This window comes from Carassius auratus, chromosome 40, assembly GCF_003368295.1.
Source record: "Carassius auratus strain Wakin chromosome 40, ASM336829v1, whole genome shotgun sequence".
NCBI lineage: Eukaryota > Metazoa > Chordata > Actinopteri > Cypriniformes > Cyprinidae > Carassius > Carassius auratus.
Window position 1 is genome coordinate 3,372,043 of NC_039282.1, and position 144,179 is coordinate 3,516,221.

The window sequence follows — 144,179 nt, forward strand, 5'->3', positions numbered from 1 at the left end:
TATATGATTTTAATTGATAAAAGCTGAGTTTTTAACGTTAATTAATGAAAAGAATCTGTGTTATTATAATAAGTCTGTTATTGTTTTGTTTTATCTGTTGTCTAGGCAACTGTGCTGCTGAAAACGTAACCAAACACTTTGTAATGTTTTATTTGAATGAAACAAGTGTGCTGTACTTTAATTTCAGTTTCAGTTTATAACATCTGGGTTTTTTAATATAAAACTATGCGGATGGCGCTCTGTGGCGCGGCAGAAATTTGAACAGCGTTCTGAGTCGTAGCTGGGCGCCGCGGACAGACGCCGAATGGCGCCGCCGGTGTGTGTACTCACATAGAAAATAATGTGTTCGAATTTTAAAGACGTGGCGCGACGCGACGCGGCGCTGCGCTTCTCGTCCGGTGTGCGACCCCCTTTACTCTTTAATGACATCTCACAAACCCCATTTCGTGTTCTGTCCAATTTTTTAAGCATTTTAAGCATTCTAAGCATTTCCCCGAAATGTAAAAATTTGAGCCATCTGGACCAAATAGGGAATTTTAGGGAATGGGGAAAATGCACCTCCTCACCATCTCTCCTTTCACGTGCTGTCTCGCAAACACACGGGCAGCCTGTTTACTGTCAGTTGGAGGGTGGTTACAGATGCGAAGCAGACACCCAAACCGTCAAACCTACGTCATCAGGGAAGGTCCTCCAATGCAGAGGGGAGGGGTATTTTCAGATTTTGATTAAAGATTACGAAGCCAAAAATTTTTGTGTGTATTGACTTGCATAGATGAATTGTTCACTACAAAACGATCAATTTAGGCAAACAAAGTAAATAGGGTCAATTTTGATTTCAGTTGGACTTTAAGATGAAAGTTGCATTTTTGCTATAAAAAGGAGGCTTTTTTTCCCACCACTTCGAATTTTATCATACAATTTGGAATATTCTTATTTATTTTTTTTAGCATAAAGTTTAGGCCTACATATCGCACTTCTGGCAGTGTTTCTCTGAATTTACATTTTTTTACACATTTTTCAATTCTAACTTTTATTTCACAATACTGGCATCTTCACACATTTAGAAATTTATATCTCACAATTCTGACTTTTTGTCCTTCACAGTTCTGAAAAACTGTGAGATATAAACTCAGAATTGTGAAAAAAAAGTCTCATTTGTAAAAAGTAGCATTTACCTTTTATTATTCTGTGGTGGAAATGGGCTGTATTAGGATTAATTATTATGATTTGTATCATTATATATTGTAGCTGGACAGGGTTAATCAATTAAAACTAACACTAAAATGTAAATAGCTGAAATAAAATAAAATACATTTAAAAAAAAACTTCAACATTTCTCAAATGTTTTAAATGTATGTAATAAACATTAATAAAACCTACACTTATATGTTTTTTACAAAATCAGTAACACTGACAAAAACACTCAAAACAGTTGAATTAAAGTAAAGTATTTGAGCCAGTGGGACTAGATCAGACTCCATGTAGTTTTCTTCAGAGCTCCAGCACACTTCCTCTCCTCGTTCTGAGGCGGTCACAGCATTAATTCTGCTTCAGACTTTAATGCAGCTGTCAGGTTTCTCAGCATCTGTAAGATGGCAGTAGTTCTCCACTCACAGCAGCTGACTGTCAGGCGGTTTATTATCATGTTTTGCTGTCACTGCATCCTAATCCCAGCACTCTGTGACTCATGTACTTCTCTGACAGATCAATCATTTCATCACTTCTCTTTCCCACCTAAAGCATGATGCAGCTAAGTGGTTAAGCTCTTAATTTGCCTTTTTAGAAGGGATCTTCAGACTTAAATTCAATAAAACCATTGGCTAAGTCTCTTAGTCACCAAGTTTATGTTAAAACCCCTAGGACTTGCATGAAGATGAGCAACAGCACTGCAGTTACACACATCAGCTCTCCGCTCAAGTCCTGTGTGGCTGAAACTTACAATGACGAGGAATAACATGATTATACAAGCATTTATTACAAAGATGTTTCTTACTTTTATGGGTTTTCCTTTTTTTATATAATGGTAATGAGTAAAACAAATTTATATTTAAAGAATTAGGTTTTAAATGTTAAAATGTATTAACTTAATATATTCATACATTCATTTTTTTATTTATTTGAATAGTTTTGTGTTTCATATTTTTTACTGTTTTAAAAAAAAGTGGTTCCATTGTGAAAACATTAAGGTAGGCAATGTAAACCTTCTCTGCAAAATAGTGTGAGAGTGAAGTGACAACTAACCTTGGTCTCCCCGCTGTGGAAAGGAAAAGGAATACAAAAAGAAACAATATAATTAATAAAAATGCTCAGTGTTAAATATGATTAAGTGTTTTATGTAAGATTAATATGAAATAAATTAATTACATTTATGTTTATATTTCTATTGATAACATTTTTTTTTAATTTTAATGTTTACCATTTTAATATTAGTCCAATAAAAAATTTTTTTTTTTTTAATTTTATGTATTTACTGTCTGACTGACTGATTTACTAAGAAGCTCAGGCTCCCTGAATGCAAAAATAAACCCTATATATAATAAACACTTGTCCAAGAAACTAGAAAAGGTAGTATGCTCACAATTATATCCCTTCTTAGAGATAAATGGTATCTGTGAGGATTTCCAGTCAGGATTTAGACCGTATCATAGTACTGACACTATGACACTAACTGCATTTTCCTATCTCCAAAATATATCTAAATTTTGGCCTATGCTCTCACTGTCAAATGCAGAAGTGTTAATGACCTCAAGGTTAGATTACTGTTATGCCTTATTGGGTGGTTGTTCTGCACCAAATTGCAGCAGCAAGAGTTCTTACTAGAACCAGGAAGTAAGACCATATTAGCCCAGTCCTGTCAACACTGCACTGGCTCCCTATCAAACATCGTATGGATTTTAAAATCTTGCTAATTACTTACTGTATGAAGCCCTGAATGGTTTAGCACCTCAGTATTTGAACGAGCTCTTGTTACATTATAATCCTCTACGTCCGCTACGTTCTCAAAACTCAGGCAATTTGATAATACCTAGAATATCAAAATCAACTGCGGGCGACAGATCCTTTTCCTATTTAGCAACTCAACTCTGGAATAACCTACCTAAACATTGTTCGGGAGGTAGACACACTCTTGTAGTTTAAATCTAGATTAAAGACCAATCTCTTTAACCTGGCTTACACATATAACACACTAATACGCTTCTAATATCCAAATCCGTTAAAGGATTTGTAGTCTGCATTAATTAGGTAAACCGGAACCGGAAACACTTCCCATAACACACAATGTACTTGCCACATCATTAGAAGAACGGCATCTACGCTAATATTTGTCTGTTTATCTCTTGTTCCGAGGTCACTGTAGCCACCAGATCCAGTCTGTGTCCAGATCAGAGGGTCACTGCAGTCGCCCGGATCCAGTACGTATCCAAACCAGATGGTGGATCAGCACCTAGAAAGGACCTCTACTGCCCTGAAAGACAGCAGAGACCAGGACAACTAGAGCCCAGATACAGATCCCCTGTAAAGACCTTGTCTCAGATGACCACCAGGACAAGACCACAGGAAACAGATGATTCTTCTGCACAATCTGACTTTGCTGCAGCCTGGAATTGAACTACTGGTTTCATCTGGTCAGAGGAGATCTGGCCCCCCGACTGAGCCTGGTTTCTCCCAAGGTTTTTTTCTTCATTCTGTCACTGATGGAGTTTCGGTTCCTTGCCGCTGTCGCCTCTGGCTTGCTTAGTTGGGGACACTTCATCTACAGCGATATCGTTGACTTGATTGCAAATGATTGCACAGACACTATTTCAACTGAACTGAGCTGGATGATGACAAACACTGTTTTCCTAATGAATGTTGTTCAGTTGCTTTGACACAATGTATTTTGTTTAAAGCGCTATATATATATAAAGGTGACTTGACTTGACTTGTACTGATTGTTAAATATGATTGAGTATTTAATGTAAATTTTAAATAAATACATGAAGTAACTAATGTATTTATTATTATCATTTATATTAATATAATTTTAATGAATAAACAATTAAATATTTTACTATTGTAATATTATGTCAATAAATTGTTTCATTTTGGAAATATTTGTTTCTTCGTTTTTAACTGAAGCTCAGTGTCTTCTGTGTGAAAAATGAATTAAAAAATAAACCAGAAATACCAATTAAAAATAACAAATATAATTAATAAAGAATTAAATAATATATAACGTGCTCGTCATTAAATATGATTAAAAGTAACCATACAATAATTCAAGTAATATTGAAAAAAAGCACATCTTAAAGGGAGAATAAGTAACTTTTTAGGTATTTTATTATCTAAAATCAATATTTTTATTCATAAATATGCCCTCAATGGTGTACAAATACCTATGCCAATGTTTAAACTAATCCTCGTAAATGAAGAATTTATTATCTTTATATACATGGGACGGGTAGGTTGACGGAGGCTTCCATGTAGTTCCGCCATCTTGCAAAACTATAATAGCAGAGAGGGACAAAAAGTACTAAGCCAACGCATTTCCACAACGTGTTTTCGGTCAGAGCCAGAAACGCAGGTGCAGAGCAGTGAGAGGCGCTTGAAACTGCACCGGCAAGTTTAAAAGTCTGGATTGCATTCTTATTATGGACCATACATATGCCGCGCCACAGGAGAAGAAAACATCGTCGCCAAAACAGTCAAAAATAGAACGTAAAAGGAAACGTGACCGTAGATTACAGAAAACAAGAGTTAATGTCGGGGAAGCTTTTTCTAGGTGGAAAGAGCTAATGCTGGATAAAGATTTCAAAAGAGACGCTGAAGTGGCCAGTTTGTGTTACAGTCTATATTATAATATTTTTTTTATATCTAACAATGCATATAATTCAGAAAATATAACGAATAAATTAGACATAACTACTAATTACAATATTTCATGTTTTCCACAGTCAGTAATTCATACTGTAACATTCGTTTGTTTATGGTCATGTTGCAGTTTGTTTGAAATAACACACCTGTTCACCTGAAGGAAAACTCGACGAAGTGCTATTAGAAGACATCCTGTCAAAGCTTTTTGGTACATATCGCCTACCGTAGATGCAACGCGCATTTGAAAAAGCGAGGCGCTGGAGAGCAAAATTAGTTTGAATGCAAAATACAATTTCACCACTAGATGGGAGTAATTCCTACTTACTGTCCCTTTAAAATTCTGTCAATTGTTTGTAATAGTTACAATTTTAAGAAATATTAAAATTAAATAATATGAATAATACATAATCTGTTTAAATATATACAGTTGTCTTGTAAATAACTAATAAATGTTATTAATAATTAATAATAATAATACAAAATAAATAAAGTAAAGATTATTAAGACATTTTCATTACCCTCAGATGTTGGTTTAGAGTCCATGAGAGTATATGATTGCGGTTACACTTCCTGTGTTCCTGTAGCTCAATTGGTAGAGCACAAGGTTGGGGGTTCGATTGCCGGGGGAACCCATGATAGGTAAAAATTGATAGCCTGAATGCACTGTAAGTCGCTGTTTGGAGACAGAGAGCGCAGTGAGGCTTTATCCTCAGGACTTCTCACTCACCATCTCCATGAGTCAAGACTCAGACACTTACACAGCCAGAGAAGACAAAGAAGTTCTCCTGCTCTCTCAAGTGCTGCATGCAAAGTTATTTTAATGCCTTGCCTGGAGGATGTGTGTTCAGTTCTGGATTAATGTGGTGGAACAGGCTCCTGGTGGGATGCAGAGTCCTCCACACTCGCTGGCAGATTAAATATTGAGAGGATTAGAAGAAAAAGCTGACATCTAAGCATTTAGGCTTAATTATGCAGACTATTTCTTGTGCATTGAATGTCTTCACTAGGACATTAAAGAGTAAAGACTATAGTCACCCAGCAGAAAAATGTGGATTGTTGAGAAACTCCTAATATTCCAGTTATGATGGAAAAGCAGTTAAATGTGTTTTCCGCTTGTTATGATGCTATTATGAGGCTTAGACACCTGATGCTGGACAATGGCCCCATCTGCTTTAAGAAGTGTTAAATATAATGTGTTTCTCTGGAGATTCCAGATTATTTCACACAAACTGCTCCGGATTACTGCCCTGTTATGAGATTCAATTACTCTGCATTCTCAGGAAGCCTGAAAAAGATTGTAGATTTCACAGCAAAATTATACTATACTTTTACTTGTTAAAACCCCATATCAATCAGATAACAGATGGCTAGAAGTTTGTGTACAACAGCTTTACAGCTAACGTTTGATCAAGTTCATCATTTTGAAGCCTAAGAGATGTGCGCATTAAGATTAACTGCAAATTTTTAAACACATTTTAAACCTGGTATTTTAATGCATTAAATTGTAATGGTGATGAATGGGGACATACGAGGGTATACGTTTTTTTAAATATTGCTTTATATTGAAATAAAAGCCTTATACAGTGCAACGAGTATGTGTGTGTGGCTGGATCAGACAGGCTATATGTTGAAATATGCACTTTGCAAGACTCTCAGAATGTTTCGTTTACATCTCGCAGTTTCTTTGTTTGTATCTAAACAAAGTCTGAACTGAGATATAAACTCAGAATCGTGAGGTAAAAAGTCACAATTATCTTCTATACAAGGTTTTGTAATGTTGTGTTCTGGTCACTTTGACCCAAAAATTCTAGTTAATGTTCTTGCTTTGGACTTTACTCACACAAGGTACAGCAATAACAATTTAGCAGTTTTGTTTGATCATTTTTGTACTATTTTGTACTATATTTTCCCCACCTTGTTACACTTCTGGTGTTCTCAGTCTACAAAAAAATAAATTCAAAGTTTCTGGTTGCATTTTCTTTCAATCAGCACAGGTTTTGTATTTCTTTCTCGACTGATCGATCTAAGCTTATCCACCTTAGTTTGAATAAACTTTTCCAAAATGATCGACTAATAATGCTTTTTTTTTACTCAAAAAAACTGAGGCGCATTAAAGTGAAAGTAACATGACATACAGCCAAGTATGGTGACCCATACTCAGAATTTGTGCTCTTCATTTAACCCATCCAGAGTGCACACACAGCATGAACACACACCCAGAGCATGCTGCAGTTCAATGCCTTGCTCAAGGGCACCTAAGTCATGGTACTGCCAGCCCAAGACTCGAACCCACAACCATAGGGTTAGGAGTCAAACTTTCTAACCACTAGGGCACAACTTCATTAACTCAGATTGAAGCCTATGATCAAACAATTTCAAAAATAAATAAAAAAACTTTTGTCAACTGAAAGAAAGCAAGTCGACAAAAAGATTGATTCCAAGATTTATAGCATAATGAGTGATCATCTTTGACTGGGAACACCAAATTAGGTCATTAGTACAATTTTAACTAATTTCAGCACAGCACAAGGGTTATAAGGTTTAAACTTCCTAAAACGTGAGCCTGGCCTTTTTACAGTGCCGTGTCATGCATGCTCTGACATATGGAAGCATATGGGTAGCATTATTCAATTTGGGATGTAATATGCAAAATGACAATGCAATATGTTAAATGACAATGCATTTCTGTATTTACATTTACATTTTCCAATACATTTGTGCAACGTTTGGTGCAAAATGAAAATGAAAATTAAATTACATAAGTTTAATTTGCCATTTCATACACCAGTTTTAATATGTAAAATGAATACTAATTTTAACGCTTTATAAGTTGCAAAATTAAAATGAAAATGTATTACAGAAATGATTAGATATGTCTAACATGTTCAAGCAAAAACTGTGGCAAAATGATCATTTAAATGCTATTTTTCTTAATTGCATTAACACTCACAGTCAAGACACTTACGATTGCATTTTCATTCGGTGTCCCGCAATGAATGTAGCAAAACTCAATGTGCACATTGAAAATGCATTCCGAGCCGATCACGTGTCCCCGCCCTCGCGCCACGTCAATCATTGTGTGAACAAGGCGGGGCTTACAGAAGGTCAGAGACTCAAATCTCAAGAAGATGATTCAAGTGAGAGAACATGGACAAGACAGTTGGTCCGTGTATTTTTGATGATTTCGGTTTATGGCTTCAATATTTCATTCGCACTTGTGGGCGGAGCTGAAACGCTGCTTTCATCTGATTGGTCGAATCGCTCCGCCTTCAGCTCGGTCTTTTTATTCTTTCAGACAAGAATAAGAATCAGTGCGAGTGAAGCACTGTAATGTCTGAAACCACCGCTCACTGTTAATTAGCATAATATTTGAATCAGATGTAGCTGGGCACATAATTTGTGCTGCTGAGACCTGCAAGAGACCCCGTTAAATTATTGTGTGAATATTTTCCCACTGATAAATACAGTGCAAATAGTTCTGTCTCCTTGGATAACAGTGAAGTGGAAATAAATATAGTTAAATATATTAAATAAAATTAAATAGGATTTTTTGGGAAGGTAAGTCTGGCCAGTTATACAAGCAACACGAGTCAGATGAGTCTGAAGATCTGAGCTGAATTGGGTGAAACATTAAAGTTCTAGTCTGTGTCAATTACTCTCATAATAAATAATAATAATAATGTTAACTGTATTTTTCGGTATAAGTTACATCAGTCCAAAAATACGCCATGACGAGGAAAAAAACATATAAGTCGCACTGGACTACATGTCACATTTATTCATGACCAAGAGAAAACATTACCGTCTACAGCCGCGAGAGGGCGCTCTGGGGTAGGCTACAGGAGCACTGAGCAGCATAGAGCTAATTTTACTATTTTTATTTAGAAATGTAACTATATTCATTTTTACAATTATTTATTAATGTCACACACACACATACCTAGTGCTTTATGACTTAAAAGATGAGAGTGGTAAATGTTACAGACATGGAACTGCTCAGTCTATTATTGATTTTTATTTCCACTTCACTTTTATCCAAAGGGACAGAACTATTTGCACTGTATTTATCAGTGGGACAATATTCATACAATACTACAACCTAGAAATAATTTGCAGGTCTCAGTAGCACAAATTATGTGCCCAGCTACATCTGATTCAAATATTATGCTAATTAACAGTGAGCGGTGGTTTCAGACATTACAGTGCTTCACTCGCACTGACTCTTATTCTTGTCTGAAAGAATAAAAAGACCTAGCTGAAAGCAGAGCGATTCGACCAATCAGATGAAAGCAGCGTTTCAGCTCCGCCCACAAGTGCGAATGAAATATTGAAGCCATAAACCGAAATGATCAAAACATACACGGACCAACTGTCTTGTCCATGTTCTCTCACTTGAATCATCTTCTTGAGATTTGAGTCTCTGACCTTCTGTAAGCCCCGCCTTGTTCACGCAGTGATTGACAGGGCGGGAGGGGGCGGAGATGTGATCGGCTCGGAATGTATTTTCAATGTTCACTTTGAATTTTGCTACATTCATTGCGGGTCATTGAATGAAAATGCAATCGTAAGTGTCTTTACTTTGAGTGTTAATGCATTTAAGAAAAATAGCATTTAAATGATCATTTTGCCACAGTTTTTGCTTGAACATGTTAGAGATATATAATCATTTCTGTAATACATTTTCATTTTAATTTTGCAACTTATAAAGCGTTAAAATTAATATTCATATTACATATTAAAACTGGTGTAGGAAATGGCAAATGAAAATTATGTAATTTAATTTTCGTTTTCATTTTGCACCAAACGTTGCACAAATGTATTGGAAAATGTAAATGTAAATACAGAAATGCATTGCCATTTTACATATTACATTGTCATTTTGCATATTACATCCCAAATTGAATAATGCTACCCATATGCTTCCATACTGACAGAGGTCCATCTAGCGTGTTTACACAGAAAACCACTGTCTGTGTGCACGAGCGCTCACTGTGTTATTGGTCATGTTTAGAAGCCAGATTCACCTTCTGTTTAATCCCTTTTCTTTCGTGCTCTGAAACACAGCTGAGAAAGAGTATTTATATAAAACACCAGTAGTGATTTCACGGAGGCGTTTGCTCGATTAGTCTTTATCCTGCACTGCACATCTTAACCACACGGTGTCAGTGTTTCGTAACAAACAACCTCTGCACGCTAATTGATCCGTGACTTCAGTAATTCATATTTCGTTAAAGGAGACATTACTTACAAAAAGTGGACACAGTTTATATGAGCACTTTAATGGAATGAAAGAACAGCGAGAGAAACAGGATCACATTACATTTATTACATTTGGAAATACATGCACCATAAACATGCTCAGATAATTCTGTGTAAAGAGTATAAAACTACCAAATAATCCCCACATCATCAATGGCATATATGGGGTTAATTTGTGTATCTTTTGTCCCACTAAAGAAAAGCGCATCTGAGCTTTATCCTGCCATACAATTCTAGAGTTCCTATAATGTTTTTTTCAATACACAGTATAGTACATTGCATACAAAAGCACATAACTAGTCTATGATGCTCTAAACTTGTCATGACATGGCTTTAATAGTTCTGAATTAATCAAACATAACAATTATAGAGTTAAAAAATAAATAAATAATAATAAAACAAAATACTAAAATTACTGTTTGATTGAATAGAAACAGTCTATGAGAAAACAGAAGTGTCAGGGGCATTTTACTCATACTTGAATGAAATAAACAATAAATCAGTAAAAACTATTAATGAAATCTTTACATCACAAAGATGAGTGCGATCTCTTGGCTTTGGTGGTTTCATTAGCATGACTAATAAAAAAGGAAAAGTGACTTTGCCCCTTCACAGCACTACTGAACCCAGCAGAATAAATGTACAAACATGTCAAACTCTACTCGCTATGAACCGAATGAGGAAAACGAGGTAATATAACTTTCACAGTGACAAAAGAATACACAATCTAGATTAACCACTACAGAGCAGAATGTTAATGTCCATAAAGGGTGATTTTTAAATTCATCTCATGTAACACGTGTTAATGTGTAGAAAGATTTTGTTAGGAATAGATGTCATACAACTATACAAAACTGTTTTAAAAATGGCTCAACTCTGTTGTCATGAAACTATATCAAAAGCATCGGATTGGTTGGATATCCAGACATGAGTTCGCTAACAGCCAATGATATATCTCCAATAACATAAACAAAAAAAGCACACTTACAATCAAAATCTACCGGCAAAAAAAGTGATCTGAACGATTGTTGAGTTTAGGTGACTTGCACGGTCATTCAGAAGATGGATCGGTGTCTGAAAGCCATGTTTGTTTATGTGTCAGCAACATTTAAACATAAGAGGAGCACTTGGCTTGATTCTACCGAAGATGACACTGATTTTTACCCGTAAGGCTATGGTTTTGCCCAAGAGCTTAGTATACTGACTTCTACTCACAACTCTACATCAGTGGCAGACTTCCTGGATGTTAGAAATCATGGTAGGATCTGAAAGGTAAAGTCGCCTTGTTTTAGTAAGAAATATGACTTAACGTAAGTGACGCTTGACTTTGGATAGATAAACAGATTTGATTGTAATCTAAAGCTGACTCACCATTGAGTGTTAAAGTGTCCGAGTAGTGTAGAGATGAAAATAAAGTGTATAAAATAGTTAAGAATAAAGTGTGATAGGCTGAGTTTTGTATGACGACGCTACAAAAATATATAACAAAACAAAACAACAATCATTAGTGGTTGTCCTGATGGTCTCTGATGTATGCGATGCACGATGATTTAAAAATGAAGTGGACTGCAGAACGTGGGAGCAGCAGTGCATGCAGAAATTCTGGTCCTATGAAACATTAAGGCACCAGAGGTATCAAAATCTACTTGTTTTTGTTTTGTTTTTTTAATTAAAATCTTCTAAAGGCAGTTTCTGTGAGTGCATACGACACATCATGAAGGAGACGCAACTGATTGACTTCATGCTTGAGCACCCGTCATCTTCTGCAACAGAGGCATCTGTAAAAGAAGACACACAACAAGAAGATATTTAATAAATATGGCATGTCATATAAAAATATGCTATATAGCGGCTGTAGGAATGGAACTGCATTTTTTAGCCTGATTTGCAAAATATATATCGTAGAGATTTTTTATTTGGGTTTATTAATATATTTATTTCAAAATTTGATCAGTATTGATTGCTATTAAAGGGGTCTCTATTAATTCTTTTTTTTATTTTGTACTGCTCTGAGGTCCACTTATAATGTTATCAAGATTTTTTACATCAAAATACATGTTGCGAGACATTACTGTCAGAGCCAATAAAGCCACACAGCATGGTCTCTTAATTTCAGTCTTTCTGAAAATCCTGCTTCAAATTATGCCTTGCTTGTAAACGAATCTGCGGTGAAATGAAGTGTACAAAGAACAAGTTCTTACTGACGCGATCTTAAAAATAGTTCATCCACTCTTTCCTAAAGTTGGGATCAAAAGGAAGGTGATGCAAAGACTGTGTTTTTCTACAACTTGGCACAAATCTTTATCATTTGATTTCAGGGTAGACCTGCATTTGCCTCTCTCGTTTTTTAATGCTCAAAATGGTGGGCGGGGCTAAACAGGCAGTGATGTAGAAGCAGGCGTTGATCTTCATCTGCGGAGGCGGGGTTTAGCCACACTATTACATCATAAAGTGGCACATTCCACAAGCTACCATTCTGGCAGATTGGCTTCAATAGAAGACTATTGAGAAAGTTTTGAGTTCTGAAGCTTGCAGAATGTTTTTTATAGTGCAATGACCTCTTATATGTCAAAAGGTCAAGGGGATTTAGATTTCTCCATTCGTGACCCCTTTAAATATAATTCAGCTGATAATGGATATTTAATAATTCATTTAGCAGACCCTTATAGCCAAAGGTTAAAAACAAGATTACATTAGATATTCAATTATGCACACTGATTTCCTTTATTTGTACATTTATATTATATTGTCATCATCTAACATTCACTTAAAGTCTTAAAAAACACTAATAATTTAATAACAATGTTATTCTAATAGTATAATCTTAAAATTACTATACATTTTCATACTGTACATTATAACGTTGTGATGCCTAAATTCAACTGATTTAAAATAAGTGATTTTAGTGTTAAGCGTTTCAATATTCAAATATTGATTCATTATTCATTATTTTATCTTGAAGGCCTGATTAACTTCATGGTTTTGTTTCTTGATTAACTTCACGCCCAGTCGTCTCACCTTGGACAGGTCCACACCCGTGAGTGCATTAATAGACACGGGCAGCTCGGCGAGGAGGCGGTTCACCTCTCCGGTCACACGGCTTCCATCCCCACTCAGAATAACAATCTCATTGGTCCTGGCCAGAGGAGCCGCTACCTTTCCAGCAATCTGTAGGTGATGGACATTAGAAAATCAAAATACGAAAACCAGGCTCATCCTACAGTACTCCTAGTGACCATGTGAAATTCCAGTGGCGACCTCAATCATCGAAACATCATAGGAGAAAAGTGAATTCACCTTGGGCAGTGCTTCTAGGACGAGCGCAGTCTTGGCGGCCTCTCCGTACTGCTGGTAGGCCTCTGCCTTCAGCCTCATACTCTCGGCCTCGGCCTTCCCCACAGATGAGATAGAGATGGCCTCTGCCTCTCCGATCTTCCTGATCTTCTCTGACTCGGCCTGAGCGATCAGCACTTTCTTCAACCTGTTCAGTGTCACCAATATAGCACAATTCATCTTGGTGTGTGTCAAAGATCAGTTTCTCAAATACATAATTAATACATGATTAAAGGGATACTCCAGCCCAAAATGAATACACACAGAAGAGTGTACGCTGCTTGCGGTCAGCTCATATTTTTCAAAATGGCACTAATGTGATGGCGAGAGATACAGAGGAGATATAATTGAATAGAGTCGCTATTTATATAATAAGTTTTCAAAATGATCCATTGTCTAATGTCAATAATGTAAGGATTTATCAAGCACAGATCACAATGAAGTCACTTTCAAACCACGCAGGCTTCTGTTGGTCAACACGGCGAAAATTACATGACCAACTTAATCATGAGCAAAATCAGCCTCATGCGGAAAAGTCAATTGCATGGATTCACACATGAGATCTCTCAGAGCAACGGTAAATGTAACAACACCTTAATACAGTGTTGTTTTTTTTATAATATAGGCTTCCTTTTCTTTCGTAAACTGTATTTTTATATAGTAGATAATTTAGGGCTGCCCTCGACTAGATTTTTCTGGTTGACTAGAAGTCGTTCATTTTAAGCATTAGTCGACTAATTGCATGTTTATTAATAAACCATTTAAGTCATGCTAATGAGCAGAGCCGGATTATCCATAAGGGCACTTGGGCCAGTGCCCAGGGGCACCAACCATTCACAACAACTAGGGGGGAACCACATGACACAAGCTTTAAAAATATTTTTCGTAAATTGTTTTATTATTAACTTGAAATTCTTAAAAGACCATACATAACTTGTTTATGAACACTAACTTAACAACAACAATAATAATAATAAATTATAAATAAATAAAGATTACATGACCACTATCAGTCCCCCCCTTTTTGTCCCTGTCAGAGTTGAGTTGGTCCACAACAAGTATGCGCAAATGTCTTTTTTTTAACGGCTACAGAAAATGAATCAAAATGGACAGACGTCAATGGAGTGGTTTTGCAAAAAGAAAGTTAAAGAAAGACAAAGGACGCTAGACGTTTAGCTACAATTCAAAATGTTCCAGGGATCAAAAGTTTTTTTTAAAACGAGTGAAGAATGAGCTCAGGACGACAATGACACAGAAGCGATTGACTGCACTCTCGCTTGCTCTCCCTGTTTACCATTGAAGTTAAAGTTAAAACATTACCGTCTACATCCGCGAGAGGGCGCTCTATGCTGCTCAGTGCTCCTGTAGTCTACACTGAAGACATAGAGCGCCCTCTCGCGGCTGTAGACTGTACTGTTTTCTTTTGGTTCTAAATAAATGCGACTTTTAGTCCAGTGTGACTTATATATGTTTTTTTTCCTTGTCAGGACGTATTTTTGGACTGATGCGACTTAAACTTAGGTGCGACTTGTAGTCCGAAAAATACAGTAGTTGGACAAGTTAATAAATTACATTTGATTTGAGAAATCACCTTAATTATGTCTTGGGCATTTGAGGTATAGTGCCCAGGGGCACCACACTGTCTTAATACGGCCCTGCTAATGAGCCTTTACTTACATAGTCTAATAAGCGCTCAAGCGCATGCATAAAGCTTGCCACGTCACTGGCAGAAGTGATGATGATGAATGTGTCAGGGAAAAACAGTAAGATTAAACTGCATTAATAATATTAATAATCTATTGATAAACTAGTGTTATCTATCATCTTAAGAGATGAAGTTGGCATGTGCCTACATGCAAGTTTCATACGGATTTCATAATCTGAGAATTATTTTCAGATTTGAATTGTTTCGTTTGCTTTCATTATTTTACAAAAGCACAATGTTTTGTCATTATAGTGAGAGCACACAAATAAATGTGGAGGCTTTACAGATTGGAAAGATGTACCACTCTTATCTCTTTGATTAAAATGACACGTATTTTAAGAGCAAGTGAGAGCATCGGCGCCTCCATCTATCCATCTGACACTTGAATAGAGCACATTTTCTAGGTTAACATTAGATTAAGCAGCCATGTAAAGTTCCTACTACTTACATATTCCAGATGATAAGCCATCTGAGGTCGATGAATGTTTATTAAAAATTGTAATCATCGACGATTAAAATGTGAGTGTTTGGATGTACTATATTATCACAAAATCCAGCCGTTAGCGTTCTGTCCATCATGGACTGCGTGACCTCACCACTTCATGTGCATTTTTAGTTTTTTCTGCGACTGAGCAACTAACTAATTTTTGGTCGACCAAGTCTCTTCTTGTCAACTAAAAGTTAGTCAACTATTAGATGGCAGACCATATATATTTATTTATATATATAAATTTTTATTATATATTTAGTTTACTATATATTTTTTTTTATATATTATTTATAATGTCTATTTGTCTGATTTATGCCTATTTTTTTATTAAATGATTTATTTTATTAAATACATACAATAAAACATACACAAAACAATAAAAAAAACATCATAATATTGTATTAAAATAAAATCGACATAAAGACAGACAGATGTACAAAATGTATTCAGAGGTCACACTCACTTTTGTCCTTCAGCCAGTTGCTGCATCTTGTAAGCCTCTGCTTCAGCAGGACGCTTGACCGTCGCAATCAGCTCCTTCTCTGTCCTCTCAATCTCTTTCTCCTCGATGGAGATCTGTTTTTTCCTCTGCACAACCTCGATTTCAATCTCCTCCAATCTGATCTTCTGCTGCTCTTTTGCTGCCTGTAGTTCATAGGCAAGCTGAGACTCGGCTTTCTGTGTACAAGAGACACAAATGTCACATGATTACTATCACTCTTATCTGAGACTGATAAATGTGAATGTATAAGATCACATCTGACCAGCTAACAAGATGACAGTGATTAAAGATGATGACCCTGGATTGAAATGAAACTGAATCCAACCTTAGTGTTCACTTCCTGATTGAAAGCAGCTTTCTGCAGCTCCAGCTCTCGTTTGGAGTCGGCCATTCTAGTGTCCGCCAAGAACTTCACATCCATCATTTCTTTCTTGCACTCAGCTTCCTGATCAGGGAGGTGGGAGAAAACAGAAGCTAATGAATGCCACACATCTAATGGATAATGCATTAGTAATAAAGACAGTCAAGCCAGAAGCCTCTTACTCTAATCCCAGCATCCCTCTCTGCCTCGGCCACTCCGATGTCCGCGTCCCTTTGTACAGCCGCTGTCTGAGTTTTTCCAAGAGAGCTCAGGTAGTCCAGTTTATCATAGACATCCTGTTAAGAAAAAACATGTGTCAATATATATATATATATATATATATATATATATATATATATATATATATATATATATTTTTTTTTTTTTTTTTTTTTTATTATTATTATTATTACATGTTAATGCTTATTTATTATAGTTTTAATTATAATAATTGATTATGCCTTATGCCTTAAAATCAGATGCGAAAAAGTTTTCATTAACTAAAATAAAGCTGAAGTAAAATAAAATATGAAATATGAAAATACTGAAAATTAGTAGATGAAAATTCGAAGTTGGCAATGAAGTGAAATCAAGTTTAAGTTGAAGTATTAAAATGACTAAAACTCAAAACACAGAACACATAACAGTTACTTTTACTAACAATTTCACTTTACCAAATTTAATTTACTTACTCAAATTAATTGATTTTTATTAAAATGAACTGAAAATAAATAAAACAAATGTAAACGTAAAAAGATAAAGATGAAAATGAAAATGAACTGAAAATATAAAAATAAAAGATAATTCAACTATTAATAAATGCTATAATAGTACTTTAGTATTATTATATAAGAAATCAATTTGGTTTCCTTAATTTAATATTTATTCTCCATGTGTACTGTTTCAAGATGTCACTGAAGTCTACAATGGAGACAGCACTCACCTCGTCCATCAGATTGATTGTGCATTAAGAAACAGACATATCTTACTTTTATAGTGAAGCTGAGGATCTCAATGCCCATCCGGCCCACATCAGGAGCTGCCACCTCCCTCACCAGCCGAGCAAACTCATCTCTGTCCTGATAGATCTGCTCCACCGTCAAAGTACCTGTCATGAGAACAGCAACAGAACATCAGCTTCACACACTCACACCCGTCAGCATTGTGTTTTACTGAGGTTACTGTAATAGTTAGTAAACTATTAACCTAAGATAGAACGCAAATGTCCTTCTAGAGTTTGCAGAACCACAGCCTTGATTTCCATGACAGACTTCCCCAGAAACTGCTCACAGGCAACCGCCAGCAAGTCTTGGTCAGTCATAACCTTGACCTGACAAAAACACAAGGCAGGAGCATACATAGACATTCAATTTGAAACAATATAAACTAATGAAAATGACAAAACCCGCACAACTAAATCAATGACGAATAGTTGTACTGAGTAATATATTTGTGCTAATGTGATACTTTTTTTTATGAATATAAAGTTAAAAAACAGCATGTATTTTAAATACAAATCTTCTGTAACTTTATTATTGTATTTACTGTCACTTTTAATCAATTTAATGCATCCTTACTCAATAACAGTGGTAATTTGTTTTCTGAAAAATAACAAATATTACAAACTTTTGATCGATAGTGTATACTTTCAAGACCCGGAAAAACTATGTACGGATACTAAGCTTCAATAATGACTGCAGTAATGGTGGAAATATATGAATAAGTGTAATAAAACAACAGTAAATGATCTGTGAGTGTCCCATGAGAGAGTGTTTACTTGAGCGACTCCTGTCACGGTAATAGCGACTCCCTCCGCTGTCTCCACGTCTTCACACTTAGGCTGTAGTGTCATAATCTCTAGTGTAATTCTGGGGATGGGAAATATCAAAAGATAACCACAACCTTTAAACAATGCCTAAGACAAGAAAAGCCTGATTTTCCAATGTTTTTCAGCATCGCAGAATTCATGAAATGGGGACAGGAGTGACAAAGACAACAGCAGCTCCTGACAGGAAGCTTTTGACAAACCTGACCAGGTGGGCCTCTGAGTTTTCTAAGGTCAGGCATTACAGTTACTGCTAAACATTGTCTGTGTGTTGTTATAGTGAACTCTGAGTACATTTACTGCACTGCACAGTGAAATGCGATCCTCATTTCTTTGACTGGCATTACCTCTGTGTGTCTGATATAAGCCACCATGCCCACGCCCAGCCTCCCACCACATACGTCTTTGCATCTGACCCACAACAGGCACCTAGAAGAGACAAAACACTTGTGATTACAGTGATGATCTCTAAAGATGAGGACAGGATCTGTGTGAACCGAGTCCAGTGCTGATTCATACTCTGAATGAACTAGAAGATGCTATGAAAGATGCCCTTACAAAAAACTCATACTATAGTCCTTTGATTGAATACTACCATCACTGTTATTTTAGCGTCACTGAGATCCTATTATAGATTTTGAACTATTTGTAATTTTTATAATTTAATTTGAAAGTTTTTAGTTATTTTGTTGTGTTTTTTGTTTCATTTTATTATTATTATTATTTCAAAATATGTCTATACAGTTTTAATTAAATAATGACATTTATTTCAGTTTAAGTATTAGTTATTTTGGTTAAACTGAATTTTTTTAAGTTAAATTAAATGAAAATAATACATTTCGCTTTGGCAACAAATTAAACTTTAAGTTTATTTCAATTCAAGTTTCTTTTAAATGGTTTTACTTTGGGAGATTTCTTAATTTTTTTTGTGCTATACGGTCTGTGGAAAGACAAAACAGCATTTTTTTTATTTTTATAAAATAATATTTAAGGAACTAAATGAATAAATAATTTGAATAGAATAAATATTTGAGCCATATTTATAATCTTATTTTTTTCCCAATATAAATTTGGTTTTTATACATAACATAAAAGATTACAAATCCCTGTACTATTGCATTAAAATGGTACCACATGGTAATAGGCAGTACTTTTACTACAAGACCATAGTACTAAAGGCAAAAAATATGGGTAGCACTTTATTTTACAGTCCTGTTCCTCATGTACATAGTATGTACTTATTATAGTAATTACAATAACTATAACCTAACCCTTGCCCATGAACTTTTTTAAGATAAATGCACTGCAAGTACACTATAAGTACATGTAAGTACACGTACTATAAAATAAAGTGCAACCAAAATATGTCCATGCAAAATTGCAAGGCATAAAGTTTGACGTTGGACGTTTGAGAGTCTCAAATTTAGGGACCGTCTCTAAAGTTACATGTGATATTGTTATACACTTTTCTAACGTCAGTAGCATTTGAGGAGAATGGCTTACAGTCATAAAAACAACTGTAATTGTTCATCTTAGGTGTCAGCTATAATGCACAATTGAATTTAATGTTTGATATTTATTGAAATAAACTGTAAATCATTTGTAAATTATGCTACTTTTTCACATGGGCTCAAACGCAAATTTGAAGCTCAGTAGCATTTGAGGAGAAAGACTTGCAGTCATAAAACAATTGTAATGTGTTCATTTAGATGTCAGCTACAATGCACACCTTATACATTTTTTATATATATTAAAATAAATTATAAATCATTTCGGTAAAAACGAGGCCCGTTTATCAATTTCAGGCACATTCCTGTGAAAGTTTTTTTTTTCAGGTTCCTTTACGAAAATTACCCATGGTTTTAACAATAACACCACAAAGCATCATTCTTGTAGCCATGGTAACTGCAAATTAACCATTGTTACTTCAAATAATAATTTAAAAAGAAGCATTAATATATTGTAATTTTGTTGTAGTTATTGCTATAAAACAGACCAAAGCCATCAATAGACTTTAAAATGACTGAAAATGCACTATATAAAAAAAAAAACCTATGAGGCAATAATGATAAGTTAATAATAACACTGTTAAAATACATAATGTAGGCACATACAAAATAAACAATTTATGTACATGTTATTACAAATACCTGCAACGGAGCCAAATGCCATGTAACTGCTACTGTTACACTTACAGGACGATCAAATCCTTGTTTAGGCTACTGACCAAACATTTAATTCAAATATTAACTTAATCTTTCATTTTTGGCCACCTTTTTGCTATAGAGGACACAGCCTTTATAATTTCTTCAACAATAACAACAACAAAAAACGTGCATATCACAACCCTTACAAAAATAAACCATGGTTTTATCATAGTAAAACTGCTCAATTTCCTTTTGCATGACTTCTGAATGCTTGAGACTATAAAATAAATTAGAGTCATAATAAAGTTATAGCCATAGGTAAATGTCAAGAGCTACAATTGTAATTTGTAAATAATACAATTTATTAATTTACTTTTTTTATTTGATTAAAGTTCTGTTTTCACCCCTATTGTAGTTTTTATTTTTCATCATATTTGAGGAAGGCGGGGCACAAAAATACAATCCTGCTTAGGGCACCCAATTTGGCCAGCAGTGGCCCTTATACCATGGTATTATTATCTGATACCATCACTATAGCAAAAAATTGTAAAATAATATTTGTTTATATAGCTATGGTAAATGCTCAAAAACATTGTATTTTACGTTGCCATTTCTTAAAACAGCCTTTTATTTCTTTTTTTTAAGAAATCTGCATAAATTCAGAACAATAAAGCCACAAATCATCACTATTAAGCATCAAAGTTGCCGTTTCGAGAATATAAATCATATTAAGGTATAATTAGTTATGAATTAATGTAAAGGGATATTTAATAATAAATCACGGTTAAAGCGTAATGGGATGCGCCTAGCAAACATAATAATATACAGAAGAGAAATAAATAGCAAAAATTGAGTTTTGAAAACCCTCCAATTTATCATTAGTTTGGGAAATATTATAAGTTAAAAACGACTAGCGTTAAAATAGTTTAAAACAGGCGATGATGAGCTGAGCTAACGTAGCAGCTGTAACGTTAGCTAGCTAATGCACGACTAGATGATATTATTCACCACATAATTCATAGTACTTGCGAAAACAAACACTAATATGCACACTTCATTAACGAATGACTGCAATAATTGCATACAAATGATAAATTCCTGATTTAATAAGCTGTAGTAAAACACATGACGATACCTGACACAACGAGCGCTTCGTTTGGTCCAACAGTCAGGCAGCAACCCATACTTGCGTTTAAACCCAAACAATAATCCTTTCGTGTCTATTCCTATCTATTAAACAAAGCGTTTATTTAGCAGATTTTTGACCCGTAAAATGAACAAATCTCGGCCCTAGTGAGAGAATAATTGTTTGTCCACACAGGCGACTCTACCCATCACAGGAAGGAAGAAGGGTGGTGCGTGACAGTGTTTGTCTGTGTTTGTCAAACCTAGCGAGTGCCCTAACTAGACATCACCTTTGAGCATTCGAACCATAGTCTGTGATGGCCCAAACATGCTGTCTAGGTAGGCAGCACACTAGGTTTTGAGACACAGACTCTGTGTTGTCATGTTTACTGTAAATGCTGACTGCATTTATGTCTCCACAGTACGTGCTTTAAATGATGAGTTATATGGATATAATCTATTTTATGTGATATTATGTTTTATTAGCTTTTAAATGTGTATTCCCATTCTGTCGCCATGCACTTTTTATTTTATTTTAGTGGCATCAGGGGTAGATTTTTTGCATATATACATTTTATAATTGATAAAGAAAGACTTACTATTGTGGTACTATGGTGCACTGATGGTGTCAGATGTTGAAAAAGACCTTAATATTATTTTTTTTTTAGATATAAATGATAAACCATGAAAATTATGATATATATAAATTGTTTTTAAAAGTCTATTTTAAGTCCCCTAATATATATATATATATATATATATATATATATATATATATATATATATATATATATATATATATATATACATACATACATACATACATACATACATACATACATACACACATACACACACACACACACACACACACACACACACACACACACACACACACACACACACACACACACACACACACACACACACATATATATATATATATATATATATATATATATATATATATATATATATATATATATAGGTCACATAATAACAACAAAAAAAACACTTAAGGTTCTTAAAATTAGGCATTGTTTTCTTTATATAATATAATATAATATAATATAATAATCAGTGTAAAAATGTGCCCTAGTGTAATTCCAATTCAGTAGGTGGCGCGTTGTGCCCAAATTACCTTCGCGTCTCCCAGACCTCAGCGAGGAAGACACGTGGGAAACGCTTACTGCGCATGCGCGGATACAGGCTGCAGCAGTGGGCACTGGGCAGCAGCAGTGACTAGACAAGCGCTTTATCCGACACAAGCAGAGCACAGGTGGCGAATAACCTAGCAAAATGCTCTTTTAAATAATCGCACGTCTCATCCCGAAACCAGAGAGTAAGTTTCGCTTTCGACACCTCCCATCTGATCGTTTTAATGCGGTTTTAAGAAGCTGTGAGATGAAAGCCGGGCAGTGGCTCGCACAAAGAAGACACAGGCTATATGCTAGTGGTTATAGCAAGTGTAGAGACAGAGGGAACAAGACAGGTTGAGATCTCACTCTGATCAGGTTTAGATTGGTTGGTAGTTTGCTTGGCATTAAATGAGCACGACAACCCTTCAGCCAGCTGGATACATCTTATATACAAGGACAGATGTGTGCTACAGTGACCCTAAATTGTGTAAGTGTCTCTGTGTTGATCTGGGATAATTGTAATGCATGTAGCTTGTGGCTAAGCAGAGTTTGGTAACTAGAAGGTTTATTATAGGGTGGATGAAATGGCAACCACAATTTGTACTTTAAACTCAAAGTGCTTTGGTTTTAGGCTTGGCTAATTGTGTTTTTATATTTCACAATGTAGCTCAGCTCTTCCAAAGCTCCTGTTGTTTTTAATTAGGACCGTAAATGTGTGTCAGCTTAAATGTAAGCCAAAAATCCTGCTTGGCTGTACAGTATTTGCTTTTAAGAGCCCGTTTAGAGATTGAACTCGGTTCAAAGGTTTTCTTTCTTTTTTTTCTTTTTTTTTGTCTTGTAGAGCACCACCTAAATAAACAATGTCCTCAGACCAGTGGTCCATTTTGGGGATGATGTAACAGGACGTTCATGGGTCATCATCTCTGATTCTAAACAAATCTAATATGTTTTAGGCATTGTGAGACTCGGCTTTAAACAGTGTCAAATTAAAGCAGCTCCCTGATGAAAATAGCTGGGGGTTGGGTGCTCAGGACGTGTCAGGCTCTGTCTCGACTGCACTTTCTGACACCTGCAAATCTCAGATTGGAGGAGTCAGCTGGGAGCAAGTGGCCTGTGGTCGTGTTGCCGCATCCCCTGCCGTGCCCCTGGGCACCTGCCAGGCAGACGTTTGCATCGCACTCCTGACACTCAAACGGCAGGGTGTGCACCATGGGTCCTGACACCAGCTGTTTCAGAGAGCTATTTAAAAAGGTCATGCTTGAATGCATGATATTTAAATAAAAGGCTACAGTGAGGCAATTACAAAGATCTATAGCTATAGTGTTTGATGGATGTTCAGGTGAATTAGCAAGGGTAGGGCCTTTGTACACTTCTGTGATTGCCATTTACTTGCGACCAGCTGTAAATCATGTCATTGGTTGACTAGCATGCTCTATTTAATATCACTTATTAGCTTGCAGGGATATTCACTGTGTGCTGATTTTCAGTCTGTAGGTTTTTTAATCGAAGACATTGAGTATTGGTGCTACTGCTTTGTTGCAGAAAACCACCACTTATTATACTAGAAATTTCCTCGTAATAATTTATTACTCTCATTAAATCCTATTGCACCGTGTGTTCCATTTAAACCTGCATCTACACACAAATGTAATCTCTTTAACGACGCCCTCAGAGGATAAAATAGCCAGTTTCTTTTTTTGAATCCATTTTTATTTCTGACGTGACTGTTTCCTTTGCAGTGTGATGAGGAGTAAGAGTCCAATGTTGCATTAGTCTCATTGTGACATGCTGGCCTGTCTGCCGGTATCAAACCCCTCTCTCCAGCTTCTCTCGCACACGCAGATGAACACTGGACTCCAGAAATGTAAGCAGCCGTTAACCGAAATGAGCTTTGTTCTGATTAGACTGCATGTACGTTTGACCTAGTTTATCCCTTTGTTAGTGAAACTCATGCTCTGCCTCTTGACCCTGCTCTGTCAGAGGCCTGATAAGCAGTTGCTATCATATGAGCTCCACATTTCTCACATTACCCTTCACGTTTGGCCTTCTCTTGCTCACAGGGGACACTACACAGAGGATGAGATCAGCACACTATCCTACCCCAGCGGAATTGGATGCCTATGCTAAGAAAGTTGCCAATAATCCACTGACAATAAAAATCTTCCCCAATAGTGTGAAAGTACCTCAGAGGAAGCATATTCGCCGTACCGTCAACGGTCTCGACACCTCCAGCCAGCGCTACAGCCCTTACCCACCTCAGGTCAACACCCGGACGGGCCTCTTGGCCATCGTCAAAGTCCCCGTCAAAGGGATCCTCAAGGACATCGAAGGCGGCCGAGCCCGGTTTCTCCCTAAGCTCATCATGAACCCGCACAGTGGGCTTTACGCCAATCCCAGCACTTTAAATGTTCCTCACACTGTTCCACACCTTCAGACTCCTTTAGGCCAGAAGAGTCTCGCTCATTCTCAGACCTTGCAGCAGAAGAGCAGTTTACAACCACAGCAGAGCCTGGCCCACCAGGAGGCTTTACATCAGAGCCAGTCTCACCAACCGCCAGTACCACACCACGCCCTAAACCACCAACAGACTCTCATGCAGCAGCAGCCACAATTGGCTGGTCCGCAAGGACTCCGGCATCTGCCTGATATGGCGCAGTCGGTGAACCTGCAGCACTCCCAGGGTTTCTCTCAATCCCAGCCCATGCCACAGGCTTCTTGCGCTGGCCCTCCGGCCCCCGGCGTCTCACAGCCCCCCCTGGCAGGCTTACAGATGCCACGCAAGCTGCCCGATGCCGACGCCCCTCCCAATGTGACTGTGTCTACCTCAACCATCCCCCTGTCCATGGCTGCCAGCTTACACCAGAACCGGCCTAGTGACCTGAGCAGCATCGTCAATCAGATCAACCAGTTCTGCCAGGCTCGGGCTGGCATGGGCTCTACCTCCATGTGCGAAGGACAGATCGCCAACCCCAGTCCCATCAGCCGCAACCAACTCATCAATGCGAGCTCTCGGGTGTGCACCCATCCCAGTGTGGGTCCTCCGCCTTCTTGCGTCTTTGGTAACTCTGACAAAGGCGGTCCTGCTCCCACTCTGGCACTGCCCAACATCGCTGCCATGAACAGGATGCCTCTTTACCACAGTGATATGAAGCAGCAGCAGCAATCCCAGCAACAACGGCAGCAGGGCACTTGGGGGCAACACCAGTTGGCGCACCTTCAGCACCTTCCGGAGGGAGCGGCTCACCAGGGCAAGAATCTCCCCAGAGACGGACTAGTTGGACCAGGGTTTCTCACTAAGAATATGGGCTACCCGCAGGAGGTGTGCATGGCACAGCCCTTCAACTTGAAGTCCTCTACTGATAAACCAACTCCATCTCCTCCGGTCAACGGGATGCCCATGAGTTACAGTAACAGCCACTACATGCAGCCACCCTGGAACAACATCCTGCCCACCCCAAACAGTGATAGCTCAGGGTCTCAAGACCTGGTGGGCTCGTTCCACGGGGGCCTCTCAGGGGCCTCCATAGACTGCACCCCCGGAGCACAGTATAGGACCGGGGCAGCCATTTCCAGCCAGACAAACCTGATACAGACCATGGAGTATTTGGGTGGCGACTTCCAGGCGCCCTGCTTCCGAGCACAGAATCCTGGCACAATGGCAAAGATGCACAGAGCCTCCGTGAGCAGGGCCACAGATTCAGGTGAAAGTAGAAATGTGCACATCCACCACCCAGGGTACAGATGAGCTGCGGCCAGTTGACGCTAGTCAGTGTTAGTCTGAGCGCAAGGAAAAAATCCCCCCCTTCCCTTGCAAGTAATCTACTGAATGTTTCCTGTACAATGATCTACGTGGGTACCACAAAGTTAAACCCCCATGTGCCACTTGGATTTTTTCTTGTTTTTTGTAAAATAAGTAGATATTGGAAAACACTGTAGGCATGTATTTATTTTAGTTTATTTTAATATTTTTTTCTTTCTAGAAAACAGCCAAAACAACTTCAGTTTATGAGATCAGCACTGTTTTTTCCATTCCTATCTGGCCTGTATTATGTAAAGGAAAAATGTACCACACAACACGCATATCTTCACTTTATCTTTTTGATTCGCAAATGTCCATTATTTAAAAAGCTGGGAAGACATTCTCGGCAAATGCCATCTGTATGTAGTTTAGGCCTACTTGAGATTTGAAGTACTAACACAATGAAGACATTTAAGGGGTGCCATGATACTGAAATATTTGGCTGTTCCATCGAAGCTAACAGCTTGTACAATGTATAGAGGTTGATTTTATTTTTGTTCCTCTCAATGTTTACATATTGTGCTTTTTGTAACTAATTCTGAATCGATATGAAAGTGCAAACTGATACTGGGATATGCACATATGACAAGACTGTTTCTTTTCCAGACTGTTGAACACGAATCAGGTTAAAGTCTTAGATGGAAATGTAACACTAGGGCTGAGTCATGCCACATTGTGTACAATGTTTATCCTTCCCTTGAAGTGTCAGCTAATGCACTATCCTTTTACTCTCATTTTTTTTCCTGTGTATCCTATTAGATTTCAGTTTAAATGAAGACTGCTGTAGACTGAAATTACTTCGGGACTTGTGCTGTGCCCTAATTGCATAGCTTAGGGGTTTTATTTTGTCTTTCAACTTAATTGTTGCTACTTGAATTCCATTGGAAAGCGATGGTAACGGCAGGCCTCGAATCACTACAGGACCGACGTTTGGCAGCCGACCCAAAGCTACCTTTGGGAAGAGTGTCGTCATCCACTTGTTCATTAGTTCATCGTTAAAGGAAAGACGTCCTTGGCCGTAATTGGATGACGGAAGTGTGTTGATGTAAGCGCAATATAAATGAGCACCACGGGCTAGCCTGTGGCTTCACTGCTGTGTTACTGTAACTGAGAGGTGTGATTAGCCGATGTGAATGCTGTGTGTCGGGGCAGATTGGCTCCCTGCTTTTGCTCCATCATTAACACCATACCGCTCTTTCCTGGCGGGATCACTTCCATCTCCGTCACACGCTGTTGTGTCAGCTGAAGCCTGCCACTGCATTTTCCACCCACCTTAGGCACTTGATGTGTCATGTCGGTCTTATCTAAAATAGCTGAAATGCACCACCGGTGACAGTCTGGGTCTGTTTGACGGGAAATGACATAAACATAGGATGCATTTAAAGTCGAGTTGTTCTGTGAATTCGATAATTGATCCATTGCATGCTATACCATGGAGAGTTTCTCTCTTTCTCAGGTCTACCTGTGCCTCTTCTCGCATTCTCCCTCGACTTTTGTGTCAAAAGAGTCTCTCTACCTTTATCAGGGCAGGCCATCTGGCAGTGGAGTATGGGTAATGTCAGTCTTTGGTGGAGCAACTGCAGATGAGCAGATGGGTGGAGCCGTGACACCCAGTATCATAACCTCCCTGTTTGCCCCCCAGAAGCCTTAAATATTTGATCCTTGAACTGTCCTTGATAGGCATGGTGTAGAATACAAATTAATGATATTTAGCTAAATTAGTTTTTGTGAAACCATGAATTGGGGGAGCGAACTAGCAAACTCCTTAAAGGTTTTTTGTATTTAGCAATGTGTATAGTACTGGGCTGTAACCTTTGTTGCATTCACACCACATCATGTTATGTTTTCCACACTAGTATCTTTATTTTCTCTGTTCACCATTGCAGAAAAACCTGTTCCAGTCCTTTCCTGTATTGGGCGAACACATTAGCTTGACTAAAAGGTTTGCTCCCAGGCTGATGTTTTTCAATAACAGCAGGCCTAGTTTAAGCTTTCACGTTCGGATACGTTGCCCATGAAGCTGCTATTTTGCTGCAACTACAAAAAAGTTGTTTCTTTTAAATGTTGTGAGGACAGAGTTCAGATCTAATTTATATTACACCTTTTTTTTTGCAATGCAATATCGTTAATAGGTTGAGACGTAATAATAATTTATTCCATTTGCCTGTCAACCATGTCATTTTAAAGCTTGGACTTCTTGTATTTCTTTCGATCCTCTTTTCATGCTTTGTTACAGCTCAAGAGTACAAAGTCAGGTTGCTCTTTTAATAGTTACTATCTCTATGTGAAGTGCCTCCTCTGGGCTGATGTGGACCGTGTGTATGTGACCGTTGGGATGGAAAAATGGACCGGCCCTAGTGCACATACTGTGGAAGTCGTGCACTGCTCATGAACAGGGGACCGAGCTACAAAAACTACTGATATTGTTCAAAAATAAAGAACACTGTGTGCTGCTGCTGCAGGTGCAAGATCTGTTCGGATGTGAATAGTTGCTGCTCAATCACTAGTTTAGGTGGCGAGAGCTACGCTGCTGAGCTCCCTAGTGTCCTTGAAACATTCGAAGGAATGCTCTTTGAAAGTTCTCTGTCTTTTGGAGCACATGCACTCCTGCCCCCATTACCCCCCTCCCTCCCCGCACCCCACTTCCCTAAACAACACAATGGCAGTTTTGGACCACAGGAGTGTGTGTTAGGACTCGGAGTTGAGTGTGTCTCATCTTGTTCCACCAAAGAACAAAATGTCACTTGAATGGTAGCAGTGCGCACCTGTTTTGTTTAACCGAAAAACTGTCATTCCAGATACACATTTTTTCAGGAACGAGTTGCACAAACATTCCCCTCTAACCAAAATAAAGTTTGAATTGCATTTGCAAAGTGTGTCGTGTCTGTTTTTGTCCTCTTGCACAGTTGAACATATAATTGATTCTCGGATACTGGAATAAAAGGTTACTAAAGTTTCTATTTGGCAAGAAATTATTTTGGATTAATATGTTTAGATATGTTCATCTCTATTTGAGAGCAATCTCCTTTTAGTTTTACATTTCTTAAAATGTGTTTTCCTTGTCTCTTAATCCATACCGGTAACTATGTATATTATAATATAAATATCTCCAATGGGACTACATGACTTGGGACTGATTTTTAGGTCAGACTATTGAATTTCCAGTCAGAAAATCTAAAAACGCCATTTTGTTTTGCTTTTGTTTTTAGCTACTTTCTTCAAATGAGGGAAATTAGATTTTTAAGGACTATATTTAGTTTCTTCAAATTATTCTATGCTCACCAGAGCATGTGTTACTACTAGCCTGGAAACAGACGCTTGAGGATCAGGTCAGGAGGAACATAAATTATGCGAGATCTTTAAAATGTTTTAGTAAATGCTAGAGAAGTAGTTCTGGTCGTGAGTCCATTAGCGCTGGGACTTTTCCTTCTTTGTATCACTGCGCAGTCTAACTGCGGCACAGATATGGTTCGGGTCGGTGGTTACTTTCAGTGAGTTTTTCTGCAGTTGACATCGACTTGTTTAGTAAATAACAACAAGTGATTGTTTTTTTTTTTTGTTTTTTTTATAAATCAACAATTTAATTTAGTTATTATTTTGAGGCAAACGCCTCAAAACGGTTAATATGACTGATTCGTTTGGAACTATTTTCTTTGGCGGAGCAATAATAGACAAAATAACTAGCAATATTTATTCTAACGTGGTAATTTTTTCAGTAAAAGTAAAATCACGCGCAGCTGTGCTTTTGATAACAAGGCTGTGATTACCAGCAGAGAATCTATATAAGAATAGGCTATATATTTATTATACATGGAGTATACTGAGTACAGTTGGTTCTAAGGTTGGTGAGGAATAATTTAATGCCATCATTTTGATAGAATATCGATATTTTATATATATATATATATATATATATATATATATATATATATATATATATATATATATATATATATATATATATATATATATAATTATGTGTTTGAATTAAGAATATTCCATAAAATAAATAGTTGTAAACACCAATGGCAGATAAAATGGTTGTCCCATATCTTAATCAGTGATTACACTTTTCCCCAATTGTCAGTTAAGGATCAATTGCATCTGCAAATCTAAACACTGACTCAATCTTACATTAATTGCTATAGCAGTGTGTTTTTCATTGGTCTTGGGGGCTCAATAATAATCTTGTCAATGGGGTTTAGAAGTGTCTGGGGAAAAAAAAAACTTTATTTTTAACATGGATTACCACCCACAGGATTTTGACAGATCTGGCACTTGTGTCGGAGCTCAGCTAACCTCGGGGCATTTATGTGACACAGCTCTAATTGGCTTTGTACAAGACTGTGCCATGATGCCATCTTCAAAGAATACAGGAGTTAACTGAGGATACTCAAAATCTCTACAGCATGGATGGGCAGCTGGTGGATGGGGGGTTACTGAAGCTTTCAGTCCTGATAGATTCTGATAATGAAATATAATGTAATATACACTCTATTATTGTACATTTAACAGGCAACAAGAATGAAATGGGTCATTAAATGTGTAATTAGTCAGGAGATGTGACACATTGAGAGTGAATGGATGGATGGATTGGTGATGGGTTGCACAAATGCTTCATGTTTTATCAGGATCTCAAATTGTATCTCTCTGGAAATGTCTATTGCTTTATCACGGACTGTAGTGCAGATCTAAACACCCCCGGGAAATATTTTAAATGAGTCATTTCAAGCTAAATTACATTTTTGAGTTGTGTGATACTATGACATCTTCTGGTAATTTTGTGTCACTACAACTAACTGATACCTTCAATGCTTTATGTGCAAGACATTTTAAGCATAATTGATCATATGTTATGTTTATGAAAGCCCTATTATCATACAGCAGAAAATTAATTATTAAATCACATTTCTCAACAACAACAACAGAAAATTCAAGAGAGAAAAAAATAGTCATATATGATTCATCCATTGAATCAGTTTAATGTCTAAAATCAAATATTAACTCATCTGTGTTAACAGCCCTCTTCTTCATCGTGTTCAGTACCATAATTTCACTGAAGTAAGAACCCTTAAATTAAAAACAAACTCATTATATACACTGAAATGGATGATATTTACATACTTACAGCAGCCATTATAGTCAGAGCAGAGGCTATGTTGACAATCGCAGGAATAATAGTACATTTCCTTGCCTGGAAAAGACTCATATTTAGATATATATTAAAAGCATGTATTATATCACTTGCACTGATGTCTTTAGCATGTGAGTCTCATACCGTTCCGAACAAAATGATGTTCAAATGAACTCCATGCACTCAGTAAAGTGTTCTTCACTTCTGTTCTGCAGCATCAGTGGAACAGGAAGCTGATCTGAGAAGAAATTTATTTGCAATATTAAGCATAACAACATTCTGTGTCAAACTGACCTTATTCTGATAACTTCCCCAGCTCAAATATTTGATTTTGTTAATGTTTATGGTAACACTTTATTTTAAGGTGTCCTTGTTACATGTACTTACTATTATAATAACAAGTAATTATGCATTATTACATGCAAGTAACCCTAAATTAAACCCTAATCCTAACCCTAACCATATAATAAGTACATATTACTCAGTACTTAAATATATAATTACACTCTAACAGGGACACCTTAAAATAAACTGTATAACCATGTTTTATTTTTCTTTCGAAGAAAGACTAACATACATAGTGATGAAAGCCTAAATATTCAAAGCCATTAATGAATATTTACTGAGTAATCCACTGTTGTGTAGAAGGGGTCAAAATGACAATTTTCACCTGAGATTTGGAGCCAGATTACAGGGGGAAATTATTGTTTTGGCATGCAGACAGGTGCATTCTATGCAACTATTTTGACAGAGGAAAACAAGATACATTTCTAGATTCAACGTTATTTGTTCTTCAGACATTCCTCTTAAAAAGAAAAAAAAGGGTTTCTACTCATTACCCATGGAGAAGTTCTTATGTGGAGAAGCTTAACTGGGAAAATGTAATGAAGTTTTCAGTCTCACAATAGTGGCTATATATATATATATATATATATATATATATATATATATATATATTACATTAGTGTGTTAGGGTGACATTTCCTTCTATTTTAAACTTGATATTGACAATTACTTTATTTATTTTATACTCTGAGGTGGAAATAACACTGTCTAAATTGAACATTGTAACTGTACTTTAAGAGTGAGAGAAAATATTCTTACTCCGGCTCCTGGCGTGTTTGACACCAGCCATATATTTCACAAGTGCCATTAGAATAGCTGTCTGTTTTCAAACAAAGGCCAGTTTTAATTCCTCGGGATAATTAAACAATTTAGTAGGTTTTTGCATATTTATGAACCAAAAAAATTACAGATGGCAAATATTTATTATGGGTTACACTGTATTTCAAGTTATCCTTGTTACAGTGTAATTATGCATTTAAGTACTGAGTAATATTAATTAACTACATATACTTATTATATGGCTAGGGTTAGGATTAGGGTTTGGCTTGGGGTTACTTGCATGTAATTATTATGAATAATGAATTGTTATTATAATAGTAAGTACATGTAACATGTGTAACAATGACACTTTAAAATAAAGTGTAACATTATTATGAAGCATGTTTTTATCATGCTAGCATGATACATCAATTAGACACAATATATATATACAATATATAGTAGTGACTCAAACAGCACCCAAGTGTCTCCAAATGCCCTGAGTCTTATGTTTTTAAACACAAAAACTCGTTCTGTATTCATGGCCCTTTAGACTCATAAAATATAAGAAATGATGGTATGGAAATATTTAAACCAGCAAGCCTATTAAATCAAATCTGCCTTATAATGGGGAAGTAAAAGCACTGTAGCAGTTCATTCAAATAACCACAGTGCTTTTACACTGTTAATGGCCTGAATGGAACAAGACATGGACAGGACCAAGCTGACTGTGACCAACTACTAATGTTACTAATTAGCTTAAGAGAGTAAAGGCATAGAATATACTGAACGACATCAAACAATATCATTGTTTTTTCTTCAAGAATGTTTCACTGTATAAAAATCAAATGTGCTTGAGTGGACATGCAGCAGATGTGTTAAATTTGTTGTTGAAAGTGCAGATGTGATCTTAAAAGTTTGAAAAAATGGTGAAAGGAATATATTTTTCTCATCTCTGGACAGTTGCTTAATGTTTGGTTTGGCTTCTGGATGAAATTGGTTATTGTAAGAAAATTCTCACCCTGGAAACAGATTTAAAGACTTATTGTTGAAGCAATATATAAAGCAAATAATATTACTTATTAATATTTGACACAGAACGGATTTTTTTATCAATTAACTCAAACTTTTTATTCTACCATGTGGTTTGACTCACCGGGTTGGGGAAAACATCCTCTGTTCCCCAGAAATCTATATCTGCTGCATTGACGTGTGCAACTCCTTTAACTTTAGTTACCACAGAACTCTTGATAGTGTCATCTCTTTCAATATCTGTTTCAAAATTCTATTTAGAATTGTACCCGTTTCATAGCTGGCATCATCACATAAGATGACTTTACCTTGAAGCTCAAGCAAAACTTTTGGTTGTGGTTAGACCAAATGAGCTCTTACACAATGAGATATCCTGACAGTGAGTTGAAATATTCTGTACAGAAGCCTGATTTTCTTTTTCTGTGTGTCCTCATACCTAACTGTTGTATATTAAAAGAGAAATAGTAATCGATTTTGACTGTTCCACCAACCCTAAGAGACATGTCATGATGTGCATCAAGTCATCTTGCAGTTTACATGCCCTCCATAATCTACTTGATTTTCTTGTTTATAATGTAAATTCATAAACCCATGTCCATTAGACCTATTGAAATTGGCTTGAAAAACTAAATAATTGTTTACATATATCGTGCAGATGTCAATTTCTGAATACATTTTTGGTTTAGTAAACATTTCGCATTAAGTAGATATAATGTGAACGTTTAGATTTAAGATTAAAAGACTGTTATATAAATATATATGCATATATAGAAATACATATAGGCCTTTATATAATATAAAATATACAATAACATACAATTATATATATACTACTATTTGTTTTCTATTGGTTTCTGGAATTGTTAGTCTGTAGTGAAAAAAGAAGATTTCATTACTTCTATTACTATTCATTCAAGACTAAACCTCACGGCCCTGATAGAGACGTGGATCGAACCAGAGGACACTGCTACTCCTGCAGCACTTTTCAATAACTTCTCATTTTCCCACTTCCACAGTTGAAATGGAAGAGGTGGAGGTATTAGTCTGCTTATCTCTAATGATTGGAAATGTATTAATTTACCTTCTCTGGGTATTAACAGGTCCTGTGAATCACATACAGTTACTATGACCCACCCTTTTAAAAGGGGACCTATTATGCTCTTTCACAATGTATTTGGGGGTGTACTAGAACTAGGTTGTTCGAAAAACACATTATTCTTCACATATTTGATATTATTACAACACCTCTCTTCCCAGTCTGGCATGAATGGCTCGGATCCAGGTAGGCACATCAACGTCATTCAACATCAAGATCAAGCCCTTTCTTTCAGAACATGCTGCAGAACTCCTTGTTCAAGCTCTTGTTCTGTCCAGGCTGGACTTTTGCAATGCTCTCTTGTCAGGTCTTCCAGCCAGTTCTATCAAACCTTTACAATTAAATTAGAATGCAGTGGCAGGATTCATTTAACCCCTTAATGTGTTTAAAATGATGCATGAGTCATGACATACATCTGTTTATCAATTTGCACTGGCTACCAAGAGCCGCATAAAATTCAATGCATTGATGTTTGCCTACAAAACCACTACTGGCTCTGCACCGCTTTACCTAAATTCATTACTTCAGACGTATGTGCCATCTAGAGGCTTGCGTTCTGCAAGTGAACGTCACTTTATTGTCCAAAAAAGCACAGTCACTTTCACAGACTTTTAAATTAAATGTTCCTTCCTGGTGGAATGACCTGCCCAACTCAGTCCATCTTCCACTAAAAACACATCTCTTCCATCTTTTTTGAACCTCTAACTATAGAACTCTCTATGATAATTACAGGCGCATCTCAATAAATTAGAATGTTGTTGAAAAGTTCATTTATTTCAGTAATTCACCTCACATTATGAAACTGGTGTATTAAATAAATTCAGTGTACACAGACTGAAGTAGTTTAAGTCTTTGATTCTTTTAATTGTGATGATTTTGGCTCACATTTAACAAAAACCCACCAATTCACTATCTCAACAAATTAGAATACTTCATAAGACCAACAAAAAACAACAACCTTTTTAGTGATTTTTTTGGCCTTCTGGAAAGTGTGTTAATTTACTGTACATTTACTCAATAATTGGTAAGGACTCCTTTTGCTGTAATTACTGCCTCAATGTTGCATGGCATGGAGGTGATCAGTTTGTGGCACTGCTGAGGTGGTATGGAAGCCAGGTTTCTTTGACAGTGGCTTTCAGCTCATCTGCATTTTTTGGTCTCTTGTTTCTCATTTTCATATTGACAATAGCCCATAGAGTCTCTCTGGGGTTCCGGTCTGGTGAGTTTGCTGGCCAGTCAAGCACACCAACACCTGGTCCTTTAACCAACTTTTGGTGTTTTTAGCAGTGTGGGCAGGAGCCAAATCCTGCTGGAAAATGAAATCAGCATCTTCAAAAAGCTGGTCAGCAGAAGGAAGTATGAAGTGCTCCAAAATTTCTTGGTAAATGGCTGCAGTGACTTTGGTTTTCAAAAAACACAATGGACCAACACCAGCATGACATTGCATCCCAAATCATCCCAGACTGTGGAAACTTAACATGATTAACTTCCTCCAGACTCTAGGACATGGGTTTCCAAATGAAATACAAAACTTGCTCTCATCTGAAAAGAGGACTTTGGATCACTGGGCAACAGTCCAGTACTTCTTCTCCTTAGCCCAGGTAAGACGCCTCTGACGTTGTCTGTGGTTCAGCAAATTCCTTGACATGTCTGTGTGTGGTGGCTCTTGATGCCTTGATCCCAGTATCAGTCCATTTCTTGTGAAGTTCACTCAAATTCTTGAATTGATTTTGCTTGACAATCCTCATAAGGCTGCGGTTCTCTCGGTTGGTTGTGCATCTTTTTCCTCCACACTTCCTTCCACCCAACTTTCTGTTAACATACTTGGATACAGCACTCTGTGAACAGCCAGCTTCTTTGACAATGAATGTTTGTGGCTTACCTCCTTGTGAAGGGTGTCAATGATTGTCTTCTGGACAACTGTCAGATCAGCAGTTTAGCATGATTGTGTAGCCTAGTGAACCAAACTGAGAGACCATTTTGAAGGCTCAGGAAACCTTTGCAGGTGTTTTGAGTTGATCAGCTGATTGGCATATCACCATATTCCAAAATCATCACAATTAAAAGAACCAAAGACTTAAACTACTTCAGTCTGTGTACACTGAATTTATTTAATACATGAGATACACAATATTTGAACTTATCTTTTCCATCACATTCTAGTTTATTGTATATTAAATATATTATATATGTAAAAATATATAATAAATAATACTTCAGTAATAATACATGTGTTAGAAATGGTCAGTTGTGGTGCAACTACTGTTTAAAAAATAAAATCCAGACTTTTATTTTAAAATAGTCCACTCTTATTTTAGCAGAAGTACAAGCGCATTTCTTCACCCTTCACACACCGCTGTTATCGTAAGGTTTACAGTCAGCTGATTTAGAGTTGGACTTAGTCATTGAACAACTGATTCCTAGTAAACACTAAATAGTAAATAAACCATGACTAAATACGAGAACGTTGCTGTTCATGGCTACGAGGAATTTTGTAAAGCTGTGTCTGAAAGAAAAGGAAAAGATATATTCGCTTACTTCTCTGGAGATAAAGATGACCAGGGCAAGAGCTGGTGTCCGGACTGTGTGGAAGGTACAGTACCATAATACAGCAGCTGCTGTTTCACAAAAGACACATTGATTATTTATTTATTTATGTATTTTTCGCTCATGCAGCTGAGCCAGTGGTTAGAGGAGAGTTGTCTTATCTGCCGGAGGGATCTGTCTTCATTTACTGCCAAGTAGGAGATAGACCTTAGTAGGTGCAAAAACATTCTTATAATTAGATTGGCTATATAAACAGACATATTTAATGTATGTTGCTGCAGTGCATACAGTATACAAGATTGTTTTGACCTATATTACATTTTATAGTTCACTAAGAAATTAAAATTACTTGAAAATGTACCAACCATCATGCCATCCAAGATGTATTTGAGTTTGTTTCTTCATCAGAACAGGATTGAAAAATTTTACCATTACATCACTTGCTCACCAATGAATCCTGTGCAGTCAGTGGGTGCCATCAGAGTGAGAGTCCAAACCGCTGATAAAAACATCACCGTGATCGTCAAGTAATCCACATGAATCCAGTTCATCAATTCATGTCTTGTGAACTGAAGAGCTGTTTGTTTGTAAGAAACAAAATCATCTTTTTTAACTTCACAACATTGCTTTAGACTATAGTAAGAGTCCTCTCCACTGAAAAAAATCATCTCCTTTGAATCAGGAGAGAAGTATGCACAGATCAAGTACAGTTTACAAGCGAAAACAGTTATAAACTGATATGTCGGTGGATTTCACACGCAGCTATTCACTTTGTAAGACTTTAATTGTTGGACTGAAGTCGTGTGGATTATTGTAATGTTTGGACTCTCATTCTGACGGCATCCATTCACTGCAGAGGATTCATTGGTGCTCAAGTGATGCTAAATTTCTCCAAATCTGTTCCGATGAATAAACAAACTCATCGGCATCTTGGAAGTCCTGAGGGTGAGTACATTTTCAGCAATTTTATATATATATATAGATATATAGATATAGATATATAAAAATATATATCTATATTTATATATATAGATATAGATATAGATAATAAAAAAAATATATATATATATATATATTTTGGTTAAGTGTTGACCTCTAATTTCACTGTTGTTCTTGCCAGCTGGAAGAACCCAAATAATGACTTCAAGAAGAATCTGAAGCTGACTGGAGTACCCACACTGCTGCGCTACGGGACGGTAAAGATCAGTAAATGTTCTTTGATGAGTGGATTTAACAGTTTAAATTTGTATGCATCTCGCAAATGTTCTACAAACATGAATCCACAGTGTAGTCTAGATATAAATGTAAATGCATATAATATGTTTTGTCTGTTTTAAGCCCCAGAAGCTGGTTGAAGAGGAGTGTTTTAAGGCAGACCTGGTTCGAATGTTGTTCACGGAGGATTAATGTCCTGTCACGTACTGCTGTATGACAACAGCATATCAAACATTTCCTTTGAATGATTTTTCTGCTATTCATTTTGTCATTTGTAATCTGTGCTTCTGCTCTACAATGTTCCGCAAAGCAAATTGTGGCCTGGAGTTATTCTGTGGTGACTGTATAAGTCTGGAAAGCATTCGTGCAAATTAAACTCTGTATACTAGACATTTCAAGTTTACTATCTAGAGATTTTCAAAAAAGGGACCGACTACAATTTTAAGGGATAGTTCAGCCCAAAAATGTAAATTTTCATCATTTACTCACCGTCGAGTGGTTCCAAACCTGTATGAATTTCTTTGAGCTGAACACAAAAGAATATATTTTGAAGAATGTTGTTAAACATTTGATGGTAGCCATTGACTTCCATAGTATAAAAATATACTTTTGTATTCAGCAGAAGAATGAAACTCATACAGGTTCGGAAAAAGAGGAGAGTGAATAAATGATGACATGATATTCATTTTAAAAGAATGAAATCAATTCAAATTCAGTAAAAATGTATAATGAAAACTGATATGGAATTATGGCTGTTGCCATTTGAATTGTTTGTTAATATTCAGAATAAAAAAACATCTGCAAGTGTTATTTACATTTTTCAAGGAGTTTTTGCATGTGTAACTGTTTGTCCTGTCCAATAAATATGATTAATAAGCTATTGTACGTTTTTGTTGTTATTCCTAACTTCAGCTACCTTATTATCAAACAGTACAGTTTTTTGCTAAGTAAATGGGTGTTTATTGTACAGAATCTGGGTTTAGTTTCCTGTACACCATTATTCTGCTTAAAGTAGTGCAGTTTTCATCCTTCTGTTGTTTTTCTTTTGCTTTTAGTTGTAATTGAAACGTTGACGGGATTAATAAGGTAAAACTCAAAGAAATGAAAGAAGTGAATACCTAAAAAAACATGACATGCACGGACACTCTGAGAATGTTTATATATTCACCTATACAAAAGAGAGAGAGAAAAAGTTATCTTTTTATGCAGAGATTACGGAAGTCCAAAGAGGCCATGGAATTTTTTTTCTTGTTTTCTCGTGATCACGACTTAACAAAAGTTATCTAAGTTACGTTTCTTATTTTATCTTGTTATTCATTAAATGTATATTGAGATTTATACAGTATGTAAAGTATTAAGGCAAATTTAATTCAGTGATGCTCTACAGGAAACCACACAGACACACATACTTTTCAAACAGCATCAGTCACAGCATATCCTACATGACTTAAAAACTACAAATATATGATTTAGAATAGCTCTGCATCTTTCTGAAGGCCTGTGTTTGCGGTGTTGCTTTGGCCATTCAAGCATGTTAATTACACAAACAAAATGTTTAGTGTACTGTCTCTGAAAAAACAACAACAACAACAACAGTGATTGATTAGCCTTTATTTGTGTGTATTGTAGACGTAATTAATAAGCGAAGCTAAATTTGCTGGAATATCCACAACATACTGTAAGAGCGCGCGGTTTATCTCTCGATCAGATGCGCGTCGTCGCGTGCGTTACTATAGCAACAGTGGATCAAACAAAACAAACGATCAGTGTAAAAATAAAACAACGTTCGCTATGTCTAGATCACGAGAAAACAAGATAGAACAAGACTTCCGTAAGAGATAGAAACGGTGTGATTTTGATTTGCTTGACTCCCTGGACCGAGTATCCCGAGGTGCAATTGCACAATCTGGCCACTAGATGTCGTGGAAGTCTCGCAGCGGGAGTCGGCGCTGTCGCTGAGGGCCGCTCTATAACCGTCTGGAGCGCATTCCTCAACACCGCTGACGGTGGAGACACACGACGAGCCCGCGCGGCGACTCCGGGACTGCCAAACTGGGCACCAGGGCCTGGGTATCCATCGAGCACTTTGGCTTTACCTTAAAATCGCCCGAATAAACCGACAAAACCAAAGCCAGTCCGTTTCGAGAGCTCAGCAGCGATGTCGGAGTTTCTGGTGAATCTGCTCGGAGAGCGGCTCGTGAACGGGGAGAAAGCCGAGGTGGATGTTCACGCGCTGGGCAGCAAGCTGTCTCTGCTCGGGCTCTACTTCGGATGCAGTTTAAACGGTCCATGCAAGCAGTTCAACGCGAGTCTGTGCGAGTTTTACAGCAAGTTTAAAAAATCGTCGGAGCACAAGGATAAATTAGAAATCGTCTTCGTCTCATCGGATCAGGACCAGAAAGAGTGGCAGGACTTCTTGCAGGAGATGCAATGGCCGGCGTTGCCTTTTAAAGACCGACACAAAAAGGTAAAACGAGCCACTAGATTTAATAGATGACATAAGACTGGTAATGTATATTATGTAATATAATTGTCTTTATTTTTTAAACGACAAACGTACTAAGAGTATGTGTGTGTGCAGGTGTAAAGGATAAAAATGAATCTGATCTAACTTACTATTTTAAACCCTTTGACCTCTTATTGTCAGTTGACAAATAATCAGTTTCATTACTATATTTTTTTCTCAATGGTTGGGAACTAATTAAACTAGCTTTTTTAGTAGTATAAACCCGCAGTCTTGCTTTCAAAACTGAAAGTTAATTTTTTTTAAGAGGTAGCAAGACATTTCCAGCGTCCACCTAATGCATTTTTATTCCTCAGCCTTATTAATCTCGATCTAAATCTAAACTCTAAAAAGTCTGCTTTATTGTCAATTCTGTACCTCTTGTATGTGCTGTACGTAACGTGGAAGAACTGACAATAAAGCAGACTTTGCCATTACAAGTGTAAAAAAGCTTGGCATATTTTCATTACAAGATTATAAGAAAAGCAGCCACGCTTGAACTTTATAATTTGACTCCCACTTAACAATATATGGATTACCTGTAATCCCAGGAAATAATCAAGCATTCGTTGTGGCCAGGAGTCTTTTTATTATCGCTGGAGGCTGTATGCTGCTGCGTGCTGTAAAGGTGAAAACACATCCTTTACAAACCACAATATACACACACCAACCCTAAACCATTACACAACCATTGTCTGAATGACTGCCAACCTAAACGCTTTTATTTTTGTTGTTTGCAGTTGCCTGTACAGTCAAAAATGCAGGCCAGGTTGCTGGTTAGTTTTTAAGGCACATTTAGTGTAGACGAAATGAAAAAGCATTGTTCAGGAAAACCCTAAAATTACAGTCATCATTAAATACAGAATTAGACTGTAAAATGTTATTATAGAAAATTATAGAAATGATTAGTTGCTAAATGCTTCTATACACAAAATATTTTTGTAATTGTTAAAAGAAAATGGCAAGGTTGTACAATAACACATAAATTGTTATAATATATCTAGAATATTTATTACTTTTATTAGTCTAAAATATTTTTGCTAAGACCTAAACGAACCTGTTTCTAAAGCATTTCATTATTGCAAGCACATTTGTTGGGCAGATTTTTAACAGGCCCGTTTTATGTCATTTATTAAAACAAATCTGGAAATTATTACTGCATCTCAGAGCACTTTTGATTGAGTTATCCTATTGCATTTTCAAATGAGATCCTGTGGTTGTGAATATTTCAGCTCTGGTATACCACTGATGAGAAACAACCTTTATTAAATTTGGATTACTGCCAGAAACGTTAATTAATTTATCGCAAACTTGCCTTTGCATACATTGCCTCTTAAATAATGTTGTGTGTTACTGTGGGGTTTTCCCCAGTATGTTTACTGCTGCATCTTTAGGTTGATATTTTAGTGCAGTATTTTATTTTGGGTTTGAGTGTTTGTTTTAATGGATGATACTATTTGGATCATGCTCAGATTTGCCCCTGTGTGCTTGTATCCATTTTGGTCCCCTGCACGAGCTCCTCCTCCTGCAGCATGCCTTGGCACGTCTCACCGACGAGCAAATGATGTGCATTTAATGGCTCATACCAGTTTACAGTGGCGTCCGTGGCAGCCATATGAATATTTAAGATAAAATCTGCCTCCATGCAAGATGCTGATTGTACTGCATGCTGTGTTTTAATAATACACATTAAACACTGAGAAATGCGGTGTGTGTGGTGAGAAGAGAAAAATGGTGTTGTGTGTGTGTTTTAAGGAAGGATAATTCAACTTTGATTCGTGTTTGGTGTTGTGTTGAGATTTGTTTAGATGTTCAGTGGAAAATGCATCTTGTAGTTTCCTATTTAGATGCCATTATTTGTTGAAGAGCAAGGCCTAGGTTTCTTTTAATTGTTTTATTTGTTAACATGCTGACATGGTGTTGTGCAAACTTTGCAGGAGGGTTTTTTCATAAGCTTTGAATCTTGTGTTTTGGCATGTTTGCTGTTTTATTGAATGTTTTGCCTTGTATCTTAAGCTTACAAATATGCCTTGTTGTGAACATGTCATGGAAGTTAAAATAATCTTAACATCCAGTTATTTATGTATATGTCTACATCTCTGCTTCGGCACAATTATGATCTCATGCCATTACTTTAATTGATTTGAATATTTTTTCACACTCTCTTCTCATATTAGTTTTTACGTTAGATTAAACTTTGTTAGCTTGTGTTTTTCTACATTTGTAAGTCTGGATAAAAACATCTGATCAAAGAATCAGTATTTTGTAAAAGTTGTTTTTGTTCTTTGTATGGAAAACTAATAATAATGATTAATGAATACGTATTAAAATAATTATTGTATTGTATATATAATATAATGATGTAGATGATAATAGTAGAAATAATATCAATTTACATATACACACACACACACACACACACACACACACACACACACACACACACACACAAATATATACAGAGCCTAAAGATATAGCCTATATACACACACACACACAGAGCCTATACATATAGCCTACACACACACACACACACACACACACACACACTCACACAAATAGAGCCTATAGATATAGCCTACACACACTAACACACACTCACACAAATAGAGCCTATAGATATAGCCTACACACACACAAATATATACAGAGACTAAAGATATAGCCTATATAAACAAACACACACAAATGGAGTCTATAGATGTAGCCTATAGATAAAGCCTACACACACATACAGACACATAGAGCCTATAGATATAGCCTATACACACACACACACACACAGAGAGAGAGCCTATAGATATAGCCTTTACAGTATACACACACACACACACACACACTCACTCACTTTAGCCTACACTATATATTTCCTATATGTTACAGTATGTATATTGTAATGGTGGTAATAATACTCTCTCTTTTTCTATATTATTTCAAATAATTAGTGTATTTATGAATGTATTCATAAAATTTTGTCCCCCATATGCTTGCATAAATATTACAGCATATTCAGTGACTTATTTCTGCTCATTAGGAACACTTTTACATTGCATGCCAAACTGCTTTTGCCATTAGCAACACAGTCTAAGCTGTAACACAGTATTAAGCCATAAATAATCCGAACTCATCGTAGCTTGCTGTTACGTGGTTTACAGATCTTTGACTTGAGGCTTATTTGGCTCGCTCTGAAGGGGAGATGTAAATGGCTCGGGCTGATCCAGATAAGAGTGTTTGTTTTGAAGGAATAACATCTTGCATCCTGCGGAGAGTCTGAGCCGTAAAGGCTTTGACCGGCCAATGTCACGTTCCTGTTTGCAGCCCCAGCATGAGGATGAATCGTCCTTCCTCTCTTCATGGGAGAGTGAATATAGTGGCTCTTTTGTGTCTGTGCTCTTTGAAGGCTTTAATAGCTGTGTGCTGTTGGCCTGCTGCAGAGCAGAGTTGAGGTTGTGGTACGGCGGGGTATTAAGAGGCTCATTTCCCTCTCTCTCCTGGGGCAGAAGAGAGGCAGCTCTGTGTATCGCTGCAGGACTCGGCAGTCAGGAAGACTCGGACCATGCCTGTGCTTGGAATGAAATACTAGCTTACTACTCACTCAGTAGTGTGCAATGTACACTGTATTCTGCATACCATTCATTTATTTTTTTTTGAACAATAAGTGAATTACTTTTCTTGGTCATCAATTTGCACTGTATGCATGCTATTTACTGCAGAAATTGTAGGTAGTATGCAATTCCAAGTATATTTCCTGATCTTTTCAGTTGCCTTTTTTCAATCTGCTCTATCCCCTGGACTGTGTCGTCCTCTTTCTCTTCACTTCTCCTGTCCTGCTTCCCATCAGCCAGAGATTTGCTTACCCAGTCATGCAGAGATAAGCCCTCCACACCAAAACAAAGCTTCTGAACATGTTACGACTCTTTTACAAGCTGTGGATTCAGAGTTGACCTGGTAACATATACAACATGCAGACTGGTGAGAGATACGATAACCCGCAGCATATTTATAGTATATTTAGTTACGCTTTATAGCATGTAATCATGTAGCATGATTGTAATCCATATGCATTTCAACTTTTTAAAGTGTAAACTCGAGAATGCAGGTGTCCAGCTTAAACATTCTTGTAAATGCCTGCTTTTTTTAGAAAGAAAGAAAGTTACCATCAACAAATGACATGAGGTAAGAAATAAACTTTTAGATGAACTGGTCCTTTAATAGAAAAACAAATTTGACAATTTTCTTCTTTTGAAAATGAACCATATTTCTAAGTGGATATGGTTACCCTTAATGACTTCTGTTTTCACCTCTGACTGGACTTAATCATTAATGTCTGCAGCCGGTGAGCCGTAGCATATTTATTTAGTTTTTTTTTCCAGTCATGTTTCTTATATAAGGGTCAGAGGAGTTGGGTTTGGTGGTTGGCGTCTGCAGGATATCAAGGGAAGTCTGTGCTGGCACTGCCTTACAAGGAAACTCTCATCAGACGGAGTGGGGAAAGCTGCTCGTAAATCAGTTAAAAGTTCGGCCTAGTTACTGCCAAAGCCTAGATCAGATCTGCCAGCATTGTAAAGTAAACGGAGAGCCAGCGGTCTCGCATCGGACTGAAAGAGGAGGAGGCCTTCTGGAGCTTGGCTGTGCCACCGTCTCTGCAGATTCAGAGACAGCTGCTCGGAGCTTTTGAGATTGCTAAGGGCTGCTGTCATCACATATCAGTGATCTGATGAAAAACCTGGCGTTCCCCGTTCATCACGTATCCTAGAGCTGTTCCCCTCTGAGCGGCTTTGATTTCAGGACTGGCGGCTAGAAAAAGACAGCCTTATCTGCAGGTGTTAATACCGGCTTCTCTATCAGTGAACGGTACATTTGGTTCAGTGTGACGAACACAGATTTTCTCTCTGCTGAGTGACGCTGTGTGCTGATAATGCTGCTTGGTGGGAAACCCTGAGCTCGGGTTAATTGAGATGGTTTTTCTTTTCAAACCCCAAAGCATCCTAGGTAACAGTGCCGGCCCGAGCCTCTTGAGGGTCCTAAGCAGAATTTGATTTGGGGGCCCCCTTCCCACCACGCTCCTGTCACCACAGTCACCTGTGCTTGAAGATTATTGACACAAATGTCACGCTTATAATGTTACATTATAAATTAAGGCCCCGTCCACACGGAGACGCGTTTCTGTGAATACGGATCTGGCGTTTTCGTAAGGTGAAACCACTAATTTTTGAAACCAGGTCCCAGAGTGGATACATTTGAAAACGCTGTCTTTGCGGTTTCGTCTGGACAGCTAATCTGTATATTTTCTGAAATGATGACGTCATCAGACCACGTCTCCCCCCTAGTCAGACACCAACAAACGTAACCGTCACGTAACAGCAACAAAAACTTGAACAAACACTGAACGATTGTCTTTTTATTAACTAACATTAACACTGATTAATAAATGTATTGTTCCATGTTCGTTTGTGTACCACGCACAAGGTTTATGAGCATAGTCCAAGTCTTCTTCTCTGTTTTTAGTGTATCTCTGTGGCAGAATTACAGCGCCACTTACTGGTCTGGCATGTATACTACATCATTATGCGGTTTCGTGTTGACGCGGATATCTCTTGAGACGAGGAAAAAAAAGATCGGATTGGGATAAGCTCCATCTCCGTGTGAACGGGGCCTAATACAGTGAGGTTATGTATTAATACAAAATAAATAATAAAAAAATCAATACTTAAAATACTTTACTCTTAAACTAGGCTTAACTTTTTTAAATTTACGTTAAATCGCAGCAATGGTAATGTAAATGTCATGTTAACGTAGCCTCGAGTTACAGTGGCAGTTACCTAAGTCCTTTTAAGACAAGTCATGCCACTCAACGGCCATCTTTGAAACGCCTCTCGGCATGCAAGTGCAACTCCTATCTCTTTGAATGGGAAAGCAATTTCATTTTTGAAATCACCAAAGAAATTTGACAACAACTGTCATAAATGTTGTTACTTTTGCTCAAATAGAGTTATTAAAAGCTTATTTTTCAGGCTGGATCAGCCAGTGCGCATGTTCAGTCTTAAGAGCACGTCTCAGAATGGTGACTGTTTCTGTAACAACCGGGACGTTTCTAAGGGTAGCTGCAGTGATGCGCTGACTTTACCTATTAGCTCTTTCATCAAGGCGGGGATTCCTGAGACTGAGTGGGCATATTGAGCATTGCATTTTTCCCCATAGTGCCATGTCTTGGGTATTTTGTTGTCTTTGCTGTTACACACAGAGAAGTGTGAATGTCTGTCTGTGACCCTGTTGAACCTACATATGTGTGTGTTTAGTTGCTAGCGAGACTCTGCAGAGCTTGCCACAACAGACAAGATTTACACCTCTTTTCAGTCTCCATTGTGTCTTTCTCTAAGGAGGTAGTGTAATGTTGTGAATGGTAACAATGGGAGTGTGGACGTGGTGAATCTTAGTGGAGGACTGGTTTCATAGGTTTTTAGTTACCTATTGAGACTAGAAAACAGGCAGGGACAGGACAGCCAGGGAAAAGGGCTTAATCACAGGCAATGTGAGACCATCCTGTTCCCAGCAGTCTGTAGAGGGAAAATAAAACAATAGCTGTCGGGATGTGACCTTGGACGAGTTTGTCTTCCAAGTACAAGTTTCATATGATAGTCTAGATTGACTGAAACAGGCATTTCAGTCCTTGTTGCATGGGTACAAAATTTGCCAGGAAACCGAGATGAACCTCACAGAAATGTCCAGATTTCATCTTCAACACAACATTGATTAAAATCTGTAACGATTAATTGAGCCAGATTTATTACCGGGTTCATTTAGGGTGTACTCACACTAGGCACGGTTGCCATGAACCGGGCCCGAGTACGATTGTCCCCCCTCCCCACTCCCCCTCTGGCCTGCACTCACATATAGCGTTTCAGCATTCGTGCCGGAGCACGCTTACGTCATTATGGTGCGATGGTTTCGGGATAAACAGGAAGAGTGGCGCTCTCTGAACGCAATGGAGTACATCGCTCTGTTTTCTTTGTGGATAATTTTGTGTTGTTTGGTCCACAGCCTGTTGTTAAACAGATGTGTCGCCTCAGTGGCGCGAAAATGTTCACGTAATCGCGCTGCTCGTATGAGGATGTTTGCAAGATACCAGCTGAAGTGCAGCAAGGACTTTGCAGTTTTTAGTTTTTATGCATTTTTCCCCTTCTGCTGTAGACCAAAGCGACCCTTTCCCTGCCATGTTGGTTTTGGAGCGTCGCAAAACCGTGACGCACGCACTGCATGCGAACCGCGCCCGAGTCCAACTGAACCGTGCCCTGGCCCACCTCTTCCAAGTGGGCCAGGGCCGGCCAATCGAGCCGCGCCCGGGCACGATTCGGAGCACTCACACTAGTCAAACGAACCGCGCTTTGGTGGTCAAACGCACCCGGGCACGGTTCAAACTGGCTAGTGTGAGTACACCCTTAGAGTCTGCAGTCACACCCATACAATAAAAAGTTTAATATTGTGAAATATTATTACAACTGAATTTTTTTTTTCTTTCTGTTTGAATAGGTTTTAAAATGCAATTTATTCAAATCAGAGTTTTCAGCATCATTATTCCAGTCACATTATCCCAAAAAAAAATTTGTTTTAATAGAATTTGTTATTTCTTATATATTGTTTTTGTGCAAAACCATCGATCTTTGAATAGAAAGTTCAAAAGAACAGCATTTATTTGAAATATCTATTTGAAAAAATCTTTTTTTTTGTAGCATTAGAAGTATTTTTATTCTCACTTTTGATCATTTAACATGCCAGTCATCGACTTTACCAAGAAAATCATAAAAAAAGACAATTTATGCTAGTAATGCTTTATATGGCGCCTCTTGTAGCAATGCTGGAAAGCAGCTTCATTCTTTGTGTATTTGCAAAACATGTTTCAAGTCTGAGCAGCTTGTGAGAAAAACTTAAGGGAAATACATTTATTATAGTTAACTTCTGAGCTTCAGTACAATAGAGCTATGGAGTCACACTGTGCTCATGTTGCCAAAAAAAGTTTAATTTGGTAGACACTGCGTGTTATTTAACACTCCTCTCTCATCTTTCATTGTGTCATGTAATAACTCCAGAGTGCCTGGAAACTTTAGCGGTGATTGATTCTTATTCCCTTCCTTTTTTTTTTTTTTTTTTTGATGGATGCTTGAGACTTTCATTTCTCTGTTCCTCAGAAGTGAGCATGCTGTCATGGGAGAAGATTGTTGAAAAGATGCACAAATGACTCTTATGTGGATGAAATAAGTATCAGATGCAGCTGAACCAGAGACATTGACTGTACCCATCCCAGCATGTTTGAGGACCGCTTTAATGTGGAATCATCCTGCAGTGCTTGGACATCCGTCTATGGCTGTGTTCCCACAATGTGCCGTTATCTCATTGAGTCTGTGTCAGTGATTCAGTGATGGTGTGTGGTGGCTGCTTGCCTGATGGTTTAGTGTTGAAGGGCAGCACAAACATGTCGACTGTCTTTCCTTGCAGTCTGGCACCCTCACAAACTGGCCCCGACCCTGCTGTGAATCTGCTGTTGACTTGAGTGTACGTGGAGAAATGAACTGGGTTCGTTCTTTTTTTTTCTTTTTCTCTCACCACAAAGTGAGAAATCCTATCACAGTGTTGCTGTGGAATCGGACTCAACTTGTTGCTAACATTTACTAGAATTACATTCTTCTTGGTTTCACTTTGCTATTTGTCATATTTCTTCAGTGAAACACCAAAAATGAAGATAATATTGTGAAGCTGAGGTTGAAATTTTTGTCCATACCATTATCGTACCAAAATGAGTCCATACCAGACACCAGGGAACTTTTGGGACCCCGTAATATTCTGTTCCCACCACGCTGAAGTATAAAGACAGCTAAACATTTTCAACATTTTTGTTTAATTATAAATATTTATGTATTTTGTTAAATATATTTATGTAAGCATTAACTTCTATTTATGTATTTGAACTTAAGTTAAATAGCTTTAATAAAATAAATACGTGAGCTTATATTTTAAGTAAACATAACTTATTTATTTTTTATTTGTTTAAAAATCTAAGTTAATTAACTTTTACATTATTGTTTTGTTACATTTAAGTAGACATTAACTTTTATTTATTTGTTTAAACATATCTGTTTAATGTTTAACAAAATAATAACAAGTTAATATTTTTAGTAAACAACTTAATTTTTAATTTAAACATTTAAATGAATAGTATGTTTCACAATTATTTTCTTCATCATATTGAAAGTAAACAATAACTTTTTTTATTAAAGTGATCATATCTAAGTTTAATGTTCAACAAAATAAATACGTTAATATGTAAACAATTTTTTATTTTTCATTAATAAATGCAAAAGTTTAAGTTAATTTCAAGTTTTGCATTTTTTTTTACTTAACAATAAACATAGATTTTTTTTTATATATTTTGTTAAATATTTAAGCTATTAATTTTAATGTATTTATTTTTCTTAAACAAGGTTTTATGTATTTGTTTAATTATTCTGTTAAACATATTTACCATGTTGTTTATTCATTTATTTAGTTAAACACATTTAAATACAACTCTGTGCAGCCCAGTCAATTTTGAGATGTGAAGAGCTTTCTTGTACTGTTTTAATATACAAAAAATATTATTATTATTATTATTATTTTATTTTTTTTTCAAGTATTGCCTGTTTCCAGCCATCATTCTGCTGGAGGAAATGGAAGTTGAGGCAAAAGAGAGTGAATATCTTAGAACTCCAAAACCACTGACGTTTTAATTAAGGGTCTTGACGCCTTGGTTGAGGATCTTCATTTTCTGGCCTTGAGATCAAACGACCCCACAGTGGAAATATGTAATTAAGGGTTTTATTATAGTTTACCCTCTGCTAAATTTCCTCAGAGTATTAATCTAGTTGGCCTTTTTCTTGTCAGAGATGCCCAAAGCTATAAAAACTGGAGTACATTTGTGATTAACAAGAACCAAAGTGAATGAGTCATGGGGGTTGATGAAACGTTATATAACCCTAGTGCACGAACTCTGGCACATAGCCTGGGGAATGAACCGGGAGCGTGTTTCGTCTGCGGTAAGTGGGAAGATTTGGGGCCTCGCCAAATCTTTCTAATCGCTTCATCTCAAGTGGATTATAGCCGATAAGTGCTTTTGAAGTCATTAGAGTGACCCCTCGATCCGGATGGTTCTGCTTGTCCCTTCACCTCTGAGGGACGAGACCCGCTCTGACCTGAAGTGAATCCTCTGTGTCAGTCGGTCTCCACCAGCTTTGCTGGGCTTTGCTCCTGTTGACTTAGGCAGATGTTAGATTTGGAGGGAAGCTGCTAAGCCGTGTACAGCGTGGAAATTAACTCCAGCTAAATGCAATTTAGTCACAGTGGCAGGTACTTTTGTAGGCAACATGTTTCTCATATTCATTTGACAAAAAGGAATTCGAACCAATGGTTTTTAGAAACCATGTTGTGCTTTTGTTGAAGTAAAATATTATATTTAGAAGCTTATTTGACTGTACGTCCCAATCTTCTTGGGCGTTCATGGCTGTCAGTGGTTTATTTATTTTTTGATCTATCTATCTGTCTGTCTGTCTGTGTGTCTGTCTGTCCGTCGTTCTATCTGTCTGTCATTCTATCTGTCTCTCTGTCTGTGTGTCTGTCTGTCCATAATTTTATCTGTCTGTCTGTCTAACTATCTATCTATCTTTTTGTCTGTCTGTCTGTCTGTCTGTCATTCTATCTGTCTTTGTCTGTGTGTCTGTCTGTCCGTCGTTCTATCTGTCTGTCATTCTATCTGTCTTTGTCTGTGTGTCTGTCTGTCCGTCGTTCTATCTGTCTGTCATTCTATCTGTCTCTCTGTCTGTGTGTCTGTCTGTCTATCATTTTATCTGTCTGTCTGTCTGTCTATCTATCTGTTTGTCTGTCTTTCTGTCTGTCTGTCTGTCTGTCATTCTATCTGTCTCTGTCTGTGTGTCTGTCTGTCCGTCGTTCTATCTATCTGTCTGTCTGTCTGTCATTCTATCTGTCTGTCTGTCCATCGCTCTGTCTGTCTGTCTGTATGTCTATCTGTCTGTCTATCTATCTGTTTGTCTGTCTGTCGTTCTATCTGTCTGTCATTCTATCTGGCAGTAGAAACTGATTTTTTTGGGGGGGATTCTTGAATGAAACAGTTCAGAAGAACAATACTGGATAATGAAATAGAAAATTCTTCATTTTTTTTTGTCACTTTTTTCACTGAATGCATACTTGCTAATTAAAAGTAAATTTATTTCTTTAAAATAAAAAATAAAATATTAAAACTTAAAAACGTTTTTCAACCTATTTTTCTGGTTTGAAGTGTGTGTGTGTGTGTGTGTGTGTATGTATGTGTCTGTGTGTGTATATACATATATATTAGGGGTGTAACGGTTCACAAAATTCACGGTTCGGTTCGATACGATACACTGATGTCACGGTTCGGTTCGGTTCGGTTCGGTTCGATACGTTTTAGATACAGCAAAATGTAAAAACATCTCAACTTTTCAGAATGCCGCAAGCGCACCGCGGGTCATGTGACAAGAACTAACCAATCAGCTTCATCCTTTCCCGTAACAACGTTGAGAGCTCAGCCAAGATGAAGGATCAGCTGATCATAGTTGTATATGGATTGCAATTTTGAAATAAATTTAGTAGCAGAGCTACTGCAAGCGATTTTTAGAGCTGCAAATCCATTTATCCTTCGCTGAAATTTCCGCATCTCATGGAGAGAGCACGTCATTGTTGCTTAGCAAAGACAGACGCCTCATGAGCGCTTCTGCCCAAGCGCTTTGGAAAGGAGGAGAAAGGCGCGCTTAGCGTTTTCCATGCGTTTTTAGGCACGATATGTGAACGGCCCCTAAGGCGCTCGCTCACTCAGCACGCGCTGAAGGCTCGTTGCAAAATGTCGAATGCATTTAACAGACCAGAAATATAAGATCCTAAAATAACCAACAGGTCTGGTGTTTGGGTTGGATTCCCTGTAAGCTATAGTTTCTAAATGCTGCAGGGATAGTTTGCTGCGTGCATGTTTCTCCTTTTTTTCGTCTTTTCCCAGATAGTACTGACGCATATATCCCAGATATTCCCGCTGGTGTTTTTTTTTTTTTTTTTTTTTATTCCCGCTGGTGTACCCTGTCATGTTGCAGATGCGACATACCGTTGTTTTTTTATCCACCACTCTCTTGCCATCACCATTATAGCTTAAAGGGAATCCAAAGTGCACCCAAACACCAGACCTGTTGGTTATTGGAGGATCTTCTCATTTCTAGTCTGTTAAACGCATTGGCTATTTTGCAACGAGCCTTCAGCGCGTACTGAGTGAGCGAGCGCCTGCTGAGTAGCCTAACATAAACATATAAGATGGTGTTTTTTTCTTCTTCGGGAGTGTCAGGGGCGTTGCCTGTTACGTTGTTTGGGTTATTGGGCTACCTTGTTGAACGCATATCATTATATTTCTCTCTCTCTCTCTCTTTTTTTTTTTTTTTTCAAATATAATTAATTACTCCAACGAACCGTTCGGTATACATAATGCGTACCGCGTACCGAACCGAAAGCGTCGTACCGAACGGTTCAATACGAATACGCGTATCGTTACACCCCTAATATATATATATATATTGCTTGTTTGCAATGGTCTTCAAAAGGGTCATAATCCAGATTCTATCCACTTTATCAAAAGAGACAGTGTGAATGCAAAGACAGTACAGTAATCAAACCTATCAGGAATTATTAACTAGCTGTACAAAAATTGCTTAATTAGTGAGGCAGAGTTATTTATCTATTATATGTGTTTCTGCTAGGGGTGCTCCGATCACGATCGGCCGATCGTTATGCGCATCTCGTCAGTAAAGCCGGTTTTCTAATCAGCGGTTAATTCCATCAGGTGCGTGATTTCACATAGAGCAGTTGTTACTACACAGAGCCGTTGTTAATAGAGAAGATGCGCAAATCCACTTCATTTTCAGCGTTTTTTGGCGCATCTTCTCAGTTAACAACGGCTCTGTGTAGTAACAGCTGCTCTATGTGAAATCACGCACCTGATGGAATTAACCGCTGATTAGAAAACCGGCTTTACTGACGAGATGCGCATTAACGATCGGCCGATCGTGATCGGAGCACCTCTAGTTTCTGGGAAAATGTGTCTGTTAAATTTCACATTTACTGTAGCCAATATGGTGAGTTGGGTTAGAGCCTATATTTGAGTTGAAAAATTCTTCATTCTTCAATGAGGCTGATGGGCACACTCATGGTAAAGTAAATTTTTGTAATAGTGTGACTATATCTAACGGAATCAGAGTAAGTTGTCTTTGTCATGCCTCTTTATCATAATACCAAATGTTCCTTGCATTCATGTGCTGTTGAAACTCAGCCAATAAACTGAAGATATTGAGTGCTAGCTTCCGAAGGCTATAAGTCTGTTTGTGTGGGTTTTATTTGCTAGGGGTTATTGCTAGTCCTGCACGCTTCTCCTGTTTCAGCTTTAATGGTTGGAGGGGCTTTATGTGCAGACCGAAAGCTGTTGATTGATTAAAGGTGCAGGTGTGGATAATAACAGGACCGGAGTGCTGCCCTACAGCATGTACATTAGCTTTAACAGATGTGAAGCATGGGGGAAACGGGACATCGTGCCACTAACCCTGAAATTATCTCCGTTTTATAATGTTTCAGTGTCCGAGTACAAAACTTTCCAATAAACGAAAAGATTAAAGCATGTTTCCACACTCTGTCATTGCTTTTTTTCCCCTTTTTATTAGTATATCATCTGCAAATGTGTTTTTGACATTTGTGCAGAAAGTGCTTGCAGCCGCTGGAACCTGGAAGTATTTCCCGCTGGCTGCTTTTGCTGTATCGTGTCAAATAAAATTCCATCTGCTTTTTATTGACCTTATTATGTGTCTGGTGTTTCGACAAAGGATGTCATACAATCCTTGTGGCTTGTGCGCCCAGTACGCACTCAAAAATCCACTGTCCTGAGCTCTCTTTGGGAAAATCCTCTTTATTTTTGAAGCAAAAGAAAGCAATGCAAATCCTCTTGTGTAGTGCATCTTGTTTCTTTGGGATTGATGTTATCGAATTCCACATGAATGCAGGGCTATCGTTACTGTGTGTTGGCACAGCCGAGCAAGTAGCCTCATAATTGAGTTTTCTTGCAGTGTGGTTTGGAACTGTGAGCTTTCAGTACTTGACAATTGGTGTCTTGTGATTGAATTGTGGGAAACGACGGAGAATTTCCAGAATGCAGGGCCGTAAGTGTGTGCTAAAATGAAAAGTTAGGAACAGAGAGCGTTTTAGTAGAAGGTTGTTTAAGGGTATTCCGGGTGAGCCGAAGAGGCGTTCACAATGAATAACAGAAAGTTGTTCATTTTCAATGACAGTTGTTGATCTCCATCGACATTTGCTGAGTCTTCAAAAAGTTGAGAGAATTTGTCATTTTATGGAAATGAACGTCAATGATCGAAGCAGTCTTCAAAATGAAATATCATATTTGTCAGACTCAAGGCATTAAAAGGAATAGTTCACCCACTAGTTCACCAACCTCTGCAGTAAATGGGTGCCATCAGAATTAGAGCCCAAACAGCTGATAAAAACATCACAATAATCCACAAGTAAGCGACATGACTCCAGTCCATCAATTAACATCTTGTGAAGTGAAGAGCTGTGTGTTTATAAGAAACAAATCCATCAGGATGTTTTAACTTTAAAAGTTTGTCCATAAAAAAACACTTCCTCTAGTAAAAAATGTCAATACCCTCTCACATTACAATCCACTGACATATATTCGGGCAGCAACAGTTTGAACATTTTGTTTATTACAAATGCATAGCTTTTCACCTCACGTGATGTTATTAATGGACTGGACTCTTTGTTTGATCACTGTGATGTTTTTATCATTCTGTTCATTGTGACGGCACCCATTCACTGCAGAGGATCCACTGGTGAACAAGTGATGAAATGCTCAGTTTCTCCAAATCTGTTCTGATGAAGAAACAAATACATCTTTTATAAATTTCTGTATATTTTGAACTATTCTAAAAGCCCATTTGTAATTTGATTTTAGATTTTTTCTTAAGTTATGCTGAATAAACTTACTGTGTGTGTAAACAGGGCTTGAAAACTTTCACTACCAAATGTGTTTCACAAGCTTGAAATAATGGGCTGCAGGAGATGAATTGTCTCCCTCCAGCTGTTGTTCTACTGAGGATCATGAAGTAACACTGAGAAATGATTGTTTCCAAACACATAATTGTATGCCTAAAGCACTTAAGATTCATGTGCCACTAATAATCAGATAATAATAATAAAACATTTTTATTTAAAACCATATTTTATTTATTATATTACAGTTCTAAATGATGTAGAAAATGTATGAATATGGCTGTATTAACATTTTGCTATGAATCACAAAGTTATCATATTTAGCCCAGTCGAGTATTAACATAAACATGCTGCTTGCTAAAATGAATTCTGAATAAAATATAACTTTTTCTGGCATTACCATGCAATCATTTATTCAGCATTTCTGGTTTGTGGTAAACTGGAAAATGGATTCATCTGGTATTCCAGAAATAATTTTGCATGAATTTTGCGTAATAGTTTCTGTTGTAAATGAAGCAAAGGATTTACAGGCTTTTTCCATGAGAGCTGCCGCAATAGTCGGCGGTCGCGTCCTGCTGAGAGCGAACAGTGGGGAGTCTGTGTGACTTTGTGGATGGCCGTTAACGCTGTTTTGATTAATCATTTTCTCTGCAGCCTTTGAAACTGAGGGGGAATTGATCCCGAGGCTGGAAGAAATGAAAGGGTTTATCAGCTTAAGTTGCTTGTATGAGCACGAGAGGTGGCATCTTTTGAGGACGTTCTGGATTGATGTGTCCAGGCAATTAGAGACGCTTCATACCGCCTGTGAAGTTACTGCTGTGGAAAAGCGTAGCATGTCCCATTTCCTTGTTTAGCATTGTTGGGGCAGGTTAACCATTAAGCCGGATGTCGATGCATGCTTGTGTTCAGTGTATGTAGTTCACAAGCAGATATGCTGAAGTGGAAGTTATACAGTTAGTCATTGTTGATTAAAATGTTTTATTATATTTGCCTAGTTCATTTAAAGAGATCCTCACTGCTTTGTAAAATACATAAACTTGACATTTATTTTCTTATAGGCAGATGATTTTTCTAATTTTATTTTAGAAAGCATGTATATTTATCTGTGTAGATCTGTCTGCCTTCCTTTAGATAGAAAATAATGTCTGACTAATCTGTATCTTAAGTAAAATCAAAATTAAAGTTCAACATGGGGGAACCACAGGGCTCGATTAACTCACCTGGCATAAGTTGATTTTATTTATTTTTTAAAGGGACTAATGAAAGAGAATTGTCTTGCCCGACCAGACAAGAAGCCTGATTAAAATGTCAATAACAAAAAATATCCAAGAAAGCACTGAAATTTAGCCACCAAAAATGTTTGCGCGGAAATGATTGTGATTTTATTGCATTCAGTGTAAACGGTGATTGATACTATTTTTATGTCAGCCAGATGAGGCTCTCGTAGCCTGTCTGAGTGACAGAGAATCGTGTAATAATCAAAACAAATGAGCACAACAGCACTCAAAGTAATTCACAGAAAGTTATAGATACATCGATAGACAAAAATTATATTTATGATGTATGATTTAGGTTAGCAACATTACTCAACCAAGATGTTTCCCTGTATATCAACACGATTGCAATGTGACACTGATTTTAGTAGTTCAATAAATAAGAAGTTAAAATTAAGTGAGTTACACTTTAGGCACGGTATTGGCGGTTTTGCTTAATTTTGCACTGTTGTGTGTCCGAGCAACACAGCTGTGTTTTACTAAATTAATCCATGTTATTGAACGAGTCAGTGATTCAGTAACCCATTCATACCCGTTCACTGCCTCATTTCCGAATGAATCAGCTGTTTGAACAAATCTATTAAATTAATGACTTTACGACAGAATCATTAAAGATGTTGAGTGTTTTGAGCCAACTTTCTAGGTCTTTCATATTTCTAAATCTGTCTGTCTAGGTCAATCTAGATCTGTTTATTTATATCCGTCTGTCTCTCTAAAAGCATTTCTGAATTTCAAGTTCTACAAGTGTATTTTGAGCCATCTATTGTTATCTTGTAAACATCAGTCGGCAGAATCATAACTAAAGGCGGGGCAACAGCAGGCCTCTCATTAACCCCTCGGCTCCTCCACCCAGCACAGGTGAGCCTGTCCTTCACCACCTGTTCATTCCTCCAGTAGCTTTAAAACGCTCCTCAGACCAGGCGCTTTTGGCCCTGAATGCTGCTTCTGCCTCTATGCCTTGGATGCCTTTCATTCAGCCGTGCTGTTCTGTTTCTGTATGCATCACTAGCTGCTGATGGAGCGAAGGTTCGTCTCTGGAAGGGGTGGATGTGCAGCTTGTTTGCTTATAGAAGGGAGGGCATGTGTAAGGACCGCCTGTTCGATTGCCAAGTTTGCCTCTTCTGCCTCCAGTAGTTCATGGGAGGGTTTGCTTGTGGCTTTAATAGCATAATATGAGCAACATCTGCTATTGGGATTGAAAGCCAGCTAGAAACTTATGTTCATAAGGAAGTGATGACTGATGTTCAAAAGGAAAGTGTTATTTCTGAAGGGGCGGTATAGAGATAATTGTTAGGTGTAAAAGGAAAGTTCCCTCAAAAATGATAATTCTGTCTTGTACCATATGAATTTAGTTCATCCGTCAAACACAAAAAGAGTGTTTCTGAGAATGTCTTTCACAAAAGCATGCAGTAACTTTAAAGCTCCAAAAAAGACAAGAGTTGTGTGCTATATTCTAGTTCTTCTAAATATGATAGTTGTGCATCTCCAGTAAATTTGAGTTTTTTTTTTTTGATCTTTTATATTTTTGTATGATATAACCCTTTAAGGTAAATACTATCAATCCAACGAGTAACAACGACATTTGAATCGGTTCAATTTAATTTTAGTTTGAGCAGACCCACAACTATGTTGTAGCATCCGTCTATATAGGATGTTTAAGATTTGCTGCTATCTGTGTTGTTATTGTTAACTAAACCCAAAACAACTATTAAAAATTTAGTCAATTTAAGTAAAGCTGGGAAAAAACTATTCAATGGAAATTAAAAATATTGTTTTAGTTAACTGAAATGAAATGTGCTAAAATTACTAAATAAATGTGAAATAAATACAGTATACAATAACAATATATTAAAGGAAAATAAAACTAAAAAATAATAATACAAATCAAAACCGTACATAACAAAATTACTAAAACCACAAAAAATGTAAGAAAACTGAAAATACAAAAATAAAAGCTTATTCAAAATATTACTTGGTAAATTTAACAAATCACTAAGTCAAAATATTACGCTACTATGTCACTTGGTCATGTTGAATGTGGTTCTTAATAAGCTGCTTGCATCTACTTAAAAGAGAACATTTCCCAGCATATAACCTTGAATTACTGTCCTTTCATTAAAGCCAAGCTTCCAAGGGCTTTACAGACCGAACCGTTTCACCATTTTCTGTCGCAGAAATGATGTCACAGGGATGTTCCATGGAGAATACTGTCTGCCTGGAGAGTACGGGTTACTGAAACGTGGCATCTTCTACAAACCACATCCTTATTACTGAGCAATGTCCTGCAGTGACTCAAGCTCCTCTAGAAGATCTCTGTGCAATCGCTGCACTCAGAAGGTTGCATCAAATAGAGTCCAGACGAGTGCTGCTTGACTGCGTGGGTGGCGTTATATGGGGGGTGGGTGGTTGAGCATTAGTAAAATGCCTCAAATCCTCACTTTAATAACCCATAAGCCCCTTAACACTAATTACAGCTTGATACACTAATCAGTGTCTGTTTATGTTCCTCTGCTGCAGAGTAGTATAAATATTAAAGAAATCCTCTCAGATGGGAACAAGGCGCCAAACTATTGTACATATAGCTGCAGTCTTATATAGTCGTAAACAGAGATTCTTATCCAAGATCATATCTCCTGTTTCTTGTCCCTGCAGAGCTCTGTTAGATGAAATATCGCAGAGGTCAGGACTTGTACACTTGAAGACTGACCTGAATTGCTCAAGTCTGCTGGGAATGGATTCGTAACTATTGTTTTGAGTCCTCATGGAAGTACAGAGCTCCGGGAAAGCCCACCATATGTCATTTGATTTCATAAGCTAATCTTATATTTATGGTCAAAAATAAATAAATAATAATTTTTGCAGTTGTGCCTTTAAAGATAATGTATTAAAATGATACATTTTGTGAGACGGTTGATATGAGTGTGTTGTGCTTTAAGCATGATCCAAAGGTCTTTTTTGGTAAGGAAATTTATAGCTAACCTTTTTAATTTGTTGAATATCTGTCTGTTTAATGTACACTACCATTCAAAAGGTTGGGGTCAGTAAGGTTTAGTTGGAAGTGAATAATTTTATTCGACAAGAAACACATTAAAGTGACAGTTGTAATGTTACAAATGTTTTTTTTTCTTTTAAAATAAATGCTTCTTTTTTAAAGAGGATTGTATCATTGCTCCACAAAAATATTGGTTGTACCTATAGTAAGAAATGTTTATTGAGCACCAAATCTGCACATTAGAATAATTTGTGAAGGATCATTTGACAGTGATAATTCAGCTTTGCAATCACAAGAAGTAATGACATTTACTGAATTTTTTATTTTTTTTTATCAAACAAATGCAGCCTTGGTGAGTATAAGAGACTTCTTACAAAAACACCTTTTAAAGAAAATCTTACCAACCCAAACATTTTGTATATGACCATAAACACTGTGACCAGTGAGGAGGTTTGGCTATATATTAATTTTGGGTTGAATCTAAAATTCTCCATCTGGAAAGTTTGCTGTCATGTTTTAATGCACCCAGTTGAATGGTGTCTTTTGTGCTAATGTGTGTATGAGAGGGAGAGTCTGTAGTCCAGAGAGGTGGGTGTAGAAGGTAGTGTGTAGATGGAAACAAAGGCATCCCCTCGAGTGAATGACCAGCCATTCTTCATTCTGCCTCAATTCATTTTATTCTATCTGTTGTCCCCCGGCTGTGAGCGCAGCCAAACTAAATATCTGGCTTGGCCTCAGCACATGGAATGTTTCTAAAGGGAAAAAGCAAAGTGGCTTATGTAAGTGCAGGGATGGATCTATATGCAGCAAACTGCCTTTTGTGGCAGTGTTACATTGAAATGTTATTAGTGCATCTGTTTTTTGAGAATGACTTAAATAGTTGTCCTTTCACTAGGAATGGGGGGAATTACTAGAATACTTTGGTATGAGGTTTTTTTTTTTTTTTTTTTTTTTTTTTTACATCACAGTGATTGTGCATATATGTATTAATGTAGAGCTTTAATAATCTGATGAGTTTAAAAGAAAATGACTTCTTATTTTATATTGTTTTATTTTTTTAATTTAATTAAATTTAATTCCATTTTATTTTATTTCTGGAGGCATGTCACAAACAGAACAAAACATTTGTGCGTCAGTTTGATCTTTCACACTACAAACTGCAGGTGTTGCCTGTTCTGTTTCCTCCGGCGGTGAACTCAACAATAAAAGTTTCAGTGGTATGGTTTTGGTTTCCAGACTCTTGCTGTGCCATTCCTTTCTCTCTCTTCCCTGTTCCCATTCGTTTCTCCCCAAGCCACCCCCCGCCACTTGTTGAAAAGATGGGTGACCTACAGTAGTATTTAATTGGGCTACCATTGCCTCATAACTAGTTCATGCATGCATCTATGGGAAAAATTCAAATCAGAGGTGACTGACTGAGGAAGTCTACACCAGTTTACACACTAAAGTTTACACTAAGTGGTGGAATTTGGGTTGTGGGTTCAGGTTTTTGTGGTCTGGGATTGCATCCTTTTGAATCAACGGTGCAGTAAAGGACTTGAAAAGAAAGTCCTATGAAGCCGATAATTTCCCCACTTCCACCTTGGCTCTTAAATCTCAGTTAGGTATTTGCATTTTCAATCTAAGAATGTCAACATGCATCACTCTAGGTTTCATGTCAATGGCACTAAACACCATTTGCTACTAATTGCTTTCATCATATGGGGAAGAGCGGCATGAACAGTCCTCAACACACTGGGTCATGACGGAAATCCATTCTTGTACTGCATTTTTATGTCTGTTTCTTTTGTGTGTCTTGTGAAGAACGATGTCTGAGGCTCTCATTCTCTGTTGTTGTTCCTGGGGGTCTGTGCCATTTGAAACATAAATACTTTTAAAGTTTAATGGTCTGCAGGGGTGAGTATCCAAGAGTGAGAACAGACACTTAAGTGTGGAGAGAGCCACTTAAAAGTTTACTACGCATGAGTGAGGAGAAAAGGGAAATGGGGGAGACCTGAAAACACACTTTGTGTTTTCTCGCTTACCCACTGATCAGTCTCCCAAGAGTGTCTCCTTTAGCATGGAAACAAAGGAGTTTAAGGTGGCCTCTTTGTCCCAGTGCTTTTTCCTATTTTCTAATCATTTCTTTCAAGTCTTCTTTTCTTTTCCTGTGTCTACCTTTTGCTGTTTTTCTCATTTTTATTTTCTATTCCCAATTCTTTTGCAGGAATTTTTATGAAAATTAATTTAAGTAATTAACCAGTCTAGTTCCCACTCTCCTGCTGGTCCAGCTTCATTCCAGAATGACAAGATGAATTAGCTTTCTTTCCTTGTAAAAACACTGGTATGATTATGATGACAACATGTATTTGCTATAAGTGGAAGGAGCTCAAGGCCTGTGAGATAATTGCATTCACAGATTGGAAGGATTTGCTTCTTAGTTGCTGTTCTCTGGTCTAGGGCCCTGTCCCAAATGTTGTCCTAAGACCTTGTGGTCCTCTGCTTATTGGTGACGTAATACCGCATAGACTGTCTGGTGGAAGTCTGCACCAATTTGGGTTCAGCAAAAAGCCTATAGTGACTGCACCCTGAGCACCCTTAAGAATCATAAAATGACACATGGGTTATGTTGAGGTCTTTACAGTGGCCACCGCAAGCCTGCTAAAAGGTATACATCATGTCTTTTACAACCTATCCTAGTAGCCAGAAACTCATAACTGAAACCAACTTTTCCAACACAAAGTCATCGCTTTACCACAATGGCCTAATCCCTGTGAAAGACAAGTTTCCTGGACTTTTATTAGACTGTTGAGAGTGCTCTGCTAGACTCTACTAACCCACCCTTCATTGCTGGAAGGTTTCCCGTCGCTCAGAGAAGTTGATGCTCTCTTATGCTTTGAATGCAGCTATGCAACCATTACACAATTTCTCAGGCTTGAACAATAGACCATCACGACCGGCCCCCATAATCCCCATTTCTTCTGTCTAATTCATTCACCACTAAACCCTAAAGGCCAGGCCCCCTGCAGTCCCATCAACTCCAGTGGATACCTGCATTTGTAACCAGCCGCAGTGACCTTAAATTTCACATTTTGGCTACTCCATTCTGTGCATTTGGCTGCATGTCAGGTTCAAAGTCAGGGGGAGGTGGATGAGTGACTTGAAGTGAAAATCTGGTGTGTGGAAACAATTATGTCTCCTTGCCAGTTTATTGATCCAAGCAGCATGCCATTTGGTTTGCAGGTTTGGGGGATGGACACAAGGATTGTTTGAGGGGAACTTTGGGCGGAATGCCAGTTGTATTCCATGTCAACTCTCGGTGGGGGAACCACACCATGTTTGACCAAGACTCGATGCATCCTGCTGGCATGCGTGCACATTATGCATGTTAACAATTTTTTTTACCTTCCATTCCTTCTATACCTTCCATTTTCCCAAGTTTTCAATGCACCTGCTACTGTTCTCTTAAACTTAACTTTTAAATATCATTCTTGAATGCTTTCTTATGCCTGATGTGTCCTGCATTAAAATTGGTTACTGTTTGACTGAGCACCCTGCAGAGTTTGCAAAAGAGTGTGGGAAGTGTGCGGTGTAATCTTAATGCACCTCAGACAGATGTGTTATTGAACAGAAGGAGTGTATCTTCAGTTGTGTGTGGATTACCTCTTGGGTTAAGCCTTTCTGTTTAACCACAGCCTTCAATGAACCGTGGGGGTCTGCGCTGTCTGAGCACTTTGACAGGTGTCAGGGATTAAACTTGCCTTCTGGACACAGGCAGATTGCTCTCTCACTTTTTTCCCACCACCCCAGTCAGGCTGTTTCCAGACTTCATTAAAAATGTAATTATTCACTCATTAAGTGACTCAGTTTATAAGTGTTATATTTGCTTTTTTTCTGTGAAAATGGAGAGTTGGCGGTGATAATTATAGATTAAGGCAAGGGGAAGGGGATATGGGAATTGGAGCGTTGAAGAAAGGTGTGGGATGCACTATTCTGATTGGCTGCTGGAATAGTTGGTTCACTGGTACACAGTGATGGTGGCCAGTTTATTGGGCTGAAAGATTGTCTTGTTCCCACTGTGGATGTTCCAATGTCATGACAACATTCTTATTGGTAGTACATTGAGTGCTGGACAGTGCTGAAGCTGGCATAACTGTCAATCAATAGGAGAGTGCTTTATGCTCTTTTCCACTAACTGGGAATAGGCTGTCCAGCAATCTAGCTTTTTGCCATCTAGTTTTGTTTTTAGTGGCAGTGTAGCCAAATTGCATCACTGTTTTGAAAACTTTGTGGTGAGGACATTATTGGCTTGACTTTAGTGGTTCCTGGTTCGAGACCAGCAGGTTTGAGTTGTCATTCACACTGCCAGGAAATATTTTACCTCACGTTACCAAGTCACTGAGCTGATTGGACGCTTGTAGGCATTTCTGGTTCTAGTTTCTGTTGTAACAGTTCTATATGTAATTCGGATATTATTCCATATTGACACTAATTTTTATCTTGCTAAAAATTAGGGCTGCCCTCGGATAAAGATTTTTCTAGTTGACTAGTAGTTTGTTCATTTTAAGCAATCAGTCGACTAATTGCATGTTTATGTAAGTAAACCATATAATTCACAATAATGAGCCTTTAATTTCCTATGTGCCTATGTGCCAGATTTGTAATGTATCTATCAGCCATTAACTATAACATAATTGGAGAGTTATGTTCCTATGAATAAGTTTTTCTCATCCTGATTTTGTCCCTTTTAAGATAAAATAAACTCATGATAAAGAGACATCCTCTGAAAAGGGATTCTATCTTATACAGTGCCTTTGCTCCTAACCCTTTGTTGCATTAGGTCGCTGGCGGTATAAACAAGTCTTAAAGGACTTGGTGCAGAGACCACACACTTTTCTGGTGTAAAAGTGTAGATTGTTTATGCTTACGTGCTGGTGAGGGTGTTCTTGTATTAATCTACATCAAACAAAGTCATTTACAACAGGCTGATCTGTTTACAGTGTAGGAGAGTGAGAGCCTTTCATCATAATTACATGCTATTGATTGCTTGCCGAGCTGACATTGGACTGCCTCAAAGAATGTGGTTGTCAAGAAAAAGAAAGAACTTGGGTACTCACAGTATTGTTTTCTTCTGGTTAGGAAGCGATGTGATGTTGGCCTGTGGGTATGTGATAAAATTGTAACCTGGCAAGTGGCAAGATAATTCTGGGTATTCAAAGCTTCGAATTGGAGATAAAGTATTACCATTTTATTAGGTTTCCCTAGCTTAAGCAAGTGTATTGTTCCTTGTCCTTCTGCTGTCAGGACGTACAATGGCCCACATCATCCGTCTAACAGAAACCAGAATCACTCAGACTTCATTGCAGGAATGCTGGTTATGACCAAAATAATTGTATTACAAATCCCCTGTCTTTCTCTTTGGCTATCTTATATTCTCCGATATAAAGCCACAGGGATGCTAAAAGGCCCAGGGAAGGAGCAGATCTCTACGGTAAGCTCCAAATGAATAGCTACGGTTTTAATTTGGAGAGGATCGTGTCTTGGCTTGGTGTCTGTTTGTGAAGGGTGGGGGAAAGAAGTCTTGGGTTATCTGAGTTCAGAACTAATCTCTCTTATGATAATCACAAACTCCCTGAAAATATGAACCGGGTCTCATATGGTTGTAATTTAGACAGAGAGAAAATGATTTTGCACTGCTGTACTGCTAGCTCACTTAGATACTTTACTTACATAAAAATGACTGTTTAAATAAATCTTAATGGCTGTAGTGGCTGAATTGGTTGTAGTGGGTTAAACGGCATGTTTTATGGTCGGACCAGTGCCTCTTGCTATCGCTATTCATGAAAGCACAAAGGGGGGGATTTACAGGGGATGACCGCTGTTAGCAAACATCCTGTCGAATTATCCCTGGAGACCAAAACCAAAAAAATTAAATATTAGCACATGAGACTGGTGTTCAGGTGAAGGAAATGGTGGAAGAACTGTTGACTTACAAAGAAAGCACAGCATGAATGAGCAGTGATGAACCCGATCCAGTGAGCTGTTTATGTGAGGGAAAGCTCAATCAGAGTTCATGAAGATCGAGCGAACATGTCTTCTGTACGTGCCTGCAATGGTCCTTTGTGAGTTTTGTTGTTAGGCTTGTGCAGTCAGCTGAGTTTCTCCGTTAAACTGCCAGGCCGTTTGCATTGTCTGTGAGCTCATTACAGGGATACACTGTGCTTTGTTTTGTAGTGAAGGCTTTTTCTTATTCTAGTAAACTTGGCAGATGGAAGCGAAACCCCTTAAGAGTCCCTTGTGAAGTCCGGTTTGAACTGAACCAGTCCAGATCAACCCATTAGCTGCTGCAACTGCATACAATGAAAAAGACCACCCAGAATCATTTCAGGGAACAATGTTGCACAAGTGAACATTGTACCGCTCAAAAAAAAAAAAAAATCCACATCCACATGCTTTTCAGCTGTCTTGTTGGCTGAGATAAAACCACATACAAGCCAGAGAGCAGAAGATGACAATTGGATGCCTGATGACGACAGTTGCTGGGCTGGCTGACTGGATGAACAAAATGAAACAGAATTGATATATTTGATAGATTTTAGGGCTGCCAAAGTTAATATGCTCATTTTTCACAATTGCGATACTTTCAGCAGTATCAAACATTAACTTTTTAAATTACTTGTCAATTATCATTAAATAAATTACTAATTATATTGATATATTGACAACCCAAATGTATCCGTGATATGTCCTAAATAAATGCATCTGGACTCAAGACTACTTGAAATGTAATCGTTCCTGCTTTTGTGTTGGTGCAACAGCAACCCCTTCCCCCTCTTACTCCAGCATGTCCCACAATCCCCTGGGAACAATATAAAGCCAGTCTTCATGTACGTACAGATGTCGGTTTCGCTTCTGTCTGACGGTGCATATGTATAGAAGGAAATGTTTCATCCCGTGGCTGCTCGTGTGCATTACGGTAAATGCCATTTTAAAAGCTTTTTGGGGGCAGTACACAGGAAATGGTTAGTTGACTCAATCCTGTTAGTGTGGAACAGCATTTAATTAGATCCGCTTGAAGCAGATGAGGCTGACACTTCTAGTTAAATAGGACCTGCATGTGATGTACACGATACAACATGTCTTTAGGTCTTCAGATTTAGGTATAAAACAATAAATGAGAAGCAGATCAGTTCTACTTTTGTGACTGTTCCGACTGGCTGTTAGTAAATGTTTACATTTTGATTAAAGATTTAAATCATAATAAATAATACAGTTGCATTTAGCGATTAAAGTAATACAGTAGTTCACCTAAAAAATGCCATTTAAGTTGAGTAAATGAGTAAATGAGTTTGTTTCTTTCATTGCAACAGATTTGGAGAAATTTAGCATTGCATCACTTCCTTACCGGTGAGTCCTCTGCAGTGAATGGGTGCCGTCAGAATGAGAGTCCAAACAGCTGTTAAAAATGTCCAAATAATCCACAAGTAATCCACATGGCTCTAGTGTGTTTATCATAAATTCATTTTTAAAATGTTTTTAACTTGGATTTTGATGTGAGAGGACAACAGGGGATGGAAGCATTATTATGGATTATGGTTTATAGACTCATATTTTGGCCAGAAGTGACAGTTTACTGTTAAAATTACTTGGTGATGCATTTGTTTCTTACAAACATGCAGCTTTTCCTTTTATAAGACCTTAATTGATGGACTGGGGTCGTGTGGAATACTTGTGGTTCATTGTGATGTTTTTATCAGCTGTCTGGAGTCTCATTCTGACGGCACCCATTCACTGCAGAGGATCCATTGATGAGCAAGTGATGTGATGCTAAATTTCTCCAAACCTGTTCTGGTAAAGAGACAAAATCTCCACATTTTGACCATAGTATTTTTAATTGATTCATTACAAATAATTATTTGCAAATGGGACTACACTTAGTGTTTTCTGTCTGGAGGTCACAGCCTCACTGATTCATCTTTCATCTCGCTGGTTTGTGAGGGCAGCAGTTTTGGCAAATTGAAGCATGTTTCTTGCTGATCCAACACTGCAATCTGGTGTTCTGCACCGTAACAAATTAAACATAACTGCCTTTCGTACTATCATTCCCCCAATCAAAAAGGGTTTCATTGTCTGGTCACAGTGTGGTTTAGCAGATTAAGATGTATGTGTGGAGAGGCAGGTGGCAGTGATTTGGTACTGTATGTGAATCAGAGCTTTAAACAACAGAGATTTCACTCTGGCAGTCAGACACCTTATCTTGTTTGTTTTGTGTGTGTTTTCACTATATATAATAATAGTATTTATTTACACTATAAATGTTATTTATTAATGATGCACCAACATTTTGGCAACCAGAAATGTTCACCAGAAAATGTATTTTCGGTTTCAGGGGGTATAAGTCATTGACGAAAACGGTGACTTTTAATTTGCACTTCTCAGATGTCGTGTTTGGACTCAAGTTTATCAATTTGAACTGATCTTTGTTATGATGAACTGTGAGCTTTTAGTCTGCTGCTTCAGTTCAGATGTGTGAACAAAACTTTACTAAAACATTATTTGTAATGGGCCTGCTTTTCAAAAATTTAAATCAATTTTTTTTTTTGCGTCTTTGTTTCACATCATTAGTAACAAAATGTGTATATTTCAACAACAAATTGAAGTAGAAACATTTTAATTAATAAATTAAAAACTTGTGTGCAATTTAAATGTCTATATACAACTTTTTATTTGAATGCTGATAATTACATATATTTATAAGTTATTAAAAACCACAAGCTAAATAAACTTAACCTTCAATTTCTGTAAAAAGATATTTTAGTGCATCAGAAGTATTTATAATTTAGAATACAAAAATAAGTTGTAGTTAAAAATTTAATTTTTTTATATATAATTTTATATATTTTTTTTTATATAAAAAAAAGCATTATTTTACTAATTTAAGTAGCCCTTATTCTTACATATACGGTATATACATTAAAAAAAAACTGTTTTCTACTCAGTTTTTCTTTTACCCCCCACTATGATAGTGTTCAATCAGAATAATAAGGGAAAACTGGATCATTTGAAGCTGGCAATTCCATGAATTTATGCCTTATTTTATACTTTTTTTTTATAAATCTTTTTCAATTGCTGCAGGCAATGCCCTCTTCCTCTCTATCTTTGTCTCTCTCTCTTTGTCTCTCTCTCAGCACACACACAGCATTTTTTATTGGCAGCATGGCTGCCTTGACATTCTCTGATTTGTTGGCAACGCCAGCTGCTGGCACTTCCCAAGTTAAAGGCTGTATGACAAGACCGAAGCCGCTTTGCTCGGTGGAGGGGCTGAAAAGCATTGGCTTTTGTGTCTGACTCTTTCTGATGGTTATTTATAAATTGTGTCAACCTGCAGTGCATTCCAGGCCTTCTCTGAAAGAGCTTTGCCGCACTGATGTGTGCTGCTTTTGTGCTTGACATGGTTCCTCGGGGGACTCCAGCTGTGAAACACATTTTTGTCCTGGAAGTGGATTATTAAAGGTCTGTCACAGTCGTACAGGGGTTAACGGTTGTTCGATTGCACCTCATATCCATTGCTTGTTTTTATTTCTTGTATTCCTGGGAAACAAATAACTTGTTTGGGGTGGAGCATGAGGCATTGCAGTGTTTATCTATGGTGTGTCCAGAACATTCGTTCTAAATTTTGATTGGCCATCTCAAAATGTAATGTTACGATTGACTTTCCCACAAATTAGAGGTGGGAGTTCAGTAAAAAAATCAAATAAATTAAAAAACCATAATACAACGTAATACAAAGCGCGTTGTTCCTGTTGTCAGGTCCAAGGACTCTCCTGTGTTCCGTATCTTATTTTGCTCCCCATGTGCTCCCCATTACCCAATTTCTTTCGTGTTTTGATTGTTTATCGATTTCAGGTGTGTCCCACTACATTCTATGTGTAAGCCCTGTGTTTCCTGTGTCCAGTATTGTTCATCTATCACCTGTGCTATTTGCAGGTTCCTTGGTTAAATGAAAGAACTGTTGTTTTTTTATTGTTTTTTTTTTATATAATAATTGCAACTTTGTCTAAACAGCTAGAGACATTTTCAGCTTCCTGAAATTTGTATGTATTATTGCAGTTTAACAAGGATCACTTGTGGTCATCTTGAATTGTGACCTTCAAACATGTCTACAGCAGAGGTTTTGGCAACGCAGGCAGAATTTCAGATCTACTTTTTATGTCTTAACACACATTTTGTGGGCCAAAAGCCACAGTATTCTTCACTCTCTCTCTCTCTTTTAACTTCCTCCCTTGTTTTGTTCTCTTTTTCATTCCTCTCTCCAGGGAGTCCTTTATCTCCAGCAGTGGAAAACATTAATCACACCTCTCTGATATGAGTTTAGGCCCAGTGTTACAGTTGCACCCTGTGCTGCTTAACTACTATACACACATCTTCCATGCAGATTAGGCACAGGAAAAAAGAACCTTATGTAAACAATTGGTGGGAGATCATGGTTTATGGATTAATCACATTTTACACAGTGCATAAGACATCATAAAACACTATGAAAGGGAAACGCACTGTAAAAGAGTTATGTTAGAGCATTCAGATAATAGTTGGCTTGTAGTTTTTGGTATCTGCTCTCATGGAAGGAATTCTGGAACCAAGTTGGACCGGAGCATGCGGCGCTCCCCTTCCTTCCTGTCTTAATAGTGTACCACTCAACAAGGTTCACAGAGCAAATACACAATGCCTGAAGGAACAAGGAGGCAAAACAATTGAGCTTGTTTATCCGTGCCTATTTGCTCACATTAAAAGAACTGGTACTCGGCCACACCACTTCAAGGAAACTACTTCCAATCCACTTCAGAAGGATAATAAACACACCAAATGCTGACCTCTTTTGCTCAACCACACCACATGATTCATTCTTTCCATTTTCCCATTACTTTTTCAGGTCACTGGTTCAGATTTCTCATGAGAATTCCCCCGATTACAGATATACATCCATTCTTAAAAAGTAAAGGATCTATTCCATCTGTGGTTTCGTGAAGAACCTTTAACATCCTAAAAACGTCTCCAGTGCTTCACATGATTAAAGTGTTTTAGAGAAAAAAAGTTAATAGTTAATTAATTAGTTAATTATAATAAATAGATAATAAATAAAACGAACATATAGAAACTATACACATTTTTTAATTCCATTTTTTTTTTCTGTTTATTGCTATTAATCTAATCATTATTATTAGAAATTATCTCTGCTGCCCTTACATGTCAGTTACTACATTTGTCCATGTGACAGCTTTCACGCAGAGGTTATGTCAGCTATCCAGATATATTGGGGCACTCTGACAAACACAACTCCATCAAGCACTGCTTTTCTACTGAACTGCTCTATATTGTTGAGTTGAGAGCAAAGGTGATTTATAGGGAAAAGGGCCAGTAAGTCAACTTTAGTACTCAAGAGGAAACTTAAAGGGTAACTTTGGCTCTCCCAGCCGTGAAAGCAAGGGGAAAAAAGCCCCTGTTGTGAGTATCTCATTTCACATGGCCATTGGCTATAAAAGCTACAGAGCAGGTTTGTTTAACGGCACCTTCTACCCATTAGAATGGAGTTTAAATTCAGCAACAGAAAAGAGAATGTTTTTTTGTGAGTCCCTATTAATAAGCTTTTTTAAAAATGTTTGTCAGTAAGTCTGTCCCAATTTAATAAATGTGAATATTACTATAATTAAATAGTTTAGATGGGTTAAAATACTACTTGTTCTTTTCTTTTTGGTTTTGTTTTGTTGTTTGGACTTGGTTTTGTTTTGGTTGGTTGGTGTTTTGTTTTAGTTTGTTTTTGTTTTGGGTTGTGTTGAGTTTGTGTTGTTTCAGTTATTTATTTTTTTGGTTTAAGTTCTTGTTTTGTTTTTGTTTTGTTTTGGGTTGGTGTTTTGTTTTTGTGTCTCTTTTGTGTTTGTTTAAAGCAATGTTGTTAATCTTTAGTCTTACATTTTTAAATTATTATTATTATTAAAGGGCCCTATGATTTCTGCGATGCAGGAAACGCGGACAGAATTGCGGAATCCAGTCATATAAATGGAATTCACAGTTTAACGCGGAATGTCATGGAATTTTTTTAATTGAATGAAATGAATTAATAAAAAGTAGGTAATTACATTTAAATCAAATCACGATATGGACTAGTATCTGTAAATATTAAACTGGAAAAGTTAAATATGAATCCAGCATGTTCCGTGTGTCTCTTTTAATGAGTGGTGCAGAAGCGCGGTTTCGTCTATTACACACACAGAAGCACGCATGACACTCGCAGTGATTTCACCGTCTGCTGTCCCTCTAAATAAGGACATGAACACATGAGGAACATCTCCAGAACTGCTCTGAAAGTGACTTCATGAGCATTTGACCGTTTGATTTGAGTAAAACTAGCGTCAAATCACATACACAGAACTGTAGAGGTATTCACGGCAACCCATCAAAATAAAAGTCTGGTTTAGGTAAAGGACAAGTATTTGTCAGAAGTGTATTAACTGTTGTTCAGCAGAATGTACATAGCCTATTTCTACTAAGCCTATTTCTACTAAAAAGAAACAAACATTATTTTTAAGGAATAATCACACAACATTTCTTCCCTGTTTTTATTTTAATAGTAAATCCCCTTTGTTTACCAATTTAATTAATTAGAGATGCTTTATTAATATTAATATAACATTTAATTTAACCATTAAAAAAGAGTTGCGAAAAATTTAAACGGAAAAAAAACAGAATCCAGAAAAATTTAAATGGAAAAAACGGAATTTGGAAAAAAACTTATTTCATAGGGACATATTATTATTATTTATAATATGTATTAAAATGTGTTATTAATAATTTAACTATATTTTTTCATTTTACGATATAATTTGTAATCACAATTAGCCAAATCAACCACACTTTCATGATTGTAATGGCCCTAAAGTGCTTGGTCTCCCTGGGCGTCCCTCTGCTGCTGACCTCTGACCCCTGCTGTAGGTGACGAGATGTCCATCACGCTGAGAGCCCGTCTTCACCATGCAACGCTGCACTTGATCTCCTCCCTTTTCAAGCACATTTCAGTGCTGCTCATGTTTCCTTGATGAAGACTATTTGCTTCAACAGTAGATCTTCTTACAGCTGAGTGCAGAACAGAGCGGCTGATCTTTAAAGGCTGCTGTTTATTTAAAGATGCCTTCAGTTACATACTCACCAGGTACTCGTGGGTCACCGGAGTGCAGGGGTTCAATGGAGGTGACTGGTGTGTATGTTTCAAGGTCAGACCATCCCTTCGACCACTTTTTTAGCAATGACCTTTGACCACTCCCCCATCACTGCCCACTGTGTCTTCCAGCCAACAGCTGCCCCGTGTGCCGAAGTGACCCTGAAAGTCTGACTCTCAGCTGTCTACATCCTTCTTATAACACATGTTGAACACTTCGCTCCTTTATATACCAACTGATGCTCGTAAATCTCTCTGAGTGACGTTTAGCATTGCTTTGGTACTTTTTAAGCATTGCTTACCCAACGCAGACGTCCGTTTGCATGTGGCATCCTGAGCAGAGTCAAAACTAGGTCAAGAGGTTGAGGGGTTTAATGATTTGGAAATTCAGTGTGCTGTAAGCCAATAACCCTATGAAAGTTGTCGGTATAATCAGATCTGAAAATGCCCAGCCCCTGCTTGTCTGATGTAACAGCATTTAATGCTATTCTGGGATCGGTGAGCGAAAGCACATTGGCGTGTTTGTACGCATTAAATAAGACAAAGTCTGGTCAGAATCAGCAGTTACCCTGCAGCTGCAGAAAACAGATGTGCTTTCTAATGAGCAAAAGAAGAGAAGAGGAAATGGGTTAATAGACCGATATAAAATGTCACATTGAAATCCAGTGTTCCTACATGCCACAGTCACACGGTTACCATCCCTGGTCTCATTAAAAGCATAAACGATTCATCGTCTTACATTATAAAGATGTAGCCTAGTTTATGACATTGTCAGAAATATGATGTGTGAAACACTTAATTCATCCGTCAGTAGCATTTGTCGAAGTATAATGTTGCTGTAGTTTCCTCTGAAGTAGCACTTGGAGGCAAAGGTTTGGAGTTGTCCTGCTGTCAGGCTTCTATGGTAGCTTTATGAAGCTGTGCAGCCCACCGAACAACTCCAGAGATTTACAATGCCCTGGGGAGTCTGAGAGAGCCCATATGCTGAAGATGTTCAGCTTTAGTGAATTTAGGGAGGAACCTAAAAATAAAACTGTCTCTTTAAGATGGATGGGTGTTTGGGTTTCCTCAAGAACTATGTGCTACTATGTGGAGATGGGTCAGTGACATGACACCCAATTATTATAATTAATTTTACAATTTTCCTAAATTGATGCTTTGATTTAGAAAGGAAGTATTCAGTACAGTCAAAAAAAAAAAAAAAAGAAAATTTCAATTTCCAATGATTGATGATATATTAACTTATTATATTATACAAAATATGTTAACATGGAAAACAGGTATAAATAAATAAACATTTTTATGATGTACATATTATTATCTTTTGTCTTAAATTTGTATATTTCTGTAAAAAAAAAAAAAAAACTTTTTAACATTGATTTTTTTTAATTAAAAGTAAAGTATAAACGTATTTTTTTTTAAATTAAGGAATTTTTTTATGTATTTTTTTTTTAAATTAAGGAATTTTTTTATGTATTTTTTTTACATTACATTTTTATAATCATTAAATTAAAAATGTTATTAAATAGTTTCAAAACCAACATGAACACAAAGTACATTTTTAAGAACTTTCAAACTAGATTTTTACTTTTATTTTGAATGCCAACAATATGACGCTTTTCTGCCAAGTGTCATTTACCACTTCCTGTATGTCATTTTTGGAAGTAGCTTGTTCTCTTGGAAGTTTCCTGACATGGGAACCCATACGTTTTTGTTTCTTGTTTAAGACGTAAGATCCACATGCCATCTACGCCACAATGGGTTGCTGTCGGATCAGCCCCAGTACCCCAAATCAGTGTCAATAGCTCTTGCGGTCGTAATTTCCTAATGCCCATCAGGCGGTCCGAGTGGCTCTGTGGCAGGATATTAGACCTGATGTTTTCACTGAGTGATCGCATTGAGGGCAGCTGATGAGAATTCTTTGTGGTGCAGCAATGCTTAAGTGCATAATCACTGCCTCTCTCATTCTTTCCCTTTCTCTGTTCTTCCTCCCAGTGTGACTGAGTGGGTGTTCAATGATAGTTCAGGATGGGGTGACAAAAGGAGGGAAAGGAATGAATGATCCCACCCCCTCATAAACCTCTTCTGCGAAGCTTCTAGATTCCTTGGTTCTTAAAGGGGATGAACATGTAGGAGGCTTAAGCTCTTGTTTCTGTGGGTCTTTGCCACCCACCTCATCATAAAGTATTGCCTTTCCTTTTCTGCAGAGTTGTGATGTGAATCACTGTTGGCAAGAAGCAGTAGCTATGAAAAATGTTCTCTGAGTGGACCTCTCCTCGCCATGAGAGGGGGTTATTGTGATGCAGACCGCTGTGCTCTGTGCCTCAGCCTGGTCTGGTTGGTGCTGTGCCAGTTTACCCTACCAGAAGATGTTCAGGGCTCAAAGTGCCCAAAGGAAGGGCCACTGCTGACACTGCATTGTTTCCTCACAGTCCATTTGAGTAAGCACCAAAGTTCATGTGAAAACTGGAGAATGGTCATGTGGACTCCAGGATATTTCTCAATTGGTATGAAAACAATCTGTCCTGGTTTACACAAGTGAACCGCTACTGATGACTGTACTTGCATTCTCTGCATCTTTAACATCCATAGCAGGATGATAAAAGTGCTCAATTGCAAACGGTTTCAGTTCCAAACCAGTTCTGACATCTACAGTATGGGATAATTTACATTCAGCCACTGATCGCAGATTAAACTCCAGACAGCGTGATCTGGATCTTGTATTATCTCTTTATAACTCTGTTTATTCTGCGATATCATTAGCCCAATTATTACATGGGATACCTGATAGGTAGATAGATAAATAAATGGATATGAAATATTGAGTTGAAATATTTTATTAGCTGAAAACTCAAAACCTCCACGAGAAAAAGCATTCCTTTCAAGTGGCTTTGAGCCTAAACAAATTAACAAGTTCAAACAAGACAAACATTTTATGGGATAATGTACAGTCATACCCCTTATTACAAAGCTTTCCACCAAATAAATAATTAAGTTGCGATTAAAATAGTTATTGAGTTAAAATGGTTTTCAAATCTTACCTTTTTATGCTTTAATCCATTATTGGGGGATAACGGATTTCAGAATGTTGAGACTGACCAATCAGAATCGAGCATTTCAAAGAGCTGTGTAATAGCATGATTTATTGCTCCATAGTGTTTGTGATATACACTAAGATCAAAATAAATATCATTAATTATTATAATAAAGTATTTTTAGCATAATATTTAAGTATTTTTTTAATTGTTACATGGCTATATACTACAGTGTACACATTATGTAAAGATTACTATTTAAAATATTTTGACAATTTTCAGAGTAATCATAGAGCCATCAGAAATGTGATAATAAATATACTTAAAAATATATATAATAAAAAAACTTAAAAAAAAAACTTAATACAGTCATATTCAAACTTTAAATTCACATTCTAACTTTGATAAAATATGATTTCTTTTACCATGCATAGCAGATTTTGTATTTGTTGTTGCTTAAACAAGCATGTTTGTAATGCAGTCCTCATTGCAGTGTTTTGAATAATGACTCTTAGTTGCCAATACTTTGCCTGAGTGTAAGAACAGCCCCAATTCTGTGCATGTTCCTACCAAAAGTTAGCAAGCAGTTCAGTGCTAGAGCTTTGATTATTTCTGGGCCTGGTAAAGGCACAAGGGATGGAAAGCACCTCCACACCACTTTGACTTCTAACCCTGTTCCTCAGAGGCCCAGTAGCAAATGGGATTTGTCATAGACAATGCTGCGGATCATGTAAAGCCTGGCATTTTACGCTCCTACAATCCCCTGCTTTTAGCCAGTAAAATCTTGCACTAAAGACCCCTGCCATAGAGAGCGCAAGTCAGGATTAATCCTGCTTTCAGAATATAGCTTTTGTACGGCCAGGGCTAAAGCTGGAGGAAGACCCCGCACTCTTTAAAAAAATAAATAAATTATTGTCTCCATCTGTGTCACTTTTTCCCCTCAGTCTCTTTTTTTTGTTTCCCTCTTCTAAACTCTCTTGTGATACTGTGGCACCTGTTTTCCTCACTAAATCATTAATTTATCACTGAATTATTACCCGGGATCCCACAATGTGCCTGCCACTCTATGACTTGTCCTGACTGGGAAGTTTTCCATGGCAACCAAACCCCTCTATCCAAAAGCAATTTAGCCGGCCAGGCACGTGCAGAGGGGTGGGGGTGGGGGGTTGGTGGTTCAAGCCCCTGCCCTTTTTCAAAATTATTAAAAAGAGCCCCTCTCAGACAAATATCAATGATATTGTGGTCAATAAAACAAAATGCATTTAAATGATAATTAACATGACATTGTGTACAGAACAGTAGTTAATCACTCAGAAGTCTGTAAATCCCTGTTATGTTCTGTTTTTACAGCCTGCACTGAAATGTTTCATTCATCCAATTGAAAAGGTTTAGGGTAATGATTCACATCTATATTTTTTAACTTGATCCAATGAAAAATAAATTATATATATAAAACCTTGGCAAAGAATATTTTTCTTGTTGAAGAAAATCAATCAATTGAAGTTATATTTTGGATCGAAACAAAAAAAAATTGATTTAATCAAAACAAAAGTTCTCATTTAAGAAATGTATTTTTATAGTTTTCATATTCGACATAGAAAATACTGTTTAGGGCAAGTTATCTATTTTTCATTGGCTCAAATTTAACAAACTAACATAAAAACAGTTAATCTCACTTGCAACAAACGGCATCAAAACGATATGGTTTTATTCCACTCTGAGTTCACAATATTGGCAGCACTGAATTTTAGGTGCTAATTCACCTTTTCCGAGGTCGAATATTACGTGCTGAATAAAATACAAAAAGCTTTTCAAACACTTCGTCCAAGTGCAGGGCATAAATCAGTCTGAAAAAATGGACAATAAAGGCCTGAGATCAGTCGGTTCATACAAAGTTTTCTTCCAGGATTCCCACTCTAGATGGGTTAGATGTGGACTTGGTCAACGCTGAGGATTCTTCCTGGAGTCTGATTTGTCAGCTTCATCCTAACAGAGGGAGAAACACATTGATAAAGACATTATTAAGTCAGTTAATGCTGTTGTCAAATACTCAAGATCATATGCTGCATTCACACTATGTTCTACTTAAAGCTGTTCATGTCCTTGGGAACACTATCAACGCCTATATTAATCTGGAGCAGTCAGGTGCAGTCATGCCAGATTACAGTAATAGTTCTACAAGGAGATGAATGCTTTTTCCATGTTGGTATCTTGTAATTATGACAAATACAACATGGGATAAATGCTCTTAGACATACCTGGTTTACTGTAAAAATGGTTGGTGATGAACTTAAGAACTTTACTTGTGTGCATTTTGAGACACAACAATGGCACTGACATATTTTAAGATGTGTCAGTACAAGATATTTTCAGTTTAGACAGCTTGAACATGCATTTTAGTCTGAGACTGGCCTGTGAATTTGGGAGATACTGTTAATATAAGGTTAGCAGTGCTCTCTTTTCACATTTATGAGGGCCATACTTAGTCTTCTGAAGCATCTCTTCAATTTCTTCTTCCTTCCCAAACAAGATGGTCGTTATTTGGGGTCTGAATCTAGATAGAACAGAATTGTATTAATCTGTTTTTGTATTTATAAGGTTAATTAATTTACTATTTCATGTCTATTAAACGTGGTCGTTAAATTTTTGCACTCACCATATTAGCGCAACCATCGTCTCTCCTCCGCTGCAATTGCAGCTGCTATGAGAAAAATTAACTTAAAAGGTACACTCCTCATAAACATTGAGGGAAAAAGAAAATGGAAAATACAAAAATAATCCCAGTGGATCTCGCTGGTGCAGGGTTCAAGCGTGGTTTTGTCCACTGCAGGCGTGTGAGAAAACTTAATAGCCAACGGATGAGAAATGTCCCATTGTTTAAAAAAACAACAATTTTTGCCGATCACAAACAGTCTCTTGAGGACAAGAAAGAGCGATAAAAGGTAAATGGTGAAAAATAACATTCAACAGTTGAGCTCGTAGTGAAAAATATTTATATTTATCAATGTTTTGAGCTAAAAAAAAATAGCCTATTACTTGAAAAATAAAACTAATAATGGTCAATTAAATCGAAAAAAGTTATTAATTGGATGAAGTATTGCTTGAAAAACTTTTTTCAGTGTATCTGTCAATTTAAGGCATTGCTAAGGTTGCGTGCATTACAATCTATGGTTTCGCTTTACCAACTGATATTGAACATTCTGTTCGGAAACCTTCTTTCAGTGTCTATGGGTGGCCGGAAAGAAAAAAATAAACTAAACAATATTTTTTTCATCAATAATCAAATCTAGTGTGTCGATTTTAATTATTTTAGAATATTAAATAATTCATCATTGCCTGTTTTTGTCATGAGAAATGGAGTGTTCATTTTCCGTTCTTATTCATAAATCTTTTGAAAATTACATGGACCGACGAGTTTACATTTGTGGAGCGATCTGGATCTGCGGTTTGCCTAATTTTATAAATCAAATTACATCGCTGAAAAAAATGGATGCTAAATGACTACAAAAGCACAATAATGGGGATCAGTATTCAGTTCACTTATATTTTTGTATAGTACAACATTTACTATTTCATGAAACGATCAATGTTAATGAAGCCTAAGTGCCACCTACAGGCATATTATGTTAAATGTAGGCTGGCGAAATGGTAACGTGAAAATACTTTTATTATATAATTGTATTATATGACCATTTTTGATAATTATGCAGCTTTAAAGTCTTATGCTCATCAAGCCTTTATTTATTTGAACAAAAAAATACAGAAACTGTATTTAAAAGAATACTTAAATTGTACTCATGTATAATAATTTATTGTTGATCGAAGCTGAATTTTCAGCATCATTACTCAAGTCTTCAGTGTCACATGATCCTTCAGAAATCATTCTAATATGCTGATTTATTGTGAACGTTGGAACGAGTTTTGCTGCTTTATTTATTTATATATATTTTTTTTTAACCCGCTATACTTTTTATGGTTCATTGATATATGAAAAGTTGAAAATAACAGCTTTTATTCAAAATAGAGATTTTTTCTTACAATATAAGTCTTTACAATCACTGTTTCTATCAATTTAACAACTCCTTGCTGAATAAAAACAAATTTCTTTCAAAAAACTAATTCTGACCTCAAGCTTTTGAAACGGTTGTGTATATTGTTCCAAAAGTTTTATATTTTAAATAGTTTGTTCTTTTTTAAAAACTTTATATTTATCAAAGAATCCTGAAAAACAAAAAGTGTCACAAGTTGATAATATGTCCGCATTGCATAAGATGCATTTTAAAGTATACTAAAATTGTGATCAAATAAATTCAAGCTTGATGACCATAAGTGACTTTTTATAAAAAAATTATATTAAATAGTAATGTATTCTGACTTTTGACCTATAATTTTTTTTTTTTAGATTGGCCACATTTAATATTAGCGCCCCTGCCCCTGAGGAACTGGTGCTGCGGTGGTTGTCTGTGTTGTTGTTGTTGGAGTAGGTGTGCTTGTCGTCTGGAAAGCAGTAGTTGTTGTAGGCGCTGCTGTTGTCGAGGTTAACTTTGTGGTTGAAGCAGTTGTGGTGTGCAGCGTGGTCATGGGAGCAGTACTTGTGAGGAGAGGGATGGTACTTGGTGAAGGTGTGAGGCATATTAATTGTTCTTCTGTTAAAGAGAGGATTAATTGATTTAGCAGATTTGTTGGAAACTCGCAAACTTCTGGAGTTTTTGATTTAATCTTGAGCTTGTTGTTCTTCATCCATTCATAGAATGGCAACAGGTCACAGTCGCACTTCCATGGGTTCTTGTCCAGGTAAAGTTTACTGAGCTTTGGAACAGCATCAAAAACATCACCAGGGAGGCTTTGTAGTTTATTATTTTCCAGTCTGAGCGTTTTAAGGGACTCAAGTTTTTTAAAGTCCTCTTGTTTTAATGACTCCATATTGTTATCTTGAAGATTCAGATCAGTCAATTTCTCAAGACCTTCAAAAAGGTCTAGAGATATAATTGAAATCTGGTTTGAGGAAAGGTCTAACTTCTTTAGATTCTTAAGTGGACTGAAAACTGCAGTTGGTAAGTGAGTGAGATTGTTATGGCTTAGACTTAATTCAGTCATTCTGAGCATTTCTCCAAAAAGAGTATTGGGAAGACTGCTGAATTGATTGTTGTCCAGAGTTAGAGTCTTTAATGATGAGAAACCAACAAATAGATCTTGCTGCAGTTCTGTTAAAAGATTATTGTCCAAAAAGAGTTTTGATAAATTACTTTTGTGTGGAAATAAATTTGGCTGTATAAAGGAGATTTGGTTGCGTTGCAAGGCTATCTCTTGCAAATCAGGGAGATTATCAAAAATCCCATCAGGTAGAGCAGTCAACTGGTTGTCATAAAGCCTCAAAATTTGCAGTCTCTTCAGATTGGAAAAAAGAGATGTCGATACGGATCTAAGGTTGTTTTTTGCAAGATGGAGAATCAAGAGACTCTCTAAATTGTCAAATGTCCCGTCCTCAATGAAACTGATCTCATTCATATGTAGATATAATTCCTGAAGCTTTTTTAAATCATCAAATAACCCTTTATCAAGGCTCTGTATTTTGTTTCTTTTTAAAACAAGTTTTTGAAGATTGTTGAGATCCTTAAAAACACCCACAGGTAATGCTGTCACGTTTGTGCCAGATATCTCAATGGTCGTGATATCAGGCAACCCCTCAAAGGCTCCAACCTCTACAGAGTGAGTTGAAGTACCAAGAAATTCGATTTTCTTTATTTGAGGGTTTTTAGAAAAAACTCCTTTTGATATCACAGGAATCTGACTGTGTACAAAAAATATTTCTTTGACTCCATCTTTTAGTTTTTCAGGGATTGCTGTCATGGATTTGTCATACACATCTAAGGTTCTGCAGTATAGATCTTCTTCACATAGATCTACTGTGCAGCTCCAGTGTAAGTGCACAAGTATGTAAATGAATACTAGTGCCATTTTTAAATCCATATGCCTGTTTAGGAATTAAACCATAAAATCAAATTCTCATGACTTACGAATATTAAAAGACTTGAATAAATAATGATAAAGAACATAAAAAATGTCTTTATATCTTGTGCAGACTACGTTGTGCAAGCAATTGTATTTACACAAAATCAAAATTATTTTTATAAATTGATCATTTATGAATAATGAACAAAAATAAAATAATAGTGAGCTTGACAGAATTTTTAACAAGCAGTTTTTTTCATTTATAGTCTCATTAAATGTAAGTAATTACTCTTACCTGCTCATTTCAGGGGCAGTTGAATAATTCAGAATGATGTTCATAAAAGCAGTTATAAGTTCGTAATGCATCACTCTTATCTGCACATATTAAGTGTTTACTGCGTGTGAGTAAGGCAGAAGAAAGGGTGTGGACAGTTTGCTTTCTGTTTGAAGAGATAAAAAAACTGCTAACTCACTTTCAAAAATTTTCACTAACTACTCAGAATTAATTGGTACACTAAATTAATTATTATATTGTCAGTGCAGACAGACTGGAAAATAATATAAGTCAAACAGATGTAGTAGTGTAGCAGATATATAAAAAACATAGAATAAGCATTAAAAATACTAGGCAATTAAATCAAGAGAACAAATTGACTAGCAAACCAAGTTGTAACACCGTGATGGTTCATTGTTTTTATTTAATATAGAAAGTTTTGCTATAAAATGGTTTTGCTATGAAGATAAAACATTTAATACAGAACTGCAGAAAGCGTATGACCATTGACAGTGTCAAGAAAGGAAAATACAGTACATTTCTTCATATGTGACCACATTCATGAGGCTATGATCATCAAATGGATCTAATTAGCAATAATCGTCATTTTATTAATTTATTTCTGTTTATTTGACAATGTATATCATTATACATCAAGAAATGAGAAAGAAAGAAAAAGAAAATACCCATAACAAACATTCATTAAATGTTTTTTGCCAAGTAAAGTTAATAAAATTAATTTGCCAAATAAAGAACGTTCTCCATAAATCCACTGAAGACTGTTAAAAGAGGAATTAAAAAATTAAATTTATAATTATATTTATAACATATTAGTAGCAATAGTCATTTTTGATAACTATGTTTGTTTATGGTTTTCTTTGACAGTCCAAGTCTTGATTCCTCGCTTATTATTTTGGTTGGGTGAAGTCTGTAGGTTTCGTGTAAGCTTGTGTACTTTCTGATAAAATATCAACCGTTGTTGAAGTTGCTGTTTGGCTGACCATGATGTCATCTTCCTTCAGCTCTCTTATATTTCTACCATTCAGGTCTGGAGGAGTATAGCATATCAGAGAAGAAAGGTGCTTTACTTTCTCTGGTTACTGTCCATGCCAATCCTCAAAAGGTATTATGTCATGGTCAGACTTCCAGAGATTTTGATCAACTGTAATATTATCAACTAAAGACAGAGTTAGGGATATGCCGGTATCAAATTTTCCTGTTGTGATTAATGGTCATAATACAGTATAACAGGTTTAATAATATTTTTTATTTTAACAACTTAATGGAAATGCTTAAAATGAATGAATGTTCAGAATGATTTTTCATTGGCAGCTTATGTTAACTAATGAATTAACTAATGTTAACTAATGACGCCCTAATAACAATAAAGAATCAAAACGCTTTCAAACAGTATCTGAAGCATGTTGTGGTCCAGATTAAAATGAAATAAAAAAAAAGTTTGAAAAAAAAGGCCTATTTAGTCTAAATATTAAAATATTTGGCACTGTGATGAACATCATAGCAAATCCATAAAATCTGAATGGCTATTCAAAATTATTTAAATATTTTTTTGAATATTTTTTACTTCTATGAGTCTGAGTTCTATGTTTTGGACTTTCTGCGCAAGAGCGCCCTCCAGCTTCATGTATGAATGAAACATGCACTGTATGAGAGTGTTGAGTGCTCCTGAGTCACATCACCTCATTTTGAATACGGATCTAACATCTGTTTGACGTTAGATGGAGCGGAATTTCCTTATATGGGTCCTAAGGGCACTTCTCCCGGAAGAGCACGCGCTCCTGTATAGCTGGGCACTGAGAGCACAACAGACATTCACTGATCAGAGCGAGAGCGTCGCGAAATGTCACAAAAGACATGTTTTTGGATGCAGGGCAAGACAACCCTGCACAGATTACCAAAAGAGAAACAGCATTAAGGGACCAGTGGATGGAGTTTATTTTTACAGAGCATCAACGGAGTTGTGCAAGTGTTTTTGTTTGTTCCCTGCATTTCGAAGATGCTTGTTTTACAAACAAGGCCCAGTTTGACGACGGATTTGCACATCGTTTATTTCTTGAGGATAAAAACTATTCATACTTTTAACTATTATTATTACAGTATTTATTTTAAAAAAACATAGTGCCTTATGTAAATAATTATCACAGCACTGGTAAAACAGGCTTAAACAGGATTAGAATAAAATTCTATTTGAAATTATTCCATTTCTAGAGGTACAAAGAAAAAAATTATTTAACTTTTAAACTTCTGGGTTCTGGGTTTCTTTTTCAAAACTGCATCACAATTTGCTGCTCTATCAATACAGAAGCATCCGTTTCGATACACTTATCAGCAAGGAGCACAGCCCTAATAAAAGCTGTTTTTCATGTACCTCTTTTATTACTTTGAGGACCTGCCCCTCCAGAGGTCTATGCACAGCCCTGTTGCCGGCGTGTAAAATGGCTGAACCCGCTAACAGATGGGCCAATCAATATTTTAGCCTTTAAATTTGATGCAACAATATCAAGCTGCATCTTACCAGCGGTTGTGGGGTAAATGGACCTGTTCAAGGAATCGGTTTCTTAGAATTGTGATTCGTCGCTCAAAATTGAGGACAAAAAGGCGTCACAGCTTTTTGTGATGTAGTGAATGCCAGCGAGAGAGGCCTGCTATGCTCATCAGAGAGGAAGTACATTTCCTCTCTGAGATGTGAAATGTACATACTGTTCCAAAGCATCTCTCTCTTTTTTCGAACTATGAAACGGACCCTATCCAGGCTGGTATTTGACTCTTATTCTGCCATCAGAGCGACGCTGCTTTGCTAAATGAAATGCAACATGTTATTTCACTTTGCAGAGGCAGAGGTTTGAGGCCAGAGGAAATATCTCTCAGTCCTCTTCAGAAGGGAAGTGACTCGTTTCTGGTGTCAGTGCACCACATTGCATTGTGAAAAAAACAATTTGGTTAAATTTATAATAGATTTTCAGGCATTATGGATTGCAGTTATAGTGTCCATATATTTTACATTACGTAACTCGATTTCATTAACTGATTTATTGTAGTATACTTGCCTAATTAAATCAAATTTGCTTTCTTGATAAATACCACAAGGATGCAAGTGGTAAATACATGAATATTATATAACTACAATTTATATATATTATATATAATTGTTATATTATTAATATCATTAATATTCATTATGAAGTTACTTTTCCTTTAACACTAGCTAACAAACTAAATAACAAATATCACAAATTATAAAACCATAATGTAAAGGATGGAATAATAAAAATAAGAAGAAACATGACTTTTAGTTTTTAGTTATACTTTATAGTTATATATAATACGTAAGTATAAAGTACTAATCATAATTTTTACTTGAGCACTTATTTTGTATATTATTCGTGTATTAGTATTATTCCCTTAAATCTAATATGTTTTACTGTATATAGGAAGGTAACTTGCAGTTAACAGGTTTTTAATGTAGATATTTAATTTTTGTAGATAGTTTTTTTTAATCAGGTGCCTGCAGGCACACTGATAAAAATTATTTTGTGATGAAGTAAATACTACATAAAAACAAATGTAATTTCTACATGAATTGAGTTCAGGAAAGTAAATTCTATATTACTACTCAATTCAAGCTTATAGAAATTAGTTTTAAATTATGAGCATATATTACTTGGAATTGTTTATGTGTACCAGGATTCTTTAAGTAAATATCAAAAGTTATAATCCCGTTTTTTCCTATCATGCACTGGGGCATGAATAATTAAAAAGGTTAACATTTTCACTGTTTTTGAGTTGTATTTACACTGTTTTTTCTGAAGTTAATTTTCTACTCAAAATGACCCATTTATACTCGAACACTATCCATTGATTGTTACTGTCATTGTGTACAAATTATCGAGGTCTCTGTGTTCATTTGGGTAATAATTATATTGAGTGGACATATTATCTTTAAAGGATAACAAGCTTTCTACTTGCTTACTTACATGTTTGCACGTGAACCACATGCTTTAATAGCACGGTTGTTTTCCAGCGCTACCTTGTTTGAGTAAATTATATCAACTTTAACTGAGGGTAATGCATGCTGTAAAATAATAATAATAATAATATTTTATTTTATTAATTTTAATTTAATGTATTTTTTTGTTTTGTTTTTTATAAATAGAGATTCAGATACCTGCAGGCATGCTCTACAATAAAAATAAAAGAAAAACACTGAAAGCAAGATTCATTTGTTAGAAGAGACAGCAAGATCCTCTTCGGTAGGCCTGTGGGCACATTCAGATCCGGAGAACAGAGAAAGAGGATATCTACTCTACAGTCACTTTTAGAGTGGGCATGCCTTTAAATGCCTTTAATTTGCATTACTAGGTCATAATGATATTTGCAGTACATGTAGGACTCGTGAGTTTTAATCTTTGGGTCTGAGGCTTATGCTTCCTCTAAAAAAAAAAACTCAAGACAGGATGGTCTCTACTTCTGTAAGGTACACATTATCAGCTTTGGTGGAGTCTGCTAATAGTCTTTTTGAGGTCACCGCATCAAAAAATCCTGTTGTCAATAACGCAATTATTGAAATCCCATTTTCACTGTTTACATTTTTACTCTTTATTTGATGTAGATTATTAATAAGAGGATTAAAGGTTGGGAGTCCTCTTTTCCGAAGGCATCCTGCCAGAAACCTGACAACACTTTGGCCTCGATCTATGAATTCCATGAAACCAATACGGTGTCAACTAGGTCACGGTTTCCACAATGCTCTGTAGAAGCACTCCGGGATGAATTGCAATTCAAGCTTTTTGTCTAACGCTGTTGTGCTCCAGTGCATCCTATTAAGTGTTTGCCAAAAACGCCTGTGCGTTGTCTTTCTCTTGATGACAGGCTGATCACTGTACATGTGTTTCTTTTCTTGCCTGCATTGTATAGTGGGTGTTTTCTCAAACTGTGGCGCTTCCACTTGGCACATGCCCCTCTGATGAAAGCAGATCCGCTCAGAGTCACAGATCTGACGATGGGAGGTGAAAGGGACGATGACTGCCGGAATATCTTCCAGTCGAGCGGGCTCAGCAGGACTCTGCTGGCTGGTGTAGGAGTCACGTGCATTGCTGTTAAAGCCCATTGGCAGACAGGTGCTTTTTTTTTACTGGAGACCACAGAAGGCCGTGGGTGAAGAGGGAGTTTGGTAGCTACAGGAAGTGAAAAACACTTGACACAGGATTGGCTCTGCATAGAGAAAAGCTGAACCCCTCCACAACGGTTACTGTCATTGTCATTTGGTACAAGCATCAGTCTCACAGGTTTGGGGTTTGAAAAGGTTTTGTTGATTAATTATTCAACATAAGTTCTACCCATTCATCATATGAGGATGGTGAAAATATGCACATACATGACTGTGATTGTGAGTTAGTTATATTAAAAAATTGCATAATTTCCTCTCTAAATGCATCCACCTTTTCAGAATCAGTAGGCTAATGGGGCCTGTGCTTAACTGTCATAATTATTACACCATGCAAACAAAAACCTTAACCGCTCTAAAAATAAGAGTTCACATTCTCAAAGAAGAAAGAGCTTCTTTCATAACTACCCAGGCATGTTTGATCCATTTGTGGTTGAACAAATGGCCTACGCTCAGCCTGTGTTTTGTTTGAGTGAATGTAATGTATAGTTAATGTCCACTGTGGTTGTTAAATGGTCGCAGCAGGGAATATTGGCACATTGAAGGCTTTGCTCAGAGTAAAGTACAGAACCAACTTGAATGGCTGTATGCAAAGGTTATTAATGATGGCTGTCATGAATGTTTGTTGTTTCTGCCAATGGCACGTCTCTGAGGCCGTTATTGTTGCTGGTGTGAAATTAAATCTGCTGTATTTCATCATCCGTCCATCATGAGTTTTCAGAAACAGAGCTTTCCAAATGAGTCTGCAGCCCTCCGGAGAGTCTGTGTAAATGTTGCCATTACACACAAATCCAAAAATTAATAACAAGGTCCTTTAAAGAAAAGAAAATATGCAGATAGCTGAGATTTTTAAATGAGCGAATCGAGTTCCCCGACAGCATGTCATCACAATGTCATAGGAACCATCGCATGATTCTTTCTGCATCACTTGCAATGGAAACTCAAATTGCACCTGCGCAAAATAAAAGGAAATTGGACGTAATTTGCAATAAATCATCATTATTTTGAGAAGCCGCTACTGATGCGAGTGTAACGGTGACTGACAGACCATCATCCCCTGCACTGTTATGCTAATCAGATGAACAGTGATACTCTCTAGTTTAATGATCTCAGTTTGCCAGGCTTTGCCGCTCTGAAACAGAACTGAATACAGATGTCAGAAATGCTTTAAGTCGTCATTTGCTTAAGAGAGCTGAATGTCTTTGGTTTCTTTGCTCATTTTCATTTTTTCTTTGCGCTGTGCTTCTTTTCTTGCTGCGGAAAGTAGGTGTTTCGATGATATTTTGTGAATATGCAGGTGTACACAGAAAGATAATGTTGCTTGAGAGAAATGCAGTTGAGACGTATTTAATTTATGTAGGATTAAGTCATTTTTTGAATGTTTTTACATCACTTTAATCTATTCTGGTAATTTTATGGACCAATTTTTAATTTTTGAGCATTATTTATTTGTACTGTTTATTACTTTATTTAATATTTAATAAAAAATGTTTTATCTTATTTAAAAACATTTTATTTGTTTTTAGATTTATATTTTATTTTATATTTTTATTTTATTTTATATTTTTTATTGCTTTTTGTAATTTAAATATATATATATATATATATATATATATATATATATATATATATATATATATATGAAGTTTATGTGGTTTTTATTGTTTTGTTTTTACTTTTTTAAACAATTATTTTTTTATGAACACTTGTTTTGTGTATTTATTTATTATTCTATTTAAAATTGTATTTTTTATTATTTTATTTAATGTTTTTTATTCTTGTATATTTATTTTAACTTAACATTTGATATATTTTAATTGTTTTATATATATATATATATATATATATATATATATATATATATATATATATATATATATAATTTTTTTTTTTTTTTCAAGTGCACATTTAAAACGAGACTGTTTTTCCCCCCCTTATTTTAAACATTCTTGTTTATCTGCCCATTTCTTAAAGAAACACTTGGACCTGTAAAACATGTCAGCATTCATCACTGTTCAAATCCTTCTTTAATTGGCTGTTTTCATCAGGTTCAGGCTGTGAAGTTGTTGTTTTTTTTATCCTCACTGAACTGTGGGGTAGCTGCTGCCTTTGAGCTGTCTTTTATTTCATATTACCTGTCTTCCTCATGCAGTCGCTCATACAGCTGTCTCACAGCCTGCGGGCGAGCTTTGTTTCCTCATGGCCCCTCTCGCGACTGACTGAGATCTCTTAGCCCAAACTCACAGCTGTGTAAGATTCACAGGTGTGTGAAAGGTAAGCAGCAGTGTTGATACTTGATCCGTTCACACTTAGTGCCCTTTAACCTCGTAGGCCGTGTATGCTTCAGGCCAGAGTGAGAAATCTGAGTGCAGACGGGCCAGTGATTGAGAGAGTTGAGCGCTGTTGACTATGGCAGCGCTGTAGGTTTGTGTTGGAGTCCTTGTCTGGACACAATCCTTCAGGCTTAAACAAACAGAGGAACACTCTTTGACTGTATGTTCACATCTAAACTCTTCTCCGGTGAAAACATTTCATCAGCTATGCAGCAAAGACTTTGATCAAGCAGTGCAGGAATCTGAACCTCCACTGCTTTATTCCTCCACATTTAACATTCGACTTTACACTCAAGGTATATTTTTAACTGAAACCACAGTAAGGCTGTATTATTTTACCTATTTTATTTTGGCTATTGCTAAAAATATACCCCAGCGACTGAAAATCCTTCATGTCCGTAGCACCTGTGTTTCATAAGTTTCGCATCAGTCCACTGCAGTTACTGTAGTTCACTTTCATAGGTGTCTTTCATCTATTAGACCTTCACACGTCCACGTGCTGTGAATAATTTACCAGGCTTGTTCTCACCAGCAAAGGATGAAGACGGCAGTGGTGTCCACAGCCGTGAGACTACACAAGCGAGTCAGGTTTAATCGCTGACTTTTTAGCTCGTGTGCCACAGCTTCACTCCGACTACAGAAAGAAAAAGCGCTTGCCTCGAATTTCCTCAGATGCCAGTCTTTTTAAAGTTGAATCAGTCCTGTAGATGTTTGATTCGGGCCTTTAGATAATTCTTCGCCGGCTCGCCTTTGCTGCAGATAGCACTTAATTCAACTCCCCACATTTCTGAGTCTCTTTATTCTTCAGAGCGAGAGGAAAACGTTTAAACTCGGCCGCTTGTTTCGTAGCCTATTTTTAAGCCTCACGTGGACTGTATAAAGATGGGAAAGGATTGATTGTATCTCTAATGGTTAAAAAGGCAAAAAGAGGAATGAGCTGAGATGAATCATGCCGTTTCTCTTCAACTCAAACATTCCCACTCCTCCTTATTCTTTTAGTCATTTTCCTTTTGATTCCCAGTCTCTCATGTCAGTCAATGTCTGTCTTTTCTTTTTGTAGATGAAGCTTTGGAACAAGTACAAGGTGACGAGTATTCCTTCTCTGGTGTTCATCGATGCTGCCACCGGGAAGGTGGTGTGTAGGAACGGCCTGCTTGTAGTTAAAGATGATCCAAAAGGTGAGTACTAGGCTTCAGTTTTTCACCCACTCAGTCTCCAGAGGGGTTTAAAGGAAAGCTCACCCAAAAAATGAATGCTCAGTTCCTATTCACTTGCCCACATTGTTGAACGCGAAAGGAGAAATATTTAAAGACTCTTCACAAATACTGTATCTGTGCTTTAAAGTTTAAGCTTCAGAAATGGCACAAAAACACAAAAGATGAACCATAAAAGTTGTGCTATATATTCTAAAGCCAAAGGTTATTAACTTTTGACGCGCAAGTATTGTGAAAGCAATGGAATGAATAGCCTTTCAAAATATACTCCATTTAATAACGTGCACAAACACAATGATTTGAGATTTGCACTAGAATGTTTCATTTTTGTCCAGTGTCTGCGCTATTTATTTTCAGAAATTATGACGATAGAATGTTTTTGTATTAGTTGCGAGTATCTCTAAACGCACTTGTCAATGTGAGCATCTGCAGTTGTTGTTCCTCAAGGAATATATTGCTGTTGTTGTTTTGTCTCTTGCGTTTCTTTTTTTACTGCCATGTGCGAGGTGAGCACACAGTGTACGAAGCCAGTGTTGCCACCTTGTGGACAAACTAATTAGTGCAAAAAAAGTTATTGTTCATGCTAAACATAGGCAATAAAAAAAGTCAAATTGCTAATACTGGGTAGAAACACCAATATGCACTTTAATTCTAAAAAAAATGCATGAAGACACTTGCAATAATTGATTTGATGAAAAAAAAATGTGCATAAACTATGATGAAAAAACATTTACCGAATAAATTCCTCAATATGCATAACAAAAAGTCATGTGATAAGATGAGATAACTTGACTTCCCAGCAGACCGACTTCGTTGAACAGTATTATTCAAGATACTGCGCAAGTAATTTAGTAATTTACTACATATGAAAAGTATTATATCCAGTGGCTTCTCATTCTTTTCTTAGTGATATTTAGGGCCATTTTATCATGAAGTGGCTATTTTATTTCTTTTTGACTCACTGGATGAAAAAAGCACCTTATTTGCAAATGTTTTATGCGATATTCCAATTTTGTTAAATTTGCAACTTTGGATGCACACATTCTTCTTGATATTACTCATTTGTAAGTCACTTTAGATAAAAGTGCCTGCTAAACAAATACGTGTAAATGGAGTCTTGAGTAAATTGGATCTGTGAACTATTGGTTGTTTTGAGTTCATGATTGATATTGATTCTTCAGGTTCAGGAATCAGGCTTAAGGGATATGTTTGTGAATCTGACTTATCAGTTCTTGAGTCAATTCAAGGACACAGTGATCTGGTCACAGTAGTTCTTAAAATGACAGCCTAACATCTTAGAAAAATATAGTGGACCGCACAAGTCACTAGGAACTCTCTTTGTTAGACCAAAAAGCACCATAAAAGTGGTGCTTACGGTGGGCGTTCACACTAGATACAACTTATTTATTTATACAACTATTCGTGGGTAGTTGGACGCTTGAACATTTTGAGTTTACTTGCTTCATTCAAGATTGAAACTCACTTCACAACAGTTGCAAATTCGCATCATTGGATGGGCTTCTGCCATTTGGGTTCATGCAGCATAGTGATTTCAACCACGATTTATTCAGATAATTTTCAAAATATTACTATTATCATGTCATAAAAATGTGTTTCACTAATTTTGGAGACGATCAGCCTCACACGATCAGCAGGAGCTCAGTGCTCATGTAACCAACGTGAGCAGTCTCGACTTGGCTAGTTTCTCTGACATTTTCCACTGGCTCTGAAGTGTCCTTTGTGGTAAATATATAAAATACATATAAAAATTATATAAAATGTAATTTTGGATTTGCTACATTGTAATAGCGTCACTACTAGAGCAAGCTCCTGATTGGTTTACGTGGGGCAAATTTACGCCAAAGTTCAGATTTTTCATCTTGTGAGATTTGTGCGAATCATGCATTGCACACGTAAAAATATCTGAAATGCTTAATTCTCTGTGTGCTAAGTCACGTCATTCGCAGCCTCCTAATTCACGCAAGTCGCATCGCAGGATGTCTATTTGTGTCTTTGCATTGACTTAACATGTAAATCACTCACACTTAATGCTTCATTCGCGTCTGGTGTGAATGCACTCCATCTATTCCAAGACTTCTGAAGTTAAACCATAGTGTGATTAACACACCACAATTTGAGCAGTCAACTCAAGAACAATGACCAAATCATTGACTCAGTGAGTTTGATTCATTCACATGAGCCAGTTCTTTTCAATACAAACAAATCTGAGCGATTCATTCATGAATCTGACTACATTATTAACATTACTACATAGTGGAAACAACCTGTGTGAAAATTCTCCAAAACTACTGCTTTTGCGTTCCACAGAAGAATGTTATACAAGTTTGGAACAACATGAGGGTGAGTAAATCATTAATTTTGAGGTGAACTCTCCGTTTAACTTGACTTTCACATGCTCAGGAACTCACAGTGCACACTTGACTTGGCACCACGGTACATGGTTGTCCTTCACTGCTCTTCACTGTAAGGCAGCAGTATTTGGAGAGCTCCAGGCGTTTGATAGCCCTCGCCTCGCTTGAGTGGTGTCATGCAACTTTCTGCAGGTGAAAGAAAGGGATTTTATTTGCCTTGAAAGGCAGGGAGCCACTATGTTTTCTTAAAAATATTCTTGTGGTGGAATTTGTCAACTGATCAACATGATGAATTCACTTCCTCAGTTTAATGAGCCTCGCCGCCAACAGTTTACAGCAGTAGAAGTGAAAAATTAACTCGGTGATTCATAAAGCACAGTGCAATTCTCAAACACTGCCACGCAGGATTGATGACTCTGCTTTCTGTGTGATGACAGTCAAGAGCTTTTGTTTGAAAGCATGTATGGACAGGGAGTATGTGCACAGTAGCCAGTACAGGAGCAGGTTCAGAGGGCAGAGGGTTGGAAGGGGCCCTTGCCATAACAAAAGGCCCTGGGTGGACCATGTGTGGGAGTTTCAAAGCCCAGTAGCAGCCCTGCACTTTTGTCCTTTTGGACTAATAATGCCAGTAAGAAAGAATAAAGACACTACTGTCCTGTGGCCATGTTGTTAAGCTCCAAAATGGTGCAAAAAACATGGAAAAGCATCAGGAACGTGGTCCACACAACTTATTTCACTGATTTCAATCCTTCTGACTGAATTACGGTTGTTCTGGTTCTTTTCAGTAAACATATTGGTCCTGTATGCAAATCAGACTAATTTATCAATAATTCTTAGTAATTGATTTGTTTAGAACCAGATCAGTAAATGAATTAATTTATCTTATCTGAATTCTGAAAAGTGATTGATTCAGTGAATTGACCTTGAAAACCGGAGGGGTGAATGAATCATTCATGAATCATTCTGATCCGTATTCTGTTAATTTCTGTTTTTTAAAGTGAAGAAATCCTGTTCCTGATTAATTCAGGAATCTGATTGATTCAGTCATGAAATTGGGTTCTGTCAAATGTCTAAATTGGTTGCTAATGATGGTAGACATTTTTAAATGGTTATGTAATATTCAGGAGAAATAGAGGGTCAACGCCAACTCCCAAATTTCTGGTGCAGTATTTGAAATGAAACTTCCATCTCACATTAACATCGATTCACATCTGTTGTAGCGTTTTATAACCCTGTGCCACCAGGATCCAGAGGAGAGATTTGTGTGTATTATAAATATGTGAATGACATATGCATGTGCTGTGCTGGCAGTGAAAGGAGGATTGTGTGACAGTAATCAGAGTTCTGCCTCTGCTCTTCTCCCTCCCGTCCTGCAGGCCTGGAGTTCCCCTGGGGGCCGAAGCCTTTTGCAGAGGTGGTGGCTGGGCCCTTGCTCAGGAACAACCGACAGACAACAGACAGCAGTGCCCTGGAGGGATCCTATGTGGGGGTTTACTTCTCTGCACACTGGGTGAGTGCTTTGTGTTAGTGTTTCCAACCTAGATGTACTTTGGAGACAAAATCACAGTTGATTTAACCTTACAACCGGATCTCATATGTAAAACAAGAATTTTTGTTAAAAACGTAAATGATTTTGTTAGGGCTGGGCGTATGGCCTAAAAATAAAATCTCCGATTTTTTTATATTTTTTTATTCGATTTCCGATATTTGTCCGATTTTCCCCCCTACTTAAGGAAAACAATAAGTACAAACAGCAGACAACTTAAAGCAAATTTTGCTTTTATTTAATCAAAAGTAGGGCTGCCCCGATCAAGATCGGCCGATCTTTAATGAGCATCTCGCCAGTAAAGCCGGTTCTCTAATCAGCGGTTTAAATTCCATCAGATGCGTCATTTCACATAGAGCAGCTGTTAACTGAGAAGATGCGCAAATAATCGCTGAAAATGAAGTGGATTTGCGCATCTTCTCAGTTATGGCTCCTTGTAGTAATAGCTGCTCTATGTGAAATCACGCACCTGAGGGAATTTAACGCTGGGCCGATCGTGATCGGAGCAGCCCTAATCAAAAGCAAGACAAATGTAACCCCCATTTTCTTATTCGACTGGTGCTGCTGCTTTTGAATGCGATGGGCTTTAGGCAGCGTGGGGTCTCTTGCTCCACGTCTGTCGCAGCAAACCCACACCAGTTCCAAACAACAGATGATTTTATTCCTTTCTTGGGAACAAACTTCCAACTCTCACCGGTAGCCATGTTGTCGCTTGCTGTTTCGTGTGTGCTATGATGTTGTTGTTGTCGCTTGCCATACTGCCATGTGAAACTAACGCTACGGAAGCTCCGGGGAGCCAAAAATGCGCCATTACACAAAAACTCGATTTACTTATTTTTTAAATCGTCTGTAACAAAAAAATTCGAATTAATTAATTAAATCGATTTTTCGCCCAGGCCTAGTTTTTGTAAAGATATCATTATAAATTGATTGCAATAGCAAAATTATGATAGTAATAGGGTAATTATAGTAAAACTAAAACCATGTTAACTGAAAAAAAAGATGTATTGTGTATAACCTAGCCATACTTTGGAAATTTGATAGCAGTTGATTCACCCAATACAGCTGGATCTGATTTGCAGATTTCTGTTAAAAACATTAACATTTTACATTTTACATTTAGTCATTTTGAAGATGATTTTATCCAAAACGACTTACAACTGGGGGATACATAAAGCAATTCTTCTTTAAGAGGCAAACAGACACAGGAAATGCTAAATAAATAAAAACTATTTAAAAACTTTTGAAAGAGATGAGTTTTGAGCTGTCGCTTGAAAATTGTCAAGGATTCAGCATTCCGGATAGGGGTGGGAAGATCATGCCACCAGCCAGGATTGGTGAACGAGAATGTTCTGGAAAGTTATTTTGAGCCTTTCTCAAAATGTTATTACCACTTAATAATTAATTGCAATAGCAAAATAATGTTATAGGGTTATTATAGTTGATAGCCGAATTAAAATATATTTATTAGCTAGTTGGCAAGGCAGCATTTCTCATTTTAATTTAGTATAACTAAAACCATAAAAATGGGAATAGAAAAAAATTCTGTAAAATAAATATCAGCTAAAATACGGTTTACAATTTTTTTTTTTTTTCAACAATTTAAAATTAGTTTGACTATAAAACAAAACCTTTTGAATACGAAATAACCAAAAAATTACTCATGATTCAGTGAGGGAGTCAGTATAATGGTTCTGAATGATTCACTGTTACCAATTTAAACCTTTTAATAAATTATGAATCTTCCCGATTGACTCTTTTAAAAGAACCATTTCATAAAAGTAATTTTTTTATGAATCAGTTATCAAAGCTGACTGGTGTAAGAGTGCACACTTCTGTTTGTCTGGGGTTTCCCGCCATATGAAGCCTTTTCCACAGAAGCCCTGTTATTTTCCACTATAAATGTCACTCCTAACACTCAGGTCAGTACGTGATGCACTCATTCTCATAGGAACGGTTTCTTGACTGACAGCGTTTCTCTTGGTTTCGGCAAACATGGGCACAGCTTGTGCCTGTCCACAGGGCTGCAGCTACAGTAGCAGGAGCTTGTTTTTCCAGTTCCCCCTTCTCCAAACCCAGACAAATTGTGAAGATGAGCCACAAAACCAGGATATATATTTCAGTTTATTATTCCAGCACCGCATTCCTCATTCCTAACCAGCCTAAAGTTGAACCTCTATTGAAGTGACTTTTATAAGACTAAGTGTGTCTGGACGTATTTTTTCCGTTGATATACTAATGCCACTTTTTTTCTCTATTTGTAAAAATGACTTCAAATGACCTTAAGAAAACAGAGAGAGTTTGTAGCTTTATACTTTGCTTTCTGGCTCTGTATCTGTAAAGATACACACAGAAACAGAAGGAAGGATAATATTTTACTAGTTTTTATACAGCTGAATAATAATACTCTAATAAACATTAACAATATTAACTAATAAAATTCCCAGCAGTTAGATCACACACATTGTATTTGTTAATAGTTAATTTTATATGGGCTTGGAAATTATAAGGCTGGAGCTGCAACAGAACACACTGTACGTTGGGACGCCACATTAATTTCCAGTAAGACGTCTGTGTTTATCTTAATGGGAGTAGAGCTGAAACAACGAATCGATTTAATCGATTAAAATCGATTATTAAAATAGTTGTCAACTAATTTAGTAATCGATTCGTCGCTAAATAAATTTTATTTGCCATAAGCGGCTCATTTCGTGCTTATTTCAAATCTGCGGTGACCAAAGTGTGGCAGTAATGAGCCACCGGAGGTTTTACTCAGCCAGTACAGCAGGTGAAGTAGCGAATAGCCAATAGCTGGCCTCGTTTTATGTCACGTGCTTCCCGAACAGCGTCTCTGCAGCATTCAGCGGGAAGTGGGAGTACTTTACTTTGAGCCTTCAAAATGAAGAGTAACCTGTAAACTCTGCACTACTGAACTGTTTAAGGGGACGTTCACATATCGTTTCTTTTGCGTGCTCAAGTACGTTATTTCCTATGTAGGCGCGCAGTATGCACTCTCATACTGGAAGCGACGCGGTCGCGACACGCACGCGGTGCGATGCGCCCGTTTTTCCAGGCGCGTCCACACCGCATCCATTTATCCTTTGCTGAAATTTCCGGGTCTTCATGGAGAGGGCACGTCATGGAGAGAGCACGTCATGGTTGCTTAGCAAAGGCAGACGCCTCAGGGGCGCTTCTGCCCGAGCGCTTTGGAAAGAAGGAGAAAGCGGCGCGACTAGCGTTTTCCACGCGTTTTTAGGTGCGATATGTGAACGGCCCCTAAGAATTTTATTTGTGCCGATTCTCCAGTACAAGGTTGTTTGCAAATGTTTAGTCGTAAAAGCTGATAACATTGCTTTTTAACAGTTAACATTTAAAGCTTTACAAACATGTTATGTGATCAGTTTGTCGTTTACCAGTTCATAATTTAGACTTGCAGCCTAATTATGACTGAATGAGAGAGGTAAATGTTTGAGTATATTTAAAATGCTCTGCTTTTCTAAGTATTCACTGCTCTTTTTCACACAGCAGGTTTTTTGTGTGTTCCAACCTTCTGATGGATTTTACTTCCATTCAGGTTTCATGCCATTGGCACTTTTTTTCGAAGGATTGTTTACAATTTCACAACATAAGCTATAAAGCTTTTTCCCAGTAAATAATAAAATACAATGCACTGCAATTTTATTCTGTTTTATCCTTATACTTCGTGAAAATATGTTCTCAAAGATTCCTTAAGCTTTGTTTGGGATGTTAAACTGCTTTAGGAGATCTAAGGACTGCCATGGTGAAAACAATATTTGAAATCTCCTTGTGAATTTTGCTAGAGTATGGGTCAGTGTTTTGATTGCAGAAGAGTTCGACAAAGGATTACTAACATAATAAAACAACTCCAGGTATATTTTTGATAAGGATATGACAATGCAAAATGGTTAAAATCTCTTAAAAATCTATGCTGAATGATAAAGACCCTTTATTAATAATTTACTTGGGGAAAAAATGGAAAAAACTAAAATATAAGTACATAAACCGATTAATCGTAAAAATAATCGACAGATTAATCGATTATCAAAATAATCGTTAGTTGCAGCCCTAAATGGGAGTGATGTTTAGTTTTACTTTTGTACAGACTAAAATTGTGTGTGAAGTCTGACTGGTCAGCACATAAATATGAATACATTAAAGGAATAGTTCACCCAAAAATTACAATTCTGTCATCAGTTACAATCACGTCGTTCCAAACCTATGTGAGTTTATTTCCTCTGTGGAACATAAAATAAATATGTTAATAACCAATAAGTTTCAGTTCCCATTGACTTCCATTGTATTTATAGACCATACAAAGTCAATGGGACTGAAAAACGTTTGAATATAATATCTGCTTTATTGTTTTATACCACAGTGAAATGAAAAGAATACAGGTTTGGATCAGCGTAACAGTGAATAAATGTTTATACAATTTTAATACCTCATTTGGCTGATTCATACTTTGCCATCTTTAAGAAAGTCAACATTTTTGGTTGCAACCTTATAAAAAATTCATTATAGATTTCATTTTGTGCTGTGTGTGTTGCTGGTTCAGATATTTTATCAATCACAGTTACTTTTACTGTTAAATTACATTTTATTTAATCATTACCCTACAAATAATTGCTGTTAAATTCATATATATCATATGAAACCATAAACAGTATGATACAGTAAGATATGTTTTATTCAACAAGGAGGCATTAACTCAAACATCAGAAGTTACCGTAAATACATTTTCAATTTTACAAAAAGAGCTCTTCAGGCCCTATCTTAACTGTCTAAACGTAAAGTGTAAAGCGCAGGGGCCGGTACGCACAGGTACTCAGTACCGCCACTTCCAAATATAGCTCTTGAGTGTACCGCCACCTCTCCGTGCTCCCAGAACGTGCTTGTAGCGTACCGGTACGCTCATTTGGACATCTGTTTTAATAGAGGTTTTAATCTTTTACCTGCACTGCCGATTTTCAGAGCGCCCTTCACAATGCAAGCTTCCTAATTCATCCCACCCAGTGCAGAAACTACATTACCCATTCACCCTTAAGTTATACAAGTGAATAGCGCATGTGTCGCTTTTCCCACTGTTAAGTGTCAACAACTCAACGTGGCCGGAGAAGGTGTGTGAAACTCGTTGTGAGTTATACTAAAGCAAAATCTTGAGTATTTATTGTCTGATAAACATTAAAAACTGTCTAGGCACAAATTTAGATATTCATTTATCTAATTAATCTATAGCCTATGCACAAAGACAATATGATCTTTTTGTCCCCTTTTTGTTTTAAAGCTTGATGAAGAGAGAGAGCGCAAGTTGCTGCAGCTGAGGAGGACAGTGATGCACGCGTACAGGAGTGATTGACAGTTCGCGGCACTGTGTACAAAAATACTCCGCTACACAATTATTTCGTTATTTTCGTTTAAGCTTATTAACGTTTTTTTTAAACAATGATTATTTTTTTTTAACGCGTTAAATATTTCAAATTAATCGAATGCGTTAACGCGCTAATTTTGACAGCACTAATATATATATATATAATGTGTATGTGTGTATTGGCATGATTGTTCAATTAATTAATAGCAAAAAATATATTGCGCCATTGACTATAGACTTTAGACCAGGTTTGAGTTGGTCTATGGAACAGTCTATTTTTACCTCCTTAAAAAATTATTGTGCCTGAACACACCTCTTTTTCAGACCAGCACAAATGGGTGCAAATGCATTTTCTAAATAAACAATGTGATGCTGGACAAGAAATTGCGAACGGCACCGGACTGAAACTAGCAAACACAGTTGAGCTGCACCTTGCATCACATTGCGCCGGGTGTGTAATAGGGCCCTTCATGTCTAATTTATGCTGATAATTATGCCTAGATGATATCAGAAATTTTTAATCGCATTATCTGAGCTGATGTTTTGAGGAAAATCTGTGCAATGGATTTAAAAATGGTAAATGAGTACTACACGCATACTGGTAGCTGGAAGCAGTAATCAGATCCACCTAAATATTTGATAGAGAAACCGAGAAGGGCCAGAGGATGTTTAAACTCTGTGAATGGCAGGCGTTTGAGTTCTGCATGAGAAATCTGCTGAGCTTTCGTTTAGTTTGGGCCTGCCGGTATTTAAAAGTCTATGCGGGACTGGAGAGCTCTTGAAGAGAGCTGAGTGAAGCATGTCAGGCTGTATGTAGCACTCTTGTGAAAAGAGAAAAACATGCAGCACAATATGCCTTCAAGCCAGAAAAGACAGGATGAGTTTAAAAGCCCTCCTAGGCCCTAGTCACATTTGTTTTGTTAGTTTAGTTTTTTTCTTGAAGCAGTGCAGAACTGCAGAGAGAGTAATATTAAGTGCTCTGGGCACTCACTAGGCCACCAAGTGCTGTTTATTATCAGAAACCCTTTAGGAGATCTCGCTATAACTTATGTATGTGTTTATGTGTGTGTTTTATTTCACAGTGTCCTCCTTGTCGCAGTCTAACCCGAGTGCTGGTGGAATCGTACCGGAAAGTGAAAGAATCAGGGCACAAATTTGAGATTGTGTTTGTCAGTGCTGATAGGTAATAAACACAGACCACAACTTTTATATATATATATATATATATATATATATATATACACTTTCACTAGAGATGCACTCATTATTAACATTCTGATTGATAATTATTTTAATGTAATGATATTGTATTGATATGGATTTTGTCTCAATAAATAAATAAAACACTAAAAACAATGATTTAGTTGCTGCAAGTGAATTTTGGCATGACAATGCAAATGTAAATGAATTTATTGATTTGCTTAAGATTTCTTTTACCAGAGTGTGTTATTCAATTATTTATTAGATGTTTTAAAGATTAACTTTAAGTGAACTTTAGATATTGGCAAACTAAATGTAAAATATGGTAAATGAGCACATTTTAAAATACAGTATTGGCCCATACAGATGTATAACATCAACTCAACTGATAGCAATAAATTAAAAATCTTTAATATTGGTCATTAACTCAATATACAGTATTATGCATTCTTATCTTCCACACATAATGTAAGTCATATTTGCTGCTTATTTCCAATAATTATTTGATGATTTTAAAGCTGGAGGACACTTTAGACATGCAATGAAGATTGAAAGAGCTTGTGTCTTGTGTGGTAGGTCAGAGGAGTCATTTACGCAGTATTTCAGTGAGATGCCGTGGTTGGCCGTGCCGTACACAGACGAGGCCAGACGCTCACGACTCAACAGACTCTATGGAATCCAAGGTACGTCTGTGGTCTTTAACTCTGGCTCAGGTGGAAGTGTTTGTTTGATGTAGCAGCGTGTGGTTGGATGGCATACAGCTGACCCTGCCAGGAACTGCAAACTGAGCTCTAGGACCTCAGGAATGTGGGCAGCTAATCGAGTTTACTTCACTATTACTGTCCCCACCTCTCCCTCTCTCTCTCTGGATGTCGCTCTCCATCAGTATAAGCAACGATTCTGAAAACATGGTTTATGAAGACTTAGTTCAACCAGAAGACAAGATTCACTTTTAATGTTGTTCCAAACCTGTATGACTTTATTTCTTCTGCAGAGCACAAAAGAAGCATTCTGAAAAGCATTTCAATCCATACAATGGAAGTCCAAAACAACACTGGACCAGCATTGACTTTCACCGTATGGACATTGTTCATGATATATTCTTGCTTTGAATATCACAGAAGGAAGAAAGTAAATCATGCAAGTTTTAAATGACATGAGGGTGAATAATTAATGACAGCATTTAAATCTTGGTTTAATTAGCTGCAACAGCAACAAATGACCCAGAGTGTGTAAAATGGTGCTTTAAAAAATAAATTCTGACTGTTTTAGCCCCGTTTCACTCTGGTCCAGGTATCATATGACCCCTTTTACTGTCAGAAAAGTCTCTTTCGTTTTCATTGGAAGTTGATGCATTGAGAGGGAAAGTACTGGCTTCAGGCCTATCCGGTCTGGAATGCGTGGAATTCATCTTGGATGAGTTGATACTGACTCCCCCTCCCTCCGCCTCCAGCCTGCAGTCGCTGTGTGAGTCTGATAAGGCCACCAATACTGCGGTCTGATGTCTATCTGAAAGAGGGTTTGAGAGAGGTCGGTCGTACAGTGAGATCAGTGGGACCACAGGCCGCCTGACCGGGTCTTTCTGTGCTGGTGTTGATCTTGGGTGTGGAGGACCCTTATGTTGCTTTAGAGCAGTTCAGCTCCACTTACTGCACCATTAAACATGATGAGACATCTCAAAGTTATATCTTGGCATTAAATAATATTAAAGAATATTGTTACACAGTTTTTATTGTTGTTGTGGTTTAACCTTTTCCAGGCATCCCCACACTGATCTTACTGGACACAGAGGGTCACATGATCACGCGACAGGGGCGGGTGGAGATTCTCAATGACCCCGACTGTCGGCTCTTCCCGTGGCACCCGCGACCCGTTCTGGAGCTCAGCGAATCCAACGCCGTGCAGCTGCATGAAGGGCCCTGCCTGGTTCTGTTCGTAGGTGAGATGATGCTTTGAGATCATTGCAGAGGAGCTCTCAAAGCCAATTGATATTTCACTTTTTTCTCTTTTCTTACTACAGTGCTCATTCATCATCTTTCTGCCCTCATCATTCCTCTTCCTGTGTTATCTTATTGTTTTTTACCTCTCATTTAGATGCTGAGGAAGAGGGAGAGCTGGAGCCGGCCAAGGAGCTCATCCAGCCAATCGCAGAGAAGATCGTGGCCAAATACAAGGCAAAGGAGGAAGAGACGCCACTGCTCTTTTTTGTTGCTGGAGAGGTATGTTTGTCCATTTATGTGTGTGATCAAACAATTAGGTGAAGTTCTCTCCAAAATGAAAGGTTGTCATTTATTTACTTACTTCATTTACTTCAATATAAACTATTGTTCAGATCTTTCATTGAATCAGTTCATGAATCAAACTGATTAGTTTTGCTTTGCTTAAATTTGTTTTTGCTTTATTTTGTGTTTTAATTATATATCTCACAGATTATGACATTGTCAACCCAAGGCACTTGCAGTTTCTGCCAGCAATTAAGTATGAAAACATAAATAATAATAATAATAATAATAGTAATAATAATAATAATAATAATAGTAATAATAATTATATATGTTGGTGACATTATTATTTTTAAATATATTTAAATATAATTTGCTATTATTTTACATTATTTAATTGCAACTGTGTCTTAAATGGCTGGGGGTTATTTGTAGCAATAGCCACTTTTCTTTTATGCCAAAAATCATTAGGATATTAAGTATTGTATATCATGTTGCATTATTTTGTAAATTTCCTACTGTAAATCTATCCAAACTTAATTTTTGATTAGTAGTATGCATTGCTAAAAAGTTAATTTGGACAACTTTAAAGAAAATTTTCTCAGTATTTAGATTTCCTTTTGCTTCCTCAGATTCCAGATTGTTAAATAGTTGTATCTCAGCCAAATATTGTCATATCCTAACAAACCATACATCAGTGAAAGGCTTATTTATTCAGCTTTGAGATAAATCCCAATTTTAAAACATTGACCCATAACTGATTTTATGGTCCAGGGTCACTTAGCAAATTACACATAACACAAAATATAGTGTGTTATGTAGTAAGGATATAGTGCACAAGTTGTATAGACTACTTTTATGGTAATTTTATGGTGCTTTTGAATAAATTCTGTCATTGACACTCAAAAAACGGAAATGGAAAAGTTCTTTATTTATTTTTATTTTTAATTTAATTTTAAAAAGCAAACTTTCTTATATTCTAGATTCATTGCACAAAAACATATACTGAAATTTTTATTTTCCTAAGCTGTAAGTCGTAACCATCAGAATTCAAACAAAAAAACTCTTTGTGTGCAATGAATCTAGAATATAAGAAAGTTTGCTTTTTTTTTTATTAAATTACAAAAAATAAAGACATTTTTCATGATATTAAATTTTTTTTGCGATGCACCTGTATTCTAATGCATAAATCCAAGAGCAAACAGTGCATTATTTCAAATTCAACCTTTCCAAAAAGAAAAGGTCACAGGTTTCCAGCGTCATAAAAGTGAGTGAATGATGACAGATTTTCCCGTCTTTGGGTGAACTGTTTCTTCAAGGCTTTGAGTGATATTTTGAAAACCTTTTTTTCTTCTCTGCCACAACAATCAGAATGTTTGCTTGCTTTTACACACAAGTGTGATGTGCCATCTGTTTCTGTATTTTTGTGTAAAACAATCCTTCAGGAGGGCAGCCTCCAATCACCAACATGTACCTGCAGTAAATAAAAGGAGCTGCAGTTGAATGGCAAGCACATGTAGCACAAGCCTGAAACCCAGAGGGTGCCAAAACAGCTGTGTGCCCTTCTCTCTCTCCGTCTCTCGCTCTCTCTCTGGTTTTTTTTCATCTCCCTGATCCCTTCTTCATCTTTCAAGCCTGTTTGCCAAGAGGGAGGAAAGCCAACATTTTCATAACTCTCATCTACTGTTTTCTCTTTGTGACCTTTGCGGAAGTCATGTAGAGAGTGAAGGCTGCCTGTAATTAATAAACGATTAGCCTCCTCTTTCTTTACTTTCCCCTTCTCACTTCAGATTTCTTGCCACCTTTCAGTCTTTCTGTTTGTGTGTGTGTGTTTGTCTGTCTGTCTCTGTGTGTGTGTGTGTGTGTGTGTGGGTGTGTGTGTGTGTGTGTGTGTGACACACCCTGAAATGGCAGATCCTCAGGATGGCATTTGACCATGCCATGGTTTGAGTTTCAGACATTTCCTGCACATTTTCTTAAGTTTTGCATGTTTAACCGAGCCCTACGCTTCACATTTACCAACGTCTGACATTTTAAACCCTCTTAAGTGCCTTGCGCAGTGTAGTTCCTTACCCTGCTGTTTTTGTATTGTCTTTTGTTTTGCTGTACTGATGTTGTGTTTGATTTTGTTTTGTTGTTGTGATTTGCTTTGCTTGTGTTGGGTTCTGTTTTATTTTTGCTTGTGTTTTGTTGTGATCTTTTGTTTACTTTTTTGTTTGATTTGCTGTGTTTGTTGTGTTTTGTCTTGGTTTGGGGGAGGGGTGTTATGTGTTTTTGTTTGCTTTGATTTGTTTTGCTGTGTTGTGTTTTTGTTTTGTCTTGCTTTTTGGTCGTGTTTTGTTACAATTTTTTGTCTTTTTTGTTTCATTGTATTTTTAATTGATAATACTTGTTATTTTAAAAGTTGTGCCATTGCATAGAAAATGATAAAATTCATTGATATCACACTAGTCACATTTTAACACTTTAAAGTTAAAGACTTGTGGTGAAACTTTTGCAACATGGTGGGTTATAACTTTTTTCCTGGCACAATGACTTGCCCCATAGACTTCTATTGCATTTCTTTAAATGCTGTTTGTTTGTTTTTTCAAACAAAATTATTCCTGTGATAATTGACAGCAAGTCATTGATTTTGTTGATTTCTACATAATATATATTTTTATGTAAGCCATTATATGGAACACATTTTCAACAGTTTTTTATTTATTAATTTTCTTCATTCATTGCATAACACATTATTTCACTTTTAACATAGTCCAGAAATCAACTGCAAATTCATATCAAGAATTAACTTTGTGTACTGGCCAGCACTGTCAGAATAAGAGCAGATAGTGTGAAGAAATAAAAGAAAACGAGATACAGTGTAAGAACCAGACCAGCTGTAGGATCTCAGTCTATAAGACAATAAGTGTGTGTTCAAAACGCCCTGTTATCCTGAACTCTGAACACTTCATGTTTCATTGAGCAGCTATTTAGAAGAAAAAAGTGTGACATTCCTTCATTAGCAAACTAAACCAAGTATGTTGAACGTGGGTTATGTTTTATGTCTGTACATGTTAAGATAAATGAGAATTAAGTTATATGTCTGTGTGTATACTGTCTGGTGCAGCGCACAGCTAGAACACTGTTGGGTTCAGATCAGAGCTCTCAGATAACCAATCAGCTCGGGCCGTTCATAGTGAGCTGGCCAATCAGACAGCCATATCTTTGCTTGCATGAGCAGATGGCTAATGCTTATGGAATGCTACAGGCCCACAATAGGCAGAACAAAACTTAATGTTTTAGGCCCGGCACAATTAGGTAAACACACTGGCTCTTATCACGCTAGCAGCTGGACGCAGCCACAGGCTGAACCTTTGTCTCTACACGGAGAGCTCAGTGCTGGAGGCGGCGAGGGACTATGTGTGTGTGCGCAGAAGGCCCGCCAGGGTTGAAAACAGTTTACACAAGGTTTGCTGCTCCACAAAAGAAGATGCATGGCTTACCATAGAAAGTCAGACAGCCTGAGAGATGTAATCTTTTCATATCTAAAAGCCTGGAAGGGTTACACTGACAGACTCCATTTCTCTCTATATGCATTGATCTTTATCCATCTGTAATCTTAATGAGAGTATTTAGCGCAAACCCCAGAAACATGCTTTTTCTTGTTGTAATGTGTCAAATTTTGACAGCCATTGTCTCGCTCGATGCAGCAATTTTCCCGTTGATCAGTCCGAGTTAATCTGTTTCAGTGTGTTGTGGGTTCACATCGGACAATGGAATGCATCTGGAACGTGGAGAAGGAAGTGATTATGGATAAAACCACCGGTGACCCCTATTTTTCCTGCTCTATAAAACAGGAAATTTGCAATCATCTAATGTTGATTCCACACCCTTAATATTGCTTGTGTGTTCAGGATTTCTGTGATTTGTTTAGGTAGTAACAATGTTGTTAGAATTCAAATAGCCACTTGTAAAATGTTTAGAAAGTCACAAACTTTCTGTTGCCCTACATGTCCTTTTTAAGTAGCAAAAACGGCACCACGACTATTTTACAGGCACAAGATCTGATTGTGTGGATTAATCCATGTACTGATGTGGAATAGTTTATAGTTTCACTGGGAGCCAGTCACGAACCAAAATCTCTTTGAAACCGTTGTACTGCCCTCTTGTGGTCAAAAATGCAACCATGTCTTGTGTTACAATGTCTTCCATCTGAAATTACTGTGCAGTTCTTTCCAAGACACACTCATTTGGATGACTTAAGAGAGAAGTATAATCAGTTTGTATTAGAGAAGTAAGAGGTGGCTTATGTAAGATATGGCTTCTAGAAAGATGGAGTTTGAGATTTTCGGTGGAGGAAAAAGCTCCGTAAAGCTTGACATAATAGAAATAATAGGTCTATTTTAGAAAGTCTTATTCTTAGAAATTTTGGTGCAGTTGCTGTTATTTAAATGGCCTAAAAGAAAGATACAATTCTGGTAGTTTGCTTGTAAACCAAAAGACATGAACCACAACCTTAATAGTTGAGCGAGAGGAAAAATATAAATGCTAAAAAGCAAAGGACCAAGAATTGAGCCTTGGAGGACACCAGTACTAATCAGACCAACCTCTGATCTGTGGCCATCCATAAAAACTAATTGACAAATTAAGATCTGAACCAGTCCAATGCACTATCCCTTACCCTCAAAACAGATTCAAATCGACTAAAAGTTTGTGATCAGCGGTATAAAAAGGTTAACTTAGGTCGAGGAAATGTAACGTTTATTTTTTGTGTGTGTTAATTTTGGCTTTCATGGAGCTATAGGCCTTCTGAGGTATTAAGGTCAAACCACATCTTAAAGAAAGACTGTAGAAGAGATTCAGAAAATCCCCGCAAAGAAAACCCACAAACACATTTTTAGCAACCCCCATCTGGAATAAAAGGATACCCCCCACCACCACCACCACACACACAGTATGATTCATCTCTCTAAAGTCCCCTTGAGTTTTAGTGCCTCAAAAGCAGCAAGGTGGGTGATGGTGATGGTGATGGAGGTGGAGGTGGGATAGTGAGAGGAGCTCTCAACTCTGCTCAGGACAGAGTAGAAAGAGACTTATGCCGTCATGCTGGTTTTGAGAGAGCGAGAGCTTTATACTGGACTCAGTGCAGATTTTGTAGTCACAGGCTCAATTTAGTTATTTTGCTCTTTACAAACAGTAATAATCGGCTGATGTTTTCATCTCCTGACAGGATGATATGACTGATTCCCTGCGGGACTACACCAACCTGCCCGAGGCCGCGCCTCTCCTCACTATCCTGGACATGTCAGCTCGCGCCAAATACGTTAAAGACGTGGAGGAAATCACACCTGCTGTAGTAGAACAGTTTGTTAGTGACTTTCTGGCCGAGAAGCTCAAACCGGAGCCCATTTGAAGTCCTTGAACTCCCTGCATCATGTTACCCGAACCTCCATCTGGCCCTTGACCTCCAGGCGTGCTCTCTCTTCTCTTCCTGTCAGACTGTTTAAACAGAAGCGTACTTTGTATTGACATTTTATTTCCTTTTATACATGCCACTCCATCTGGAAGCGGCCGCCTGCTCCTGTGGTGCCTTGCCTTTACTACAGTGCTGATTGTAAAATGCAGATTTTAACGTTGATTGTCTTTTGCCGTTACATTTAGAGATGAGATTGAACCCCGCAGCCGCAAGTGAACACAACTTTGTTCTGATTTGCTTTTATTGAACTTTTTATAAAGTATTTCCTTCTGTCCTTGGATATAGTTTGAAGAATCAAGAGCTTAGAATAAATATAGCTTGGTAGATGTATTATTGTTATTATTTTTCAACAGACACTGCACATTTTATGTGGCCATATGTTCTGTATAGCTGTGATTCTCTACTTATGGGTGCTGATTAATATGCATACATGAACAAGCTGATGTTAATATCCTTGTATAGAATGCACTATCTATTCTTTGTGTAGCTGACGCTGTTTATTTTTAATGCAGTTGTCTGTAGTTGATTCTTTAAAGGTCTCCACCCACCTTCTTGTTGATATTTGATGTTGCTGAATGACTAATCCATTTCCATCTCAAACGTGACATTTAAGTGGATTTTCTGTGAAGGTCCCCTGTATTAAAGCGGTCTATGTTTTTTGAAGGCACACTAAACAGCATCTAATTGCAAGCTTCCTTACAAAATGTAGCCAGTTAAAGCACACAGTCTGTCTATCTTTGGTTGTTTTAAATGTCATAGCCATTAAACGCCACTGTTTAAAATTTCTCTGTTGTCTTTACATATGACTATGTTTGCAATTCATACTCCTCTACTACTGCTACTACTCAGTTTCTATAGTATGCACACTGTGTGCATTATGCAGATTTTCTAATAATAATTAATTTTTTTTGCATTTGCCAGATCATGCGATATGAAAACTGAAATATTGAATAAGCCACTTAAAGAAATTGTACTCTCAAAAAATTTACATTTTCTGAAAATCTACTCACTCTCAGGCCATCCAAAATGTAGATGAATTTGTCTCTTTAACAAAATAGGTTTGGAAAAATCTAGCATCACATCACTTGCTCACCAGTGAATCCTCTGCAGTGAATGGGTGCCGTCAGAATGAGAGACAAACAGCTGATAAAAACGTCACAATAATCCTAATGTAATCCACACCAGTCCATCAATTAACATTAAGTGAAAAGCTTTTATAACCCCTTCATTGGAAAAAAACTAAATTATGGATTATGAACACAGGTTTTGGACAAAAGTGATTATTTGAAGTTACAAAGACAGTTTTTAATTGGTGGACTGGAGTGGTGTGGATTATTGTGATGTTTTTATCAGCTATTTGAACTCTCATTCTGACGGCACCCATTCACTGCTGAGGATCCATTGATGAGCAAATGACACAATGCTAAATTTCTCCAAATCCATTCAGTTCAAGAAACATCTTGGATGGTCTGAAAGGCGAGTACATTTACAAAATATAATTTTTGGGTGAACTTTGCCTTTTAAAGTGTATTTGTGTCATCGGTGTGCTTTTACTCTGAAAACACAATCACCCTTTACTGAATAAATGACAGACTGTTAAAAATAGTCAAACGGCAAAGTGATAAGTGAAATGGACAGTATTTGTAAAACTTTAAAACTTAAAACAAAAAAAAAAAACACTAAGTTTTTAGATCTTGTTCTTTGCCGTGTTTTCTCCAACAGCTGCAGAAGCTGTCGTCTGCCTTCAAACAGCAGTATACTAGCAGGCACTGCAGAGCCACGGGCACAAAGAGCCTTCTGCCCTCTGTGTCCTCAGCCAATCAAAGAGCCTCCAGACTCAGTCCATGCATCTCTCCACCAATCACCAGTGCCGTGCTCCTCTGAGCCCAACTCTCATAGTACACCTGAGGCTTCAGACACAGCAGTGAAAGTTCATCATCTGACTCTTCAACAGAGTCACTTTCACTGTAGTCATCCGAAGTACCACTTTCTGTTTTTCCTGAAACTGGAGCTTTCATAAGGCTACTACTGTTACCTTCTACATGGACAACCACATCCTTTGGTAAGTGCTTGGAAATTTCATCCCAGTCTAAATTAGGAAAGACAAGAGAAGAGAAGAGGATGACAGACTTCTTAAAACTACACTGTGCTAAATTTTCTTTGGTAAAAACATCAAAATCTTAATGAGAGAGTGCCAAATCCTCCAAACCGTGACTTATAATACATTTTATAAGATGTACTATATTATAAGTATCCTGTATGCATGTGTACATTCATGTGTGTAAAAGAGCAGAGCCGAAGCTTCTTCTGACCCCATTTACAGAGTGATTGTATAATATCATGTTTTAATTATACAAAGGGATATATATATATATATATATATATATATATATATATATATATATATATGTGTGTGTGTGTGTGTGTGTGTGTGTGTATTTATTTATTTATTTATTTATTTATATTGTTATTATTATTATATTATATATTATTATTTAATCCTCAACAATATATTTATGCTGTTTTAAAATGATATGTGGACCTTTTTTTTCTTTTACACCTTACACCTTAATAACTCAATTATAAGTTGTTTATGGGTATTGATCTAACTGTTGGAGGCTGAATTCTACCATCTGCTGGTTAGAAAAAGCTTTCTATGAATTATAGTTTTAAACATGTATTTTGTGAACACACATACACACACACACAATACATTCGAATCTGTAGTTTTGTCAGTGTCTGTTTTTGTAATAATGCCACACAGATTTGCTTAACTATAATTAAATTTGGCAATATGCAATAATATTGGCAATGGCAATAATATTTATTTCAATAAATTATTATTATTATTTTATTGAGGACGGTTTAAATGGGGTCCAAGTTCAGACCCCCAATAACACTGATGGGGCCAAAAGTTAGGTTCAACAGCTGTTCAAGTACAATATGACTGGTGCTCCTCTATTAAACAAAGGAAAAACGAATAAATAAAATAGATGTAATGTAAACTAATCAGACACAGTGCCATTTAAAACGATGCATGTGTGGTATTTTCCAATGACACTTTCTCTCTGCGTTCGCCTTTCTGTGTGAACGGCTTCTCGTTTATTTGATCAGCTGCTTCATTTGATTAAATAAATGTCTTTTTGAACTGAATAATGGCAACAGCATTGAACCAGGACAGATGATAAACCAATCGGAAATCCTTATTAAAAAGCTTGTGAATCAATTCTTTGGAACGAACTGTTCAAAGGAATCGATTCGTGTGGTTGACTCAGTGGCGCAGCACTAGAACGGAGTGTACCATGTAAGAGTTTACCGAGAAATGTCTTTCCATTTAACATGTTGTAACATGTAATGTGTTATTTTGAATTACAATATATTAAAAATAATGACATAATATTCACTCGTATATAATGGCATTGCAAATGCACGTAGAAATGAAACAATTTATTGTTTTGGTTAAGTCTGTGGGCTGTCGATAGCAGAGCAGTCGATTGCAAGGCGTGTGTGTGTGTAACGTTAAACACTGTGTGATCGTCGCGTTTACAGTGGGAGATTTTCAAAAGTGATGGCACTAAGAAGAGCACTGCATTTTGTTTTTAAAGTAGGAGACCGGACCAAAACAGCCACTTTTTACAGGGATGTCTTAGGAATGAAGGTAAAAGGACGGTTTGTGGACCTTACTGTAAAATTCTAGCTCGATTATGTAAACACAATGGGAACTTTGCCTCCTAATATTGTTGATAAACCAGTTAATGATGCTGTTACCCAACACATATTCTCCGTATGTTCATGTTCCTACTCAAAACCTATTTCTAAACAATAACAAGTATCTCTAATCTACAGATTCTGCGTCATGAAGAATTTGAGGAGGGCTGCAAAGCAACCTGCAATGGGTTCGTCATATTTTAATGGTTTTATTGGATTTATTTGATTAGCTTTGCTTTCACTTATATGTATAAACCTGTAGCTTGCATTATATAACGTGTTCTTTTGTTTTCAGTCCATATGATGGAAAATGGAGTAAAACCATGGTGGGCTTTGGCCCAGAAGATGACCACTTTGTTGCAGAGCTGACCTATAATTATGGAGTGGGTGAATATCGCATTGGCAACGACTTTCTGGTAAATTAGATTTATACAAAACAATTAAGAACTTGAAACCACAGCTAAAGTATGATCTGAACATATATGAGACCATTTTTATTATAATGCATATAGATGTTATACATATAATAATGATTTTGGAACAAATATGACACCATGTAAAGATATCCCGTACCGTTCAGGTTCTACACTATTTCTACACTATATATGAAATGTGAATACATTTGTGACACTGCTCATGTGAATCATTTTCACAAGCAGTTTTAGTTTCTGTTAAAAGGGATCCTACCTAAAGGAAGCTGTGATTTGCTGTGCTCTTCAACATTAGGGTCTCACTCTGCAGTCCAGTCAGGCTGTGAGCAATGCTAAGAGGTTAAACTGGCCTCTAACACAAGTCGAAGATCATCTCTACCTGACTGAAGCTCCAGGAGGATACTGCTTCTACCTTATAGACAAGGAACAGCCAGACTGTGGTGGGTGTTTGCACTAAATGTGTCTTATAATAGGGATGTGGGGACTTCCTTATGAAATATGGAAGTGAGTATATGTGGTAACTGTCGTGTACTGACTCCTAACTGATTGTTTCTGATCCTGGTAATAGATCCTGTCCAGAAAGTCTCCCTGGCAGTTTCTGATCTACAGTCCTCTATTCATTATTGGTCTGCTCTGCTGGGAATGAGGGTTATTGAGAAAAATGAGGACAAAAAGATTGCCTTAATGGGATTCTCAGATAATCAGGTTTGGCTGAAAAGAATCCATTTATTATATTTTTGGGCAATAATTAAATTACAAGGACATGCCGCTCAGTATTAGTGCCACTCGGAATTTTGGGATTAGTAAGGCTTTCTGAAAGGAAATTATTTTTATTCAGCAATTCATTTAGCAAACTGATCAAAAGACTTTACTTTCACCTTGTTAAAAAAATATTTCTCTTTCAAATAAATGGTGCATTGCATTGTTGAACCCTTCTGTTCATCAAAGAATCAAATGTTTCCTTCAGTTATTAAGTGGCTGCTGAAAATTCCGCTTTGCATCACAGGAATAAATGGAATATTAAAATAGAATGTTTATTTTAAATATCTTCACAGTATTATTGTTTGTTATTAAGTCGTGTGCTTTTGTAGTGTAAGCTGGAGTTACAGGACATTGGAGGCGCTGTGGATCATGGAACTGCTTTTGGGAGGATCGCATTCGCTTGCCCTCGGGATCAGGTCAGCTGATTCAACATCAGGCATCAACATCCAGTCTACTTGGTGTCATTTTAAAGAAATGTCTTTGTTTTGCAGTTGGCAGACATTGAAGCGCTAATGAAAAAAGAAAAGCAGAAAATCCTCACCCCTCTTGTGAGTCTGGACACACCTGGGAAAGCCACGGTGGAAGTCGTCATTCTTGCAGATCCTGTGAGTCTTTATTGTTTAGTTTGACTGAGATTGAATGGCAGATGCTTGCTTGGCTGACTCGGGTCTTCACTTAATGTAGGATGGTCATGAGATCTGCTTTGTGGGGGATGAAGCATTCAGGCAGCTTTCTGCCATGGACCCGAAGGGGAATGAATTACTGGATGAGGTTATCAGTCTCCCCACATTAATATAGTTTAAAGGAAATCCTGTGATCCACTTTCATTCACGTGTCTTCTGTTGGTTTCTTTTGCAGGCCATGGCTGCAGATAAGAGTGACGAGTGGTTTGCCAAACACAAGAAGCAGAAGGCTTCGGCATAAACACTGTCTGCCATCCTTGAAACTGCTTGAAAAGATCCAGGATGTTAATTAAACCAGATTTGTGTTATTATACATTTCAGAGATGTATATTTATGTACAGTAATTAAAAAAACAGTAAATCCTCATGATTTTGTTGTTATAATCTTGAAAGTGTAAATAGATTTGATAAATAAAGAGGATAATGTAACCAATATTCAGTGGCAATTAAAATAAAATAAATTTCCTGCCATTCATAATGAATTGCATTTGTTGCTTGCATCATATTATAAGCGTGGATGGGGAAATACAAAAAGCTGAAAAAGAAAGACAAAGCTTTCATCCACTGACCAGCAGAGATCAGTATTGTAATTCTTTTACATCTTGGTATGATCTATTGAAGATGTACAGTAGTTAGGGCAGAAACTGAGTGTTCAAAACTATTGAGCTGTGGAAGGTTTAGAGAAAGGCAGTGTGAAAAGTGTAAAAAATAATAATAATAACCAAAATAGGATTAAGTAAATAAATTCTAATCAAATTTTATTTAAACAAATATTAAACAAGTACTATAAATAAATACAAAAATTTGATTTAAATAAATACATTTATTTTAAATTGATAAACATATTTTAAAATACATCGTACAGTACTAAAGTACAGTAAAAAAGTTAAATTATGTAATAATTTAAAAGCAAAATATTAAAGAAATAACCTTTTATACATATTTAGAATTTTTTATTTTTTTATACATTTTAGGATGGGTTCCCTCGCACCAGGATGATCAAATTTGGGGCCCCATGGCAATTTTTAAAAACTCCTGACAATATTATTCATCCACGATACCAAGTCCAATCTAATATCAATATCAAACAAAATGACTTAAAATTACTTTTAAAATTAAAAAACTAAATTAAAATCATATATCCTTTCCTCCTCAATAACTATTATTTTTAATGAATAACATACAGAGTCTTGAATCGTATATAATTACGAAATAAATCATGTTAAATTAATTTGATATATCCATGCTGTTCTGTTAATTGAAAAAAGAAAAGAAAAGCTGCTTTGTCGTAATTACAACAGAAATACCAAATGAAACAAATTAACCAAGATGGGGGACTTTGAGCCGAAAAAAGGGTTGCGAACCACTGGTGTAAGGTAAAGATGACTGTCAGCTGACTGCCCATTTACGTATTGTATTTTATAATAACTCTTAATATATATATATATATATATATATATATATATATATATATATATATATATATATATATATATATATATATATATATATATATATATATAGTTGTCTGTGCGCTGCCCATGGGGCTTTTATTATGAAACACTAAAAAGTCAGTATTTCTGCCTTCACGCTTGAAACACAAGTATTACAAGAGGCAAGCCCATTACTTAAATCGCAAATCATAATGAAATCTGGTTGATCAGCTTATCAGCGTTTGTAATTCTAATGTTTAGTGTTGTGTGAAGCAGATAAACATGATTAGCTTGTCAAAGAGCTGTCATGATCCCGCTGCTAGCTCAGTTAGCCTAGCATGAGAAGCCTGAAGATCCACTGGTCTGCGTTACAAACCCTTTCAGGTGGGTAACACGACTCAAAAGCTGCCGATTACAGTAAACACCTTAAATAGTAAGTTCAATAAGTCTTGCTTTGAGGTGCGCGGTAGTGTTTTGCCAGCTGACAGGCTAATGTTGTTTTGCTCAACATTGCAAGTTCAAACCAACAGCTGTTTGCACACTGAGACGGACGATCAAGTGATTATATTGTTTTGAGAATTAAAATCTGTGCAATATTAATTATATGTTATGTATAGGACAGACTCCTAGTCTGTTAAGTAACATGGCTTTGTGAAATGCTAATAAATGCTGTCACTATTCAGTTTAGGTTTATAAGAAACACAATTTGAATGCCTAAAAATTCAGATGACATTGAATAAAGAAATGCACTCATTTGGCTTATTAAAATGTCAATGCACCTGCATCCTCATTTATGTTCTCTATTCAGTTTAGTGTAACTAGTAACTAACATGTTTTGGATATAATTCTTTGACAGGACTCTGAAGTCAGGTTTCTTCTTGTCATGATTGTAGGCTGATGTGAAGGAGCATTAACAGCACAATGTCTGTCCTGCTGATTGCCATCTCAGTATTTCTCATCTTGGCAGTTGTATTCATTTTGCTCTTTAGGTAAGTAAGAAGCCAGCATGTTGGAATTAATATGTGAATGTACAGATACTGCAAACCTAGTAACGGCCCTGTTTGTGTTTTATTAGATGGTTTGCTTGCAGTTTGGCTGTCCGTTTTTTCCACAATGTCCTGAATGCTGAGCTCCGGATCAGATCTGTGGGTCTGTTCTCAGTGCGAGGAATCAGCGTTCAGTTTCAGCCTCAGCACACTCTGGTGGGTTTGTTTTCTGTGTCACACTACATATTGGCCCTATTACAATCACCTTAACCCTGTAGACACAAGGTGTTTGTTATGCAGTTTTTATTGTGGGGGCAAAACATATAATGCAATGCTATGCAATCCAATGGTAATTGGGAGATGAACAAATAAACATCCCTCAAAAGCCTGATGTATCATATTTGACGCTCACAATTGATATATGTGACCCTGGACCACAAAAGCAGTCTTAAGTCACTGGTGTATATTGGTAGCCCCAAGAAAACATTGTATGGGTCAAAATTATCGATTTTTCTTTTATGCCAAAAATCATTAGGATATTAAGTAAAGATCGTGTTCCATGAAGATATTTAGTAAGTTTCCTACCGTAAAAATATAAAAACGTAATTTTTGATTAGTAAAATGTATTGCTAAGAATTCATTTGGACGACTTAAAAGGCGATTTTCTCAGATTTTGCACATGTCAGATTACAGATTTTCAAATATTTTCAAATATTGCTCGATCGTAATAAACCATACATCAATGGAAAGCTTATTTATTCAGCCTTCATGTGATGTATACATCTCAATTTAGAAAAATGGACACTTAAGACTTAAGGTTTTGTGGTGCAGGGTCACATTATGAATAATTAAGTAAAGCTAAGTTGCTTCAGTCCGGTAAAGGTTCATCTTAATATATTACTACATGTAAAAGTTATTCTAGATTCTAGAAGTTATTCCACTACCTGAAGGCAGACTTTTTTTTACAATCGTACTAAAAATAGCCTTTTACTTGCTACAAAGTACAAACTATCAGTCAGATGACAGAAGGCATATAGTAGATTGTGCACAACAGGTTTTTCCGGCAACGTTTTGAAAATTTTGCATATCAGTTATAAAACAGTAGGCTTTATATAAAGCTCAAAGCTGCAACTGATGCAATGCATTAATGTGTAATATGTATTCTAGCACATTTTAAAGCCTTTTTCTGTTTTGTGTTTTGTAGGAAATTGACAGGATATGGATTTCTTGCAAAATGGTGAACCCGGACCTGCCGTGAGTATAGATAGTGATACGTAGTTAGAGTAAATATAGTCTGTAGATGATGGGTCATCGTGATTGTGATGTATTTGTTAGGAGGTTCTTGGCGTTGTGTGTGGGTGAGGCCCGGCTCCGCTTTGACCTGCAGGAGCCAGTTAGGCCCCGGGCTCCTAAAGCTAATGAGGAGAGTTCAAAAAGAGCTCTTCTCAGTCCCTCTACCCTGCACCTCCTCTCTCAGGTGATCCACTTACTGACTGTTGTTTAAGAGTTTTAGTAGAAGTCAAGCTCAATGCATAGCTGTTGATTTCCACAGAAGATCAATATATATTGTTCTGAAGAAAAGAAAAGGGTGGTACAGCAATGCACCTGCAATGAAAGTCAATGGGGCAAGGCAGAAAGTACATGCTATTTCGAAAATATCACTACAAGATTTAGAAATGATACGCCTTAATGTTCAAGGTTATTTAATCAGTTCAATTATATCCAACCTTTTAACTCCTTTACACATAATTTTCTGTGAAAGAAGTGTTTTAAAACTGTTGAAATGCTGTTCTCCATGGACTTTGACTGCAGGTGCAGTACAGTAGGTACAGTTGTACACCTCCTTCAAAGTTTTGCGTCGTGTGTGTTTCGCAGCTGCTGTCGTTCCACATTAACTCTATAAATGTGATGGTGTTGAATCTGGCCCTGCCTGAGTCCCTCTGGCACATGACGTCCTCTGCCATCACTTTACTGCTGGATCATCAAACTAAAAGGTGATTAACTTCTGCTGTTTGAAAGACTTCTGCGTGGTGTAATAGCTTTGTGTATTGCAGGTAAAGCTAAAACCGGCGACCGGACGCGATGCACTGGCTGAAGCTTTAAAACCATTCATCATTTTCATGTTGTGACCAATATAAATGAATAACAAATGGCAATAAATGGCCAATATCTAAATTCTATACTATTTTGTCTAAATAAATTAAACTATAACAAATAAGAAATAAAATCTGTCAACCTAAATGATAAAAGGAAACATTTTAAATGTTGCAAGTACAATTTAGGCATCAAAGTATTATAAAGTACAGTATGAGAATATTATAATTATTTAATACCATTATTAGTTTACTAGTTTATTAACAACTAGCTTTAAGTGAGCAAAATTTCAAAGTTTGGGATTGGTTAATTTAATAAACAATATGGCACCAGAATGCTGTGCTTCCCTATTCCTGTTACCACAACCTTTCACCATTTAGAGAAACAGTTTAACCAAATGCCTAATAAAATGACAACTTACTGGTTTGTTGTCAGGTTGGCCTGGGATTTCTCTGTGGGACAACTTAGCAGTAAAGTTCTGAAGAGCAGCAGACTGGTATGTACAGCACACATTCACGTGTTAATGTGTGACCTCATTATGTTGTGAACAAAACATAAATGTATGTGTTAGATGGTTACAAGATGCTAACAGAGTGCCTGTCCTCCTGTTAGCAGGACACATGTCTGGCTGAGGTATCTCTGAGTCTGGCCCTGAATGGTGACGTGAGTCTGCCTGGTCTCAGGCCGGGGCGTCTGGGACTGTGTGTCAGGACTCTGCTGGCTGAGCTTCATGAAGGCCTGTTCCTCAGCCAGCTCCCCAAACCTCCAGGAGCTGCTCCCACCGACTGCACCAGTCATACTGCAGGTTTGACGTCTGAGCTACACTCTTAAGCCCCTTTCACACTGCCATTCCGGCAAATACACGGGTAAAGTGTTCCTTCAACTGTTCCCGGGTCACTAGATTGTGCACTTTCACACTGCCAGTGATGACCCGGGATATGTGCGTGCTTTCACACACAACCCGTAAAGACATGTGACATCAGGGCGTGACGTGTATTGTACGAGTCGAAAACGTTAGGCACGTTATACTTTCACTGAAGCAAGCAGACGAACTCTGCATCAGCGCGGAAAGTGAGGAACTAACTGATCTCTGCTTCATTACAGTTTCCACATATTTTTTCGTCGTGAACGTTGATCTTCCTTCAAAACAGCCGGTAAAAGAGTCGCGCGATAACGCACGTCATCAATTCGACACGGCAATTTGTCGGGTCCGACGTGCAGTGTGAAAGGGGCTTTAGTAGCTTAGTGCGATTATCAAATGGCAAAGGCTGCAATTTAATTTAAGAAATGTAATAAAAATAGAAGCTTTAAAGAAATCTTGTGGTTTTCCGCCAAAATAAAAGCCTGATAATATTAAATATTTAAAAATGGAGAAATTTTACTTTTCTTCAAAATAACATTTTTGTTATTGTTTTATTCATCTTTTTCTTTACAGTGAAATATTACAATAGTTTATTCTCGTTAAATATTTCTATTTAGTAATTATAGTGATCATAGTTATGCAGGCTAGTGTTAATTTCGTTAACAAAAACGATGACGAAAAATGTTCGTTAGCCAGGTTTTTTTCCCCTGATGAAAATGAGACTGTGACGAGATGATAATAAGCTCATTAAACGGTAACTGAGACGAAATGAGCATGCAATATCGTTGACGAAAAAAGATGAGACTGAAATGTATTTAAAAGAACATAAACTTTACCAAAATCTTTTGACTTTTGTTAAAATATAAAGTGGAGCCAAAACATTTGCTGTACAACACTATTATGGGAGCGTTCATGTTTGTGGTTGCCAGATATCAAGACCTCAAATCCCCCAATCAGAGCTTTTCTGTTAAACGGATATGCACTCTGCTGGGTCGTGATAGTGGTTGCAGATTTTAATGTTGCATGCACAACCTCTTTGCAGAAATAAGTCTTTTTGCCATTGTTTTATAAGTGAAACATTTAATGCAATTTGGAATTATTGGAATTACTATTAGGAATTTCTCTGCTATAATATATGAGAGTAGGTTTTTGTTACACCAGTTTTCATGATGTAGACAGGGCGAGTGTGTATCTGAAGTCTTTGGTGTTTATTTAGCCTCTAATTGATATCCTTTTATAAATCTGTACACTAGATGAGGTAAAATAAACAAATGCATAAAAGGTCGAAGTTCTATTGATTTGTGCTTATTGGGGAAAGAGCAGCTTCTGATTAAAAGTAAAAATAAATTTCCCAAATGACGACAACATTTCAATTAAAATTGAGCAAAATAATATATATTTGTTCATCATTTTAACCATTATACAGTATTAAAAATAGCTGACAAAATTAATGCAAACACACACGCATACCATATATATATATATATATATATATATATATATATATATATATATATATATGCCCCCAGACCTGCTGATTTCAATGTTTTTTTTAATATTATTACTATATTATTTAACCCTGTTGTAAATATATTTATTTATACTATACTATTATATGATACATGCAATAATTAACCTTGCTGTAAATATAAATGTTAAAGTTTTTCACTTATGTGCTTCTTGTAGATGACAAAGAGGACTCTTACATTCAAACAGAAGCGATTGAGCGGCTTCACAACCTGCTTCCACAGAAGGTCCACGTGGATTTTGAAAACACTAATGTCACACTTTCCATGCACAGTCAGAAGAGGTAAGCAATCGTATTACAGTAGTTGTGATCAACCGTGGATGTTGTTTGTGTGCTCTAGCAAACAATGTTTGTTTCACAGACATCTGAACTGGACTTTAAAGTCTCTGAAGGTGGCTTATGATCGTGACGATGAGCAGCTTCCTCTGATGAGTTTTACCCCGCAACTCAGTTTCCCACAGAGCCGTCTGGAGCTTCTACTGGAGGGTGGGGAAAGGACACAAGAACGCACACACTTAAACACTATCATTATTTTTGCTTATACTTGGGGTTAGGGATCTGAACACACGCTTAACCCGAAGTATTGTGGGTACTGGGTGTTTTTCAGATGGTCTTCTGCTGTCACAAAGCCGACAGAGAATTATATGTCTGAACACTCTCAGAACAATACTGCAGGTGAGTTGTTTTGCTCAATTTCTATATGGATTTTCAGTGCAAATCAGAATCTAAATGTATTGTTTTTGACTTGACTCTCTCTTAAGGTGACGTCTGTTGACATCTCTAGCACGGTCACCATCAACACTTGTATCATCCACTACCGTCATCAGGAGTTCTCCCATTGGCTGGACATGTTTTCATGGGACCAACTCTCGCACAGTAAAACATCTCGTAAAAAAAGGTATTAATCGGCCGCTCGCTTTCTGAGCGTCACAGTTTGGGCTGTAATGGAGGTCTTGTTTATTGTCCTCACATAAGAGTCCTTTTGTCTCCCAGGCGTTTCCCCCAGCTGGACGCTCCCGTGATGATAAGCTCCTCCGTGTCTAATGTCAATGTGTCAGTGCAGTTGGGAGACACGCCACCCTTCGCCCTGGGCTTCATCTCAGCCAACTCTGGTAAATGGTGAAGTGTGATTACTGAATGCTGTTAAAAACAATAGATGGTGAAATTACTCAAATAACAACAGTTTCTGTTCTATGCTTTTTAGAGATGAATTAAAATGTATTTTCACATTGTATTTATGTAGCTTAGCTTTTTACAAGACGTTTTCATGAATATATATATATATATATATATATATATAATATATATATATATATATATATATATATATATATATTTTTTTTTTTTTGAAAAGCACAATTTCAAAGGTGGAAAAATACTTTTATGATGCTGATCTGCCCAAGAAGGCATTTTGAAATCGAATCCATTTTCTTTAATTACATTCATATTTTATTAACACCTTTTATTATTAGAAATACAGAATTTATAATGAAATATTTAATATTGTTAATATTATTATTAATTTTGAAATATTTTTGCTTTAAAATATCATTATAACATATACACATTATTATAATAAAATAAAATAAAATGTATAATTAAACATTTATTTTATTTTAGGTTTAATTTGAATAATTTTAGTAGCTCAGCTTAAACTTTTCCCCCTTTTTATCTAATATTTATAAATCATTATAATTTTTTTTAATTTACAATAAAATATCTAAAAATATATATAGTTAATAAGTATTATTTCAAAATGAATGAAGTGCATAGCAGAAGAGTCCGTTTTGGTCAACTTCTGATCGAACCCTTCAGTTTGAAAGTGTCTCTGTTGTGATGTGCGACTGAATCTGGTGTGTCTCGCAGAACTGCAGCACTTGTTGGACTCAGAAGAGGATGGTGTGAAGAGTCGGAGCATGACTGAGAAAGCCTCTCTGTCCCTGGATCATTTCTGGTGGCGTGTGGGCCAGGGTTCCCATATCCAGCAGGCTCCTCACCCACCTGGAAAACATGTCTGGGGGGAAGCCCTTATCCTAGACTCCCTCACACTGCAGGTAAAATCAGTACGTAAGATTGGCTAGATTTTGAAATATAATCATTTGGCTTTACACTATTCCTTTTTGCCCACAGGGAAGCTATAGTAAGTTGAGGACGGTGAGCTCCGACCCCTCTGGCAGTGCCTGTATGGAGTCCAGTCTGAAAGGCCTGCAGCTGGAAGTGTCCGAGACCTGCTCTCTGTGTCTGTCACGTCTGTTCTCTGTTCTTAAACTGGACAGAGCGGAGAATGCCCCCTTACGTTCCCCTCCGGAAAAGCCTCCACCCCGTCTGCCACCTCTCTTTAAGTTTAAACTTAATCTTGTGGATGTAAACACATTCACACTCTCCAATGTGGCAGGTGAGAGCTAAAAGAAGTCCTTAAATACAAGTTAAACTCTTGTTTATCTGCCTTTTATCCAAAAAGCCTGAGATTTTCGTTACTCCGTGTGTATTAGCTTGTTTGTTTTTCTGTATTGTTTTAAAGGGGCTGTTGCTTTGAGGGTGGACACAGTGGTAGCTGAAGGATCGGGGGAGAACTCGAATGTTTCTGTGCAGGGTGTTTCTCTTGCTGTGGTGAAGGCCCTCACTGAGAGCATGGAGCCATGCTGCCCTGCCGCTCAAACGCCAAACCCCATCCTGACCCTGACTGCTTTCACGGTCTCTTACAACATCACTTCCCGCAGTCTGGAGGTACTACACCACTACACTGCTCCTACACACAGCTGTCCTGATCTGCTTCACATAGGATGAGTTATTACAGGCTATAAACACTAGGTGTGGTTCTAAGTGACTGCAATGGTTGATCGTGTCATATCAAATACTGTTTTAATATATATAACAATATGTAACTTCTTTAAATTTCTGTATATTTCCTTCTTGCTGAAGGGCACAAGTAGCTAAATATGACATTTATTATAATGCTTTCAATTATACTGTAATGCTGAATGGTTATTAACAATGGATAAATATTAGGACAAAAACAGTCTCAGGGCGCAGCAAATTGGCAAACATCAACATTTCAGTTAATTTATGATGGACGAAATTAACTTCCGCCCTACTTTTTCATTCTTGTTCGCTGTTTCACAAAAAACATATGTCGCAACAGAAAAGAAAAGAAGATCATAGTTTCCTTTTCATTCTTCTTGATTTTTATATCCTCCAATCTTCATCTGATCAGGTACGGAGTGAAAACGCTTTGTCAGTGCAGTGGACACCATCGGATCACATGTTTTTATATCAGCACGTCACAGAGAGCCAAAGCTATTGGAAAGTGCTGTCTGAATCTCTAAGGCTGCGACAGAAGGATGGAGCCGAGTCTGCAGACTCTTCCTCTGACATGTTAGTTTGTGTAGAGTTGGCAAGCACACGACTCACTGCCCATGTGGCCGAGACAAACTTCATCATCTTCAGTGCAGAAGCACTGTCGCTCTCCAAACGGCCCGGAGCCGTGCTGATGAAGACTCCTTATTTGGTGTTCAGTTTTGATGGCAATGACATCTTCTCCTTTTCTGGGGCCGAGGTGCAGATGCTGGATAAGTTTGAAGTAATGCAACAGCACAGATCTCAATTCCCTTTCCTCCAAACATTTTGTAATCGCACTTGGCTCTTCACTGCACCCAGCCTTGCCATTGAGTTCCCTTACCAGTACAACTTCTCTGAGACTTTCGACAAGGCCATCAGTGTGCAGAAGTGGCTGAAGACCCTACACAGCCGTGCCGCCCCATCGGCAGAACCCTGTCGCTTGCCCCCAGACCTGCTGATCCGCATCAACCAGTTCTCCTTCGTGTTCCTGGATGACGTCTTTGAGATCAAACTACGTGACAATTACGAGCTAATGAAGGACGAAAGCAAGGAAAGCGCCAAGCGCCTGCAGCTGCTGGACAAGAAAGTGGCCGACCTACGCAAGCAGCACGGCGAGCTCCTTCCGGCCCGTAAGATCGAGGAGCTCTACACCTCCCTTGAGCGCAAGCACATTGAGATCTACATTCAGCGGTCCAAGCGACTGTATGCCAACACGCCCATGCGCAAGTCGCTGCTCACCTGGACGGTGTCAGAGTTGGAGCTGGTGGCGCTTGCGGATCAGTCCTTGCACGGGCCTGAACGGATCCGAGAGCAGCTGCGGGACATCGATGGCATCAGCCCTTTCCCTAGAGATGGCCTGCAGCTGGTGATCCAGTGGTGCCGAGCTTTTAAATTCAAGCTTAATGCATTTCTGGGTAAGTCTAGCATGCTTTAATAGACGAGTTCAATGCCCTGCAGAGTTTAGCTCCAACTTGCCACAACACAGCTTTCCTGTAACTCAAACAAAAGAGCGTGAGACTAGCAACACCATGGTCATGGGTTTGATTCCCGTGAAACCCTTGAAGTTCACAGTAATCTGGAAGACCTTGATTAGGTGGTTCAGGTTTTATTATTTGGAGTTGGGGCTAAACTCTACAGGACAGTGGCCCTCGTCCAATGAATGCTTATTCTTGCTTTGATAGTTACTGAATATCTAATGTAAGTAATCCAAGATGGCTGACAAAATAAATGGCAATTATAAATAAATTCATTTCTGAATGTACTGAATGAATCAATACATTACTGTTGTTAAATTGCTTCAGAATTGACTCAATGTTGTATTTTTATACTTATCAGAGAACTGAGCTATTAGCAGGGCAACATATTCAGTCCCTCCAGAAAAACGCGATTATGCGATCGCTTGATTTAATGCATAATCAGCCAAAGGCCGCATATTTATGCGGGGTTGCATTTTTTCAAATACGCCGCTCTTTTGCAGCATAAATGGCCGATTTCAGAAAGCAAAATATGCGGGGCTAGCATGATTTCATAATCCCTGTATTTTCGTTGCAAAAAATATATATATTAGCAGAAAGTAGAAAAATGTTGCGTTTACTTCACACAAGTAAAGCGCCATTTTCCCCTATTGCCATGGGAACCTTATGAAGTGACGTAATTACGTGACGTGAACATCATCTGCAAACCCCGCGATGAAACCAGGGGGAAACTTGAAGCGCGCAAATTATTCTTATTTGCCAACAAAAATAAGCGCAAAAGAACGCGCGAAGCAGTTTCCCGATTTGTTACATGACGGAGCCAAATTATATTGCGAGAACTTGCGAAAACTGCGGTTTGATGAAATAGTGAAAAAACGGAGATTCCCCCAACACCCCCTTCTCACTAGGCTACTAACACTGTTGTAGTTTCATTCAGAAGTTGATGCAACTTTACAGTTGTAAGATTGCACTTTTTTGTTACAGAACAGTACCAAAAAGTTACAGTTGTAATTATATTAGTAGTACGTAAAATAATTTACGTCGCAGTAAGAGATTGCAACTTAAATATTCAGTGATTTAGTATTCTCGCTTATCATAGGAAGTAAAAAGAAATTACTTTTTACATTAAGGTAGTAGCCTAGTGAGAAAAAGGTGTTGGGGGAATCACCTTTTTTTTCTCTTTTTCATTAAACCGCAGTTTTTGCAAGTTCACGCAATTTCATTGCATAAAATTACAAAAATATCCCGTATATTCCATCGCATTTTTATAAGAAAACGTGCCGCAAAATCAAGGATTTTTGCCCGCAACAATCACCCCAAAAAAAAAAAAATCAGCGTTTTTTTGGAGGGACTGCATAATAGAACCAATTGTAGGTGTTGTTTGCTGAGTGCTACATGTGTAAAGTGCTATTTTTAATCACTTTTGAGAGTCTATAATGACTATCATTCTTATTTCCTGTGTGTTTCAGTGCGAATCCGGGACTATCCTCGGTACCTGTTTGAGATCAGAGAGTGGTCGCTGTCGGGACGTCTGATGGGCACCGAGCAGGACGGGCAGCTGAGAGCAAAGCGCAAACAGGTGGTCCAGCTCGGCCAGCCGTGGGGTGATGTGACGGTTTACAGGAATATGCCACCGCTGAAGTTCTACTACGACGTCCATTGTGAGTCACAACACGCTCTAGATCTCGTAAGTCTGTAATGTGATGTTGCAACAATATGACTCACCCGGTCTAACTGTTCAAACAGCCAACATTTCCCTCTACACCATTGTGTGGGGGCCGTGCTGGGATCCTGCTTGGACGCTGATTGGCCAGGCTGTTGATTTACTGACCAAACCCACAGCTGACCCGTCCCCCCTTCTGGCCTGGTGGGATAAAAGCAGACTTCTTCTGCATGGCCGCTGGGTAATGGACATTGAACATGCCAACCTGCATCAGCTCGCTACTGAGGTACTAACAAACACACCCAGGCTCCTTGCTAAAAGCCTGTCACACTTGTGAATATCCAATGATAACTTTCATATTTTATTTGTGTAGGACCCTTACAACACCACAGAGAACCTTCACTGGGAGTGGAGCAAGCTGAACTTTGACTGGAATCCTGGGCAGTTTGTCTTCAAGGGTGACTTGGACGTCAACGTTAGAACAGCCTCCAAGTACCTGACTAGTAGTTATATTACATTACAATGTGACATTTTGATTCAAGTTTGATTTATTAACATCTGTCTGGTCCGTTTCTATACAGGTATGATGATATCTGCTTCCTGCAACTCCCGAGCTTATGTATGACCCTTGACCTCCAGTGGTTATGCCATGGTAATCCACATGACCACCATGGCGTAATGCTCTGTGCTGTGGAGAACGTTGCGGATGTCACCTCAGGCCAGCCGCACGATTCCTATAGGGCCTTCCGCTCTGAAAACCTCAACCTCTCCATCACCATGGACCACTGTGGCAAAGGTTGAACTATAGCCTTTTTTGTAAAAGCTGATAAAGGCTACACAACTTTTAAGACTGAAAATCGGTGCAAAAGTCATGTAGTGTATTCCAGGCCTGAAGGTCATTTCAGCACTGGTTTTAAAGGCTTGTTTGTGTTTTCTCTCAGGGTCCAGTCAGCCCAGAATCCTCCTCTACAGCAGCACCCTGCGCTGGATGCAGAACTTCTGGGCCACGTGGACCAGTGTGTGCCGGCCCATCTGCAGAGGCAAGCTCTTCCACAGCCTCAAACCCAACCGCAGGAAGCTCAGCCAGCACTACAAACAGATGTCCTATACGGCATCTTTCCCGCAGCTACAGGTGACACACCTGCCTCTGTCAAACCATACTTTATGCCTGCCTCCCTTTTCACACTAGTTGATTTCAAACTTGTCTTTTAGCTGATGCTCAGTGACATATAGCTAAAATATAACAGTTGTGTTTAATAATAGTAATAACAATTATATTTTAATAATAATTATAATAGAAACGTTAAGTATATTTATTTGTTATTTTATTAAATAATAAAAGATATTTAAAATTGTATACATTCTTGTATCTATATAGGTCATTCACCCCCATATAATAGTGTATTCTTATCAAAGGATTCTTATTAGTGGTCGACCGATATGTGTTTTTTGATTGCCGATATCTTGGAAAGCAGGTGGGTGATGGCCGATATAAAGCCGATGTGATTTTTATTTTTAAATTATTATTATTAATATTGAAGAAATTTTAAGTCATTTGACAATGTATTAAAAATAAATGTAAATGACACATGCTTATACTTTAGATGACAGTATTTTTCACACATAAATATTTAATGCAAATATAATTAAAAAGAAAACAAGCACCGTAACCAACAGGGCACTCAGTATTCTGGGAAGTTTGTGTGCAGTGAGAATCATATTTTTCAAATAAAGCTCATTTTACATACAGCACACGGAGAAAATGATATGAAAATGACGGTTGGCAAATGCATAAAGCGCAGTATAATTTGAAATCACAAGTTTATAGAAATCGCAAGAGAACACGTGATCATGCTGGATATAATAATGCTTCACAAGATCTCACAGCTGGATTCGACTAAGTTTGCAAGGTTTGTGAAATTAAATGTTCATTCAAAGATTTGTTTAAATTATATAAATGCATATTTGCTTAATGCTGACAACAAACGAGAAAGTATTATAATGTTTGCCTTTCTGTTACTAATAGGCGTAATATAAAAGCAGTCGTTATAATACTTTCTATACGTTAATTTCTTTAACCATTCTGATTATTAGACAGACTTCTATCCGTGTTGGACAGAACTGTTAATGACGATGACTAACAAGAGAGAGAGTGTGAGCACTGTGCGCGCTCAGACACTGCCGTTCCCAGCGCTGTCAAAATAAAAGTCACCTCGAACACTTTGGCCGAGCAGAAAAACTTATCGGCTAATGCCGGTATTTGAAAAATATCGGCCTTGCCGATATATCGGTCAACCACTAATTCTTATCATTCAAAGGATATTTTGTCATACTGGAAAGATGAAGTAAGAAAGAAAGAAGTGTAGACCTGTCTTAATGTTCTTGTGCAGGTCCATTACTGGGCATCGTTTGCTCAGCAGAGAGGCATTCAGGTGGAGTGCAGCAAAGGTCATGTCTTCACCAGAGGAACACAGAGGCTCATCCCACAGGGTGAGAGCAGAACGTCTCAATCACGCTCTCCACTTCACACACTGTTGAAATGTTCTGCTGAAATGATTGATGCATGTTTTACAGCTGGCACCGTGATGAGACGACTTATCTCCGAGTGGAACGTTACTCAGATGGTGAGCGACCTCTCTCTGGTCACTGTGCACCTCATGGCCTCCACATGGGACGAGACGGCCGACCACCAGATCAATGCCCAGGTGAAGAAGACCCACCTGCTCAGCCTGTCCTCTCTCAGCTACCAGAGACAGAGTAACCGCATAGAGGAGGTGAGACGCTCTTATTGCGTAATTTATCTACAAGAAATAAATGAATACTTTTTCTAAGTTATTCCTGACACAGTTTGTGGCAAAAAATTGTCCCCAATGTGAATAGGCCTTTATTAATGACAAACCAACTATATCGCTGCTTAAATTGTCTCAGGAGGTAAACTCAAAAGATGAAAGCAATGCTTCCTACACACACAAGTTGTGTTTGGTGGACCTGAGGGCCTCTTGGACTACTACCAACCGGAATATTGCCTTTGGTTTGTACGACGGCTATAAAAAAGCATCTGTGCTGAAGAGAAACCTCTCCACCGAGGCTCTGAAGGGTCTGCGGATCGACACCCAGGTGCAGATGAAAAAGCTGAAACGCTCCATGTCCAGCTACTCCTCAAACACGGCTCCCGCAACACCAGTAATCACCACAACCACTCGCCCCGAGAAGAGTCCGAATGAAGGTAGTCTCTTCTCATGACTGTCAGCCCAGAAAAATCTGGAGCATATTGTAGCTCACTTGTCTAGGCTGATGTTTTTTTGTGGTCCTTTTTAGGAACATCCATGTTACAGAAGCTTATTGAGGAGACCGATAAGTTTGTGGTCTTCTCCGAAGAGGACTCAGGAGTGAGTGACCAGCTCTGTGGTATTGCCGCGTGCCAGACCGATGACGTTTACAACCGCAACTGGTTCATAGAGCTCGTCAACGGTCAGGTACGGATTCACCTTTGAGAGCAGTAAGCCGTAGTGCAAGATGCTGTATTAGCAGATCTAAACATCTTCCTGTGTACATGGTGTTCAGATGATGCTTCGAGGCACTGAAACAGCCGGCTGCGTGCTGGTATCTGCCGCCAAGGCACAGCTACTGCAATGTGAACACCATCCTGCTTGGTATAACGACACTCTCAAGCAGAAGACCACTTGGACATGTCTGCTGGATGGTATGCAGTACTTTGCCACTATGGAGCAAAACCCCTCTGAACAGGAGGACTGGCAGCTGTGGCTGGAGGTGGGTTCAGAAGTACAGCTATCATGCAAATACCATTTATAACCAATGAAACATTGCATTAAAGCAGTCGGATCTCATTTTGTGGACCTAAAGGTGAAGAACATTGAGGAACACAGGCAGAGAAACTTGGACTCAGTGCAGGAGCTGATGGAGAGTGGCCAGGCTGTTGGAGGCATGGTCAGCACCACCTCAGGTGTGCCATTTTAACTCTTGAGTTCATATCAACATTATGCTTTTGGGATGGACCACCTTGCAACTGTCCAGAATAGCCTGGCATCTGCATAGTAGCTTGTTAAAAAACACTCAGAAGACCCTAAAAGAGCTTGAGGTTGAGTTGAGTTGAGTTGACTTTCGACCCTGCTCCAATAAACATACCTGTAGTTTCCAAATAATCCTTGATTAAAAACTTGATTAGCCAGATCAGATGCACTTAATTAGGGTTGGAGCTCAACCCTGCAGGACTGACAGAATGACAAATCAGGGGGTAGGCAACGTCGGTCCTGGAGAGCCGACGTTGCTTACCCCGTCATGTGTCATTTTAGGCTTCAGAAAGGTGTTCACAGTACCTACTTTGAGCCGGCAATGTGACATTGATGCACTCTACTGCCAAGTCCGCACTTAGACGGGCTCTGCAGTAGACTTTTACCCAACATTACATCACAAAAGTGTAGACTTGGAAGAACATGAGTGCTTCAGATTCCTTTTGGGACAAGGCCAATGGGTGTTACAATTTCTTCCATTCATTTTTTCTACCAATGGCCCATCCCTCGTCCTTGTAGCATTGTGGGAACAACTTTTTCATGTCCAATCAGCAGCCACAGTCTAGTTTACCTGACCGGTTTACTCTGGCACTGTTTTAGATTGGAACCAGCCGTCACAAGTGCAGGAGACCCAGCAGGTCCAGCGCATCATCTCTCGCTGTAGCTGTCGGATGTACTACATCGGGTACAGCCACGACATTGACCCTGAACTGGCCACCTCCATCAAACCGCCAGAGATCAGTGACCGCCATGAGAAGGAGGACCTTTTAAAGAAACAGGCTGGTATGTGACCTCAAGCGAAACAGGAACTGACTTAAGATGCTGCTTGTTCTGTCACAAATATATTGTTGCTTCGTTCCGGTTATTATCAGGTGCAGTCGACACTTTCACCCTGATCCACAATGACCTAGAGATCTCCACCAATCCTGTGCAGTACTCCATGATCCTGGACATATTCAATAATCTGCTACTCCACGTGGAGCCCCGACGCAAGGTTCGAACTGACTGTAATTGATCTCGACACCAGCTTTGGAACGAGTTCTTGTGTTGTTTGCTGATCTGCCAGATCTTTTGCTTTGTTTAGGAGCACAGCGAGAGAAAGCAGCGTGTGCGTTTCCAGCTAGAGATCTCCAGCAACCCTGAGGAGCAGCGTAGCAGTATTTTGCACCTTCAGGAAGCGGTGCGCCAGCATTTGGCTCAGATCCGCTGCTTGGAAAAACAGATCTACTCCAACATGAGGGTTAGTGCTTATCTCCATCTGAACCATCAGCCATATGCATAGCTTTTCGTATGAGGTCATGTCCTCCAGACTACTCTGAGGTCTATTTATAATGACCTTTTATCTGAATCTTACAGTCCCAGTCGGAAGAGTTCAGAGGAGACGAGCTGTCCGACATCAACCTGCGCCTGCAGAATCAGCTCAACCAAGAGAAGACAGACATGCAGATGAAGAGTGAGGAGCTCAATATCCTCATCCGGTTGGTCACTAAGCTCGATTCAAGCAGTTGATAATTCATTAGCAAATGTTAGTTAAAAATGTTTGGATATATCGCTGTTCTTTGCCTTCTTTAAGGTGTTTTAAGGACTTCCAGCTGCAAAGGGCAAACAAACTGGAGTTGCGGAAACCCCCAGAAGATGTTAGCGTTGTGCGGCGGACCGAGATCTACTTCGCTCAGGCCCGCTGGTGTCTCACAGAAGAAGACGGGCAGCTGGGTATAGCTGAACTTGAACTACAGCGGTTCATGTACAGCAAGGTGAATCTGCACCTTGAGATTTCGGTTGAAGTCGCTGAATGTCCTTTGTTAGGCATCGGTTAAACGTTAGCCACTGTATATGTGAGTGTGCGTCACTGGCTTCATAACTCTTAACGGGATGTTCTCTTCCTCAGTTGAATAAGTCTGATGACACAGCAGAGCATCTCCTGGAATTGGGCTGGTTCACCATGAATAACCTGCTTCCCAATGCTGTGTACAAGGTACTGCTGCTTAGTGAGTCACACTGGATGTCCAAGTGGGAGAAATAACAAAACCATGTGACAGTTGAGATGTGTCTTTACAAAATCTGCTCTAACTTCTGCAAATGTCTCTGTGTGGTTGTTTACACACATTTAAATGCAGTCTGAACTGAAACCTGCATAACGGGCTGGTTTAGTGCATGTCGATTTTTTTCTTCTTCTCCATTTACAGTCCATTATTTGTCCAACAAACAATACTACACTTAAAAAAAAAAAAAATATATATATATATATATATATATATATATATATATATATATAATATTATTATAATTATTAGTATTTATTAATAATCTTTTTTTTAAAGACAAAGTTAGCATTGTAACTGTTATTTTTAAGGTAACATGTTAACAGTATTCTAGTTAGACAACTAGTAGCTTTGTCAGCCGTCCTTTTCCATGACAGTCACTTAGTTTACTAACCAACTAGTAAATTTATAAAAGTTGAACTAAATTAGTAGTTAGCATTTAGCTGTAATATTTGAGGTAACATGTTAACTATATTCCAGTTTGATATTTTAACCATCCTGACTTTTGATGAACCATCCTGTCACTTGGTTTCCTGATGCATCCAACAGCCAACTAATTTATTAATCGGGAAACAAAAAATCAAGTAGTTATAATTTTAGTTGTGGAATTTAAGGTAAAATGTCACCCTTTATGCTCGACAGTCTTTTCCCTTGATGATCATTTAGTTCATTACTTGTCCAGCAGCCAACTAGTTAGTAGTTAGATACTTAGATGTCATCTACATGTTTACAGCTAGTTTAAAATTAGTTTGCATTTCGACTGTAATATTTAAAGTAAAATCCGAGCATTATTCCTTGTGTGACAATTAGTAGGCTTGTCAACCATCCTGTCCCCTGACGGTCGCCTAGTTTACTAGATGTCCAACAGCCAACTAGTTGATTAATTAGGGGTCATCTGAGCATTTTAACTCTGAGATTTACATCCAAGGTAAATGATATAGGGATTATGGTTATTTTAATTTGAAACATTTTCATCGTAATTAGATATAATCAAACTGATATGTACATTTACATTTAGTCATTTAGCAGACGCTTTTATCCAATTATATTTATTACAGTTATTATGTATTATTAACAGCCATCATAACACTGCCTTAGTAGCACATTCACTGCTTTCGCAATACATTTCACTACAGTTATTGTCAAACATGAAATTGTCTGATGAGAGCAATGTTCAAATAGTTTTAATCCACTTTTTGTGAGGACTATGAGAGTGTTCACTGTGCAACACGTAAGACCGCTGTCTTGTGAACATGACCTAAACCAGCCTAGTTATACAGGGCTCTCACCTAGTCATTCAGCTAGTTAATTTTGAACATTGTAGCATTTTGCACATCTCTGCTATTTGTTAATCCTATAACTCTTGGTTTCTCTTGTGCAGCATGTAAGGGTATGTATTGAGTGGGTAAAATCCTATGTTTGTTAGTCGACATCTTCATCCTCATCCAGACATATGCCTGCTCAGAAAATGTTTGTTCCTATTTGGACAAAAATCACCTGCAATCTCACTTGTAGTTTTTTATTGCAGGCTAGTTGCATTTCCTTCCACTTTTAGATATTTTGTCTCTCACTTTTATTTTTTTTTTAGATATATTTTTTACATCTGTCCAGTCATTTTCAGTTGGGTTTGTTTGACCTGCAGGACATGCAAAAAACAATGCATGCTTGCATGCATTTAAACAAACAGAAGTACTTCAGGAATATGGGTGTAATTGTGCTCTCGTTCTGTGTTGTAGGTGGTTTTGCGCCCTCAGAGCCCCTGCCAATCAGGACGCCAGCTTGCCCTCCGCATCTTCAGTAAGGTCCGCCCCCCGGTGGGAGGGATTTCCGTCAAAGAGCACTTTGAGGTCACTATCATGAAATCCATTCCTGTTTGCAATGTAACTCTGGAGGATGCCATTCTCACATACAGCTGTCCTTTTTTTTCTTAACAATCTGTTTTTATCTGTAGGTGAATGTGGTACCCCTCACCATTCAGCTCATGTACCAGTTCTTCAAGAGGATGATGGGATTTTTCTTCCCCGGTCGAAATGTGGAAGAAGAGGAAGTTGGGGATGAGGAAGACAAGTTCAGACTGGTTACCACAGGTGTGTGAAGTTTTTCTTGTCATCTCAACTTTGTTCCCAATCACATCATATGCAAGTAATAATTAGAATTCATCAAAGTACAAGAAGTGGAAAACCAAATGCTGATTCTCTTGAAAACCAGAATTGGTCTTTACATTCCTGTTTCAACCACTCATTGCACTCGCTGTACCGACATCCATAGTCCAGCCCATGCTGATCAATATTAGATTTCACATTGATTTTTTTTATGCTCAATTTTTCTTTTTGTGCTCCAGTGAGGGTTTAGATTGCTGTCTGCTTATGTTATGTCAAGCTGATGGCCCATCCTAGGTTATTAAAAGCTTATCACTATTTGACATTGAAAGGTTTTGTGTCTGGATTGGCTTCAAGGTGACTTTCATGTGCATTGTGGAGTGTCTAAGGCTTGTTTTCTGCTTAAATCACAGGGGTTGTGAAACCCAGGCAGCTCTCTGAAGACTCCATAGGAGGGCTTGGACCGGGGAAGCAAGGGTTAAATCGAACAGCTGGAGTGAGGAGGTCATTTCGCAAACCACCTGAGGTATTATTTTAATGTATAAATTGACTTCTTATGATGGATATTGGCTTGTTTTTTTTTTTTATTTTTTATTCACAGATCATTATTTGTGGTCTGTAATGAGTATAATATTTCAGCTGGAATTCACAAAATGTGTGTAACCAAGTTATTTAACCTGTTAATGTGTTCCCCATTCAGCATCCTGTTGATGACATTGATAAGATGAAAGAAAGAGCAGCAATGAATAATTCTTTCATCTACATCAAGATTCCTCAGGTTCCCCTTTGTGTCAGTTACAAGGTTGGTCCTAGCAAAGGTTTAAAGTGATATAGCCTTCAGTGTCACATTCCCGAGTCTGACTGTATGCATTTCTCTTGTGGTGTACCTGTAGGGCGAGAAGAGCAGTGTAGACTGGAAGGATCTGAACCTGGTTCTGCCCTGTCTGGAGTATCATAACAACACCTGGACCTGGCTGGACTTTGCTATGGCTGTGAAGAGAGACAGTCGCAAGGCTCTGGTTGCACAGGTAATCACTCGCACCCCCTCAGTCCCAGACTCAACTTTAAACTACTTATAAGAGCTCTGTTCAAATTCCATTTAACTTTTGTCCCAAATAAACAGATGATAAAGGAGAAGCTGCGGTTAAAACCTGCCTCAGGCTCAGAGTCTCGAGGTAAAGTGATGGATGGGAAAACAGACAGCAGCCTCCAGCAGCAGGTGGAGGACGAGAAAGCAAGGCTTCTGATCGGCTTGAGCACCGCCGACAAGAGCTCCAGCAAAAAGAGCATCTTCAGTCGCCGCAAGTGAAGCTCCTTCACAGAGATCCTGGTCTTTAGAAAGCACTGCTGAATCTTAACAACTTACAGTCTTCAGGAGAAGGGATGGACAATGATAACTAAACCAAGTCCAAGGTCCCTCCCCTCTTCACCAGTGGTGCCTTTAAATGTCCATGCTGGGTGTGGACACGCAAACCAGCACCAACTGCAGGCGGCAGTCCTGTCTAACCGTCTAACATTAGTGCTGAACACTTAACATATGTTTTTATGTTCTTCTGTAGTGCCGTACATCATTTCAGCATATTTAAATTAACTACAAACAGCATTATACCATCTCTATCAAGTAAGATAACATTCTCACAACTCAAGACAGTTTTCTACAATTCAACGGTTCATTGTATTGTGACGTCTCTCCTGCTGGATCAGGAGATTCTTGTAGGCCAGAATCTTGAAGGAGCCACATGGAAAAGCAAGAAGAATATAAAATGTACATTAACTGGAAGCCCGTATTATCCCACAATTAGTGAAAAATCAAGAATTTGAGCTCAATGTTAAATTAGACATGGTATTAGCTAGCTGACCACTGTTTTACTGTACTAACTACATAGTGCAATACAAAAGAGAGCGGACTGGGGATCTTCTGCTTGTTGGAGCAGTTGGACATCATGGGCCATTTCTGCACCCTGTCCAAGTGATGCTTTGTCATTTTAACACTATGGCACTTTTTTTTACAAAGTATTTTCTGATATTTTTGTATCTGTGGTTATCTTCTGTATCATTTCAATAATGTCTGAGATGCTGCTGATTTTGTCAGATTGTCAGATTCAAAAATGAAAGATTTTATTTCAGCTTGAATGTTTAAAAATGAGCACTATAGAGTTTTTTTTCCTCCACTGTATCAGAGAATGGGCCTAGTATTGTTCTTTGTATAAATAATGGGATGTATTAAATGTCAACATGCATATAAATTAATATTTGTCAATAAAATAAAAGCAGCCCCAATGATCCTTTCAAACGAGATGGTCCTCATTTCAAAACACAAGATCCACGGGGTGTTGTTGGATCCAGATCCAACCCCCTGATCCCAAAACCCACCCATCTTCCCTCATTTAAACTTACCTGTCTCCACCCCCGATCCCTAAGCCCACCCATCTTCATTCCTAAACCTACCCGTCTCCAACCCCTGAACCCTAAACCCACCCATCTCCACCCCTAAACCTACCAGTCTCCACCCCGATCCCTAAACCCACCCATCTCCACCCCTAAACCTACCAATCTCTATCCCTTGATCTTTAAACCAACCCATCTCAATTCCTAAACCTATTTTGTATAGTGATTTATGAATCCGTGTCATCTTTGCTGCAGGAATCGGCGTCAGTGGTAAAGAGGAGATCCCTGTCATGTCATCAGGGCTTCCTGTCTCTCCCGGCTCCGCTTGTTCATCACAGACTATTTAGACACAGCGCCAGCACAGAGAATACCCCGTCTCTGAGCAATCTCGGCCCTCAGACTCAAACCCTGGGGGGGCTCGTCTAGAGTGGACACTGCCAGGCTTCATCTCCATTTTCCTGCCAGAATTTCCTCACAGGTTTACTGGACATAAGCATTTACAGGTAGTGCATTGCCACATGTCATATAATCCTCACATAAATAACCCAAAAATTTAAATTGTCATCATTTACTCTACCTATATACATATATATATATATTATATATTATATATATATATATATATATATATATTAGTACAGACCAAAAGTTTGTACTGCAAGCACAGCAGGGGCTGAAACAAAAGTAACAGGAAGCAATTTTCCATTAAGTGAATGATCTGCTCAGTGATTTACTCGTATTTGATTTTGTCCTTATCCGTGAGATTTGTTTCGTTCAGTGTGTTTCTGCTGCTAACAACCCCCCACCTCCTTGTATTTTTCTCTCTATATTCCTTCGTCAGGGCGAGCTATTAGACTTAATCATTGTGTTGTTTCTTCTTCCATTGTGACATTGTCTTTCTCTTCTCTGTCATCTGTCGCTCGTGTGTGTTTGTGTTCAGCGTGTGATTACTGCCGGACGAACACTTCACATGATTATTTTGTATTTAAATAATCTAATATGTTTAGTCTTGAGTCATTTCTCAAACAGGTGTTGTACATCTGTATCTGTGACCGTAAGTTACCACACATTTTTCATTTTCAGGTTGTTTGCATGACTTCGGAATAATACAGAGGGGTGTGAAGGCATAAATTACAGTATCATACTTTTTATTTAATTTGATGTATTTAGGTGTACATTGAACAAATACATTTAAAAGGAATATTCAGATATGAACACTCGGACTTGTGTTTAAAAATCTTACTAAATATAAATGTTACTAAACTTATTAAACATTTTTGTTCATCCTATTAAAATGCTCTGAAAAAAAACTTTTTTGTCTTAAACAGATGGAGAGCATCCTTCTGACTGAAAGGTATCAGTAAACAATTTTAGAAAGTTTATTAATACACGTTTTGAGTGATTCTGAGAACGTAAAGTTGATGAAAAATTAAAACTGATGACTTAAAAACAGCAGTATTACAAAAAATTGAGTTATAACAATATATAATGTGATATTATATATTGACATCATCACTTTTAATGTTACTACACTGTTACAGTTGCAATTTTTTTTAAACGAAGGATCTTTTGAAAAGTGTACAAATAACCCTTTTAAAATTTCAATATATGTACTTGCTATCAAAACCAATCCAGACATATTATAATAATTCAGATCAATCTGTATTTAAAGATATATATTTTTTCTATTTTGAAATAACCATTAATTCCAAATTCATCGCCAGTTTTTCTAGTAAATAAAAAAATATAAATCCTTATTGGAAGACGTAATTCTCATCCAGAGAAATATCACTCCTGTCATTGTGTGGTCTAGACGTTTATTATGTATTCAGGAATATATATAAAAAATGTGCTCAATTAATATGAACATATATGCAGACAGTTAATCCAAGTTACTAAAAATATCTATACGAATTCATAACATATACAGAAACCACAGATTTGAATAATTTTCACATACCAAGACAAGGAGCATATACACAGTTTATCGTTTGTGTCAAATGTCCATCCCAACTGTGAAGCACAAAGGATTTAGCTTTTGGTAAAGGGGATTTTGGAATAGAAATATTAATGCTGTGCCCTCTCATTTAGGTCACCCCCGCTTGACAGATTTTGGGCTGTGTCTCGCCGTCTTGTGCGTGGGGATAGAGCTTTCACTGTCTGTGGCACAATACAGTACACGAGTGAGGCCGGAATCTGAACTGCACTCTTTTGTTTACCATCAGCTACACTGTATCCAGCAGGAACTAAAGACATGTACAGCTCTAAGCAAATGAGCTGCTTCTAAAAAAATGATATTTAATTACACAGTGTGGTCATTAAACAGCTCCTGAGGACCTGAGCGGCTGCCCGTACAGCCACGCTGCAGACTGGTGGTCTCTCTGCGGTCTTTAGCCACTGGAGGGGGGAGACATATCTAGAGGCCATACTGCAAGATGAGCATTGTACTTGATGGATGTGTGCAGATCTCAGTGACGTTTTTTTTATTGCATTAAGTATGCTTATGAATGTCAGTACACAAGGGTAAAAACCAAGAATCACTATGACAACAAATGGTAGAAGGTAGAACAGGAAACAGGAAGTGAAAACAGAAACTCTGGGGGCAGAACAACACTTCAAAATAAGAATTCACAGTGAAACAGAAACTCAGGCTGGATCATAGTGAAATAGAAAAATGTAAAATATATATATTTTATTAAGATCATGATAAGATGTTTATGGGTATACCCAATATTTTACTAATTAAACAATAAAATGTTTAATAAAAAATATTAATTTAAAGGTAATTCATACAAAAAATCTAAGATAAAAAATATGCCTCATTTAAATTAATTTCTCAACATTTCTTTACATTTTATTTCTACTTCCTTCAAATCTGAATGGCATATAACCCTGGTAAGCAAATATTCAAAGCTGTCTTCCTAAATCTTTCGTCATGTTTGAACATAGCTTCTCTGTGAGATCCCCGCACGTTGCTCATGGCGTCTGGAGCTATTCCAAAGCCAGAAGTCTTTCCATGGCATGTCCTTTGATTCCCAGCTGCTGCAGCAAAGTCCCATTGAGCCAGCGCTCGAGCTGAAGAATCATCCTGACCGACCGGGAAGGTCGACATGAGGTTTATCATTAGACCTGCTTCAGAATTTTGAGTGTGACCTACTGAACTCTCCTTCCACCCCTGCAGATTTTTCTCCTACCTTGATGAAGATTAAGGTAAATGAAGACACAGCAGGGGCAGAAACAAAAGTAACAGGAATCAATTTTCCATTAAAACATAAAATATCAATTAACTATTTGTTTCTCTCTGTAACAGTCAGTTTTTTTGCCAAAGACAAAGTAAAATGTCACAGTAAATGAAGCCAAATCAGAATCAACATTTTTCCTTTTTTTTTTTTTTTTTTGAAAAGAATCAGTGTTTTTTTTTATCATATTTGTTGAGTGAATGATTCAGTGACTCATTCATAAAGACGGGTCACCGCTAAATAAATCAGTGTATTTTAATGAAACAGTTGACTGAATGATTCAGTTACTCGCCAATAAAAATGTGTCACTTGTTTTGCCTGTTGAAAGAATCAATGTTTTTAAGCGGAACAGTTCAGTACATTATTCGATATCTCACTCATAAAGACATGCCATTTGAATCACTCCCAAAATGAATCTGTTTTGAACAAATCATTTGAGTCGATGATTCCGTGAGATTCAAAGACTCACCTGTCGCCATTTATTTATGAATCAATGTAACCTGCAGAAAAAGTCCTTGAAAAATCTAAAACCTAAATACAAATGGTAAAAATTCCCATTGTTGGATACAACATAAAAGGCTAAGGAGTACAGCGTGAATCAGAAAATCACTGAGGTACAGGCACAACGAGCTACTGTAGTGTAGAATTAAAATACAATTATTTGCAGTATGGTTATGAAATAATATCTGAATACACAATATATGAAATATGTTGATTCACAGAACAAATGAAATGTATGGTGCAATGCTAAACAATAATACAATGCATTGCAATACAATTTATTTTATACTGTGTATATAGTGCAGATATTAATGTAATTAGTATCTGAATATTTGATGCCATTTTTGGATTGTCTTGGAACATTTTTCAGCAGTATTCTCAACATATGTCTCCAAAATAGAACTCGTTCATCAATTGATGCGGATGATAAAAGTAGAACTTTCTTTCACTACAATTCAAAAGACAGAATGGTAAAATCTATATCTATGAATGATATCTTGAGACATTTCTCTAACTTTGAGACTTTGGTGTGACCTATTTGTGAGAGCAATGACGAACCCAAATGGGAGCAGCCTTAATAGGGCTGAAAATTGAACACCAGATAAAGCATCATTATTAATGTTTTTAATTAGGTATCAGGAAAAAAAAAAAATTCACAGCCCCAGTAGAGGTGGCTTAAAATATCTGTAACTCTTAACAGATCTCCTGAGAGTCTACTTCCAGTGGTCTTATAATGAAACATTGGGTATCCCTCTAAACTGCCACTTTTATCTATAGTACCTTATTGGTTTCATAAAAAGAATTGAACAACATGCTCCTAAAACAGTCCGGCTATTTTTATGCATATTACATGTGATATGAACAAATTATGCAAGCTACAATTAGTTCTCAATGCATTGATCACAGAATTTCACAACAGATCGACACTTTAGTAAACTACATCTCCAAACTTTGACTCATTTTTGTCCTTGAAAACTAGATCATAAAGTCATCTAAAAATTCTACTCACCTGTACAGAACTAGAAATTATGCCATGACCCCACCTCATTTTTTTTACCACACATATGCTTGAATCTCAGCCGCTCTGTGACTGCCAACATTTTCCTAAGGGTCTGATAGGAGTCTCAGCTGAATAGAGATTTGAGGATTTGCCTAAGGCATATTTGATCTAATTATATTGTTGACGCGAATACAGCCAGCTTACAAAGTTACAATGATACCTCAACTAATGTGGCTTACAGGCTACCATTTATACCTGGCAAATAATAAAACTGCAAAAAAAATCCCATTGACTTGAACTGAACAATGGATCCGAGCCATATCTGGACTATTTTAAGTATGCAACAATCACCCACAACAACTTTGTGAGTGCACAGTAACACTCTGGAATGCACACACTCAACTCTAATTTTGAAAATGCAAAAAAATAAATAAATATGGCATTGCATTGTGTATGAAATAATGAGAATGGTAGAGAAATGGGATCAGGTGGGCAACCTTTGGTGGCCTTTAA

At 37.4% G+C, this 144,179-nt stretch overlaps 7 protein-coding genes and 1 long non-coding RNA gene across 11 annotated transcripts; 5 read left to right on the plus strand and 3 right to left on the minus strand.

Annotated features, from left to right (window-relative positions):
- Positions 1-10,112: 10,112 nt before the first annotated feature.
- LOC113058257 (flotillin-2-like) lies at positions 10,113-21,792 on the minus strand. The gene is made up of 11 exons (XM_026226012.1): positions 21,612-21,792; positions 18,677-18,758; positions 18,282-18,372; positions 17,711-17,834; positions 17,494-17,612; positions 16,687-16,800; positions 16,469-16,588; positions 16,105-16,319; positions 13,411-13,594; positions 13,132-13,281; positions 10,113-11,891 (listed from the first exon to the last, which is right to left on the minus strand). Exons 1-11 carry the CDS (start codon positions 21,658-21,660, stop codon positions 11,853-11,855), a joined length of 1,287 nt encoding a protein of 428 aa, XP_026081797.1. The 5' UTR covers positions 21,661-21,792; the 3' UTR covers positions 10,113-11,852.
- A 932-nt stretch (positions 21,793-22,724) lies between these two features.
- On the plus strand, positions 22,725-29,412 carry LOC113058258 (protein FAM222B-like). 2 transcript variants are annotated; one of them, XM_026226013.1, is made up of 3 exons: positions 22,725-22,943; positions 24,480-24,604; positions 24,801-29,412. In XM_026226013.1, exons 2-3 carry the CDS (start codon positions 24,526-24,528, stop codon positions 26,483-26,485), a joined length of 1,764 nt encoding a protein of 587 aa, XP_026081798.1. In that variant the 5' UTR covers positions 22,725-22,943; positions 24,480-24,525; the 3' UTR covers positions 26,486-29,412. The 2 variants fall into 2 exon arrangements, with proteins under 2 accessions (XP_026081798.1, XP_026081799.1); XM_026226014.1 differs by lacking the exon at positions 22,725-22,943 and adding an exon at positions 22,952-23,227.
- Positions 29,413-31,400: 1,988 nt separating this feature from the next.
- On the minus strand, positions 31,401-34,106 carry LOC113058263 (uncharacterized). Its single transcript, XR_003277945.1, has 3 exons — positions 33,934-34,106; positions 31,818-31,911; positions 31,401-31,733 (listed from the first exon to the last, which is right to left on the minus strand). It is a non-coding gene; the product is annotated as an uncharacterized LOC113058263 (long non-coding RNA).
- A 3,132-nt stretch (positions 34,107-37,238) lies between these two features.
- LOC113058261 (thioredoxin domain-containing protein 17-like) lies at positions 37,239-39,550 on the plus strand. Its single transcript, XM_026226017.1, has 4 exons — positions 37,239-37,498; positions 37,582-37,663; positions 38,573-38,648; positions 38,791-39,550. Exons 1-4 carry the CDS (start codon positions 37,354-37,356, stop codon positions 38,857-38,859), a joined length of 372 nt encoding a protein of 123 aa, XP_026081802.1. The 5' UTR covers positions 37,239-37,353; the 3' UTR covers positions 38,860-39,550.
- Positions 39,551-40,437: 887 nt separating this feature from the next.
- LOC113058260 (nucleoredoxin-like) lies at positions 40,438-110,689 on the plus strand. Its single transcript, XM_026226016.1, has 8 exons — positions 40,438-41,134; positions 91,564-91,681; positions 95,466-95,599; positions 102,107-102,207; positions 102,801-102,907; positions 103,984-104,163; positions 104,319-104,443; positions 109,659-110,689. Exons 1-8 carry the CDS (start codon positions 40,826-40,828, stop codon positions 109,839-109,841), a joined length of 1,257 nt encoding a protein of 418 aa, XP_026081801.1. The 5' UTR covers positions 40,438-40,825; the 3' UTR covers positions 109,842-110,689.
- On the minus strand, positions 76,546-83,160 carry LOC113058259 (leucine-rich repeat-containing protein 15-like). The gene is made up of 4 exons (XM_026226015.1): positions 83,007-83,160; positions 79,416-82,733; positions 79,242-79,313; positions 76,546-78,745 (listed from the first exon to the last, which is right to left on the minus strand). The coding sequence occupies exons 1-2, from the start codon at positions 83,075-83,077 to the stop codon at positions 81,179-81,181; spliced, it is 1,626 nt and encodes a 541-aa protein (XP_026081800.1). The 5' UTR covers positions 83,078-83,160; the 3' UTR covers positions 76,546-78,745; positions 79,242-79,313; positions 79,416-81,178.
- Positions 110,690-113,399: 2,710 nt separating the features above from the next.
- LOC113058264 (glyoxalase domain-containing protein 4-like) lies at positions 113,400-115,969 on the plus strand. The gene is made up of 9 exons (XM_026226018.1): positions 113,400-113,562; positions 113,751-113,800; positions 113,908-114,028; positions 114,339-114,483; positions 114,612-114,748; positions 115,135-115,221; positions 115,297-115,410; positions 115,490-115,576; positions 115,664-115,969. Exons 1-9 carry the CDS (start codon positions 113,473-113,475, stop codon positions 115,727-115,729), a joined length of 897 nt encoding a protein of 298 aa, XP_026081803.1. The 5' UTR covers positions 113,400-113,472; the 3' UTR covers positions 115,730-115,969.
- Positions 115,970-117,056: 1,087 nt separating this feature from the next.
- On the plus strand, positions 117,057-138,831 carry LOC113058265 (protein KIAA0100). 3 transcript variants are annotated; one of them, XM_026226019.1, is made up of 40 exons: positions 117,057-117,304; positions 117,777-117,909; positions 117,996-118,122; positions 119,111-119,160; positions 119,242-119,383; positions 119,782-119,900; positions 120,436-120,496; positions 120,613-120,805; positions 122,549-122,672; positions 122,752-122,876; positions 122,998-123,065; positions 123,152-123,288; positions 123,384-123,502; positions 124,257-124,444; positions 124,521-124,785; positions 124,912-125,117; positions 125,605-126,643; positions 128,173-128,364; positions 128,450-128,652; positions 128,740-128,858; positions 128,948-129,162; positions 129,308-129,498; positions 130,757-130,856; positions 130,941-131,140; positions 131,295-131,592; positions 131,685-131,842; positions 131,931-132,137; positions 132,231-132,330; positions 132,998-133,180; positions 133,270-133,391; positions 133,482-133,637; positions 133,754-133,875; positions 133,971-134,151; positions 134,286-134,372; positions 136,176-136,286; positions 136,391-136,526; positions 136,952-137,064; positions 137,239-137,340; positions 137,432-137,566; positions 137,662-138,831. In XM_026226019.1, the coding sequence occupies exons 2-40, from the start codon at positions 117,842-117,844 to the stop codon at positions 137,845-137,847; spliced, it is 6,648 nt and encodes a 2,215-aa protein (XP_026081804.1). In that variant the 5' UTR covers positions 117,057-117,304; positions 117,777-117,841; the 3' UTR covers positions 137,848-138,831. The 3 variants fall into 3 exon arrangements, with proteins under 3 accessions (XP_026081804.1, XP_026081807.1, XP_026081806.1); XM_026226022.1 differs by having other exon boundaries at positions 120,616-120,805; XM_026226021.1 differs by having other exon boundaries at positions 117,814-117,909.
- Positions 138,832-144,179: the final 5,348 nt, after the last annotated feature.

Bases quoted from the DNA above. Each gene is read 5' to 3' on its own strand.
- LOC113058265 (XM_026226019.1), top strand. From the start codon at position 117,842: ATGTCTGTCCTGCTGATTGCCATCTCAGTATTTCTCATCTTGGCAGTT. The intron at 130,857-130,940 runs GTGAGAGCAGAA...CATGTTTTACAG, and splicing joins ACAGAGGCTCATCCCACAGG to CTGGCACCGTGATGAGACGA. The intron at 133,638-133,753 runs GTTAGTGCTTAT...TGAATCTTACAG, and splicing joins AGATCTACTCCAACATGAGG to TCCCAGTCGGAAGAGTTCAG.
- LOC113058260 (XM_026226016.1), top strand. From the start codon at position 40,826: ATGTCGGAGTTTCTGGTGAATCTGCTCGGAGAGCGGCTCGTGAACGGG. The intron at 91,682-95,465 runs GTGAGTACTAGG...CCCGTCCTGCAG, and splicing joins AGTTAAAGATGATCCAAAAG to GCCTGGAGTTCCCCTGGGGG. The intron at 102,908-103,983 runs GTACGTCTGTGG...AACCTTTTCCAG, and splicing joins CAGACTCTATGGAATCCAAG to GCATCCCCACACTGATCTTA.
- LOC113058257 (XM_026226012.1), bottom strand. From the start codon at position 21,660: ATGGGTTGCTGCCTGACTGTTGGACCAAACGAAGCGCTCGTTGTGTCA. The intron at 18,759-21,611 runs GTATCGTCATGT...TGTCTCTTCTAG, and splicing joins CGAAGCGCTCGTTGTGTCAG to GTGCCTGTTGTGGGTCAGAT. The intron at 18,373-18,676 runs GTAATGCCAGTC...TCCCATCCCCAG, and splicing joins CTTATATCAGACACACAGAG to AATTACACTAGAGATTATGA.
- LOC113058261 (XM_026226017.1), top strand. From the start codon at position 37,354: ATGACTAAATACGAGAACGTTGCTGTTCATGGCTACGAGGAATTTTGT. The intron at 37,499-37,581 runs GTACAGTACCAT...TCGCTCATGCAG, and splicing joins GTGTCCGGACTGTGTGGAAG to CTGAGCCAGTGGTTAGAGGA. The intron at 37,664-38,572 runs GTAGGTGCAAAA...TGTTCTTGCCAG, and splicing joins CAAGTAGGAGATAGACCTTA to CTGGAAGAACCCAAATAATG.
- LOC113058259 (XM_026226015.1), bottom strand. From the start codon at position 83,077: ATGCATTACGAACTTATAACTGCTTTTATGAACATCATTCTGAATTAT. The intron at 82,734-83,006 runs GTAAGAGTAATT...ATTCCTAAACAG, and splicing joins ACTGCCCCTGAAATGAGCAG to GCATATGGATTTAAAAATGG.
- LOC113058258 (XM_026226013.1), top strand. From the start codon at position 24,526: ATGCTGGCCTGTCTGCCGGTATCAAACCCCTCTCTCCAGCTTCTCTCG. The intron at 24,605-24,800 runs GTAAGCAGCCGT...TCTTGCTCACAG, and splicing joins GAACACTGGACTCCAGAAAT to GGGACACTACACAGAGGATG.
- LOC113058264 (XM_026226018.1), top strand. From the start codon at position 113,473: ATGGCACTAAGAAGAGCACTGCATTTTGTTTTTAAAGTAGGAGACCGG. The intron at 113,563-113,750 runs GTAAAAGGACGG...TCTAATCTACAG, and splicing joins GGGATGTCTTAGGAATGAAG to ATTCTGCGTCATGAAGAATT. The intron at 114,484-114,611 runs GTGGGTGTTTGC...TCCTGGTAATAG, and splicing joins CAAGGAACAGCCAGACTGTG to ATCCTGTCCAGAAAGTCTCC.